At 42.7% G+C, this 138,186-nt stretch overlaps 2 protein-coding genes across 4 annotated transcripts; both read left to right on the forward strand.

Moving 5' to 3' along the window:
• Positions 1-17,664: 17,664 nt before the first annotated feature.
• Positions 17,665-49,102, forward strand: LOC135506677 (arfaptin-1-like). 3 transcript variants are annotated; one of them, XM_064925999.1, is made up of 10 exons: positions 17,665-17,822; positions 20,201-20,616; positions 24,711-24,809; positions 34,553-34,652; positions 38,936-39,043; positions 39,881-39,993; positions 40,284-40,505; positions 44,629-44,786; positions 45,150-45,324; positions 46,691-49,102. In XM_064925999.1, the coding sequence occupies exons 2-10, from the start codon at positions 20,203-20,205 to the stop codon at positions 46,844-46,846; spliced, it is 1,545 nt and encodes a 514-aa protein (XP_064782071.1). In that variant the 5' UTR covers positions 17,665-17,822; positions 20,201-20,202; the 3' UTR covers positions 46,847-49,102. The 3 variants fall into 3 exon arrangements, with proteins under 3 accessions (XP_064782071.1, XP_064782072.1, XP_064782073.1); XM_064926000.1 differs by lacking the exon at positions 38,936-39,043; XM_064926001.1 differs by lacking the exon at positions 20,201-20,616.
• Positions 49,103-57,066: 7,964 nt separating this feature from the next.
• fhdc1 (FH2 domain containing 1) lies at positions 57,067-113,390 on the forward strand. Its single transcript, XM_064926002.1, has 12 exons — positions 57,067-57,232; positions 79,967-80,889; positions 84,458-84,519; positions 91,612-91,714; positions 92,293-92,378; positions 93,776-93,876; positions 98,748-98,818; positions 99,105-99,212; positions 102,865-102,935; positions 106,349-106,466; positions 106,919-107,083; positions 107,344-113,390. Exons 2-12 carry the CDS (start codon positions 80,350-80,352, stop codon positions 109,642-109,644), a joined length of 3,726 nt encoding a protein of 1,241 aa, XP_064782074.1. The 5' UTR covers positions 57,067-57,232; positions 79,967-80,349; the 3' UTR covers positions 109,645-113,390.
• Positions 113,391-138,186: the final 24,796 nt, after the last annotated feature.

Here is a 138,186-nt window from a genome sequence, read left to right on the forward strand (position 1 = left end):
TCTCTTGATAAATAGTGTGGTCTACAGCTGATCATGAGATACTTTACCTCAGGTGAGCAAAACCTTGAGACTTCCTTAATATTAGATTTTGTGCACCAGCGTAAACCCCACCAGCTGCATGTTATCTGTGTCGTCGTTCAACCACAACTCGGTGAAACATAAAATATTACCATTTTTAATATCCCATTGGTAGGATATTCGTGATCGTAGCTTGTCTATTTTGTCATCCAATGATTATACGTTGGCTAATAGGACTGATGGTAGAGGCAGATTACCCATTCGCCGTTGGATCCTTACAAGGCATCCCGACCTACGTCCCAGATATCTCCGTCTCTTTCTCATGCGAATGACGGGGATTTGGGCCTTGCCGGGTGTCTGAAGTAAATCCTTGGCATCCGACTCCTTAAAGAAAAAATCTTCATCCAGTATGAGGTGAGTAATCGCAATCTGTCACGAATCCCGCCGAAGATGGTGCCTCTTCCTGTTCGGGCGGTGCTCGGCGGTCGTCGTCGCCGGCCTAATAGCTGCCATCGACTCCCTTTCCTTTTGTTTCTGTTAATTGAGTCTAATTGGTTACACCTGTTTTGAGTTAGTTTTGTTTGTAGGCTATTTAAGGGCACTAGGCCCGCTGAGTATTGTGCGGGCTGGTTCTCTGTTTATTGATGTTGGTGTGATTTGGTGTGATCTCTATTTTCCCGGACAGTTTTAGTCCTGTATATTTTGGACGGGTTGTTTCATGCGCCCTTGTGTTTTGCATGTCCGTGTCTCCGCTGTCTTTGGAATAAAAAGATCCATGTATGGAATTCCTGCTCTCTGCGCTTGACTCCTCCACTCACCATCATAGAAGTCATAACACAGTCCTGATATCCAGAAGCTCTTTTTGGTCATAAAAGACGGTGGCAGAAACATTATGTACAAAATAAGATACAAATAATGTGGGAAAAATAACACAATAGCACAATTGGTTTGGAGTTCGTAAAACGAAAGCCATCTCCTCCGGCGCCGTTCATTTCAATCGAGTGAGCTGAACTAGGTAATGACAGATTCTTCATTTCCTTAACTAGGCTTCACCATTTAGATCCTCGTTCATCTTCTGTGTGAATAATTTTCTGGAGGGTAGCTTTCTCCGTCTCTGCCCTTGCATTCTCAGCCTTGGTATGCTTGGAGGCGCGTTTAAGATCTTCTGCATCCTGAAGCTCTTACCCACATCTCAGCTTTCTCTGTCTAAACTTTCTCATGAGTATCCTGGATATCTCTGGTGGTGAGCACTGAGCAGCAGATCTTCCTCGCCATCTCTCCCTGCTCCCTCTTCCAGAGCCTCTTCTGCTGGGCCCACTGGTCTGATAACCTGGCCATGTGCTGAGTCCAGTCCAGCTCTAAAGATTTGTTCTGCTCCCATTTCACTTTCTGGTCAAACACCAGAATATTGGTTATTAGGTCCTCGTGCTTAGGTCTTCATGCTCCTTTCTCCTCTCCTCTCCTCGTTCATTGCAGTGCCTTCGGAAAGTATTCAGACCCCTTTACTTTGTCCACATTTTGTTATGTTACAGCCTTAATCTACAATTAATTAAATAAAACAAATCCTCAGCAAACTACACACAATTCCCCATAATTTATACTAAATAAAAACAGAAATACCTTTTTTACATAAGTATTGAGACCCTTTGTATGAGACTCGAACTTGTGCATGCAGGTGCATCCATCATTGAGATGAGTCCTTAACTGGCAGTCCTCAACTGGCCCCAGTGCACAACTGAGCAAGAGGACAAGTACATTAGAGTGTCTAGTTTGAGAAACAGACGCCTCACAAGTCCTCAACTGGCAGCTTTATTAAAGACGCCTGAGACTGGTGTTTTGCGGGTAGTATTTAATAAAGCTGCCAGTTGAGGACTTGTGAGGCGTCTGTTTCTCAAACTAGACACTCTAATGTACTTGTCCTCTTGCTCAGTTGTGCATCAGGGCCTCCCACTCCTCTTTCCAATCTGGTTAGAGACAGTTTGCGCTGTTCTGTGAAGGGAGTAATACACAGCGTTGTACGAGATCTTCAGTTTCTTGGCAATTTGTTGCATGGAATAGCCTTAATTTCTCAGAACAAGAATAGACTGACGAGTTTCAGAAGAAAGTCCTTTGTTTCTGGTCATTGTGAGCCTGCAATTGAACCCACAAATGCTGATGCTTCAGATCTCAACTAGTTTAAAGAAGGTTTTATTGCTTCTTTAATTAGCACAACAGTTTTCAGCTGTGCTAACATAATTGCAAAGGGGTTAACAAATGATCAATTAGCCTTTTAAAATGATGAACTTGGATTAGCGAACACAACGTGTCATTGGAACACAGGAGGGATGATTGCTGACAATGGGCCTCTCTACGCCTATGTAGATATTCCATTCAAAATCAGCCATTTCCAGCTACAAAGGTCATTTACAACATTAACAATGTCTACATTGTATTTCTGGTCAATTTGATGTTATTTTAATGGTCAAAAATTAGCTTTCCTTACAAAAACGAGGACATTTCTTAATGACCCCAAACTTTTGAACGGTAGTGTAGGTCATTTTTGATATGTAGCCTAGAGGTTAAATGTCAACAAGTTGGTTGACACTAATACAAGCTTTCCAATGTTGTATGATGAATAAATGTGTAATAACTTGTCCTCTACTGCCATCATTTGTCCTAGGGTGATATCCTATGTGACAAATGAATGGGATGGAGGGATGAAAGGAAGAGTGATAAAACACACAGAGAGCTACCACTGCTGAAATACTAGGACACATTTTCCAACTCTAGGGACAGACCTTGAAAATAATCACTATGAGATTTCGTCCCAGATGTTCCTGATGGCCAAAATTTGGTGGTCTGGTGAATGGACTCTTATTATTGGGCTACTTGTGGGAGGATTAGGCATATAATGCAAGGCTGATGTTGAATGAGTTTGATCATTTAGGGCAGAGGACTCACCTTGCCCCCTAGCACTGCATCACATTACAATCACATTATTTTTAAATTTAACCTTTATTATACAGAGACTCCCAAATGAGACCAGGGTCTCTTTTTCAATGGTGCGCTGTGTTACAGGAAACAACAATTCAAACAGCTTAAAAAGATACAATTACTGTTAGGCGTGCTCTGTGCCAGCGTCCTGCATTTGCCGGGGGGAAGTGGGCATCCAGCCAGAACGGGTAGTGCCAGCTCTGCACTCGAGACCTCCAGTGCGCCTCCACGGCCCAGTGTATCCAGTGCCAGCGCCAAGAACCAAGCCTCCAGTATGTCTCCCCAGCCTGGTGAGTCCTGTGCCTGCTGCCAGAACCAGGCCTCCTATATGTCTCCCCAGTGGTGAGCCCTGTAGCAGCTCCACGTACCAGACTGCCCATACGTCTCCCCACTCCAGTGATGATCCATGGCACAAGGCCTCCAGTGATGATCCATGGCAAGAAGCCTCCAGTGATGATCCATGGCACGAAGCCTCCAGTGATGATCCATGGCACGAAGCCTCTAGTGATGATCCATGGCAAGAAGCCTCCAGTGATGATCCATGGCACGAAGCCTCCAGTGATGATCCATGGCAAGAAGCCTCCAGTGATGATCCATGGCACGAAGCCTCCAGTGATGATCCATGGCACGAAGCCTCCAGTGAGGAGTCATGGCCAGAAGCCTCCCACGACGGCCTCCAGTCCGGAGCCCGCAACGAGGGTCCCCAGTCCGAGGCCCGCAACGAGGGTCCCCAGTCCGAGGCCCGCAGTGAGGGTCCACAGTCCGGGGGCCCGCAACTAGGGTCCCCAGTCCGGGGTTGGCGACGAGGGTCCCCGCACCGGAGGTGCCACCAAAGTGGGGTGAGCCAGTGGTGGAGAGGTCTCTGCGTCCCGCACCTGAGCCGCCACAGTGGATAGATGCCCACCCAGACCCTCCCCTATAGGTTCAGGTTTGCGGCCGGAGTCCGCACCTTGGGGGTACTGTCACGCCCTGACCTTAGAGAGCCTTTTATGTCTCTATTTGGTTTGGTCAGGGTGTGATTTGGGGTGGGCATTCTATGTTTTGTTTTCTATGATTTTGTGTTTCTATGTTTTGGCCGGGTATGGTTCTCAATCAGGGACAGCTGTCTATCGTTGTCTCTGATTGGGAACCATACTTAGGTAGCCCTTTTTCCTCCTTTCGTTGTGGGTAGTTGTCTTTGTTTTTGCCACTATAGCCCTTAATCTTCACGGTCGTTTTTGTATGGTTTACTGTTTAGTTGGCGTAATTTTAAATAAAGGGAAAATGTACGCCAACTACGCTGCACCTTGGTCTTCTTCCAGCATCGGCCGTGACACTCTTTCATATCGTCTCAGATCCCCAAAGATTGGAAAGCTTCCTCTCTAGACCCAAACTGCTACAGACCTATATCTATCCTACCCTGCCTTTTTAAGGTCTTCGAAAGCCAAGTTAACAAACAGATCACCGACCATTTCGAATCCCACCATACCCTCTCCCCTATGCAATCTGGTTTTCGAGCTGGTCATGGGTGCACTTCAGCCACGCTCAAGGTCCTAAACAATATCATAACCGCCATCGATAAGAGACAATACTGTGCAGCTGTATTCATCGACCTGGCCAAGGCTTTTGACTCTGTTAATCACCACATTCTTATCGGCAGACTCAACAGCCTTGGTTTCTCAAATGACTGCTTTGTCTGGTTCACCAACTACTTCTCAGACAGAGTTCAGTGTGTCAAATCGGAGGGCCTGTTGTCCGGACCTCTGGCAGTCTCTATGGGGGTGCCCATTAATCTTCTGCGCCACTAGCACTCCAGGGTTTAATTGCTAAATTGTAATTATTTCGCCACTATGGCCTATTTATTGCCTTACCTCCCTTATCTTACCACGTTTGCATACACTGTATATAGACTTTTTAGATTGTGTTATTCGACTGTACGTTTATCCTACTGTATGACTGTACATTTATCCTATTTGATCATCGGCTATATCCTACCTCATTTGCACACACTGTATATAGACTTTTTCTCCTGTATTATTGACTGTATGTTTGTTTATTCCATGTGTAACTCTGTGTTGTTGTTTGTGTCACACTGCTTTGCTTTATCTTGGCCAGGTCGCAGTTGTAAATGAGAACTTTTTCTCAACTAGTTACTCTGGATAAGAGACAAATCTCACTTAGGGCCCCAGAACCTCTCTATATGGTCTTTGGAAAATATAATCAATTAGCTAAGAAAATTGTATATTGGCAACAAAATTATTTTACTGTATCAGCAGGGTGTGTTCTGCAATCCAACAGTAGGAGGAGCCTTGCGCAAGTGTAGAGCATGCATGCATGCTCAGTAGTATCCAGATGCAGCCTGTGAATAAAACTAGCCTGTCACTAAAACCAATACTATCGCCATCTACTGGCTGTGGTTAATCCCTACCACATACATGTGAACTCTTCCTTTATTTCCTATATTTCTTTCCTCGCTCTCTTTCCTTTCCTCCTACCCTAGCTTCATTTTCTTTGCTCCTTTCCTAACTTCCTTTTCTTCTTCCTTTCCTTTCCTCTCTACTGGCTGTGATTATTCCCTACCACATACATTTTCTCTCCTACATTATTTTTCTCCTTTCCTCTCTCCCTTTCTTTTCCTCCTTTTCTTGATTATTTTCCTCCTTTTCTAGCTTCCTTTCTTTCCCTACCTCAATTTATCCTCTTTCACTATCTACCTTTCCTTATCTTCTTAACTTTCCTAGCTACCTTTTCCTAACTTCCTTCCCTTCTTCCTTTCATTTCCTACTTTTCTTCCATCCCTATCACCCTTTCCCTAACCCCTTTTCTTTCCTAGCTTTCACCTCCCTTTCCTTGCTTCCTTTCCTAACTCCCTTTCTATTATTGGCTTCCTTTCCTCACTTCCTTTCCTCACCTCATTCCCTAGCTGCTTTGCTTTCTCCCTTTTCCTATGGAAGGGAGCTAAGAGATAGAGAAGTTGGAGAGGAAAGGGAGGAAAATTAGCTAGGAAAGAAAGGGAGCAAGGAAAGGAATCTAGGAAATAAAATGTGTAAAGGAAAGGAAGAAGGAAAGGAAGCTAGGGAAGTGAGCTGGGAAAGGCGGAAAAGAGGTGAGGGTAGGAGGAGAGGAAAGGGAGGTATGAAAGGAAATTAAGATCTGTATCTCCTAGCCCCATTCTCTAGCTAGTGAAGGAGGAAAGTAAAGGAAGCTAGGGTAGTAAGTTTGGTAAGTAAGTTAGTGGTAGTAAGTAGTAAATTAGGAGTAAGTTAGTAGTCTGTTTTTATCACTTTGGTGGTGTGCTGGCTGTGCTTTGGCGAAGTGGTTGGGGTTATATCCTGCCTGGTTGGCCCTATTCAGTGGTAACACAGTGTCCTTTTCTGGATCTGGTTTGAGCTCAAACAGGGTTTCCACTAGCTTCTTTAGCCACAAAGTCATAAAACCCGCCCATCTTCTTAAAATTTGATTTTAACCCTAATAATAACCACAACCTTAACCACACTGCTAACCTTAAGCCTTAACCTTAAATTAAGACCAAAAAGCACATTTTTGTAGCCAATTTTGATATTGTGACTGTGGAATCTGACTTTATGGCTATATAAAAGCTACTGTAGAAACCCTGAAGCAGGGTTGACACCTGTGTGAAACTAGTAGTGATGGGTTGTTCGTGAACGAGTCGGCTCTAAGAGCCGGCTCTTGTAGGTGAACGTTGGGAGCCGGTTCGCATAAGAAGGGCTGAATCTATTTATAAAAATAAATGCAAAAATTAAGATATGAATTATCAAAAGATTTAAATGAATTGAATTAATTAACTCATTCAAAGAACGAAAAAAGAAATAAAATAATATAGGCCTAAATGCTCAAGTGCACACACTACACATTTGTTCTGACTCTCTGCTCAGACTTAACATCCTCACCTGTTCCTGTCAATCAGACACGCATTGTCAACCAATGAACCAAAGATGCGTGAGAGAGGGCCGAGCCAGCTCACTCACAGTCACACACTTAGCAGCTGAGGAGAGAGAGGAAGGACAGCTGTGAAAACAACAGCTGGAAAATGTGTCGGAAGCACAGTAGCATTTGGATGCATTTAATAATGTAAACATAAATACCACCCTGCATACCACTGCTGGCTTGCTTCTGAAGCTATGCAGGGTTGGTTCTGGTCAGTTCCTGGATGGGAGACCAGATGCTGCTGGAAGTAGTGTTGGAGGGACAGTAGGAGCCACTCTTTCCTCTGGTCTAAAAAAATGTGCTGTCTTTTGGATGGGATGTTAAACGGGTGTCCTGACTCTCTGAGGTCATTAAAGATCCCATGGCACTTAATGTAAGAGTAGGGGTGTTAACCCCGGTCTCCTGGCTAAACTCCCAATCTGGTCACCTAATAATCCCCAGTTCACAATTGGCTCATTCATCGCCCTCCTCTCCCCTGTAACTATTCCCCAGGTCGTTGCTGCAAATGAGAATGTGTTCTCAGTCAACTTACATGGTAAAATAATGGATAAAAAGTGTAGAATTTGCCAAAACAAAATCTCATATAAAGACAGTTCTATGAACAACCTACACTGGCATATGTGAACTGTGAAGTTAGCTGTAGCTGAGCCTTGAGAAACTAGCAGGCCTGCTAGTGATAGTGTTGAGATGTATCCACACAGTTTAAGTAGGCCTACTCTGCGACCCACAGCAACGCAGTCTTCTATGGACCAGTTTATGCCAAAGTCTATGTAGCAAAACAAGGCCAAACTGATATTGCATTGGCTAAAATGATTGCCACCATTTTCGATCGTGGAGGACAGAGGTTTTAGAAATTATAGCAATAGTCTAAATCCAATGTACACTATTCCAAGCAGGAAAACCCTTTCAAAATCACGTATTCTACAACTGTACGAGAGCACACAGGCTTCAGTGCGGGAAAGAGTCCAAAAAGCTACAGCAGTTTGCCTTACCACTGACTGCTGGACATCAAGGGAAACCACTTCATACATGTCGGTTACATGTCACTTCATTGAAGATTTTTCGATGTCTAGCTGTCTACTGGACTGCTTTGACTTCAGCGACAGACACACCTCAGAGAACTTGGCAGAGGAACTGGCCAGAGAATGGCAAGTAGATGGAAAAGTGGTCTGTTGTGTTAGCGACAATGCCGCTAACATTACCAAAGCCATGAAAATGTTTAAATGGATGTCACGCCCTGACCTTAGAGATCCTTTTTATGTCTCTATTTTGGTTTGGTCAGGGCGTGAGTTGGGGTGGGCATTCTATGTTTTGTGTTCTATGTTTTCTATTTCTTTGTTTGGCCGGGTATGGTTCTCAATCAGGGACAGCTGTCTATCGTTGTCTCTGATTGGGAACCATACTTAGATGCCCTTTTTTCCCACCTGCGCTTGTGGGAGGTTGACTTTGTTTAGGGCACTTAGCCTTTGAGTGTCACGGTTTTGTAGTGTTTATTGTTTTTGTTCGGCGTCATTTTGATCATTAAAAGATAATGTACACTCACCACGCTGCACCTTGGTCCTCTCCTTTCATCAGACGTGACAATGGACCCATCATCCATGTCTTGGCACACAATCAACCAGATTGTAAGATATGCTCTGAAGGTGATGAAGCCCACTGTGGACAAAGTGAAAGCAGTAGGTGCTGAAAAACTAAAGTCTACACAACCCCAGATGGGGATGCCTGAGCTGAGGCCTAAACAAGACTCCACTACAAAGTGGAATTCAACATTTTATTAGTTGAAGCGGTTTCTTCAGTCAAAGGATGCCATCATCTCTACCCTGGCCATTGTCAATGCACCTGTTGTGTTTAGAGTCCTGGAACCCTTTGAGCAGGTCACTGTGGAGATCAGTGGAGAGAGGTACAGTAAGCAGTTATTACTACATCATTATTTAATCCAGTATTATATATGTATATGAGCAGTAGATGAGAATGTAGTATCAGTAGACAAAACCTTTCGGTTACTAGTCTAACACTCTAACCACTAGGCTACCTGCCGCCCCAGTGCAATATTCTATTATGTTGTTCAGATTGTATTCGTTTTTAGTTGTTACATTTATATGCACTTTGTTTATATACATTTAAAAATGTATACTTTAAATGTGCATGTCACGTTCTGACCTTAGTTCCTTTGTTGTATGTCTTTGTTTTAGTATGGTCAGGGCGTAAGTTGGGTGGGTTGTCTATGGTCGTTTTTCTATAATTTGGGATTTCTGTGTTCGGCCGAGTATGGTTCTCAATCAAAGGCAGCTGTCAATCGTTGTCCCTGATTGAGAATCATACTTAGGTAGCCTGGTTTCACTTTTGAGTTGTGGGTGTTTGTCTTCCGTGTCAGTGCTTGTTGCTACAAGGGACTGTTTCGTTTATTCACGTTTATTGTTTTGTTCCAGTGTTGTGTTTTGATTAAACATTATGGACAATTACCACGCTGCGCATTGGTCCTCTGATCCTTCTCGCTACTCCTCCTCAGAAGAAGACGAGATACGTTACAGAAACACCCACCACCAAAGGACCAAGCAGCGTGGTAACGGGCAGCAGCAGCGGCCGGAATCGCAGGACTCCTAGACATGGGAGGAGATTCTGGACGGCAAGGGACCCTGGGCACAAGCCGGAGAGTATCGCCGCCCCAAGGCAGAGCTAGAGGCAGCGACAGTCGAGAGGCGGCATTATGAGTAGGCAGTGCGGCTGGAAGCCCGAGAGGCAGCCCCAAATATATATTGGGGGGGGGGACAGTGAAGGTGAAGTCAGGTAGGAGACCTGTGCCAACTTCCCGTGCTTACCGGAGAGCAAGAGGGACCGGGCAGGCACCGTGTTATGCGGTGGAGCGCACGGTGTCCCCTGTGCGCATGCATATCCCGGTGCGGTACATTGCAGCACCTCATATCGGCCGGGCTAGAGTGGGCATCGAGCCAGGTGCCATGAAGCTAGCTCAGCGCACCTGGTCTCCAGTGCATCTCCTCGGGCCGGTGTACATGGCACCAGCCTTACGCATGGTGTCCCCGGTACGCCAGCACAGCCCAGTGCGGGCTATTCCACCTCGCCGCACTGGCCTGGCTACGGGGAGCATTCAACCAAGTAAGGTTGGGCAGGCACGGTGCTCGAGACCTCCAGTGCGCCTTCACGGTCCGGTCTATCCGGTGCCACCTACACGCACCAGCCCTCTGGTGGCAGCCCTCCGCACCAGGCTGTCTCTGTCTCCTCCCTACAGGTTCTCCCGTCCATTCGGGACCCAGTGCTAGGGTCCCCAGTCTGAGGTCGGCGGCGAGGGTCGCCGCTCAAAAGAGGCCACGGAGGCGGTTGAGGCGGACAAAGACTATGGTGGAGTGGGGTCTACGTCCCGCGCCAGAGCCGCCACCGTGGACGGACACCCACCCAGACCCTCCATTATAGGTTTTGGTTTTGCGGCCAGAGTCCGCACCTTTGGGGGGGGTACTGTAACGTTCTGACCTTAGTTCCTTTGTTATGTCTTTGTTTTAGTATGGTCAGGGCGTGAGTTGGGTGGGTTGTCTATGTTCGTATTTCTATAATTTGGGATTTCTGTGTTCGGCCTAGTATGGTTCTCAATCAGAGGCAGCTGTCAATCGTTGTCCCTGACTGAGAATCATACTTAGGTAGCCTGGTTTCACTTTTGAGTTGTGGGTGTTTGTCTTCTGTGTCGGTGCTTGTTGCCACATGGGACTGTTTCGTTTATTCACGTTTATTGTTTTGTTCCAGTGTTCTGTTGTGCTTTAATTAAACATTATGGACACTTACCACGCTGCACATTGGTCCTTCTCGCTACTCCTCCTCAGAAGAGGAGGACGAGATCCGTTACAGTGCATGTGTAATGGCATCCTTCTATTTTACGTTTATTTCAATTTGTGGGATGCTACAATATTTATTTATTTTTCTTTGATATGGTGCACTATTCTATTATGCTGTTCAGATTGTATTTGATTTGAATGGATAGATTTATATGCACTTTGTTTATATACATTAAAAAGTTATACTTTAAATGCAAATGTTTAATAGCATTCTTTTTCATAAAACCAATGTATTTTTAAATGCATTGTGGTTAAGGTAGATTATGATTTAATTAGAATTGTTTTAACACCAATCATAGTCCAACTGACTTAAAAAAAAAAAAAACATTTTTTTAAAGAGCCATTTAGGAACCAAAAGAGCCGAACGAGCCGGTTCGCTGAAAAGAGCAGGAATTCCTATCACTAGAAACTAGCCACAAGAATGAGACACAATAGTGGAATTTGCTGTTCAACTTCACAGTAAAAGTTGCCCATTGAAACTAATCCGAAACGGATACAAAGAGTGGAATAATGCCATATTTGGACTAGATAATGCCAAACAAGGTTGAAATGTAACAACAACAAAAAAATAATTCACTAAGAAACTGTTTAAATTCCACCGTGGATGTATTAGACTGCATAATTGCATTAGGAACATAAATATCCAGCGCATTCGGAAAGTATTCAGATCCCTTCACTTATTCCAAAAACAGGTTTAGACATTTTTGCAAATATGTATGAAATGTCCTATCGATCCTGATTAGTCTCCCAGTCCCTGACGCTGAAAACCATCACCACAGCATAATGCTGCCACCACCATGCTTCAGCGTAGGGATAGTATTGGCCAGGTGATGAGCGGTGCCTGGTTTCCTCCAGACGTGATGCTTGGCATTCAGGCCAAAGAGCTCAATCTCTAGTCCAGGGAATCTTGTTTCTCATGGTCTGAGTCTTTCGGTGCCTTTTGGCAAACGCTGTCATGTGCCTTTTACTGAGGAGTGGCTTCCGTTTGTCCACTCTACCAATAAAGGACTGATTGATGGAATGCTGCAGAGATGGTTGTCCTTCTGGAAGGTTATCCCATTTCTACAGAGGAACTCCGGCGCTCTTTCAGAGTGACCATCGGGTTCTTGGTCACCTCTCTGATCAATGCCCTTCTCCCCCTGATTGCCCAGTTTGGCCGGGTGGCCAGTTCTAGGAAGAGTCTCAGTGGTTCCAAACTTCTTCCATTTAAGAATGATGGAGGCCACTGTTTTTAGGGACCTTCAATGCTGCAGATATGTTTTGGTACCATTCCCCAGATCTGTGTCTCGATAAAATCCTGTCTCGGAGCTCTACACACAATACCTTCAACCTCATGGCTTATTTTTGCCTCGACATGCACTGTCAACTGTGGACCTTATATAAACAGGTGTGTGCCTTTCCAAATCATGTACAATAAATTGAATTTACCACAGGTGGACTCCAATCAAGTTGTTGAAACATCTCAAGGATGATGAATGGAAACAGGATGCACCTGAGCCCCATTTTGAGTCTCGTAGCAAAGGGTTTGAATACTTACAGTTGAAGTCGGAAGTTTACATACACCTCAGCCAAATACATGTAAACTCAGTTTTTCACAATTCCTGACATTTAATCCTAGTACAAATTTTACGTCAGTTAGGATCACCACTTTATTTTAAGAATGTGAAATGTCAGAATAATAGTAGAGAGAATTATTTCTTTCAGATTTAATTTCTTTCATCACATTCCCAGTGGGTCAGAAGTTTACATACACTCAATTAGTATTTGGTAGCATTGCCTTTAAATTGTTTAACTTGGGTCAAACATTTCAGGTTGCCTTCCACAAGCTTCCAACAATAAGTTGGGTGAATTTTGGCCCATTCCTCCTGACAGAGCTAGTGTAACTGAGTCAGGTTTGTAGGCCTCCTTGCTCGCACACACTTTCAGTTCTGCCCACAAATATTCTATAGGATTGAGGTCAGGGCTTTGTGATGGCCACTCCAATACCTTGACTTTGTTGTCCTTAAGCCATTTGCAACCAAGCTTTACTGACTGATATCTTGAGATGCTGCTTCAATATATCCACCTAATTGTCCGTCCTCATGATGCCATCTATTTTGTGAAGTGCACCAGTCCCTCCTTCAGCAAAGCACCCCCACAACATGATGCTGCCACCGCCGTGCTTCACGGTTGGGATGGTGTTTTCCGCTGGCAAGCCTCCCCCTTTTTCCTCCAAACATAACAATGGTCATTATGGCCAAAAAGTTAAATTTTTGTTTCATCAGACCAGAGGACATTTCTCCAAAAAGTATGATCTTTGTCCCCATGTGCAGTTGCAAACCGTAGTCTGGCTTTTTTATGGTGGTTGTGGAGCAGTGGCTTCTTGCTTGCTGAGCAGCCTTTCAGGTTATGTCGATGTAGGACTCGTTTTACTGTGGATATAGATACTTTGTACCTGTTTCCTCCAGCATCTTTCACAAGGTCCTTTGCTGTTTTTCTGGGATTGATTTGCACTTTTTGCATCAAAGTATGTTCATCTCTAAGAGACAAAATGCGTCTACTTCCTGAGCGGTATGATGGCTGCATGGTCCCATGGTGTTTATACTTACGTACTATTGTTTGTACAGATGAACATGGTACCTTCAGGCGTTTGGAAATTTCTCCCAAGGATGAACCAGACTTGTGGGGGTCCACAATTTTTTTTCTGAGGTCTTGGCTGATTTCTTTATATTTTCCCATGATGTCAAACAAGTTGTCAAACAAGCACTGAGTTTGATGGTAGGCCTTGAAATACATTCACAGGTACACCTCCAATTGACTCAAATTATGGCAATTAGTCTATCAGAAGATTCTAAAGCCATGACATAATTTTCTGGAATTTTCCAAACTGTTTAAAGGCACTTTCAACTAAGTGTATGCAAACTTCTGACCCAGTGGAATTGTGATATAAAATCAAATCTAATTTTATTTGTCACATACACATGGTTAGCAGATGTTAATGCGAGTGTAGCAAAATGCTTGTGCTTCTAGTTCCGACAATGCAGTAATAACCAACAAGTAATCTAGCTAACAATTCCAAAACTACTACCTTATAGACACAAGTGTAAGGGGAAAAAGAATATGTACATAAAGATATATTTTACTAGGCAAGTCAGTTAAGGACAAATTCTTATTTTCAATGACAGCCTAGGAACAGTGGGATAACTGCCTGTTCAGGGGCAGAACAACAGATTTGTAACTAGTCAGCTCGGGGATTCGAACTTGCAACCTTTTGATTACTAGTCCAACGCTCTAACCACTAGGCTACCCTGCCACCCCATATGAATGAGTGATGGTACAGACTGGCATAGGCAAGATACAGTAGATGGCATTGACTACAGTATATACATATGAGATGAGTACGTAAACAAAGGGGCATAGTTAAAGTGGCTAGTGATACATGTATTACATAAAGATGCAGTAGATGATATAGAGTACAGTATATATGTATACATATGAGATGAATAATGTAGGGTATGTAAACATTATTACTAGGTAGCATTGTTAAAAGTGGCTAGTGATATTTTACATCATTTCCCATCAATTCATATTATTAAATTGGCTGGAGTTGAGTCAGTGTGTTGGCAGCAGCCACTCAATGTTAGTGGTGGCTGTTTAACAGTCTGATGGCCTTGAGATAGAAGCTGTTTTTCAGTCTCTCGGTCCCAGCTTTGATGCACCTGTACTGACCTCGCCTTCTGGATGATAGCGGGGTGAACAGGCAGTGGCTCGGGTGGTTGTTGTCCTTGATGATCTTTATGGCCTCCTGTGACATCGGGTGGTGTAGGTGTCCTGGAGGGCAGGTAGTTTGCCCCCGGTGATGCGTTGTGCGGACCTCACTACCCTCTGGAGAGCCTTACGGTTGTGGGCGGAGCAGTTGCCGTACCAGGCGGTGATACAGCCCGACAGGATGCTCTCGATTGTGCATCTGTAGAAGTTTGTGAGTGCTTTTGGTGACAAGGCAAATTTCTTCAGCCTCCTGAGGTTGAAGAGGCGCTGCTGCGCCTTCTTCACGATGCTGTCTGTGTGGGTGGACCAATTCAGTTTGTCTGTGATGTCTACGCCGAGGAACTTAAAACTTACCACCCTCTCCACTACTGTTCCATCGATGTGGAGGGGGGTGTTCCCTCTACTGTTTCCTGAAGTCCACAATCATCTCCTTAGTTTTGTTGACGTTGAGTGTGAGGTTATTTTCCTGACATTTTCCTGAGGTTATTTTCCTGACACCATATAGTGAATTATAAGTGAAATAATCTGTAAACAATTGTCTGTAAACAATTGTTGGAAAGATTACTTGTCATGCACGAAGTAGATGTCCTAACCAACTTGCCAAAACTCTAGTTTGTTAACAAGAAATTTGTGGAGTGGTTGAAAAACGAGTTTTAATGACTCCAACCTAAGCGTATGTAAACTCCCGACTTCAACTGTATGTACTGTAAATAAGGAATTTATGTTATCTACTTTTAATACATTTGAAAAAAAATCTAAAAACCTGATTTAGCTTTGTTTGTAGGTTGATTCGGGAAAAAAATGTTTAATCAATTTTAGAGTAAGGCTTGAGTGTACATTTTTTTGGGGAAAAGGTCAAGGGGTTTGAATACTGTCCGAATGCACTGTATGGGGTATAAGCCTACTCAGTGACACCCACAGATTACATTTCCAAAGAATTGACACAAATATTAGCATCATAGCTGTTATTGCAGGACCTTGACTGTGGGAAATCCCCTCACCAGTCAATCTATTGTGTGTTTTGGATAATAATTGAGACATGGATCGTGTATTTGTACCACTTAGAGGCGTGAATGGGAAAGACAAAATATTTAAGTGTCTTTGAACGGTGTATGAGAGTAGGTGCCAAGTGTATTGGCTTGAGTGTGTCAAAATCTGCAATGCTGTTAGGTTGTTCACGCTCAACAGTTTCCCGTGTGTATCAAGAATTGTCTACCACCAAAAGGACAACCAACAACTTGACACAACTGTGGGAAGCATTGGAATCAACATGGGCCAGCATCCCAATGGAACACTTTTGACACATTGTAGAGTCCATGCCTCAACGAATTGAAGCTGTTCTGAGAGCAAAAACTCAATATTAGGAAGGTGTTCCTAATGTTTTGTACACTCAGTGTTTGTATGCCCCTAATGCAAATATGCAGTCTAATACACTGCTCAAAAAAATAAAGGGAACACTAAAATAACACATCCTAGATCTGAATGAATTAAATATTCTTATTAAATATTTATCAACCCATGGAGGTCTGGATTTGGAGTCACACTCATAATTAAAGTGGAAAACCACACTACAGGTTGATCCAACTTTGATGTAATGTCCTTAAAACAAGTCAAAATTAGGCTCAGTAGTGTGTGTGGCCTCCACGTGCCTGTATGACCTCCCTACAATGCCTGGGCATGCTCCTGATGAGGTGGCGGATGGTCTCCTGAGGGATCTCCTCCCAGACCTGGACTAAAGCATCCGTCAACTCCTGGACAGTCTGTGGTGCAACGTGGCGTTGGTGGATGGAGCGAGACATGATGTCCCAGATGTGCTCAATTGGATTCAGGTCTGGGGAACGGGCGGGCCAGTCCATAGCATCAATGCCTTCCTCTTGCAGGAACTGCTGACACACTCCATCCACATGAGGTCTTGCATTGTCTTGCATTAGGAGGAACCCAGGGCCAACCGCACCAGCATATGGTTTCACAAGGGGTCTGAGGATCTCATCTCGGTACCTAATGGCAGTCAGGCTACCTCTGGCGAGCACATGGAGGGCTGTGCGGCCCCCCCAAAGAAATGCCACCCCACACCATGACTGACCCACTGCCAAACCGGTCATGCTGGAGGATGTTGCAGGCAGCAGAACATTCTCCACGGCGTCTCCAGACTCTGTCACGTCTGTCACATGTGCTCTGTGTCAACCTGCTTTCATCTGTGAAGAGCACCGCGCGCCAGTGGCGAATTTGCCAATCTTGGTGTTCTCTGGCAAATGCCAAATGTCCTGCACGATGTTGGGCTGTAAGCACAACCCCCACCTGTGGACGTCAGGCCCTCATACCACCCTCATGGAGTCTGTTTCTGACCGTTTGAGCAGACACATGCACATTTATGGCCTGCTGGAGGTCATTTTGCAGGGCTCTGGCATTGCTCCTCCTGTTCCTCCTTGCAGAAAGGTGGAGGTAGCGGTCCTGCTGATGGGTTGTTGCCCTCCTACAGCCTCCTCCATGTCTCCTGATGTACTGACCTGTCTCCTGGTAGTGTCTCCATGCTCTGGACACTACGCTGACAGACACAGCAAACATTCTTGCCACAGCTCGCATTGATGTGCCATCCTGGATGAGCTGCACTACATGAGCCACTTGTGTGGGTTGTAGACTCCGTCTCACGCTACCACTAGAGTGAAAGCACCGCCAGCATTCAAAACTGACCAAAACATCAGCCAGGAAGCATAGGAACTGAGAAGTGGTCTGTAGGTGGTGACCACCACCTGCAGAAGCACTCCTTTGTTGGGGGTGTCTTGCTAATTGCCTATAATTTCCACCTGTTGTCTATTCCATTTGCACAAAAACATGTGAAATTTATTGTCAATCAGTGTTGCTTCCTAAGTGGACAGTTTGATTTCACAGAAGTGTGATTGACTTGGAGTTACATTGTGTTGTTTAAGTGTTCCCTTTATTTTTTTGAGCAGTGTACATACACGGTGCTATTTTAATAGTTTGTTTTACTGTTTATTGTCAAATGAATGATGTATTGTATTTATTTTTAAGTTATATAACAACATTGCAAGCTTGTTTCTGCATTATCTAGTAGTGTTCCACTATGTGTATCCGTTTGAATGGGGAACTTTTATTTTGAATGCGAACCGCAAATTCCACCGTTGTTCTTATTGTGGGTAGCTTCACACAGGCCAGGGACACCAGAGACCCAATGGGCGTTGAATTACATTTTATGCTGTGAGTTGCAAACTGGCTGTATTTTCTTCCCAAATCCCGGTCGTGGAACCTTTTGTACCAAGAAACACAGAGAGATAAAGGTCCGGACAAAAGCTGCAGGTAATTTTTCGGGACCATTATCAGTTGCATATTTAAGTGTTTCAGCACACCAACAAGCAGTCAAGCTAGCTAACTTTAGCTAAATAGCTAAGTTTAGTTAGCCAGTCAGTCACGGTCTTCGACCGTGTCTCATGAATCCGTGGTGCCATGTGACTTAGCTAGCTGTTTTTTGTTCTTATGTAACCTTTTATTTAACTAGGCAAGTCATTTAAGAGCACATTATTATTTGCAATGACGGCCTACCCGGCCAAACCCTCCCCTAACCCGGACGACGTTGGGCCAATTGTACGCCGCCCTATGGGACTCACGATCTCATTTTGTATGTAAAAAAAAGTTAGCTCTCGTGTCACCGCTAGTTTCCGCGTTTGGTGTTTACTCAGCTGGACAAATGCAGAAAGGGGCACAGCCAACGTTAAGCCACATGTTACGTTCGTCTGACTGTCGACACTGTCATTCATAGTTAACAGTAACGTTACAGCTAGCAGGCAACTGTTACTGTACCTGCTAGCTAGCCAGCCAAGCCAGCTACGCTGCAATGTTGTCTAAGTTAATGTTTATAGCTAGCTAGTTAACTAAGAAATATCATTCCTTAAGCTAGGTAGCGGTTAGGTACTATTTTAAATCAAAAGTTAAGTGTTGCTTTGTTAGAGTGGAGTGCTAGGGGTAGCAGCTAAGCCATGCAACTTTTCAGGGTTTCGTTACAAACTATTAGAAGTCAGCCAATAGTTATATTTTCATTCAATAAGTGAGAGAACCACATTATTGAGAACTTTATAAATGTCTACAAATTAGAATGTCCTCTTTTTTTAAGATTGTAAACTAGTGAACTCACTACCGTTTACGTGTCCATTATGACATTTAGTCCGGTTGGTGAGTTCGGTTTGCATGGCCCAGTTTGTATATATATTTTTAGACACTCCATTTGGCGATTCCAAATAATACCACCCACCCGGGGCACCGGGGCATGCAAAACGAGCTTCCCCAGTTTCTTATCCTCTACCATGTAAGTCAGACATTTAGAACTCCAACGCCCTCTGTTATGGAATCAAGTGTTAAACTTCTAAATCTTATTTGCATGCTTAAATTCTGTCACACTTGAATTGGTTGATAATAACAACCACAGCCAACATTATCAGCTTTCCTTCTGTTTACAACAGTTTCCTTCATCCTCTCATTAGTTTTTTTTGTATTTGGTTCAAGACATGCCAATTGTGTCCTTCACTGAACCAGATGCATCAACACTCATTTTAAAGTAAAACATGACTTTAATGTTATAGTGAGTAAAATGTTGAGGAAGAGTATAATGTTCTCTGTTCAGAGGTCTAAATGGTAATATTTTTTACCTCACATCTGTTTTTTAAAATTCCTTTTTCCATGACGTATACAGTCTAATATCTGATCATCTACAGGAAGGACTGTTTTGCAGTTGGAGCCACAGTCTTGTGGTATTACCTGGAGATAAACATGCATACCACCCTGCATCCCACTGCTGGCTTGCTTCTGAAGCTAAGCAGGGTTGGTTCCTGGATTGGAGACCAGATGCTGCTGGAAGTGGTGTTGGAGGCACCCTTTCCTCAGGTCTTAAAAAAATATCCCAATTCCCCAGGGCAGTGATTGGGGACATTGCCCTGTGTAGGGTGCTGTCTTTCGGATGGGATGTTAAACGGGTGTCCTGACTCTCTGTGGTCACTAAACATCCCATGGCACTTATCATAACAGTAGGGGTGTCAACCACGGTGTCCTGGCTAAATTCCCAAACTGGCCCTCATACCATCACCTAATCATTTTGTAATGACTTATGCCATGTTTTGATACCTGAGTGAGAATGACTAACAAAATCAATCGGGGCCCCCTGGCGGCTGGGGGCCCTAAGCAACCACTTATGTCGCTTATGTCTGGAATCGCCCCTGCAGACATGGGTCAAGATCCCTGCACAAACAATGATTTTGTGGTGATGAACTCGCCTATCCAGCAGCATAGCTGTCCAACCTAATTTGTCAATTGTCATTGTATGCAATGACATTTGTCTCTGGAATAGTGGCCCAGGTGCTTTATGCCACCCCACCCTATGGAGTTGCATTTAAAATAGGTCTAGTATTTCTTCTTAACAATATTCAGCCTGTGTAATATCATTACACTTTTTTACTCCTTGTAAAGTCTTAGTAAAACAGAATCACCAGACGAACAGGCGTGAGTTTACACGCATGAGTTTAGACTACATTCTGTCCCCCCCAGCAAATCAATAACTTGAAAGGACTGCTATCTTGCGCCTTGAGGTGTTGACCACCAATGTAGCTGCCTGGATCGATGCCCTCTTCGTTATTAAATGTGGTGGCTGGTAGGGACCTATTCATGCCCTCCTATCTGTTTGTTTTCAGGAATGTCCGAAGTTAGTGTTGAGGCTGAGTCCCCAGCCCAGGACCTGCCAATGGATTCATCTAAGGAGGCTCAGAATACTGAGGACTTTCAAAGAGAGAGCGAGGAGGATGCTCACAGCTTTGATAGTACTGAATATGTACTAAACAATGATGAAGTGCATCATGGTGACAGAGCTGAAAATGACAGTGATGTTCAAAATGACAACGATAATGCTGAGAACAGCGATGGCGCTCAAAATGATGATGTTCAGAGCGATAATGAGAATACACAAAACAGTGTGAATGCTGAGCATGACGATGATGTACCAAGGACTAGTGGCAATGCACATTCCGGTGCTAAAAGGGAAAATTGCCATACAGTGACTACTGATAATGATACACTAAAGAAAAATGAAGATTCTCACACTCATACAAAGGTGATATATTTATCTTCAATGCAGACAACAGCTCTGGGAATCATTCATTCCAGCACTCTGGTTCATGTTGCTATATTTCACAAAAACATGGATAGCGTTACTCCATAGTTCAGGATATCGCTATTAATATGATATCCAATGGTGATACAGCTTATGAACCATTTCTTAATACAACATGAACTTGAGTTAAAACTCTGAATCAATAATTATCCATTTTTGATTTCCTTTAATCGTTGGTGCCTTCCCCTTACGTTTCAAATTTGTCTGCTTGGTGCAACTCTAGTAGGAGTACTGGCTAGTGCATTTGTGTTGTTGGTGTAACATTTTCATAACTATCTTTCTTTTACGGGGTGTACTTCCTGATTAGTTGTACTGTGATGTCTGGTAGCGGCAGTGAAAATGCTGGTGATGGCCTATGCTTCCTGTGAAATCCCCTGCATGCATTCTCCGCCTAATGCCAATACAATTGTTTAATTTGTATTTTTATTGATTAACTTTAATTGAGTTGTGTTTACAGGAACATGCCATGATGTTATGTTTGCTTTTGAGTCTCAGCATACCAGCCTGTAGCCACCTTTATGCAGTAGTGACACTATTGTCCCCATCCTAGCCATGGTGTGGCCTGTATGTGTGACTGTTCCCTGCCATTATAAGAATCCAACCCAGTGTTTCCTGTGTGTGTGGATACAGCAACCTGAATTGAATAGGCCTGTCACATGGCTGGGTCATCGCTGTAGGCGGAAGAATTTGGACTGCTTCCTCAATGTTCCCAGTCAATGTCAGATCCACTGCTGTTGTGTTCAACCACTCTAAGCTGTTAGTTCGATGCAGATTCCCTTAAGCCGTTCCCAACGTCGAATGAGTGATTGTGCTTCAGGTGGTGATGCTATCCTGGAGTGTTGTGGCTTCATACCAACTGCCTCTTTTTTATTTTATAGAAAGGCTGCATGAAGTAGTCACATACTCTGCAATCACTGTACCCGTCTTCCTAGTAAGCCCTGTTTGCTTTACATTCTGCCCTGCTATTTAAGAAGCGAGACTTGGTTTCTTCCCTCAGCTCAGCTGATCAGGAGGCTGCTGTTGTTATCCTTCCCTCCCCCCACTTGTTAGCTAGTTTCCAGGCTACTGAACTCCAGGGGCCTGAGCTCTGTGTCTCTGTTATGCCAAACATTGCCCCCATGTTCACCCTTTCAGTACCTTAGAACCATTTCTCTGTCTTGTAACCAGTCTGTTTGATCTTCAGGAATTGGTAGTGCTATTGGCTTTTGCCAACGAATGTATTTAATCTAGGCCTAGATATACCGGTAGTTGTTGAGGTTGTCAGGTGTCTATCAATACAGTTGTGTGAACACTGGTATACCCAACAACTCCCTGATGACTCATACTCTGGGAGGACAGATTTTGTTTATTTTTATTTCACCTTTATTTAACCAGGTAGGCAAGTTGAGAACAAGTTCTCATTTACAATTGGGACCTGGCAAGATAAGATAGACGGGAGTCTGTCTAATCTACCTCAACAGTTTAGACAAGCCTACCTGTGGATGTCTCTATTGCCTGCCTGCATGTGGGCATCTTGTGGCCTTTTTAAATATTCATGTTGTGTGTTATCTGATACCTGTTGCTCTCTGCACCGTTGACACACTCCGCTGCCAAAGCAGTCCAAATCATTTTATGAAGCTTGTTACTTATGGAGCTGGTTTCTGGGCAATGTTTGAAACAAGTTGAAAATACAGAGAATATCTTCATGCAATGAATCCTATTGAACTATTGCAAATGCATTAGGACGTATGCTTTGTCCTAATGCAACTGAATAAGGAGAAAGTATACTGGCCTTCCTCCTTCCCTGGATGAGCCTCCAAAATATATTGAGGCCAAAACTCCAACACAAGTCTTTTATTAGGTTTTGTTGTCTGGAGCGGTTCATGTACTCTTGCACATACCAAATGACACCCACACATAAACAAAGCGGTGCTGTGTGTTTGCACTTGTTTCTAGTGTATTTTCCCATTTGCTGGAGTGTGAAATAATAGTAATATTTAGGCAGCCAACAAATTAATGTGTAGCCTCCAGGTTTGAACAAGCAGGTAGCTTACTCTTGGTTCATGAACTTGATCCCACCTGGTTCCCATGAAGCAGACCTGTCCCATTCTCTGGTTGATATTTGTCTCACTCTGTGATGCCATTTTTAAATCTTAAGGGCTTGGCTCATCCTCTCATTTTGATGTTCGCATTAGCACTGCTTGATCTCGTTAGCATGGTCTGTGACTGGAGCAGTTGAAGCTTACCTGCACTTCACACATGCATTTATGCTGGCGCTAGCCTTGTCTTGGCTAGCTATCCAGTGGCGGCTATCTGCATTATTTAGACATCAGTCCAAGTTCATGCTCGACTTTGGTATTTCCAAATAGCAATAAACCCTTGACAATGGCAGGGTGCCATAGTGGTTTTTGAAACACCGATAATATAGCTGCTATCAGTTTGCTTTATACGGACTGAGTGCTATAAAAGTGCTAGCCTTTCACCATAGCTACGCCAAGTTGGGTATCCTGGCCCAGAAAATGCAAAGCTTTTGTCATTCAGGCTTTTGTTTTAAGTGTGATGTGTGAACAGCATTCTACTGTGTCCAACTTTCAAGAGGAAGTTATGGTGGTGTTGTAAGCCAATGTGTCGAAGCCTGACTTAATGATGTAATACAGCTTCCTATGTCCATTACATTTTATAGCAGGCATCAAAAGGCCAATTATTAACCACCGTTACAGTAATTCCACATGGGTCTTGTCAATGATGACAATGTCATGAGATTTTCTACCTACAGACTATAGACTAATAATAACTTTTCATTTCCTGTTGAGAATTTGGAATTGTGAATACTTATTTAATTAAAATTGTAGCTTTTCTTTACCCATGGTTTTAAGCAAAGCCTTTAGACAAAAACAGGTTCATGCTTAATTGCCCAACACAATTCATGCTGCATGAACAGGGTTGGTTTTGCTGCGTTAGCAAGTACGCCCATTTGTATTTTTAGCCTCTTCTGACAGTGACTCAGACAGTCAGTGTGGTTCTGTGGGAGAAGGTGTGAATGTGCTCGTCACACTTCTCACAGTCCTACATATTCTCCCTATAGGTGGCGACATGAGACTGAAGTGTGTAAATGGCTTGAAGGGTTGCCCTTTGACACTTAACAATATCATACCAGACATTTAGCCCTATCTGTTTTGACAACTGGAACTTTTGTTTGGTCTGGTGTGTGGACAGTTTTTTTTTTTTTGTATGTTGACTGACAGCGGCTTCACCCTTGTGTTTGTTGTGTTTTTCTTGCCCAGATTCCTTGGAGGAGTCCTAGTTTATAAATATGAAACAGTACAATAACTCTGCTTGACCCAGATAGTTCTGCTTTGTCTGAGGTAATTTGAAAATCTATGTTACTCTGTCACAGCACAGCGTCTCAATCCTAAAGGACTAAAGAGATGGTTGGATTTTTTTACCCTGATAACTGTGGCAGACTTGGAATGGCATGGGAGAGGCCCTCATAAAAGCATTGCCATGGAGACCGGTTGGATCTTTGGAACAATTGAAGGAGCATGCGTTGATTCCAGTTCTATTTATGTAGAGTAGAACTTGTTAATTTGGTTGCAAGAAATATTTGGTACTGCTCAATCAGGGCAATGATGGCTAGTTCCAAGGCTCTAAAAACCATTTGAAGATTTCCAATTATACTTGCTGTGTGAAGAGGTCAGGTGAGCTTGCATGTGAGGTATCTTGTGTAATTCTCTGAAGGTTGACTTATCTCCTTTTATGCAATAACTCAGCTTGAGCTTAATACACTGCTTTTAAAAACCACCCTAATACTGCAGGATGTTATTTCAATGAAATAACATCCTGGTGGCAGTGACCACAAGATGGCAGCCCATAGTCATCAAATTCTGTTGATTGAGTCCCTTCTGCTTACTCTTCCAGACAAACTTTAGGTTAAAAGCATAGGCCTACAGCTTCACTCATGCACAGAGCACACTTGGAAGAGGAAATTGAGGTAAGTCTCATGTAATGTATGAAACACTGTGTTAATCTCTTACCGTAGCCGTTTGTGATTGCAGGACAGCACTATGGATGAGGAGGTCCACAGGAGCCCTGCGGCAGAGATATCGGTCACCAGCAATGGAGACCTGGAGGAGAGCCACGAGGATGTATTCGGGGTAAGGGCTGGACAGGGCCTCCTCTTTGGTACTGCACTCATTCACTCACTACATATAATTACATGCACGCACTGCTTCGCAAAACTGTGTTTGCACTTGAATTTTTTACTTGAAAGGGAACCACATTATTGCGACAATAATGAAAACAGAATAAATTGGTAGGTTTAAGCAACTTTGCAATCGGAGCCAGTGGAACAATGCACTGTTGTGACATACAGTATGTTGCTTTATTTTATGGCTGGTTATGACACCTACATGAGTGTCAAGCTACCATACAAGGCAAAATGATTACATTGCTCCATAGCGTACTGTCAACAGTATGTTATATTATTTTTGGGGAAATTGACCATATAAAATTATCATTGTTATTGTGCACACATTGATGTCAGACAGGCTCCTACCCCAACGTTCTGTTGCTGATGACTGAGATGAATACAGGAGCAGATTTCAGGGACAGTACAAGACACCCTCTTTGTGACTGATGATTGATTTAAGGGCATGTACGTGATAGGCCTATCCGGCGTTTATGATTGACGGTCATAATGCTTCTTGACATTGGGGCGGCAGGGTAGCCTAGTGGTTAGAGCGTTGGACTAGTAACCGGAAGGTTGTGAGTTCAAACCCCTGAGCTGACAAAGTACAAATCTGTCGTTCTGCCCCTGAACAGGCAGTTAACCCACTGTTCCCAGGCCGTCATTGAAAATAAGAATGTGTTCTTAACTGACTTGCCTGGTTAAATAAAGGTAAAATTAAAAAAAATAATAATAATTGTCAAGGTGTATGTTCTTAGTCCAAGTAAAGTGACACAGGATGGTCATAATGCTTCATGACGGTGTCATAAAATGTATTTTCTACAAGTTATTTAAAATATGATGAAATAACATAACTGTAAAGAGTTCATTACAACAACAAAGGATTTAACTTCTTATGGCTACAGGGGCAGTATTGAGTAGCTTGGATGAAAGGTGCCCAGAGTAAACGGCCTGCTCCGCAGTCCCAGTTGCTAATATATGCATATTATTATTACATTTACATTACATTTAAGTCATTTAGCAGACGCTCTTATCCAGAGCGACTTACAAATTGGTGAATTCACCTTCTGACATCAGTGGAACAGCCACTTTACAATAGTGATTATTAGTATTGGATAGAAAACACTCTGAAGTTTCTAAAACTGTTTGAATGATGTCTGAGTATAACAGAACTCATATGGCAGGCAAAAACTTGAGAAGAAATTCAAACAGGAAGTGGGAAATCTGAGGTTGGTCAATGTTCAACCCAGCCCCTATTGAATACAGTGGGATATTGGTTATGTTGCACTTCCTAAGGCTTCCACTAGATGTCAACCGTCTTTAGAAACTTGTTTGAAGATTCTACTGTGAAGTGGGACCAAATGAGAGAGGAATGAGTCAGGGCTACCATGAGCTGACCATGGAGTTCACATGAGAGGGAGCTCTGTTCCATCGCGCTTCTGAAGACAATGGAATTCTCCGGTTGGAACATTATTGACGTTTTATGTTGAAAACATCCTAAAGATAGATTCCATACATCGTTGGACATGTTTCTACGGACAGGAACGGAACTTTTTTACATTTCGTCTGCAACTAGTGAACGCGCTTCATGACTTTGGATTTGTTTACCACTACATTTTGTTTTTCTGAGGGCCATCTCAGATTATTGCATGGTTTGCTTTTTCCGTAAAGTAAAAAAAAAAAATCTGACACAGCTGTTGCATTAAGGAGAGGTATATCTATTATAGGTCGACCGATTTATGATTTTTCAACGCCGATACCGATTATTGGAGGACCAAAAAAGCCAATACCGATTAATCTGACGATTTTTATTTATTTGTAATAATGACAATTACAACAATGCTGAATTAACACTTTTTTTAAACTTAAAATAATACATCAATAAAATCAATTTAGCCTCAAATAAATAATGAAACATGTTCAATTTGGTTTAAATAATGCAAAAACAAAGTGTTGGAGAAGAAAGTAAAAGCACAATATGTGCCATGTAAGAAAGCTAACGTTTAAGTTCCTTGCTCAGAACATGAGAACATATGAAAGCTGGTGGTTCCTTTTTAACATGAGTCTTCAATATTCCCCGGTAATAAGTTTTAGGTTGTCGTTATTATAGGAATTATAGGACTATTTCTCTCTATACCATTTGTATTTCATTAACCTAGGACTATTGGATATTCTTATAGGGACTTTAGTATTGCCAATGTAACTGTATAGCTTCCGTCCCTTAACTCGCCCCTACCTGGGCTCAAACCAGGAACACAACGACAACAGAGCAAGGGAAACAACCACTCTAAGGTTCAGAGCGAGCGACATTTGAAATGCTATATGCGCGCGCTAACTAGCCAGCCATTTCACTTCGGTTACACCAGCCTCATCTCGGGAGTTGATATGTTTGAAGTCATAAACAGCGCAATGCTTGACGCACAATGAAGAGCTGCTGGCAAAACGCACGAAAGTGCTGTTTGAATGAATGTTTACACGCCTGCTTCTGCCTACCACCGCTAAGTCAGATACTTGGATACTTGTATGCTTCTATGCTTAGTCAGATTATACGCAACGCATGACACGCTAGATAATATTTAGTAATTTCATCAACCAATGTGTAGTTAACTAGTGATTATGATTGATTGTTTTTTATAAGATAAGTTTAATGCTAGCTAGCAACTTACCTTGGCTAACTGCATTCGCGTAACAGGCAGTCTCCTTGTGGAGTGCAACAAGAGGCAGGTCATTATTGCGTTGGACAAGTAAACTGTAAGTTTGCAAGATTGGATCCCCCGAGCTGACAAGGTGAAAATCTGTCATTCTGCCACTGAACCAGGCAGTTAACCCACCGTTCCTAGGCTGTCATTGAAAATAAGAATGTGTTCTTAACTGACTTGCCTAGTTAAATAAATATTAAATAAAGGTGTAAAAAAACATTAAAAATCGGCAAATCTGTGTCAAAAAATACAGATTTCCGATTGTTATGAACACTTGAAATCGTCCCTAATTAATCGGCCATTCCGATTTAATCGGTCGACCTCTATCTATATTTCCATGTCTAACAATTGTATTTATCGACATTTATAATGAGTATATCTGTAAAATGATGTGGCTCTCTGCAATATCGATGTTTTTGGAACTAGTGAGCGTAACGTGCCAATGTATAGAAAGATTTTTTTTAAATATAAATATGCACTTTATCAAAAAAAATACATGAAGTCCAATGAGTGTCATCTGATGAAAATCATTGAGAAGTTAGTGATTCATTTTATTTCTTTGTGCTTTTTGTTACTCCTCTTTGGCTGGAAAAATGGCTGTTTTTCTTTGAGTTGATGGTGACCTAACATAATCGTTTGTGGTGCTTTCGCTGTAAAGCCTATTTGAAATCGGACACTGTTGTGGGATTAACCACAAGATTACCTTTTAAAACGGTATAAGATGCATGTATGTTTGAGGAATTTTAATTATGAGATTTCTGTTTTGAATTTGGCGTCCTGCACTTTCACTGGCTGTTGTCATATCGATCCCGTTAACGAGATCGCAGCCCTAAGAAGTTTTTAAGAAACAAACATTCAAGCGAAAGGAAACTTCTTGGCTGAATTTTTTTTAAATAAATGTGGGTTTGACACATTTATGTAGGTGTCATAACCAGCTGTACAATAACGCAATATTTGTCACAACACTTGTAAATATATGGGTCATAACCATGTTATGACAAGTTATGTCTGCTGTTATGACATATTATGACATGGTTATGATCATGACATAACTTGTTGACACTGGGTGTCAAGTAAAGCGTTACCAAATTATCTCCCCAGCAATGATAGTCTAACCCTATTCCTAGTGCTATACAATTATTCAATAAAGGATTACATTTCATATAGCTTGCCACTGTAGCTACATGGTTGTAGTTGTAATCAGTAGAATCAGGCAGCAGGTATTCTCCTCTACTCTCTGAGGATGGTAATTGGTTGTCAGTGAAATTCCGTTTCAGCCTTAGTTTGTCGCAGTGCGATAAGACATCTAGACTGTGATCCTTGGCATGGCTTTTAACAGGCAAGCTGTGTCCGGCTTTATTGTCGCATCAATTTACTAGACAAACAATGGCATTTGGAAAGATATGTCTTTCTAGGGATTACATTGCTGCAAGACATACTCTGGATGGACCTAGGCTCGACTACATACTGGTAACTGACAAAATAAAGGAAAAGCCAACCCACTGTAATGAGTTAAGACACTATGTCCTGTCTAAGCAGGGGAAGGGAGAGGGGGGTTCTACTAAGCTATATAGAATTGTTTTAAGGTCATACCAAGGGTAATTTTGCTATTTGATTTTGAGACCCTTGAAGTATATAGATTTTTATATACATATCACAATTAGATAAACATGTGTATTTGGCCTTATTAGTCCATATGAACAAATTGCATAACAGATTCACGAGATGGAACAAATATCAAAAGGAAGTTAGTTCTATAGCGTCTCTCCTATATCTGAGAGAGACGTTTTACATGTATTTAACGCCTTATTTTTGGCACTAGACAGTCTCCACATATATACAAATGTATGTGAACACTTCTTCAAATTAGTGGATTGGCAATTTCAGCCACACCTGTTGATGATAGGTTTATAATATCGAGCACACAGCCATGCAATCTCCCTAGACATACATTGGCAGTAGAATGGCCTTACTGAAGAGCGCAGTGACTTTCAACTTGGCACTGTCATAGGATCAAAAAGTGTGTTTGTCAAATTTCTTCCCTGCTTGAACTGCCCCGGTCAATTGTAATTGCTCTGTTTGTGAAGTGGAAACGTCTAGTGGCAACAACGGCTCAGCCGCGAAATGGTAGGGCACAGAAGCTCACAGAAAGGGACAGCTCATGGGTGAAGCACGTAGTGTGTAAAAAGTAGTCAGTCCTTAGTTGCTACACACTGTACCGAATTCCAAACTGCCTCTGAAAGCAACGTCAGCACGAGCTGTTCATCGGAAGCTTCATGAAATGGGTTTCCATGGCCGAACAGCCACACACAAGCCCAAGATCACCATGTGCAATGCCCAGCATCAGCTGGAGTGATTTTATAGCTTGCCGCCATTGGACTATGGAGCAGTGGAAGCGCTTTCTCTGGAGCGATGAATCACGCTTCAACATCTGGCAGTTCGAAGGACAAATCTGTGTATGGCGGAAGCTTAGAGAACGCTACTTGCCGCAATGCATGGTGCCAACTGTGCAGTTTGGTGGAGGAGGAATAATGGTCTGGGGCTGTTTTCATGGTTCGGGCTAAGCCCCTTGGTTCCAGTGAAGGAAAATCTTAATGCTACAGCATACAATGATGTTCTTGAAGATTCTGTTCTTTCAACTTTGTGGACTGTTTGGGAAAGGCCCTTTCCTGTTTCAGCATGACAATGCACCCTTGCACAAAGCGAGGTCCATACAGAAATGGTTTGTCGAGATTGGTGTGGAAGAACTTGACTGGCCTGCACAGAGTCCCATCGAATCCCTTTGGAATGAATTGAAATGCCGACTGCGAGCCAGGCCTAATCGCTCAACATCAGTGCCTGACCTCGTTAATGCTCTTGTGGCTGAATGGAAACAAGTCCCCCCCGCAATGTTCCAACATCTAGTGGAAAGCCTTCCCAGAACACTATAACAGAACACTATTATAGCAGCAAAGGGGGGACCTACTCCATATTAATGCTATATTAATATTGGGGCGGCAGGGTAGACTAGTGGTTAGAGCGTTGGACTAGTAACCGAAAGGTGTCGTTCTGCCCCTGAACAGGCAGTTAACCCACTGTTCCTAGGCCATCATTAAAAATAAGAATTTTTTCTTAACTGACTTGCCTAGTTAAATAAAGGTTTTTTAAAAAGGCCCATGATTTTGGAATGAGATGTTCAACGAGCAGGTGTCCACATGTAGTGTACTTACTTACTTAAAAACAAAACTTTGACCATCAGACAAGTCTTTTGAGGCCTGTGGGCGTCCTAGAGCAAACAACCTACATGTACGTGTTCGTGAGTCTCACCGTTTAGTGTTTAACACAATCTGTTCGGACGCTACAGCTTGTGGAGGCGGTAGAGCAAAACGGAGATCACCATTTTGTTCGTGAGAGTCTCATCTTTCCATAGAGTTGTCATAATAATTTGTAGGCAAAAATGTTCGGACTCTACAGATAATTTTGTGAGAAGACCGATATCCAGGGTTTGTCAGACCATAACTCTCATCTTTCACCGCAGATGCGGAAGTGCTTGGATTGAGAAGCATCTCATGCATATCTCTAGGTTAAGGATTTTTTAAATTGTGCTTATTAGATTTCCACAGGTTCGCAGACATTACTCTAGGGGATAATACGGTGTTGGTCCACCGCAAGCCGCCAGAACAGCATTAATGAGCCTTGGCATAGATTCAACAAGTGTCTGGAACTTTATTGGATAGATGTGACACCATTCTTCCACAGGAAATTCAATAATTTGGTGTTTTGTTGATGGTGGTGGAAAATGCTTTGTCAGTCACCATTCCAGAATCTCTCAAGTGTTCAATTGGGTCAAGATCTGGTGACTGCCATGCATATGGACATAGCTCGTCAAACCATTCGGTGGCCACTCGTGCCCTGGGGATGTGGGCATTGTCAACCAGCAACTGGGCCTGCCCAGCATTTTTTTTGACCCTGGTTTCAATATACTTGTTCTCCCTCATTTAAAGTAATTTGATGCCCCAGCTGTGCATTTGAAACAGTAGCAGCTGCTCTTTTTGTGGCTCCACATCATGGGATTTAATTATGGACAAGCCTATACTTAGGCTATGCATCTACACTAACTCCCCATAATGACAAAGTGAAAACATGTTTTTAGACATTTTTGCTAATTTTATTGAAAATGAAATACATAAATGTCTCTTGCGTAAGTATTCACACCCATGAGTCAATACTTTGTAGAAACACCTTTGGCGGCAGTTACAGCTTTGAGTCATCTTGGCTATGTCAGTATCAGCTTTGCACATCAAGATTTGGGGATTTTTCTCCCATTTTTCATTGCAATTTTTCTCAAGCTCTTAAGTTAGTTTGGGAGCTTTGGTGAACAGCAATCTTCACGTCTTTCCACAGACTTTCAATGTGATTCAAGTCTGGGCTTTGGCTTGACCGCTGAAGGACTTTCATATTCTTGTTCTGAAGCCATTCCAGCGTGGCTTTGGCTGTATGCTTGGGGTCATTGTCCAGTTGGAATCTTTACCCCCAGTCTAAGGTCGTTTGCACTCTGAAGCAGGTTCTCATCAAGGATTTGCCTGCATTTGGCTCCATTCATTGTTCCCTCTATCCTTATTAGTCTCCCAGTCCCTGCCGCTGAAAAGCATCCCCATAGCATGATGCTGCCACCAGCATGCTTCACGGTAGGGATGGTGTTGGAAGAGTGATGAGCTGTGCCTGGTTTTCTCCAGACATAGCACTTTGCATTCAGGTCTTATTAAACCACATAATCTTTTGCCTTATGATCTGAGACTTTCACGTGCCTTTTTGCAAACTCCAGGCGTGCCGTCATGTGCCTTTTTCTCAGGAGTGGCTTCCGTCTAGCCGCTCTCCCATAAAGCCCAGATTGGTGAAGTGGAGACTGTTGTCCTTCTGGCAGGTTCTCTGATCTCAGCAGAGGAACTCTGTAGTTCTGGTCATTGGGTTCTTTACAAACACGTGACTGGCTCAACTGTTCTGGGGAAATATGTTATTCTATGTATAATAATGTGATAGGTGAAAGGAGGAACGCGATATGCTTCATCTCCTAATGTATTGCACACGTTGACTGCAGGTATTTTCTTAAAGTAGCTTCAAATATTAAAAAGTATTGTAAAACTAAAATTCAATGGTATGGAAAAAGCAGCCCGTGGCTTGCTCCTAATACCCCAGTATACGTTATACCACCCAAGCCTAACTGCAATACATGTAATCATACATATGTAATGGATCAAACCATAGGCCTATTCTTGTCTGTTGTCCATGTGGTATTGTTGCTGCTCTCTATCTATGCCCATGTTTATCATGTATTGATTGATGAATATATCATACTTATCCAGTTTAGAAAATGCAGACCGATGGTACATGGTATTAACATGACGGACATTGTGAAAATTGGTCGCATGCAGTTCAAATCCCGTCGATTCTCTGTTTATGTCACTGACGGTAAGGCTTTTGTGACCATTGTAAGCACACAGAACATCGCCGCATTGGGGTCTTGCAGTCTAATTTATGTTTAGGGATCGTGCCGTGCTTTGTTAGACTCTATGGTGTAATAAGGGGCAAGCAATAATGCTATATTTCCTATAAGAACAGTTACAAATCTCTGACATGCGTGCCTATTTTATGATGGAATAAATTGTAATACATAGTTCCAGAGTCTGGCGCAGCAGTAACGCTCCCGACTTGGGACCCTATGCCCCCACGGCGATGGGTCTCTGCTCACCTAACTGTTTGCCCTTCCTTTTCTGTACCTCCTCCTTGGCTTGAGGTTACTTAGGTGTTTGGGCCACACATTCTGGACATGTGGATATTACCCTTATCACTCAGTTTTTTTTTCTGTTTGCATTGGCTATAGTTAAGTTAGCAGTGGCTTTTGAAACACATCCAAATCAACCCGTAAGTGACAAACTAGAGCTAAGTATAAAAATAAATGAATGTCCTTTAAAATAATGTCATACGAATCATGTTAATTTACAGAACATTGTCATGATGTGTAGGATACATGATCATTGTCATCTCCCTTTTAAAGTGAATTCCAATGTGTTGCCCATTGGTGGCAACTTGATCTCTTACACTGGACGTCAGCCAATAGCTTTGAGGCCGCGGGTGTGATTCATGGTGATTTGAGAGGAAGCAAGCAGAATGTACTTAAAGGGAAAATCTATTCTCATAAAACCTGTACAGGACACTTGTACAGCCCTTCAGTTGTCAGGAGTATATATTTTTTTTATCTTAGTGACGATTGTAGTTCCATTTCGTGACAGTCTGTGATGCTTTTGATGTCTGTGTATGGGCACATTTTTGAAAATTAAATTCTGCATTTGTTCAGTTTCTGTAAACGGTGAGAATGCATCAACTTAGGTAAAACTCATTGGTGGTGGTGGAAAAAGTACTCGACGTTCATACTTGAGTAAAAGTAAAGATGCCTTAATAGAAAATGACTCAAGTACAAGTGAAAGTTAACCAGTAAAATACTACTTGAGAAAAAGTATTAGTTTTTAAATATACTTAAGTATCAAAAGTAAACGTAGTTGCTAAAATATACTTACGTTTCAAAAGTAAACGTATGAATAATTACAGTCCTTATTAAGCAAACCAGACGGCACAATTGTCTTGTTTTTTTGGTTTGTTTTTTACGGATAGACAGGGTCACACCAACACTCAGACATTTTAAAAACAAAACATTTGTGTTTTGTGAGTTCGCCAGATCAGAGGCAGTAGGGATGACCAGGAATGTTCTCTTGATAAGCGTGCGAATTGGACCATTTTCTCTCCTGCAAAGCATTCAAAAATGTAACGAGTACTTTTGTGTGTCAGGGATTATTTAAAAAGTAAATAATTTTTCTTTAGTAATATATTGAATTAAAGGTTTATAATATATAAATACCCCCAAAAAAGGACTTTAGTACTTTAAAGTATTTTTACTTATGTACTTTACACCAGTGTCGTATTCTTCAATGTGAACCCCTTTCCTCTGACCGTTGGAATTTTTCCTCCCTGACTTTAGGACCCTTCTTACGGGGACCTGAACCTGTCAGAAAGCCACATCAGCTCTGGCAGCTTTGCCTTGATGACAGAGGGCATCATTGCACCAGGACCATACAAAGGTACAGTAACCAGACTATCAAGAAATGGCGTGCAGCAGCAAATTGAATGTAAAGACTGTTTCCAGTGAGTGCAGGTTTTTCCTTTTCTACTGTAACCAGAGTACCTAATACATTTTCTTTAAAAAAAATCATATTTTTGGTGGGGGGTGGAGTGTAGGTCAGCTTTAATATTGCAGATTGTGGCTTCTATCAGTGTAATTGTCTGCATCATTTCCAGTCCCCCAGATGTATTTTTTTGTACATACATTTTTCCAACAATTGTTTACAGACAGTTAATTATAAGTGAAATAATCTATCACAATTCTTGTGAGTCAGAAGTTTACATGCACTAAATTGACTGTGCCTTTTAAACAGCTTGGAAAATTCCAGAAAATGTCATGGCTTTAGAAGCTTCTGATAGGCTAAATGACATCATTTGAGGCAATTGGAGGTGTACCTGTGGATGTATTTCAAGGCCTACCTTCAAACTCAGTGCCTCTTTGCTTGACATCATGGGAAAATCTAAAGAAATCAGCCAAGACCTCAGAAAAAAAAAATTGTATTCCTCCACAAGTCTGGTTCATCCTTGGGAGCAATTTCCAAAAGCCAGAAGGTACCACATTAACCTTTACAAACAATAGTATGCAAGTATAAACGCCATGGGACCACGCAGCCATCATACCGCCCAGGAATGAGACACGTTCTGTCTCCTAGATATGATCATACTTTGGAGCGAGAAGTGCAAATCAATCCCACTGTCCTTTAGTAGTGGTTTCTTTGCAGCAATATGACCAAAAAGGCCTGATTTCAAGCAGTCTCCTCTGAACAGTTGATTTTGAGATGTCTGTTACTTGAACTCTGAAGCATTTATTTGTGCTGCAATTTCTGAGGCTGGTACTCCAATTAACTTAAACACTGCAGCAGAGGTAACTCTGGGTCTTCCTGTCCTGTGGTGGGCCTAATGAGAGGCAGTTTCATCATGGCCCTTTCATCATGGTTTTTGCGACTGCGCACGAAGAAACTTTCTAAGTTCTTGAAAAGTCACGTATTGACTGACCTTGTCTTAAAACCTCTTATGGATTGGACCCTTAAAAAAAGAAATCCACCTAAAATGACACACCCATATCTAACTTCCTGTAGCTCAGGACATTAAGCAAGGATATGCATATTCCTGATACCATTTAAAAGGAAACACTTTGAAGTTTGTGGTAATGTAGAATATAACACATTAGATCTGGAAAAATATGTTTTAATTGTTGTTGCGTCTTTGAAATGCAAGCAAAAGGTCAGACAGTGATGTAGAATTCTAGCTGTAATTTAGATATTGTCCACAAGATGGCAGCAATGTGTGCATTGTTTCAGACTGATTCAGTGAAAAATTACATCACAACACAATATTTTGTATAAAGTCTGCCAGGAGTTTGCCCAAATGTGCCAAATTGGTCCATTTACACTTTTTCAAGTATAGAGAACATACAAAAATGCTATGGTAATAAAAAATCCCAGGAACTTTTGACTGGTACTTTTGACTGGTACTGTGTGTGTGAGTATTGATTAAATAAAATAAAAATTTATATTTTTTGGACTGTATTGAAAATCATACTGTCGGTATTTCAAAATACCCCAGTATGGTATACTGCCCAAGCCTAGTTTGCGTTATTCCCGTGTTTCGACCCTCCACACTCGCCCTCCTCATTCAACCCCGGTGGTCAGGTTGCAAAATGCAAGGTACTTTGGCTGTGTTGTCCAAACAAGCTGCCCCTCTGTCCAGCGCCAGAGATACGGATAGATGAGGACGACATTTGAATTTATAAAGGAGGAGTCCAATTGAGTTTTAATGAATTGCCTCTGATCTCCGTTTGATTTCCTCCTGGCTCCCCTTTCTTTCATTATCGCATCCTCGTTACACATGCAAATAAATTAACTCTCTCCCCCTTGGCAACGGACTGGAGGCGCTGGCGTCCGGAGGTTGCTGCGGACTCAGTGTCCGCCGTCCCCTCTCGACATGTAGATATCGTTTATCACTCGGAATGAATCAAGACCTATTGGAAAGTTATTAACACAAGCTGTATAGATTTCAGGCTGTGGTGGGAACTGGAAAATACTTACCTTGGCATGCCCATTCCTGGGAGGGAGGTGAAGTCACTGAACACAGAGACTTGACGTTTGTATCAATTGATTCTTGTGACTGTAATTAACGGAACCAAAGTTTCACTTCAATGATACAGTATTTATGCAAAAATATTCAACACGACTGCCCTTTTGTCCAGGTCCACATAATGTCTTTATATAAGTAATAGATTTGTTTTCTCTTTTCGGTGTAAATTATTATGTAACATTCTTACAACCGGTTGTGTTGTGTGTGTGTGTGTGTGTGTGTGTGTGTACATATGTATAGGTTCAGGACTTTTGTGACATCACAGTACAGTTGAAAAATATGGTTAATTGAAACCAAACCTGGATGGTGGTAGGGGTTGGGGGGAGCTGAAGGGAGGAACAAAAAAAAAACAAGGCGACTAATGTACTGTCAGTAAAATGTATATAGTATGTATAAACAGGAAGTAGAAGCTTAAGTATTGTTGTCCATTAGGTTACTCCAATTAGAGGAGGGAGGATCGGGTTAGGGGAAAAATAATAAAGAAGGAAAATATACACTACCGGTCAAAAGTTTGGGGTCACTTAGAAATGTCCTTGTTTTTGAAAGAAACGCAACTTTTTTTTTTGTCCGTTTAAAAAACACATCAAATCAGAAATACAGTGTAGACATTGTTTACGTTGTAAATGGCTATTGTAGCTGTAAATTGATGATTTTGAATAGAATATCTACATGGGCGTATAGAGGCCCATTATCAGCAACCATCACTCTTGTGTTACAATGGCACGTTGTGTTAGCTAAATCCAAGTTGATCATTTTAAAAGGCTAATTGATTTAGTTTGGGAAACAGACACCTCACAAGCCTTCAACTGGCAGCTTCATTAAATAGTATCCACAAAACACCATTCTCACACGTCAACAGTGAAAAGGCGACTCTGGGATGCTGGCCTTCTATGCAGAGTTCATTTGTCCAGTGTCTGTGTTCTTTTGCGCAATCTTCTTTTTATTGGCCAGTCTGATATATGGCTTTTTCTTTGCTACGCTGCCATTGAAACACAGGGGTGATGGTTGCTGATAATGGGCCTCTGTACGCCTATGTAGATATTCCATTCACAATCTGCCATTTCCAGCTACAATCGTCATTTCCAACATCAACAATGTCTACACTATCTTTATGATCAATTTGATGTTATTTTAATGGATAGAAAAATGTGCTTTTTCAAAAACAAGGACATTTCTAAGTGACCCCAAACTTTTGAACAAAAAATACATGAGCAATAATAATGATAATGTAGTGGGTACACTTTGAAAGTTGTAGTCCTTTCTGACATAGCTAGCATACAGTAGTGTTGGTTGATGGTAGTCACATACTTAGCATCAGAGGCTTTGCGTGATGTGCTGAAATGCCCAGTCATCACCAGCAAGGCGGCAGTGGGTCGAACCGTGTCCCAGGCAACAACTTTGAACTCTGTATACCTTCCTGTTTGTGGGAATGTGGTGTTCATAAGGACACATCAACACACTGAAAAGGTTCCTGACTTGACCTGGGCCAGTGTTCACAAAGCGTCTGATCTGGGAGTGCTGATCTAGGATCTGTCCATGTGATATTTCATTCATTATGATCTAAAAGTCTAAACTTATCTTAGATCAGCACTCCTACTCTGAGACACTTCATGATTACAAACTCAGACCTGATATGTCACTTCTCAACTGGCTAACTCATAAAAGCATCCAAAGGCAAGTCTATAAAGACAGAAAGGCCGCAATGATAGAACCCTGTCATTTTACAGCAACATCTGTGCTTTTCATTAAAGGTCGAGCACAGGCTTAAATGGCAAGTACAGAACGGTTATCCCATGGAGGTTTCACTGAGAAGTAACATCACACCAAAAGCAAGGTGCAGGCACAGTACATTGTGTCCAATGTGGTGTCAGGTAGTCCAATTGCTTTAGGAGTCTTTACTTGGTACGATATGAACCTAGTCGTGCCACTGATCCCCTTTTAGTCCAATGGGACTGTTCTGTGCCTGTCATCTCAAGATTACACCTCTTATTTGGTCTTTAGTGGTGGGCCGCCCCATCCATAGTACCATTCAGACCCAAAGGAACACCCAAGGAGGACCTGTGGGAGATTCCATTTGACAGCTCTAGATAAGGGGGGTTGTTGAATTGACTTACTATCAATCGCCACTGTTGCCTGCTGTTTCCAGTGTCAGCAAGCCAGCCCACGTCTCCCGTGGCACCTGTAGCTCCCAGCTCAGCCGCGGCTAGCCGTCTGGCGCGACCCATCAGCGATAGTCAGACTGAGATACAGAAAGGTACCCGCAGCAACAGAGACGATATATATATATCTATGGACTTGCTTTCTGCTCCCCCTCTTATTTCTGGTTGGGCTTCTCTCCCTTGCTCCCTCCTTTGTATCAAGGCTCTGTGTCATTCCTTCAAAATCCATCGTTCACATCCTTCTTCATCGACTTCTACTGCCGTTTCTCTTCTGTCTTCGCGTCCTTCCCCTCTCTCTCTTCGTTCAATTTCACCTTTGGCTTTTAGCTGCAAAGGATGCAATTACCTGAGCTTGACGGTGGTTTCTGGTTTGTAACAGCTGATGTTAGGCCACTGGACACTAATTCTGTCGGTTGTCTGCATTTCTCCCATAGCTGGTTATAGGGGTCCTCATCTTGTTTCAACATTTCACAAACACACTTGCTCGGACCAACCAAGCCTTACACAGCTTCACCTGAGTTTTAATCAGCATCCCTGCTTAACTCCTGTATCCTCCTTGCATCACTGGGCTCCCATAGTTCCTTGCAGGTTGTCTTTACCTCCCTCAAACGGAAAACCTCCCTTCTACTCTAAATGAAACTCCTTGCTGTTGCTTGTTACTAATTTATTTTCCCTGCAGGTAAATGTATATACTTTAGTATTTCACCTGTAGATGATAATTGTCAAAGTATCATAGTCAGCATCTAACTTTTACTCAGTGTTTCCATGTTCCAGTCTGATGAGATGACTGGAAATGATATATCAATCCTATGATTGATTCACCATAGTCTCACATCTATATGTTATATTCTCTAACACTTTATCTTACCAGAGCCCCAAGCTAACAGATACAGCCTCTCTCGACCATTCATGACAGTCGCCTTTCTCTTCAGGCACTATGCAAGGGCAGCCACAGAGCGGGCCGGTGGTCCTGGCAGACGACCTGAAGAACCCGGCCATGGAAAAACTGGATCTAGTGAGGAAGTGGAGCATCAACACGTACAAAGTAATATTTGCCACCAGCACTTACTGCCCCTCTTTCTTTTCTTACTCCCACTCACTCATTCTCAACCTTGCTTTTTCACACCTCTATCTCCTTAGTACCTCTCTCCTCTCACAATCCGGTTCCCACTTTGCAGGTAGACTACCCCTTTTTTCCTGGCATCGCAACACACACACACACACACACAGCTTTTCATAGCCAGGTTCCGTTATTCTTGAATGCTAACAATGCTAATGCTAAATCATTCCATTTGGTCAGTTACACTAGGAATGCTAACACTTCTCTCCCCGCAGTGCACCAGGCAGATCTTGTCGGAGAAGCTGGGCCGCGGCTCGCGGACGGTGGACCTGGAGCTGGAGGGACAGATCGAAGTGCTGCGCGACAACAAGCGCAAGTACGAACACGTTGTCAAGCTGACCCAGACTCTGGCCAACCAGCTGACCCAGATGATGCAGACTCAGCGGCAGCTTGGCGACGCCTTCGCTGACCTCGGCCTCAAGTCGCCAGAGCTTCATGTGAGTCAGTCACTATTTTTTTACTTTGACTTAAACAAGCAACCTGAAGCTGGAGTAGGTTGAAGTAGTTGAAACGAATACAAGATACGTTTTTTTCTTCCTGTAATGTTAATGTAAGGTTAGGATTGGGAGTAAAGTAACCTCCTCCTAGATCTGTGGTTTGGAACATACCTTTTAACTTCTTACGGATTAAGTACCTGTACAGGAACCAAATCAGCGGAAATTCCAGAGCGCCAACTAATTGTACTCGATACAACTCAAACTTTCATTAAAACTCACATGCAAGGTACTCAATTTTTTTACAAAATTTTTTTTTTAACCTTTATTTAACCAGGCAAGTCAGTTAAGAACAAATTCTTATTTTCAATGACGGCCTGGGAACAGTGGGTTAACTGCCTGTTCAGGGGCAGAACGACAGATTTGTACCTTGTTAGTTCGGGGGTTTGAACTCGCAACCTTCCGGATACTAGTCCAACGCTCTAACCACTAGGCTATCCTGCCGCCCACACTCGTTGTGAATATAGCCAACATGTCAGATTTGTAAAATGCTTTTCGGCAAAAGCATGAGAAGCTATTATCTGATAGCATGCAGCCCCCAGAAACACACAAAGGGGACGTAAACAAAGAAATTAGCGTAGCCGGCGCTACCCAAAACGCAGAAATAAAATATAAAATATTCATTACCTTTGATGAGCTTCTTTGTTGGCCCTCCTATATGTCCCATAAACATCACAATTGGGTCTTTTTTTCCGATTTAAATCGGTCCATATATACCCAAAATGTCCATTTATGAACACCGAGAAATCCATGGAAAAAGTCACGTTTCCGAACGCAACGTCATTTTATAAAATTCATAAAGTTGCCTATAAACTTTGACAAAACACTTCACCCTACTTCTGTAATCCAAGTTTAGGTATTAGTAAACATTAATAAACGATCAAATTGATCACGGCGAGATCTGTATTCAATAGCTAGAAGTTTTCAAAACGAAGTCCATTTCCTAACGGACATTTTTTTCAGTTGCGCACCTGAAGACAGGATGTGCTATTGACTAATCTGACCAAGGATAAAGGGCCTGGTAATCACAACACTGGCGACATCGTGTGGAAGCTGTAGGAATTGCAAGCACAGTTCCATCATTCATGGCAAGCCATAGACAATACAAAGACTGGCGGCTGGATGTTTTCTTGCGATTTTGACAACGGAACTCGTTCTGTTATAGTCACAGACACCATTGAACCAGTTCTAGAAACTTCAGAGTGTTTTCTATGCACACATACTAATCATATGCATATACTATATTGCCGGCATGAGTAGCAGGACGTTGAAATGTTGCACGATTTTTAACAGAATGTTGCAAAAAGTAGCTCGATCTCCAACAGGTTTTAAGGATGGCCGTTTCTGGCTCTGGTTTGTTATCAGTACTCTGAAATTACTTCTATTCCTCATCACTTTTTTTCCCATAACCACTGATAGCTAGGTGAAAGGACTGGGTAGGTTAACACTATTCTGCTTTCACCTGTCAGATCAGTCAGTGATCTTCTCCCTTTTTTACTCAAGCTGCTTTAGGTTGCCTCAGTGCGGATGATGCTGAGTGGGTTCACTGGTGTTGAATTCTCAAATGCACTAAAAGCCTTTGATAAATTGGTTTAATTTGTATCTATATAAAATGGATTTAAAAGACAGACCGCTTAATGCAAAGCTGGACCTATTTTATGTGACTTAGCTGTTTTATACATGATGCATAATTTATTATTTGTCGTAAATGTATTATTGATGTACCCTGAAATAATAAACAAATGTCCCTCGCACTAACTCTCTTGCACTGGCTCTATGCATACTCACACATACTACACTGGCTTTCCAACACACACATACACACTGCATACGCTCACACACACAACACGCCTACATGCATATTGACCCTAAACACACTCACACACAGACACACTTACACCCTCTTCACATATGCTGCTTCCACTCTGTTTCCTGACAAGGGGTTGGAACAAATAATTTCTCAATCGTTTCATTCTGAACAGAACCTTCATTTCCCCCCCACCCACTGTTCCAAACAGCAAAGTGAAGTTCTGAACCGGTTCAAACCCCCAACAAGTAATGGTTTATATAGTTTCTTTCTGTTCCTTTTTAAACCTCAAATAATTGTTTTTTATTTTATTTTTTTACATTTAGCTAGCTCTACTTTAAATTACTTCACCAATGGATAGAGCAGCTTGCTATGGAGTGGGCAAGATATGTACATGCATTGGACAGACAATTGTAGGGTACGGTAGAAATGTTCCGGGTGAGGAGAGCGCTGGGCATGAAGGCATGGGCATGTTATGACATGCATGATCTGAATTAGGCACACAGAATTAGATCTATGAAGGAGCGGCGGCGATGAGGAATCTTTTGAATGTCTTTGAACTTCGGAGTTTGCTTAACTGACATTGGACCAGGGATAGCCCTTGATAATGACTCTCAGTTCCATTACGTTACACATAATGAGGCCTATAGATTTAAGAGCTAGACCACAGCTAGCTGGTATGTGTAGAGCAGCACCAGAGTTAAAGTAAAGACTTTTGAAGTTAATAAATCCAATGTGAAACGTGATATTGATAGTAACCTTAACCAGAATTGATAAAGTTCATCCATTGTTCTCTAATTTAAAAAATCCCTCTTGCTAATTTTTAAATCACGCTTGTAACGTCAGTAGCTACAGTAGACTGCATGCTTCGGAGGGAGGGGAAGGTAGCCTACATACACACTGGCAAAGATTTTCAGCTGGTGGGCAGCCAGACACTGGAAGTTTGAGTGGCAGTGAGGGCTTTGCAAAGGCACTTTGAGTTTTTTTGTTGGACTGGAACAAAATGCACGGAACATAAAATAACGTGAACGCAGTGCCCTATTAACATATGCTTTTAAAATTACATTTACATTACATTTAAGTCATTTTCATATGCTTTTAGTGGAACAGCCACTTTACAATAGTGCATCTAAATCATTAAGGGGGGTGGTGAGAAGGATTATTATCTTATCCTAGGTATTCATATGCGGAAGGTGGTGATTGACTCCGCTGTTTTAAAATAGACACAGTTTTGACTTGGAACTGTACTTCCTCGGAACAGTATAACTTTCGTTCTGGTTCCGTTCCTTCCAAAAAGGTTGTTTTCCGGTTTTGTTATGTTCGCTGAACCGTTTCCTACCTCCTGATTGCCTGGTCCCTTTTATCCCTACCTACATGTACGTATTACCTCAACTACCTCGTTATTTTGTGTTACTATTTCCTTATTTTTTGTGCACATTTTTCTTTAACTCTGTATGGTTGGGAAAGGGCTCATTAGTAAGTATTTTACGGTGAAGACCACCTGTTTTTATTCTGCGCATTTATTTGAAATGCATGTTTTGTAAGTATTTGCTTATGCGTAAATGATAGCTAGTTTTTATAGCCACCTAAACCCCTTGTCAGATCTATAGGCAATTATGAACAGTATACTGGGTGGGACCCGTACTTCATGTTCTATCTTTATTGTAATGGGATCTATGCACATCCCCCCCACCTGCTGCCTAATGAAAGGGTAGTGTGTGTGTGTACATGTTTGTGTTTCAATGTTCTGTTTATGAGATGGTGGCACTGCCATGTTTCGTGTTAGATTTACTTCTGTTGTATGATGAATAAGCCTGTCCAAAATGGTTTATTTGCTGTGACATTTGGGCCTAGGCGTTCATGGTTTGTTAAGAGTTAAGACTTCCATTTTGTATAAAAGGTTTAAATAAAAATGTATCGAGATTTAAGAAAGCACAGCTCATGGTTGGAAGTCAAATGTGACTGTCTGAATTGTCATTGGATGTCAAAATGATCTATGAGCTCTCAATTGGAAACCCTTTAAGGGAATTCTATAATGATTCAATATATGTAATTAAGTCCTCACTCTAAAAGCAATTTTCCCATGACATTGATGGGTCACTCAATATCCATTCATCTCTTTAGGAAATAAAGACCTTTTGCATCAGATTTTAGGGAAGTAGTATTTTGATCATATTCAACGATGCTATGCTTGCTCAGATAATACAATTGTTCTATGGTAGTCGTTATATAAATGTGTGATGCAATCTTGTCTTTCAGGAGGAGTTTGGCTACAATGCTGACACTCAAAAACTTTTGTCCAAAAATGGGGAGACCCTACTGGGAGCTATCAACTTCTTCATTGCCAATGTGAACACACTGGTGGACAAAACAATTGAGGACACTATGATTAACATCAAACAGTATGAAACTGCCAGGTAATATGAGAATATCAGTTTAAATTGGTTCACTGTTACTTATTGACTGACTTGCATCCTCTTATTGAACATTTTGAGAGCATATGTTATTCCTAGTCATTTTCTGAAATGGACTCCGTTTAGGAAATTGCCATGGCCAATTAAGTGTTTTGGGGAGGTTTCATCAATGTTTTGTAGGATTTTGTTTGACTCTTGGACGTGTTATTTTCCCTAGCCTGGTCGCAGATCTGTTTGTGCTGTATAATCAACTCCTCTGGTCGTTGTCTGGCAAGACGATGACCGCTGGAGTTGTCAAGACGGCTATAGTACACGAAAAAAATAGTATGTAGTTGACCTCCATCTGCTCTTTGACATCCCCTGTAGGGTTGAGTTTGACGCGTACCGCACAGACCTGGAGGAATTGAACCTGGGGCCGCGGGATGCCACCACTCTGCCCAAAATAGAATACTCCCAGCAGCAGTTCCAGATCCACCGCGAGAAGTACGAGAAGATGCGCAACGACGTCTCCATCAAGCTCAAATTCCTGGAAGAGAACAAGGTAATTCCGAAGCTAGTTTTAGGCTACTCCTGATATGGCAGCTAAGTCTTTTTTCAGCATCAAGGGCTAGTACAGAATACATGTGACCAGATTTTGCGTCCTTACTAGGATGTAATTGTCTTGGAACCTTTGCTGTCAACTAGGGATTAACATGGGCAACCAGCATCCTTGGACTGTCCCGGGAACACTTCACATTTCCCAAAATAATAACCTGGGAAATTACAACATTTTTCCCCAATGTCACACTAATGCAATTCAAAAATACTGAACTTGCAGATGAGCCAAAAATAAAATAGCACATTGTCCAAACAGGTTGTCGCATGGAAGCCTTTAGCCTAGCGTATTTACTTCACACCTCAACCATAAATTCAAAGCACATGCCTAATTGACACTGCTGGACTACACATGCAACCCGAATGCAGTTAAACACTACACCAGGGGTGGTTAATTCCAGTCCTCGGGGGCCTGATTGGTGTCACAGTTTTGCCCCAGCTAACACACCTGACTCCAATATTCGCCTAATCATGATCTTCAGTTTAGAATGCAATTTGCTTAATCGGGTGTGTTTGCTACGGACGGAGAAAGTGTGACACCAATCAGGCCCCCGAGGACTGGAGTTGCCCACCCCTGCCCTACACTATAGCCTATAAAATGTGTGCTCCTTTGAGCTGTCATTGTGACTCTTCAGACAGTCACAAATTGTATAGGCCCATACCTAATTCACTGTTCAAGAGTCGTATGACTTGGGGCTAGAAGCTGTTGAGAAGCCTTTTGGACCTTGACTTGGCACCATGGTACCACTTGCCATGGTAGCAGAAAGAACAGTCTATGACTAGTGTGGCTGGAATATTTTACCATTTTTAGTGCCTTCCTCTGACACCGCCTGGTATGGAGGTCCTGGATGGCAGGAAGCTTGGCCCCCGTGATGTACTGGGCCGTACGCACTACCCTTTGTAGTGCCTTGCGGTCGGAAGCCGAGCAGTTGCCATACCAGGCAGTGATGCAATCATGCTCTCGATGGTGCAGCTGTAGAACTTTTTTAGGATCTGATTACCCATGCCAAATCCTTTCAGTCTCCTGTGGGGGGAATAGTTTTTGACGTGCCCTTTTCATGACTTTCTTGGTGTGCTTGTATATGGACTTGGTCTTTTACCCAAATAGGGCTTTCTTCTGTATACTGAAGACCAGGTTGGCCAAATCTAAAACTGACCAGTGTTGCTGTTTGAAAAGTCTGGTGGGATATTTGCTAAATAAATAAAAAAACTGGTCCATTACACAGTTGTTCAACCGACATTAAATGCAACTGTGTTGTCTGACTCTGTGAGTGCTTATGTCTTTCTGTTCTTTCTCCTCCTTCCTCTCCCAGGTGAAAGTGTTGCACAACCAGCTGATCCTCTTCCACAATGCCATCGCAGCATACTATGCAGGAAACCAGCAGCAGCTGGATCAGACGCTCAAGCAGTTCCACATCAAGTTGAAAATGCCCGGCGGGGATACACCATCTTGGCTGGAGGAGCACTAATCAACCGATCCACCCCTCCCAAAAAATCTAGTGGTTTGGTCTGGAGAGGCATCAGGAAATGCTTTCCCCTCCCTGTCTGCCTCTGTTCCTCCCACTTTTCTTCAGGATTGTAAAGGTTGTTAGGCAAAGCAACACTAAGACAAATAAATAATAAAAAAAACAAAGAAAATATTTATCAATCTCTTGGTTGTTAAACTGTACGTCCTGTTTTCTACTATGCTCTTGTTCTTCCTGTACAAGGAAATCCATTGACTGTTCTAATCGTGAAGTGGCCATCTCTCTTTTTCTCTCGTTCTCTTCTTTTTTACATGGAACTGCTGCAGTTATTTTCGAATCATGGGAAATTCACTTTTTGGGGTTGATTTGACAAATCTAGTGAGAAGCACAGAGATGCTAAATACATTTTGGAAAGTGTAAAAGGACTTTTTACTCCAGCTTATGAATGTTGTATCTCGACACTGTAGAGACGTTTTGGGACAAATGGCCGTCATCTTCTTGACTCTGCATCCAGTTGGTTAACTTATCTCCACTTTTTGTAAAACTCTGGCCACCTATTGATGGAGTAACACTAATGATAGGCATCATTAAATGTACATGATGCATCATAAGCAAGATGTGACACCTGTTATACCCAGTGTATGACTGTAGGAAATGGATTACCACCTTCTTGGAATTAAATACAGTAGATTAGATGGTTGGTTTTTCACTGTTTGAGTCATTGCATTGTACTGTAATGAATGGCCATTTTATAACAAGCGTCAATGTCATGTTTAAGGTGCTATTATTTTGCAATAATGATGCTCATTAGTGTTAACCATTTGTGTTTGTCTTTGACTTTAATCATGGGTATATGATAGACAATATTAATTATTGAATTGAACATTTTGTAATTCCAGAGAAACTGAAGGACCAGCCTTACCACGTGAACTTGATGTGCCTTGTTTTATGTCTGTACAAATCTCTCGCTCTGTCTGATGTTTCAACCAAACACAGACCCCTCACACTGCCAGCTTCAGGACCACATAGCTGTAGATGGATAGATAAAGAATGGACCAAACATACCTACATCACATACACTCCATACCAACATAAACCCCTCAATTAGCCTATTTCACAATTACCTCGCCGTGTGAATAGAATCCTTTTTGCTGCATTTGAGAAGAGGGGTAAATACGAGTTAAATCTCTAATTAGCAGCTTTTATCTGCTTTAAAGCTAACCTATATGCTAAACGTGAGCGTCTATGTTTGCATTTTAGAATGAGCAACAAAAGTTCAGTCTTAGCATTGGACAATGACAATCTCTATGCTAGTTAATGGCACAAGAAGCATGTTGATTCCCTTGACTTTCCAATTGCAGTCATTTTTTTAAATGATATCTTCCTCTCAAATATATATATAATACTGCACATTTATGTACATGAGACAAACACTTGTAAGAACTGTGTATATGAGATGAAAGTGGACCTGAAAAACATTTGTACATAGGAAAGACCAGCATCCTTTGCCTGAGCTTCTAACCATTTGAATAGTTATTTTTTGAATACTATGGTTATTTCCTTCGAAAGGACCACAGGTATTCTAGCCAGCTGTCTCGTCCCCGCGGGCAAAATATGGGATGTCATAATGACGTTATATTCTGGTTGAAATGTTAGCCAGATGACAACCAGGTGAAGACATCTTTTTCATGATGCCATATTTTGGTTCTGGTAAAATGACATCTAAACACCTTCCCTTTAGAACCTGACCATAATATTCACAAAATAATGTTATTGCAACCACTTTTGCCCACGGGTTCCTCTGTCTTCTATTTGTACCTACAGTACCATTCCTGCTGTACAACAGCGTGTGTGCATTGTACATCAATCTGTTCAATGAATTGATGTAAGCATAGATAAATATATATATTTGTAATTTCCTCTATTTTACCTTAGATATTTTATAGGGTATATGAATGAAGTGATGGGGCATTTTTCTCATGGTGATTAACAGATGTTAACAAACAGGTTTCTGAATGTTGTGTAAAGTCTTTTGGGGGAAAATAAAATGTTTTCTTCATGAATGTCTCATTTGGTGTTTTGGTATGTTTCCAATAATTGAGTGAAGGTGTTTTTATATTTTCACAACTTCTTTGCATTTTTGCCTGTGTTATATGATTTGTGTGTACATTTGGATGATTTAGCCTCATTTTGTGCTGCCACTAGGGCCTGCTATGCGAAGGCTTAGCTACAGTATATAAATAAAGATATTTTCTGGTGTCCCCCCTTTTTTTTTTTTTACCTAAAATGCACATTGATATGGCCTGTTTTCTATTGATAAAGAGATTAATTCATTATGGAAGCATATTTTATATGACTAAAGCACATCCTAAAACTGAGTGGAATATATATATATATATTAAAACAATTCTAGTGCATCATCCATCTCCTTTGATTTGAGGCTTTTCCGAGTATTTTATAGTCACCTACCTGCAACATCCAAAAGGCTTAAGCGTCACAGGATCTAGCTGATTAGTTAAGAACCAGAATGGATGTGAAGTTTAACGTCGGGTCTTCTCAAAGCCATAACAACATAAAAGCAAGTGCTTGTGGAACTGATTTGTCAGTGCATAATAAATTGTCGCTCTGAAATTTGTCAACAATTCAACTTTTTTTCAACGATTTCATTCCTCAGATTCTATTGTTTGTCATTTTTTCTGATTGTACAATTTCAGAATGTCAAAGCCTGTCAGTTTTAACAGTCCATTTGTGGTCATCAGACATTAACAGTGTAAGTGGTCACTCACGGGATATATTATTCATAAGCATAGACTGTATGGTATATGTTATTTATGTTTGCCTGGATCACTGTTACTGTAATATAGAATGATCTGTTTTGTATACATGTTTGGCATGTAAAACACCTGCATAAAGTAATGTGTGCCTCTAAGTGTGACACATAAAACATGTAAGTGTATCCTAGCTCATCCCAGGCCTAAACACACTAATAACAACAGTAACCATAAAATCTAGGCCGCATAAAACAAACCTTGACACCAACAAATCTGTCACCATAGTGAGGGTGGCAAAGTGGCTGTATTGTAGTAGCAGTCCCTTGAGGGAGTGGTGAATTCTGGAAGGGCTCTAAGTTGTTTATGTGCCCCACTTCTCCCACCACCCTTGGGAAGTAAAAGAAGCTTGTATAAACCGATTGGATTAGCCATTTACACAACAGCCACCATCCTCAGAGCATGCGCAGACCAGCTGGTGTGTTTACAGACATGTTCAATTGCTCCCTATACCAGTCTGCTGTCAACACATGCTTCAAGATGGCCACCATTGTTCCTGTACCCAAGAAGGCAAAGATAACTGAACTAAATGACTATTGCCCCTGTAGCACTCATTTCTGTCATGTAGTCATGAAGGGAAGAGAGAGACTAGTCAAGGATTACCTTCCACCCTAGACCCACTTCAGTTTGCAAACCGCCCCAACAGACCCACAGACAATGTCATCGCCATCATGAATGGCTAATTTGCCCTATCCCATCTGGACAAGAGGAATACCTATGTAAGAGTGCTGTTCATTGACTTCAGCTCAGCATTCAACACCATAGTACCCTCCAAGCTCTTCATTAAGCTTTCAACCCCGCCCTGTGCAATTGAGTCCTGGACGGGCCGCCCCCAGGTGGGGGGCAACATCTCCAATTCACTGATCCTCAACACTGGGGGCCACAATGGTGCATGCTCAGCCCCCTCCTGTACTTCCTGTTCACCCATGACTACATGGCCATGCACGCCTCCACCTCAATCATCAAGTTTGCAGACGACACAACAGTAGTGGGCTTGATTACCAACAACGACGAGACAGCCTACAGGGAGGAGGTAAGGGCACTCGGAGTGTGGTGTCAGGTAGGGGAGCACCCCCCTATCCACATCGACGGGAGAGTAGTGGAGAAGGAGGCAAGTTTTAAGTTCCTCGGCATACACATCACGGTCAAACTGAAATGGTCCACCTATATAGACAGTGTGGTGAAGAAGGCGCAACAACGCCTCTTCAACCTCAAGAGGCTGAAGAAATTTGGTTGTGACCTAAAACACTTTACATCACAGCCTGGTACGGCAACTGCACCGCCATCAACCGCAAGGCTCTCCAGAGGGTGGTGCGTTCTACACAACGCATCACCAGGGAAAACTACCTGACCTCCAGGACACCTCCGATGTCACAGGAAGGCCAAAAAGATCATCAAGGACAACAATCAGCCGAGCCACTGCCTGTTCACCCCGCTACCATCCAGAAGGCGAGGTCAGTACAGGTGCATCAAAGCAGGGACCGAGAGACTGAAAAACAGCTTTTATCTCAAGCCCATCAGACTGTTAAACAGCCATCACTAACTCAGTGAGGCTGCTGCCTATATACAGACTCAAATCATTGGTTGCTTTAATAAATGGATCACTAGTCACTTTAAATAATGCCACTTTAATAATGTTTACAAATCTCACATTACTCATCTCATATGTATATACTGTATTTTATACCATCTATTGCATCTTGCCTCTGCCGCTCGGCCGTCACTCATCCATATGTTTACATGTACATATTCCTATTCCATCCCTTTACATTTGTGTGTATTAGGTAGTTGTTGTGGAACTGTTAGATTACTTGTTAGATATTACTGCACTGTCGGAACTAGAAAATCAAGCATTTCGCTACACTCGCATTAACATCTGCTAGCCATGTGTATGTAACCAATAACATGTTATTTTATTTGATCATCAGCTAGCCTAGCCAGGCGCATTAATGAAATAGCATAGAGTCTAGTACCGCATTGGCATGATGGCTAGGCTAAGTATCCCCAAGTCTATATGGGGGACTTACGTGAACGGTAGGCTCAAAATAGGATTTTGCATGAATGTAATCATGAGTCTGAGATGGGCAGTATGGAGAGGAACCTGAATGTATAGGCACTGAGAGAGATGCCTGCTTGTGCTTGAGAGGATGTGGCTGTCAATGTCACTTATGTACAGGCGGTTGACTGTGCATATGTTTTAGCACACACACACACTTCAGGTGCTTCTACACCTGCATTGCTTGCTGTTTGGGGTTTTAGACTGGGTTTCTGTACAGGACTTTGTGACATCAGCTGATGTAAGAACGGCTTTATAAATACATTTGATTTGATTGACTTCAGGGAAAGGTGTGTGTGTATGTGTTCACATTTTGTGCTGCTATAACACATGGGTCCAAGGCCCATGTAGCAAAGGGCTCACTTAACAATTACTCAGCACACTCACAGTACGTCTGCCTCCAAGAGGGTGTCATAGAAATGGATTGATATTTGTCAATAAGACTAACCAGCAGATGATGTGTATCTGGTGTTTTTGGTCACCTTTGATTTGTTTTATTTATCCGTTATTTTACCAGGTAAGTTGACTGAGAACACGTTCTCATTTACAGCAACGACCTGGGGAATAGTTACAGGGGAGAGGAGGGGGATGAATGAGCCAATTGTAAACTGGAGATTCTTAGGTGACCGTGATGGATGGAGGGCCAGATTGGGAATTTAGCCATGTTATGTTTGCTAAGTCTAGATAAAAAAAACTGAGCACTGAGTAAAGGTGAAATGGAGTCACTTTGACATGTATAAGCCTACTGCATAACAGTTTAGTTTCATTGTTATTATATTACATTTATGGCCGGTTTCCCATATACAGTGGGGCAAAAAAGTATTTAGTCAGCCACCAATTGTGCAAGTTCTCCCACTTAAAAAGATGAGAGAGCCCTGTAATTTTCATCATAGGTACACTTCAACTATGACAGACAAAATGAGAAAAGAAATCCAGAAAATCACATTGTAGGATTTTTTATGAATTTATTTACAAATTATGGTGGAAAATAAGTATTTGGTCAAAAACAAAAGTTTCTCAATACTTTGTTATATACCCTTTGTTGGCAATGACAGAGGTCAAACGTTTTCTGTAAGTCTTCACAAGGTTTTCACACACTGTTGCTGGTATTTTGGCCCATTCCTCCATGCAGATCTCCTCTAGAGCAGTGATGTTTTGGGGCTGTTGCTGGGCAACACTGACTTTCAACTCCATCCAAAGATTTTCTATGGGGTTGAGATCTGGAGACTGGCTAGGCCACTCCAGGACCTTGAAATGCTTCTTACGAAGCCACTCCTTTGTTGCCCGGGCGGTGTGTTTGGGATCATTGTCATGCTGAAAGACCCAGCCACGTTTCATCTTCAATGCCCTTGCTGATGGAAGGAGGTTTTCACTCAAAATCTCACGATACATGACCCCATTCATTCTTTCCTTTACACGGATCAGTCGTCCTGGTCTCTTTGCAGAAAAACAGCCCCAAAGCATGATGTTTCCACCCCCATGCTTCACAGTAGGTATGGTGTTCTTTGGATGCAACTCAGCATTCTTTGTCCTCCAAACACGATGAGTTGAGTTTTTACCCAAAAGTTCTATTTTGGTTTCATCTGACCATATGACATTCTCCCAATCTTCTTCTGGATCATCCAAATGCTCTCTAGCAAACTTCAGACGGGCCTGGACATGTACTGGCTTAAGCAGGGGGACACGTCTGGCACTGCAGGATTTGAGTCCCTGGCGGCGTAGTGTGTTACTGATGGTAGGCTTTGTGTCCCAGCTCTCTGCAGGTCATTCACTAGGTCCCCCCGTGTGGTTCTCGGATTTTTGCTCACCGTTCTTGTGATCATTTTGACCCCACGGGGTGAGATCTTGTGTGGAGCCCCAGATCGAGGGAGATTATCAGTGGTCTTGTATGTCTTCCATTTCCTAATAATTGCTCCCACAGTTGATTTCTTCAAACCAAGCTGCTTTTTTTCTCATTTTGTCTGTCATAGTTGAAGTCTACCTATGATGAAAATTACAGGCCTCTCTCATCTTTTTAAGTGGGAGAATTTGCACAATTGGTGGCTGACTAAATACTTTTTTGCCCTACTGTACATATAAAGCCTATTCCAGGACTAAATGCACTTTCAATGGGGATTCTCCACTGAGCAAGGTTTCTAGTCCAAGACTGGGCTTAATCAGTGTATGGGAAACCGGCCCTTAGTTTCATGCTGTGACACCCCTGACATAGCATGGCTGGAAAGCAACCTCCCGATGTCAGTACAGTCATCATAATGCAAACTGCTGCTACATTTGTCAAGACAATTGGAATTATCATGACAGATGTAGTTGCAGTTCGCATTATGATGAATGTATTGTAGTAGCAGTTTGCATTACGATGACTGTATTGTAGTAGCAGTTGGCATTACGATGACTGTATTGTAGTAGCAGTTTGCATTACGATGACTGTATTGTAGTAGCAGTTGGCATTATGATGAATGTATTGTAGTAGCAGTTTGCATTACGATGACTGTATTGTAGTAGCAGTTGGCATTACGATGATTGTATTGTAGTAGCAGTTGGCATTACGATGACTGTATTGTAGTAGCAGTTGGCATTACGATGACTGTATTGTAGTAGCAGTTTGCATTATGATGACTGTATAGTAGTAGCAGTTAGCATTATGATGACTGTATTGTAGTAGCAGTTTGCATTACGATGACTGTATTGTAGTAGCAGTTGGCATTACGATGACTGTATTGTAGTAGCAGTTTGTATTATGATGACTGTATTGTAGTAGCAGTTTGCATTATGATGACTGTATTGTGGTAGCAGTTTGTATTATGATGACTGTATTGTAGTAGCAGTTTGCATTATGATGACTGTATTGTAGTAGCAGTTTGTATTATGATGACTGTATTGTAGTAGCAGTTTGCATTATGATGACTGTATTGTAGTAGCAGTTTGCATTATGATAGCTGTAGAGACTTAGCACACTGCCCACCAATGAGAAGTCTTATAACACCATGTCCCGGTCATAGTGACAATGTCAAATAGAATTGAACCACAAAAAAACATAAATCAGTGAGGTTTTCGATTACTTTTGTACCAAGTATAGTGTAGATCCCTGTGTATACTTGTTGCAAATCACATCTTCAACACGTGTGCCCAATTTCTAAGGGTAATTGAATTAAGAAATCCACAACAGGTACACTTTTCATCACCTAATGCCTGTATCAATGTCATCCAGTTCTGTCGCAGGACAATTCATGTTTATGCTCCGATTTGCATAATTGGTCCAAATCTCTAGTTGAGTAAAATTATTATATGCTCAACCTCAAACTAGTTGAGCGGCCACCTCAGCAAGAGACATTTAGCTCAAGGAAAGAGGGAGAAGAGAGTGGAAGTATTTCATTGGGTCCTTGCATGGAAGGACTGTGGACTAATTAATGTGTTTATGAATTAATCCCCTTGACTGTAGGTTTTAATTTATTCATCAACCTCTGTCTAGGCTATGAGATTTTGATAATTGTCTGTCACTGCGAAAAAAAATGTAATAGGCATATGATTTCAAATATGGCAGACATGAAGATTTGAGCCAGTTTGCTACAGCAGGGAAATAATCCTGCAGCAACAGGACATGTGAATTATTATGTGGATTATGATTCATGGACATTTTGGTAAGTGTTGATACATTTTTCATTAGGGAAAATCAAATCCAATTTTAGATCCTTATCCTGTAGTAGCAGTCCATTTGATCAAATATGGTTACAGTATAAGCAGACAGCTTACTATCACATCATTAATTCAGCATTTAGGGCTTTAAAACGGAGGGCTGGTCAGTGCCGTTAGATATGGGATCTGTAGCGTTGCATGGCATTCATCTTGAAGTAGCAAATAAGTGTAAATGTTTGCAGCAAAGGCTGTGGCACTTTAATAATACATATAAGGCTGGTTTCCCTGACACAGATGAAGTCCTGGACTATTCAACTCTCTCAAAGCTCTCTCAAGTCCTGGACTAGGCTTAATTTGTGTCTGGGAAACCGGTCCATACAGTATAACAACCTATTACCAACCTTCCAATCATTTTGAATCTCTTTTCGTCAAAACACGCACGCACGCACGCACGCACACACACACACACACACACACACACACACACACACACACACACACACACACACACACACACACACACACACACACACACACACACACACACACACACACACACTCTCTCTTTATAATTGGATTTTGCCTGTGAATTTAAAATTGGGGTCCAGCCTTCAAGGTGGATTACATTTAGGGACCAAACAGAGGTCCGGTGACAGCCCATTGTTATTGAGAAGAATAAAAACAGGACATACAGTAGGGGAGATAGGGTTAATCTTCGGGTCAACAGTGGGGGGATCTACTGGGAATTTCCAGGTGAACAAAAAGGAGAGCTGTCAAATCAATCAGAATCATCTCGGTTTAATTACAAGTTGCAACAGGGAGACACCCCCAGCACAGAAGCAGAGAACATGTCTAACTTGACCTTAGCAGAGAAGGCTCTTCTATCCTAATTACACAGGACCAAATGTTCTGTAAACAACAGCCTGGGAGGCTTGTAGGAAGTCAAAACAACTTTGTCAGCTGCTGCAGAATCACACAGTGTTTCACAGAATACAACAACAATCAGTATCCTTGGTCCTTGGAACTCCAGTCTGGCGTCAATCACTACCAACAGATACAGTTTAATCCATAACATACAATCCATCAACCTACGTGTATTATAGAAAGGGAAAACATCTAAATAAATATTCATGTTAAATATTCCCCATTACAAGGGGTCAAGGTCAGAACTGAACAATTAATAGTTATATAAATGTTGTACTCCTGACCTTAAATGCTACCAAGCATCTGTCACCTTTCTGTATTATTCTCATTTTACTCACCATCATCTTTCTCTTCAGGTCCTCTCTCTTCCTATCTCTATCCATCCCATGCACTCCCTTCATCTTCGTGGCCTCCACCAAAATAGTCACCTTCAAAGACATCAGTAGCTAGCCTATAATATGTTTGCCCTACAGGTGGTGATTTTCTACTTCTTCAAGAAATGCTGACTAATACTATTGCAGAGGCCTATTTGCGAACTGCATTATACGTAGTTTGCAAAACGAAAGCGTATAGCTAACAAACGTGGTGTCAAAACGTTGACATTCATAATAAGACATCAATAACCGCAACAAGAACCGTTGAGGCGCGCGACACCAGCGCAAGATATGGGTGGACACACCGCGTTCACCTGAGCCAATCACGTTTGAGATTGTGCACGCGTTCGCTTTGCTGCTTGGCGGCTGCTGCTGCTGCTGCTGTCGCCGCTGCCGCCCTTCAATCGATTCTCGTCCCTCAAAGCAGCCGCAACGAACAGAGGACACCGTCGCTGCTCTAACAACCAAAATAAAAACAACATACACCTTTTCTTTCTCTGAAAAGTACACCTGCTAACTAAAACATTATCCATGCGGATTACCTAGTATGTATTTTACCATCCTAGCTCTCTCGGTAAGTGATTCCTCAGTCTATTATTTGCTTATTTAGAGTCTGCAATTAAGTATAGTAGCTAACTCACTGCAACGGATGCGTGAAATGACATCATGCAAGTCAGTGCTTCTACACAGTTATTCTTATATGAAGTTTATTTGCTCTTTGTGTGGATGTCTATGCATAAGGTTGTTTTAACCTTCATGTATTTTCCAGCCTGAATTCCTTCCTTCGTTTTTAGGGTTGTTTTGCAAGATGTTGTAGCCTACTATGGGAATGGTACAGTATAGACATCCAACATTGATTCCTAATTCTATTGATAGGACAATGTCACAGGATAGAGATATTGTAGCTTAGTATCTTTGATAACAATGCACATGTCATGTCATGTTTTAGGATACCATATTGTATGTTAATCTATTCTGGCTTTACAAATATGTTATGCATTTGTAGTCAGAACATGTACAAGTGGTCACAGTTTTGCCAAATATCTATCTGTTAAAATAAACAATATGCTTGTATTTGGCTTTAACATTTTAACATGACAGAATTCATTCACATGTCTTTAATTTAATTGACAGTGATTGTTAAATGTTTTATTTAACTAGGCAAGTCAGTTGTGAACAAACTGCCTTGTTCAGGGTCAGAGCAACAGATTTTTACCATCAGCTCAGGGATTTGATCTAGCAACCTTTTGGTTACTGGTTCAACACTCTAACCACTAGGCTACCTGCCACCCCAATTCTAGTTGATTCAGCTTTGCCACCAATTGATAATGTAAGTTTGCCAATTGCCATCAATTGATTTCGTTGGCTTGCTTTGAATTTATTGCAAACTATGTAAAGTCTACTAAACTGCATCTAAGATTGATGATATTGTTTTGTGTGAAAATAGTATTACCATACAAAAACAACTATTTCTCCACCAAAACACCTGCTCCATCTCTCAAAAAACACATTAATTCGTTGCTGTATACATGTACAGTATGTTTGCATTTGGCAACGGTGTTGAATGTTGCAGTTCACCAATCGTCTCAAAACACGAGTGAAAATGACAACTTCTTCAAAAGCAATTCCAATGTTATTGTGGATGTTCTCAAGTCAATTAGTAGCTCTGTGACCCCTCAACCCACGTGGCTACATGTAAGGCTTTGCAACTCTGCCTGCGTTGGTCTAATCCCAAAACCCCCGCTCTTCCTTGGCCTTTGTACGCCATTTCTCATGCTGAGATGAATGAGAGGCAATCCATTCAAGTGAGGGGAACATTGCCCAAGAAAAAAAAAGTTGCTCCCCTCCCCGGGTCTGGTCAAGGGGGTGGGTTGGTATCCCCCCCGTTACCGTGGATACCGGGACCAACGGGGGAAACTACATTTTGTGACGCCATCGGCCATCTTATGGGGCCTTGGAGGAGGCTTGATTGATTTGTGTGGGAGCAGTATAATAAAAAAGGGTGGGAAGCTGGGGTGTACTTTAAGTTCTACAATTCTGTTTTCTTAAATCGTGTCTATAAAAGTGTTACAGCTTAGATTGTTGTAAAAGGTTGGGTTTACCCATGCTTATTGCACACACAAAAAACAACTTCATCTGATTTGAATTGGAATGTGATTCTGATTCTGATGTTATTCTGAAAGGAAGTCACTGAAACATTTTCACTTTGTGAGATTAGCTTTTCTCTCCCTTTCTTTTAACGGTGGAAATTGCGTTTAACTGCTGCTGTGCCGCACTGTCATAGAAATAGAAAAGGTCAGAGCGCTGTAAAGTTCAGGAGTGGAAAATGCGATGTCTTCATCTACAACAATGACGGATTAGAAGCCACAATACGCATTGGAAAGAGAACAATGAGACTTTAAAAAGTCTATATAACTCACTATGACAATATACTTCCAACACAACCCTTATCAGGTTTGAGGTTTTAATCAAGTAAATCTTCAGGATTCATATTACATATTTACTTTGTGAGGTAGATGAACGTTAATATGTTTTAACTGTTTAGTATTGGAAAACTACTTCATTATTAATGGGGTGCGTTGTATCATTAAGCACTCTTGTAATTTCAAGCACACATATGGGTCACCTATAACCAGGCTTTCTCAGGGTACAAGGGTCTGGGGTATTTGTCTTGCTCTGATGTAATGCCCTGGGCACCTTGTTGTTCGCCTCTCGAAGTAAACATCAGGTGTTTTCAGTTCCTCCCTGCTTCCCCCTCCTATTATCTCTATGGTAACATCAACAGCATGCCTTCCTCATCTGCCTAGGGCCTAGGCCAATCACCGCATTCTGTGTCAGGGTTGAATATGTTGATCAAACTGAAGAAGCCATTTTGAAATGTCATTTCATTTCAAATGTCATTTTGAATAAAGACAGATACAATGACACCGTTGAGACATTGAATATACAACAGTCACATACTTTAACTCACACTAATTTCCTGTGCTTGTCCCTAGATGAGCATTAAATATATATTTAAAAGTAAAACCTGGTTGCACAGTACCATAAAAGGTGTTATTCTAGCCAAAATTCTAAATACCAATATTAGAGGCTCAGTTAGTAGAACTCGGTGTTCCATCATCTCCGGGCTAGACATTCACCACCTGTTAACAATGGAACAAAGGGGACGGATTCATACCTTTGTTTTGATGCTTATCTCAATTCACTGTGTTTCCCTGTTCTGTGTGTTCCCTTCTCTCATTCCCCTCTGTCAATGGATCTGACTTGTCTTTCCCAATGAATATCCCCACTTTTCTTAACTCTAGATAGTCTTGGTGATTTAGAGACAGTTTATTTGTGATATGGTGTTTTTCAATTGTGCTCTCAGAATGGCTTTCAACACGCAGTAATTAGCCTCCACCTCTCTCGGGGCTCTCATTCTATACTGAACGAAAATATAAACGCAACATGTAAAGTGTTGGTCCCATGTTTCACAAGCTGAAATAAAAGATCCCAGAAATTGTCCTACGCACAAAAAGCTTATTTTTCTAAAATGTTGTCTCCTTTGCCAAGATAATCCATCCACCTGAGAGGTGTGGCATATCAAGAAGCGGATTAAACAGGATGATTATTACACATGTGCACCTTGTGCTGGGGACAATAAAAGGCCACTCTAAAATGTGCAGGCATGCTAACTGCAGGAGTGTCCACCAGAGCTGTTGCCAGAGAACTTCTCTACCATAAGCCACCTCCAAGGTCTTTAAAAATCATCTGAGATCGTCTGAGACTAGCCACCCGGACAGCTGATGAAACTGTGGGTTTGCACAACCAAATAATTTCTGCACAAACTGTTAGAAACTGTCACTGGGAAGCTCATCTGCGTGCTCGTCGTCCTCACCAGGGTCTTGACTTGACTGCAGTTCGGCATTGTAACCGACTTCAGAGGGCAAATGCTCACCTTCAATGGCCACTGGCACGCTGGAGAATTGCACTCTTCACAGATGAATCCCAGTTTTAACTGTCCCGGACAGACAAACATTTTAATGTACAGAGATACCATGACGAGATCCTGAGGCCCATTGTCGTGCCATTCATCCAACACCATCACCTCATGTTTCAGCATAATAATGCACGGCCACATGTTGCAAGGATCTGTACACAATTCCTGGAAGCTGAAAATGTCCCAGTTCTTTCATGGCTTGCATGGGATGGGATGCTCTGGATCGACGTGTACGGCCGCGTGTTCCAGTTCCCGCCAATATCCAGCAACGTCTTACATCCATTGAAGAGGAGAGGGACAACATTCCACAGGCCACCATCAACTCTATGCAAAGGAGAAATGTTGGTTTTCTGACCACGCCTGCACCTTTTTTTGGTATCTGTGACCAACAGATGCATATCTGTATTCCTAGTCGTGTGAAATCCATAGATTAGGATCTAATGAATTAATTTCAACATATTTCCTTGTATAAACTGTAACTCTGTAATACCTTAGAAATTGTTGCATGTTGCGTTTATATTTTTGTTCAGTGTAGTATGACAAAGTTGTTTGTATTGTTGGGGGACAATGTCATCTGGTTGATTTGATCTGCTATGTAGGCCACTACTTTCCTGGGGACACGATATCTCCCACTGCAATTGTGAAACTGTGCCCTTTGGAGACTGTTTGGGGGATAAAGAAGGTTGTCCAAGGCCAGCAGCTCTCTGTTTTATTGCTGTAATACGAATCTTGAAGACTTGCAGTGTCATGTCGGCAGCAGGGTAGCCTAGTGGTTAGAGCGTTGGACTAGTAACCAAAAGGTTGTGAGTTCAAATCCCTGAGCTGACAAGGTACAAATCTGTTATTCTGCCCCTGAACAGGCAGTTAGCCCACTGTTCCTAGGCTGTTATTGAAAATAAGAATTTGTTCTTAACTGACTTGCCTAGTAAAAAATAAATATGTGTTACACATTATATTTGGTTACATTATGACTAGGTTATTTTAACTTTGACAAGGTTATTTTAACTGTCTGTCTGTCTATCTCCTTCTGGATTAAGTGGACTGAAATATGTGGCTTTCCTCCACCCCACATGAAAAATACTATAGTGTACGCTGGTGTGAATACTATACTATTCACTGTATTGTTTTTGCGGACATTACTGTGGTATCATGACCTAGAATGACGCTGGAGGGAAAAGCAGCTGTTTTACGGGTTCCTGAACAATTATGCTATTTTGTGTATTTTTTTGTGTTGATCGTAACTTTTTTGTTCATCATGTTTCTGCCATCATTCCCTATGACCAAAAAGAGCATCTGGACATCAGAACAGCTATCACTAACCTTAATTTGGATGAGGACATATTGATTATTACGGAACAAGCCAAATTCAACAATACTTGGAGAAGGAGGAGGTGGCGCTATAGAGGTCGGCGTGTGGGATACCTAAGACTACGTCAGAGAGTGGATAAACCGCCTCTGCCCTCTGTTCTACTGGCAAACATGCAATCACTGGAGAATAAACTGGACAAGCTCCAATCAAGACTATTCTATCAATGTGATATGAAGACCTCTAATATCCTATGTTTCACAGAGTCGTGGCTGAACAAGGACATGGAAAATATAAATCTAATTGATTTTTCTATACATCGGTAGGACAGAACGGCAGCAATGGTGTGTCTCTCTGTTAACAACAACTGTTGCGCGATCTCTAATATTAAGGAAGTCTCAAGTTTGTTATCGCCTGTAATATATCATGATAAGCTGTGGACCATACTATTTACCAAGTGAGGTTTCATCTATATTTTTCATAGCTGTCTATTTATTAGCACAAACCGATGTTGGCACTAAGACCGCACTCAACAAGATCTATAGGGCCATAAGCAAACAAAAAAATGCTCACCCGAAGTCAATAATTTGTAGAAGCACCTTTGGCAGCGATTAGAGTCTTTCTTGGTAAGTCTCTAAGAGCTTTCCACACCTAGATTGTGAAACATTTGCCCGTTATTCATTTCAAAATAATTCAAACTCTGTCAAATAGTTTTTTGATCATTGCTAGACGTGGGTGTCGGTGGGAGTAGATCAAAGTGCAGCGTGGTGAGCGTACATTTTATTTGATTTTAAGACGTCGCCAACAAAACAACAAACGAAAGATACAACCGTGAAGCTTACAGGGATAAGTGCCACAAACAAAGTTAACTGCCCATACTGAAAGAAGGGAAAAAGTGCTACCTAAACGATAGACAGCTGTCCCTGATTGAGAACCATACCCGGCCAAAACATAGAAATACAAATCATAGAAATAAAGGACATAGAATGCCCACCCAAATCACACCCTGACCAAACCAAAAAGAGACATAAAAAAGGCTCTCTAAGGTCAAGGCGTGACATAGACAACCATTTTCAGGTCTTTCCATAGATTTTCAAGTAGATTTAAGTCAAAACGGTAACTCGGCCACTCAGGAACATTCACCGTCTTCTTGGTTAACAACTCCAATGTAGATTTGGTCTTATGTTTTAGGTTATTGTCTTGCTGAAAGTTGAATTCATCTCCCAGTGTCGGGTGGAAAGCAGACCTAGACTTCCTCTAGGTTTTTGCTTGTGGTTAGCTCCATTCCATGTCTTTTTTATCCTGAAGAACTCACCAGTCCTTAATGATTACAAGCATACCCATAACATGATGCAGCCACCACTATCCTTGAAAATATGGAGAGTGGCACTCAGTGATGTGTTGTATTAGACTTGCCCCAAACATAACACATTGTATTCAGGACAAAAAGTGAATTGCTTTGCAACTTTTTTTTGCAGTATTACTTTAGTGCCTTGTTGCAAACAGGATGCATGTTTTGGAATATTTGTATTCTGTACAGGCTTTCTTCTTTTCACTCTGTCATTTAGGTTAGTATTGTAGAGTAACTAAAATGTTATTGATCCATCCTCAGTTTTCTCCTATCACAGCCATTAAACTCTATAACTGTTTAAAAGTCATCATTGGCCTCATGATTAAATTCCATTAGTGATTTCCTTCCTCTATGGCAACTGAGTTAGGAAGGACGCCTGCATCTTTGTAGTGACTAGGTGTATTGATACACCATCCAAAGAGTAATTAAGAACTTTACCACACGCAAAATAATATTCAATATCTGCTTTTTGTTTTACACATCGACCAATAGGTCCCCTTCTTTGGAGGCATTGGAAAACCTCCCTGGTCTTTGTGCTTGAATCTATGTTTGAAATTCCCTGCTCGACTGAGGGACCTTAAAGATAATTATATGTGTGGGGTACAGAGATGAGGTAGTTATTAAAAAAACATGTTAAACACTATTATTGCACACAGAGTCCATGCAACTTATTATTATATTGTTAAGCAAATAATTACGCCTGAAATGATTTAGGTTTGTCTTAACAAATACTTATTGACTCAAGACATTTCATATTTTCAATTTTAATTAGTTTGTTAAAAAAAATCTAAATTCATGATGCGTCTTTGGCATTATGGGGTATTGTGTGTAAGCCAGTGACAAAAAATCTAAATTTAATACATTTGAAATTCAGGCTGTACCACAACAAAATGTGGAAAAAGTTGTTGAGGGGTGTGAACACTTTCTGAATGTACTGAATGTCCCAAATGGCACCCTATTCCCTATATAGGTCCCTATATAATTCCCTATAGCCCCTTTGGGCCCTGATTAAATGTAAGGAATAGGATGCCATTTGGGATGCAGCTTATTAGTTTCAGCTTCTATATAGATGTCTGCTGTATATTAGGCCTTTTGAATGCTAAATGACAGAGCAAAACTTCCAGACTTGAATCTCTCCATTCTGAAACCCTTTGTCTCAGACTCCCAGGCTGTGATTAAGGGATTGATCCTAAACTCTGGGATTTGTTATGTGCTGCCGTGTTGGAAGTCTGTAGCACGAAAATGCTGGAAGAGAAATGAGATTTCAGGTGTTTGTGCTGCTATTGGGGCTATGGGCTAGAGGACATTGGTACAGTACTGCAGATTCCATAGAGAGAGATGTGATTCAACTATTCTGGAGATCTGGAGTTCTATTTCATTGGCAAAGCCTTGTTTCTTTCTATCAACATTTCCATGACAGCATTTATGTAGGCTGTCCATGTGTATGATTTGTAAACGAGTTAGGCAATCAATCCTTCCTCGGGTACAATTACAGTATTTTCTAGGGACCCTCAATAAATGATCCTATTTCATTAATAACTTCTTCATACTGGCAGGTTGTCCACTCTATAGGAAAGTACATGAATGACCAAGTTGTATAAAGGATAACTCAGATTCTGTCTGCCTCAGGATCATTTGCAAGATACAGTATGTCTTTGAGCTCCATAGTTAATAGATTTTCTGGGTTTTATATATGTTTTGATAGACGTAACATGATGAGAAGACACTAATGACACTTTCATGAAGTGGATTTAAAGGTGACACTGTTACTGATTGTGAGATCAGAGAGATGCTTTCATGTACCTCACTAGTTATTGTATTATATGCACTATTGCAGTAGTACTCAAGACAGGACTCAGTCACAAATCCGGTCTTGAGACTGCTTTTTTATATTTTTGTTCTTGGACTTGGATAACGTTGTACTCGGTCTTCCCTCGGTCTCGGAGCAAAAACACAAATGACTTGATATTACTGTTGAGCCCCAGACCAGCCTTTATTGCTACATTTTCATGTCAACATTTTCAACAGTGACTATAGTACACAAAGTGCAGTATAGCAACGTGTTCAAAGTGGATGCCGAAGATTTTGGACAAGACAGGTGACAAGATGCTGCCTAAAGTTAATTATCCAACAACAGAGAAAGACTTCTACTTTGTAGTTCGAAGAGTTTCATACGTAATCCTTTTTCATCTGAATTGTAGTCTAAGACAACGCCCCAAATAGACAGAGGATTGGTTTTACAACGTGGACTACCTAACCCAGAAACCCACTTTCTGTGCCTTATGGGTTTAATCATCTGTCCAGCCACTCCTGGGAATGGATCGCCAACTGTAGGCCTCCCTTTGAACGTGTTTGAAGAGATCAGTTTGATCTTGATCACATAATGAGTAGTTCCTTGAGATGCAATGTGATTTGTAGATCCCGTGATTCTGGGCACTGCATGCGCAGTCTGACTGCAATATAAATCTCAAACACACACTTTGTTTCCCCAGATGTACCTTCTCTAATGACTCAGAGGATCAATGGTGAAAACCAGACAGAAAATATGGGGTAGTGATTAGCTCCCACACACTCACTGGCTGGTTTCCACTGAAGTCCAATGGTCTGGGTCTGGCATTAGAGGTGTTTTTGCACTACATCATATAAGCAACAGATGGATGAGAAGAAGCTAGCAAAATTGTTAGCAAAATGTAGAAAAGCTATAGTAGAAATTGAGGCCCTTTTTGTTTTGGAGGGTTTGTTGTTGTCGTGATGCCAGTGTGTCTGTGTGGGTATGTGTGTGTGTGCCTCTGTTTAAAAAAGAGAGTGAAAGGATAGAAGCTGGTTTGGGCAGATTTGTGGAATTTTTTATTTCTGTAAGAATGAATCATTCCCCAGAAAATATAATTAAAATGTTCATTGTGGACGGGGTCAAGGGGTAGAACCTATTGGCCAGTCTTAGTTTTTGCCATGATGCTCCTATACTGACAAAAACTGTAAGACTGGATGTTGAATTCTGAAGGCATGTCAACGTTGGAGAGACATTTGCATGGTTGAAACATGAAATTGAATGGCCAGTGGCCTTCTCTTACTTATCTCTCCTTACAGCTGAAGTCGGAAGTTTACATACACTTAGGTTGGAGTCATTAAAACTTGTTTTTCAACCACTCCACAAATTTCTTGTTAAATAGTTTTGTAAAGTTGTTTAGGACATCTACTTTGTGTTTGACACAAGTAGCAATTGTTTACATACATATTATTTAACTTATAATTCACTTTATCACAATTCCAGTGGGTCAGAAGTTTACATACACTAAGTTGACTGTGCCTTTGAACAGCTTGGAAAATTCCAGAAAATTGTGTCATGGGTTTAGCCGCGTCTGATAGGCTAATTGACATAATTTGAGTCAATTGGAGGTGTACCTGTGGATGTATTTCAAGGCCTACCTTCAAATTCAGTGCGTCTTTGCTTGACATCATGGGAAAATCAAAAGAAATTAGCCAAGACCTCAGAAAAAAATTGTAGTCCTCCACAAGTCTGGTTCATCCTTGGGTGCAATTTCCAAACAACTGAAGGTGCCATGTTCATCTGTACAAACAATAGTAAGCAAGTATTAACACTATGGGACCACACAGCCGTCATCCCGCTCAGGAAGGAGACTCATTCTGTCTCCTAGAGATGAATGTACTTTGGAGCGAAAAGGGCAAATCAATCCCAGAACTACAGCAAAGGACCTTGTGAAGATGCTGGAGGAAACAAGTACAAAGGTATCTATATCCACAGTAAAACGAGTCCTATATCGACATAACCTGAGAGGCCGCTCAGCAAGGAAGAAGCCACTGCTCCAGAACCGCCATTAAAAAGACAGACTACGGTTTGCAACTGCACATGGGGACACAGACCGTACTTTTTGGAGAAGTGTCCTCTGGTCTGATCAAACAAAAATATAACTGTTTGGCCATAATGACCATCGCTATGTTTGGAGGAAAAAGGGAGAGGCTTGCAAGCCAAATAACACCTTCCCAACCGTGAAGCACGGGGGTGACAGTTTCATGTTGTGGGGGTGCTTTGCTGCAGGAGGGACTGGTGCACTTCACAAAATAGATGGCATCATGAGGACGGAAAATTATGTGGATATATTGAAGCAACATCTCAAGACATCAGTCAGGAAGTTAAAGCTTGGTCGCAAATGGGTCTTCCAAATGGACAATGACCACCAGCATACTTCCGAAGTTGTGGCAAAATGGCTTCAGGACAACAAAGTCAAGGTATTGGAGTGGCCATTACAAAGACCTGACCCCAATCCTATAGAACATTAGTGGGCAGAACTGAAAAGCATGTGCGAGCAAGGAGGCCTACAAACCTGACTCAGTTACACCAGCTCTGTCAGGAGGAATGGTCCAAAATTCACCCAACTTTTTGTGGGAAGCTTGTGTAAGGCTATCCGAAACGTTTGACCCAAGTTAAACAATTTAAAGGCAATGCTACCAAATACTAATTGAGTATATGTAAACTTCTAACCCACTGGGAATGTGATGAAAGAAATAAAAGCTGAAATAAATCATTCTCTCAACTATTAATCTGACATTTGACATTCTTAAAATAAAGTGGTGATCACAACTGACCTAAGACAGGGAATGTTTACTAGGATTAAATGTCAGGTATTGTGAAAAACTGAGTTTAAATGTATTTGGCTGAGGTGTATGTAAACTTCCAACTTCAACTGTATATATCTTACTAATGTTTTCAGTAATATTTTGTAGGATTGTTCAGTATGATTGTTTACTTTTTACTGATAAATCTGTCTGTCTGTCTGTCTGTCTGTTTGACTTCTGTATGACACCATCACACCAACTCATTTGGATAATTCCACGGTGTGACAAATATGCGGCCATCCGTGTCATCCGTACCCCCAATATCCTTTACTCAATTACAAAACAACTGGAGGAGGAAGAAATAATTGGAGCCGCAGAGACAATTGAATAGAGATGTGAATTAAGTGTACAGTGGCAAGAAAAAGTATTTTGAACCCTTTGGAATCATCTGGATTTCTCCACAAATTGGTCATACAATTAGATCTGATCTTCATCTAAGTCACAACTACAGACAAACACAGTCTGATTAAACTAATAACATACACATTATTGTATTTTTCTTGTCTATATTGAATACATCATTTAAACATTCACAGTGTAGTTTGGAAAAAGTACGTGAACCCCTAGGCTAATGACTTCTCCAAAAGCTAATTGGAGCCTGGAGTCCAATCAATGAGACGAGATTGGAGATGTTGGTTAGAGCTGCCCTGCCCTATAAAAAACACTCCAAAATGTTTAGTTTGCGATTCACAAGAAGCATTTCCTGATGTGAACCATGCCTCGAACAAAAGAGATCTCAGAAGACCCAAGATTAAGAATTGTTGACTTGCATAAATGCTCATTGAGGTTAAGAAGAATCTTACAGTGTCAGCTAAAGACTTAAAGAAATCTCTGGAACATGCTAACATCTCTGTTGACGAGTCTCGAATACGTAAAACACTAAACAAGAATGGTGTTCATTGGAGGACACCACAGAATAAGCCACTGCTGTCCAAAAAGTTTGAAGTTCGCAAAAAAGCATCTGGATGTTCCACAGCACGACTGGCAAAATATTCTGTGGACAGATGAAACTAATGTTGAGTTGTTTGGAAGGAACACACAACACTATGTGTGGAGACAAAAAGGCACAGCACACCATCAAAACCTCATCCCAATTGTAAAGTATGGTGAAGGAAGCATCATGGTTTAGAACTGCTTTGCTGCCTCAGGGTCTGGATAGCTTGCTATCATCGATGGAAAAATGAATTCCCAAGTTTATCAATAGATTTTGCAGGAGAATGTAGGCTATCTGTCCGCCAATTGAAGCTCAACAAAAGTTGGGTGATGCAACAGGACAACGACCCAAAACACAGAAGTAAATCAACAACAGAATGGCTTCAACAGAAGAAATGATGCCTTCTGGACTGGCCCAGTCAGAGTCCTGACCTCACCCCGATTGAGATGCTGTGGCATGACCTCAAGAGAGCGGTTCACACCAGACATCCCAAGAATATTGCTGAACTGATACGGTTTTGTAAAGGGGAATGGTCCAAAATTCCTCCTGACCGTTGTGCAGGTCTGATCCGCAACTACAGAACCTGTTTGGTTGAGGTTATTACTGCCAAAGTACGGTTAACCAGTTATTAAATCCAAGGGTTCACATACTTTTCCCACCCTGCACTGTGAATGTTTACACGGTGTGTTCAATAAAGACATGAAAATGTATAATTGTTTGTGTGTTATTAGTTTAAGCAGACTGTGTTTGTCTATTGTTGTGACAGATGAAGATCAGATCGAATTGTATGACCACTTTAGGCAGTTTTCGAGGTAATTCCAAAGGGTTCACAAACTTTTTCTTGCCACTGTAATTACTGTCACCTTCACCCGGCCCTTCTAGCACCGGGAACAAGTTTATGATGCGGAGAAAATGAATAGAAGTGTATTAATAGCAATGTAGTCTGTAGGCCACTGTTGAGTCAGAGCAGGGAGGCAGAGGGGGAAGAATGATGATCATTTTGGTGATCCCAGATAGACTCTAAAAACCAAGGAGATTTGATTGTCATTTGTTATGACTGCTTTCCAAACCATAAAATTGTTATGTAGCTTAATTGATTACATAATGTTTGGTCTGGATAAATGTTTTGTCTGAATATTGTGAGGTGAACCTCTATATTATTCACAAATAATGTATTTGATTTGTATAACTACTTCACTCATTGCAAAGTTCACCGTGGCCTTATCATCCGTGTCCATTATTTCAGTGTCCATAATTACTAGTAGACCAACAACAAACTGATAATCTGCTGAAAGCTCATTAACAGCCAGGAGATTTGTAATGAGCTATTGAGTTCTGTTACACCCTTACACCCAGTATAATGACCTGTCCCATACACAGCTTTGGTTGTTTGTTTGTGTCCTTGATCCTGCAGAATATGCTTAACCAGCCAGCCTTGTCTCATACGTAACAAAATAACCGTAAATCCGGGATACTCAAATTACTAGGATATGTTACGTTTGGTATGGTTACATAAGATAGAAGGTTACTTTAGGCAGAAATAGAAGTAGGGTGGCTGGTCGGGCATATGACACAAACGTCTAGCAACTTGAAGGTTGCGTGTTTGAATCTCATCATGGACAACTTTAGTGTTTTTGCTAATTATCAACTTTTTTATTTAACCTTTATTTAACTAGGCAAGTCAGTTAAGAACAAATTCTTATTTTCAATGACGGCCTAGGAACAGTGGGTTAACTGCCTGTTCAGGGGCAGAACGACAGATTTGTACTTTGTCAGCTCAGGGGGTTGAACTTGCAACCTTCCAGTTACTAGTCCAACGCTCTAACCACTAGGCTACTCTGCCGCAACTATTACTAAATTTTAGCTACTTTGCAATAATTTAGCATGTTAGCTAATCCTTCCCCTAACGTTAACCCTTTAACCTAACTCCTAGCCCTAACCTTATCCCTAACCTTAACTGCTAACCATAGCCCCTAGCCCCTAGCATAGCTAACGTTAGCCACCGAGCTAACGTTAGAGTTAGCTTACGAGACAAATTGTAATTTGTAACATATCATACGTTTTGCAAATTTCGTAACATGTACGAATTTCAATTCGTAACATATCATACGAAATGGATGATAGACATCCACAAATTGATACATTCCATATGAAACGTAACATATAATTCTAATTGGAGTGTCCCAGATTTACATTTACTATATTATGTCTACCCCTGAGTCCAGCTTGAACCAGCAGCAGATCCTATCGTCTGATAATGTACTGGTTGCATTTGATTATTTGGGATGCTATGAAATAGAGGTCAAGCAGTAGTTCTCCCTTATCTTAAAATGTAGACGCTAGTATCCTTCATTGGATATCTTTTATTGGCCCCAAGTTATCACAGCCATTCCAATAGCGAGGGACATAATCGTGCCATAAAACAATGAGGTGTTTGAACACCTCAGTCAAGAGATGAGATAGTGGGATGGAAAGTATGTGTGTGTTTAGGGAGAGGGCTTTCACTTTATAAGGAGCTCATTTGACAGATGGTAGGGGCGCATTAGATAAAATGTTTGCTCAGCAAGAGTCTAAATGGTGAGTTATTTGTCTCTAGGGATGATGTTCAAAGCTGGGAGCATTTAACCCATGGAAAGGATTTGGTTAGATGTGTACAGTTCTTTCATGTTTTAACATTAGTTAGTAGAAAGTCTAAAGACAGTAGGGAATCAACTTTCCCTCCTTCAAGGTCCATTAACATGTCAAGTTTGCATGTTTGATTCCTAGTGCATCTCGGCCTATCTGTGTGTAGCATAATGATAACATAATAACAAATAATGATTTATTTGTTTTAATTTGTTTGATTCACAATAGAAGAGTTATGATAGAAGATACCCCATGAAATACGCAGTGACTTCTTATGAAGTATCTTGGTAGAAATGGCTCAAACTTTCAAAGGAAGAGGTCCTTTGAGAATCATGAATTCATAATATATTTGCATAGGAGCAAGTACATGTTGCTTTCGCTGTGTTGAATATTGCATCGGCTCAGAAGCTTATGTAAGCTGTCTGTCTGGTTGTATCCCAAATGGCACCATATTCCCTGTATAGTGCACTACTTTTGACCAGGGTCTATAGTTCTCTGGTTAAAAGCTCTGGTCAAAAGTGGTGCACTATAGAGAATAGGGACTCCAACTTGGATTTTTTTTGTCGTTCATTCTGGAAGAGAGATTCATTTTCATAAGGGACATGTACATTTTCAGTTACTAGAGCTACTTACACTGGCCTATAATGTTCAATCAGAAAATACAGGCTCCATCCGAGCACTAATCTCAGTCTTAATCTCAATCTTTCAAAGTATTTGATTAATCCCTTTTCTTTCCTGAATCCGATCAGGATTTGTCTAATAAAAGCCCCCGTTGTTCACATCGTTGCCTAACATCCCCTCCAGACAGTGAATGGTAGATGTATTAATCTGTTGTTTGTGCTAGTTGTTGTCAATATTCATAACAGTAGATGGATGAGGTTTTGGTCCACACTCAAAACATTTCAATCCTCGACTCGTCAGGTACAGTGACACATTTTGCTCTGAATAACACATATTGCACGACAGGAGTTGCGGTGGATTCAGTGACATAGGAAAGTGGATAGACCAGAGTAGACAAGTCCACGAGCAGAGAAGATTGAAAGCAGTATTGTGATCACCCTAGGGCACATTATTGCTGCAATCTGTCATCTCCTGCCTTATCTGAATGACAGTCAGTTGTACAACTGAAATGGGTGTTTCACATTTAACCCACTAAATCAGAGAGGTGTGGGGGGCTGCCATAATTGACATCCACGTCTTCAGGGCCTGGGGAACAGTGGGTTAACTGCCTTGCTCAGGGGCAGAACAACAGCTTTTTGTCAGCTCTGGGATTCAATCCTGCAACCTTTAGTTTACTGGCCCAATGCTCTAACCACTAGGCTACCTGCCGCCCTGGGTGCCTCTGCTGCTTTTGCCAGTAACTGTTGTACAGTGTGTACTGGAAGCATCTGTCCCTGTTTGCCACACACACCCATAAGGCGTCATTTCATATCCTTTTCATTAAAAGAGATTGTTTGGCTGAGAGGCTCTTTTGTCTGGGTATCTGGGTAACTGTGTTTATGTATGTCTGTGTAAATGCCTGCGTGTGTGTAATCTCACACAGTTGACATATCCACCTGCTCGCCCCATCGTTTCCTCTGCCTCACTCACACTCCGTCTCCCCTTACTGTTTCTATGTGCGTGTTTGAGTGTGTGTCACTCACCACCCCATCCGATGTGTCAGAGAAGGGGGAAGTGAGGAAGCCGGTATGCTGTACTAAACTGAACAAAGCCTAAGCTGCCTTGTTTTCCTAGCAAGTTTGGTTTGAAAGAGAAAATAAATATACAGTGTAGATATGACTAGACAGCCCAGGCAGAGGACTGTTTCTATGACATAGTGTGCTGATTTTATTATAGTATCTTGAAAAGGAGCCTGAACAGAAAACACTGATCCCGGTATGACACATTCATTCCATGATGGTGAATAGTGAAAAGAGACAGATGTGGACAAGATTCACTGTCACTAGGTCAACAAGCAGTCCTACAAGAAAAACAGGGCTAAGAGATATGACGAAGACACGAAAGAAGGCCATAGACAATTTGACTACCTTACACACGTAGACAAGTCCAGATCAAGAACTTTTTGAGGGATCTAAAACAGAGAAGTTCAAAATCACGGGAGCCATACCCCCACTGAGCTCTCCGCAAAGCTGCTCTCCTCTAATAAGCATTTCCGCTGCGATGATGGCGGATGCAGGATTGGCTTAATCCCAGAGAGGCGGACCCTCTCTGCCCCGACTGTGCGAGTGAAAAGCCCCGGCGCTGCGGGGGTTAACGAGCACTCAGACTGTGTGTGTGTCTGTGTGTGTGTGTGACTGTGTGTTTGTGCTGGGGTTAACAAGCACTCAAACAGCCACAGGAAGTGACCTCTCTCGGGGACGCCGGATTACAACTCGCCCTCTGATCTGGAGGAGGATTTGTCTCCTTAGCCCCCAATATTGGAGTAGTGAATGAGAAGGTGGTGGTGGGCTAGGGGGAAAGTAATATGACACATGGTCTAGGGAAAGAATGTCACCCGAGAGTTGGGGAACCACACACACACACACACACACACACACACACACACACACACACACACACACACACACACACACACACACACACACACACACACACACACACACACACACACACACACACACACACACACACACACACACACACACACATCCAATATCAGGTCTCTGCCACCCCCCTTTCCCCCTATTGTGTAAAATCTGGCCACACTATCCTCAGGGCTTAAAAGCCAGCTTCAACAATCCACACTACCTCTCCTTTAAAGATAAACTTTAAAGAAGCCTTTGTGCGTCCATCTTAACCCTTTCTCTCTGTGGCGGGGGGGCACATCGTGCCCAGTAGTTAATGAGGCTGGGTGGGGTATCCCTGTCACTGATAAAGACGGACGGGGGTGGGAACGCTACAGGCCTGACAACAGGTGGACTACCACAATGAGATCCTCAACGGTCTGTCTGGGCTCACTCACTCTCAGTACAGTTGCCTTCAGGGAATTTTACAGAGTTACAAATAGTTTACTGTCTCTTTAGAAGGAAGCAGACACTCTTGTTGTTGTCTTCTTGGGGTCCTGTCTTCTCTTTTGTCTCAAGATGCCCCAAACTAGCACTGCTGTTATAAGCTGTCGTTGACAGTTAGCATTATTTGAACATCTGTGGGAATGCTCTGACTTTAAAATTAGTGCTTAAAAAAAATTAAGTACAACTTCCTAATGTTGATTTGCACCCCCCACCCCCTCCCTTTTGCCCTCAAACATCCTCAAAGGATTCTACAAGGTGTTGAAAGCGTTTCACAGGTATGCTGGCCCATGTTGACTCCAATGCTTATCGCAGTTGTGTCAAGTTGACTGGATGTCCTTTGGGTGGTTGACCATTTTTGATACACACGGGAAACTGTTGACTGTGAAAAACCCAGCAGAGTTGCAGTTCTTGACACAAACCGGTGCACCTGGCACATACTACCATACCCCGTTCAAAGGCACTTAAATCTTTTGTCTTTCCTATTCACCCCTGAATGGTACACATACACAATCCATGTCTCAATTGTCTCAAGGCTTAAAAATCCTTCTTTAACCTGTTTCGTCCCCTTCATCTACACTGATTGATGTGGATTTAACAAGTGAGCGATCATAGCTTTCATCTGTATTCAACTGGTCAGTATATGTCATGAAAAGAGCAGGTGTTCTTAATCTTTTCAAATCCAATTTTATTTGTCACATGTGCCGACGACAACAGTGAAATGCTTACAGTGAAATGCTTACTTACAAGCCCTTAACCAACAATGCAGTTAAGAAAAATAAGTTAAAAAATTAAAATAAAAGTAACAAATAATTCAACAGCAGCAGTAAAATAACAATAGCGAGGCTATATACAGGGGGTATCGATACAGAATCAATGTGCTGGGACACCGGTTAGTCGAGGTAATTGAGGTAATATGTACGTTTAGGTGGAGTTAAAGGGACTATGCATAGATAATAAACAGACAGTGCTTGAAACATGTTGGTATTACAGACTGAGTCATGGACAGGTTGAAAATGTCAGTGAAGACACTTGCCAGTTAGCCAGCGCATGCTCGGAGTACACGTCCTGGTAATCCGTCTGGCCCTGCGGCCTTGTGAATGTTGACCTGTTCAAAGGTCTTACATCAGCTACGGATAGCGTGATCACACAGTCGTCCAAAACTCTCGAGCTCATCCCGTTTATTCTCCAGTGATTGCATTTTCGCCAATAGAACGGAGGGTAGAGGCGATTTGTCCACTCTCCATCGTAGTCTCATCCGGTATCTCACACGCCGGCCTCTACAGCGCCGTCCCCTCCTTCTTCAAATGTTCATGATCTGGGCCTGATCAATATATCAATATATATTTTACTTCTGACTCGTTGAAGTGGAAGTCCTCGTCCAAATCGAGGTTAGTGATAGCTGTTTTGATGCCCTGAAGCTCTTATCGGCCATAGAAAACGATTACGAAAACATTATGTACAAAAAAAGCTACAAATAAATTGTACAAAATAGCACAATTGGTCAGGAACCCGTAAAACTGCCTCCATTCCCTCTAGCCCTATTCCCTCCATCGCGTGCACACCATGCGACTCCGGAGCAGCTGACTTCATAGCAAATACATTATGACAACAACCAGATTAGAGGTCGACCGATTATGATTTTTCAACGCCGATACCGATACCAATTATTGGAGGACCAAAAAAGCCGATACCGATTAATCGGCCGATTTAAAAATAAATGTAATTGTAATAATGACAATTACAACAATACTGAATTAACACGTATTTTAACTTAATATAATACATCAATAAAATCAATTTAGCCTCAAGTAGAAAATGAAACATGTTCAATTTGGTTTAAATAATGCAAAAACAAAGTGTTGAGAAGAACTTAAGAGTGTGTTATGTGCTAGAAAGCTAACGTTTCAGTTCCTTGCTCAGAACATGAGAACATATGAAAGCTGGTGGTTCCTTTTAACATGAGTCTTCAATATTCCCAGATAAGAAGTTTTAGGTTGCAGTTATTATAGGACTATTTCCCTCTATACCATTTGTATTTCATTAACCTTTGACTACTGGATGTTCTTATAGACACTTTAGTATTGCCAGTGTAACAGTATAGCTTCCGTCCCTCGCCTCGCTCCTCAGTGGGCTTGAACCAGCAACACAACGACAACAGCCACCACATCGATGCAGCGTTACCCATGCAGAGCAAGGGAAACAACCACCCCAAGGCTCAGAGCGAGTGACGTTTGAAACGCTATTAGCGTGCGCTAACTAGCCAGCCATTTCACTTCGGTTACACCAGCCTCATCTCGGGAGTTGATAGGTTTGAAGTCATAAACAGCGCAATGCTTGACGCACAACAAAGAGCTGCTGGCAAAACGCACAAATGTGCTGTTTGAATTAATGATAACGCTCCTGCTTCTGCCTACCACCACTCAGTTAGATACTTAGATACTTGTATGCTTGTATTCTCAGTCAGATTATATGCAACACAGGACACGCTAGATAATATCTAGTAATATCATCGACCATGTGTAGTTAACTAGTGATTATGATTGATTGTTTTTTATAAGATACGTTTAATGCTAGCTAGCAACTTACCTTGGCTTACTGCATTTGCGTAACAGGCAGTCTCCTTGTGGAGTGCAACGAGAGAGAGGTAGGTCGTTATTGGGTTGGACTAGTTAACTGTAAGGTTGCAAGATTGGTTCCCCGAGCTGACAAAGTGAAAATCTTTCTTTCTGCCTGTGAATGAGGCAGTTAACCCACTGTTCCTAGGCCGTCATTGAAAATAAGAATGTGTTCTTAACTGACTTGCCTAGTTAAATAAATATTAAATAAAGGTGTTAAAAAATAATAATAATCGGCAAATCGGCGCCCAAAAACACAGATATCCGATTGTTATGAAAACTTGAAATCGGCCCTAATTAATCGGCCATTCCGATTAATCGGTCGACCTCTAAACCAGATAGGCGAGTGAGCCAGAGAAGGCGGCTGTCGCAGCTTTAACCCCCTCCCTCCCACTGCCTGTTTTCCCAATATCATCTCCTAGCATAGCCTAGCCTACCTAATCACCACATATCTAGCAGCATCCTTTTAGAAGATGATTCACCATGCGGTCAAGTGCTCCTCACAGGTCCCATGAATAAGGCATGAGCGACGGGCGAGGACAGGACAGCTGAAGTTGCACTACGAGCACGCAACACGAGGCCGGCCGTGACGTCAGCCGTATGAATTAGTAAAAGATCCCTGGGATCCGGTGGACAGGGCGCGAACTGATGTAGTGCCGTTGCCATGACACGGAAAGATCCAGAAAATAGCAGGCCTTTGGTTAAAATAGACTAAATTGTTAGCATAAAAGTCTTAAATCCCTGACCCAGGGTCAGTTTGATTTTGTTTTGGCTCAAATGGTTAATGACAGGGTTGGAGTAGGAAAGGCTGATTTGAAGTCAGTGCTTAGGGGCATACTGGAGCACTGATGTTTCCTGACTGATGTTTCCACTGTACCATTATTATGCCTCATATCCAGTTCCTTGTTTTGTCAGGTCAGCTATCCCTTTCCTTGTTTGGAAATGAATGGCTATCACATGACCAAGGCCATGTCAGCTTAGGTTGTGAGTGATGTGTTGTTCTGAAAGAGAGTTAGTCACCATCACAGAACTATGGGGTTGATTTGAAAAGGGAGGAAGACCCTATTTGCCTTGCTTTTGGTCGTGGTCTTTTATCAAACAGACAAAGGGATTAGGATGAGAGAAATGTGATCGAGTCTTCTGTCTTCCTATCCATTTTCTGGAGGCTACTCCTTTCATTCTTATTATTCGACAAAACCTGAAAGTACTGTACAACAGAAGGTATTGTTAAAGCAGAACTTAAAGAAATGGCTCACTCAAATTACAAAATTATATATTGGTTTCCTTACCCTGTAAGCAGAAAAGATAGCAATCCATGCTTTGGTTTACTTTACCTTGCCACTTTCTCCAAACTTAAAAAAATAATCTCCCCGATATTAACATGCTTTGCATTGTATGCATGTACAAATCATCCTGAATTGACTGTGTAGCTCAATAAAGTAACTTTAAGATGATTTTGGCATGTAACACAAAACAACATTTAAGCAATCAGGCTTTGCATGAAAAATCAATCAAATTTATTTATAAAGCCCTTTTTACATCAGCTGATGTCACAAAGTGCTGTACAGAAACCCAGCCTAAAACCTCAAACAGCAAGCAATGCAGGTGTAGAAGCAAGGTGGCTAGGAAAAACTCCCTATGAAGGCCAGACCCTAGGAAGAAACCTAGAGAGGAACCAGGCTCTGAGTGGTGGCCAGTCCTCTTCTGGCTGTGCCGGGTGAAGATTATAACAGAACATGGCCAAGATGTTCAAATGTTCATAGATGACCAGCAGGGTCAAATAATAATAATCACAGTGGTTGTCGAGGGTGCAACAGGTCAGCACCTCGGCAGTAATTGTCAGTTGGCTCTTTGATCATTGTGCCCGGCCTGGTTCAAATGCTTCCTTACAAGAATAATTTATCATATTCAGGTGAAACTAAGGTCCTTTATTTATTTAAGTAGGCAAGTCAATTAAGAACAAATTCTTACTTACATTGACGGCCTACCCCAGCAAAGCCTGGCTAATTGTGCACCGGCCTATAATACTCCTAATCATGGCCGTATGTGATGCAGCCTGGATTCAAACCAGAGACTGGAGTGACGCCTCTTGCACTGAGACACAGTGAATCAGACCGCTGCGCCACTCGTTTAAGGGTGGTTTGTTTTGGTTTGAGGTACTTTTCTCTCAAAGTTGACCTTTATGTTTTGTGCCTCTCCTGTGGCAACAGCTGTCTTTGTGATATCAGGTGCTTTGCATATTGAAATGTGGGTTGTTGTGCGAACGTCGATGGAGTATTACTCCTTTTATGCAAAGGTCTAAGATGATGTCACTCATGTAGTAGATTGGTCGGTCCACTCCCAGTCATAAAGGTTGGTCAGTAGAACAACCTATCATCCAATCTATGATATTTAACTCCTACATGAGAAAACTTCCACAGAGAAGTGGACTGGGAACTTCAGTACAAATGAAAATCAATACAATTCAATCGTTTAATACTCTAAAACTATATTCAAATCCACAAAGGGAAAGTGTAAAGAAATGGCATGTTCGCTAACCTGTGGAAAACTAAATACGCCCCTGGCAAATCCATGTTGTGCTTTGGATACCTTCCAGTAACCCTGGGCGTAAGTATGTGTAGACTAGTGTCACTGGACATTTTACACCCAGCAGGTTGACTTCAAGGACTTCAAAAGAGTAATGGAGTCTGTCATATCCCTATTGTGGTTTCCCCTCGACCGGGGTGGTTCCTCCTTCTCTCTTTTGATGTGTCGCACCCCTCAATTTCCCCTAATTTAGATTATCCTGGGGACAACATGCATGACTGCCCCCAAATAATCCTCTCTTGTGTTGTTTTTGTACATCCCTATAGGTCCATGGTTGTTCCCCCGACGACGACCTCCACAGAACGCTCCAGAACCCTAACAGGGCCCAGTTTGAAGTGATGGTATACCGGCAGCAAGATGGAGACAGACGGAATCAGAGAGCATGTTAAGCTCGCCGTGACGAGACAGAACGTCTATTGTGCTCAAGCTATTTTGACATTTAACCCTTGACCCGTGACTTTATTAGTTTTTAAAACCACAGACAGTTTATGATTTCTTCGACATACCTGAATAACTTGAGTTTAAGTTGCGTGAAAGGTTGTTAGTTGATTGGACTACTTCAAACTCTCGAGAGTGAAATTGAGGGCAGAGAGAATCTGACGCAGTGGCCTCTCAGAATTAGGCCCCACCCCAATGGTGCGCTAGTGTGATGCATGTTATGAGCAGCCCGTCGCTGGCTAATGAGACAGAGAGCTGCAGCAGTGAGTGCAGCAGCGCCGCCACCACCACCAGCACCACCAGCACCACCTCCGACCTCTCCCCAATGTCGGGCCACACCCCCCCACCTTCTAATCTCCCCTCTCCCTTCCCCAACGAACCCCCCCTGCACCCTACCACACTACCCCACCACTACGCCCCACCGTCACCACCACCCCTGCCCCCAAACGCCCCTCCTCCCCCTCCCCCTCCCCCACCATCAACCTCCCTCTCCAGCCATGGTGTGCGGAAGAAGCGGAGGGTGCGGAGCTTTTTCTGGAAGCCCATCCCGGAGGAGAAGGTGCGGGGCCAGCCCAACATCTGGACCATGGCGGTGCGCTGCCAGCAGCAGTACCAGATCGACGTGCGCTCCGTGGAGGAGCTGTTCGGCCAGCAGGAGGAGGCGCAGGGCCGGGAGGGTGTGCCCACCACTGGTGGATGCTCCTCAGCCCGCATCACCCGGTCCCGGTCCTTTAAGGAGAACAAGGACGAGGTGAGTATGACTGGGTAGATTGTGAATGGTGGATGGGGATACGCCCTGACCTGTTTATGTTTTACTGGTGGAATTACAGGACATAAGAGTGCTGGTAGGTCCACTTCACTAGAAAAAGACGTTAGCAGTATAATGTGCTTAACAATGAGTTTTGGGTTTGCGCTAACATGACTAAGATTGACTGGTGGGTATGGCAGTTTGCTCTGTAGTAAAAACAATATAACATAAATTGACAGCAACAAGAGCAGTATAGACAGACAGTATACTGTACCTGAACTCACTGTACTTATCACAGAACACAAGTGTACACAACTACTTAACAGCACAGCACAATCAGCTTTGCCTCGAGGGATGGAAATAATACTAACGGATACAAAAGCCAATTTTACGGCATGCGTGTCTCGAAACAAGAAACGTGTCAATGGCGAGGGTAGTGTAAATAATTGTATACCCCTGAAAAAGGCTTTGAACGAACTGTAAAGCTATGTCCGCGTGAGGCTTAGCTAATGTCACAGTTTGACAGTCTGAGCAACCTGGAGGGAATATAGGCTGTTGTTTCACAACCCCTATTCCTCAAGGGACTCCAAATATAGCAACATGCTGCCCACTACTCCCGAGAACCCCTTGATTGGGGCGGCAGGGTAGCCTAGTGGTTAAAGTGTTGGACTAGTAAACAGAAAGTTGCAAGTTCAAATCCCCAAACTGACAAGGTACAAATCTGTTGTTCAGCCCCTGAACAGGCAGTTAACCCATTGTTCCTAGGCTGTCATTGAAAATAAGAATTTGTCCTTAACTTGCTTAGTTAAATAAGGGTAAAATAAAAAATTGTAGGAAGGACATGTAGTCCCTTCAGAAAGTATGAGTTGACCTTCTCAACATTTTGGTCTGTTATGGTCAGCATTTTAAATTGATTTTGTCACTGGCCTACACACAATACCCCATAATATCCAAGTGGAATTACTTTTTTACAAATTAATTAAAAATGAAAAGCTGAAAAAAAGGGCTACTTAAGTATGGTTCTCAATCAGAGGCAACGATAGACAGCTGTCCCTGATTGAGAACCCTACCTGGCCAAAACATAGAAACAAAGCATAGAAATACAAATAATAGAATATAGAATACCCACCTCAACTCACTTCCTGACCAAATCAAAAGAGACATAAAAAGGATCTCTAAGGTCAGGGTGTGACACAAACTTCTCAAGGATTTCACCACAAGGCCAATGGTTTGATTTTATTTGATCAGGATCTCTTTTAGTCCTCATTTGGACAAATCTTCCAAGAGTCCTTAAACATTAAAATACAATTTATAATACGATCACATTTTCACATACATACAGACATAATACACTGACATATTGGCCAGATAAATACTCTAACAGTTTTGTCTGTCTGGATAACACATAGATGGTGGACAATCTAATCGTAGTATTTAATGAATGTCTGTCTCTTACCAACTGAATACTGTTGTGAATAGAGTTTGGCCGATTTAAATGGTGTATATTATGAAATAAAATAAATCCTTGCTGCTTTCTTCTGTGCAATCTTCAGCCTCCTAATTTAACTTGATGATGCATTTTCCCAGACCACAGAACACCTGATTCCCAATTAATGCTTGGGTTATTTAAGAATCTTTCCTAGGAAATATTTAGCTATCCTTCTGATCATGCATGCAGTTTTAAAATGTTTTTTTTTACATGCACTCCTAGTAGTTTGGTTTCCCCCCATACTTAATTGTATCCCATGCTGTGTTGGCCTTTTCCTGGTGGAACAGACAAACATAACGTTGGTTTTCTTGGTGTTTAAGTTTTTAACATATGTATTCGAAAATATATCCGCCGAGGCAATTGGTTTCTCATAAGAAGCGATTGGAAAAATGGCTACCTCAGTATTTTACGCAAGATTTTCTCCGGGAGACACCATGTGACCACTCGCTATATATGGTCCCTTACAGCCATTCTCCAATGGAAATGCCTAAAAAGACGTCACAATGCTGTAGACACCTTGGGGAATGCGTGGAAAACGTAAGCTCATTCGTAGCTCATTCACAGCCATATAAGGAGTCATTGGCATGAGGCGGTTTCAAAAATGCGGCACTTCCTGATTGGATTTTTATCTGTGTTTCGCCTGTAACATCAGTTCTGTTGCACTCACAGACAATATCTTTGCAGTTTTGGAAACGTCAGAGTGTTTTCTTTCCAAAGCTGTCAATTATATGCATAGTCGAGCATCTTTTAATGACAAAATATCTTGTTTAATACGGGAACGTTTTTCATCCAAAAATTAAAATAGCGCCCCCTATTGTCAAAATGATTTCATCATCCGCCAAATCAAATGCTCACTTAAATCTAAAAATAGTACACCCACAAACCTGCCATTATCCATAGCACTGAACCACTGGTCAGTCATGTCAACCAATGCAGTGGTAGTGGAATGGTTTTTGTGATAAGCATGCTGATTGGCTGTAATCAGATCATTATTTTCCATGTACTCCTGTATTTGTCTACTGACAATAACCCCCAATATCTTACTGAGTGAAGGGAGTAGACTAATTGGTTGACTATTGGCAGGGGTAATGGGTTCTTTGCTGTCTTTCGGGATAGGACACAGTTTAGCATGCTTCCATACATTTGCCAACGTCCCCTTTTCCAGTGACCATTTCAATATGTATTTCAGTGGAGCTGCTGTGATAGAAGAAAACTGAGGATGGGATCGACAACATTGTAGTTACTTTACAATACTAAATCAAATCAAATCAAGCCATATTTATACAACACATTTCAGACGTGGAATGCAACGCAATGTGCTTTACAGGAAGAAAAAAAACGAAGAAAAAACGATGAAAATAAAATAGGAAATATTCACTGTACATATGACACGAAACAAAATAACAACTAAAAAGCACCCTAAGGAAAAGCAAAACTAAAAATATGTGTTTTAAGATCTTTGTTTTAAATATGTCTACAGTTTCAGCCCCCCTCAGTTTCTATGGCAGGCTATTCCAGTGGCTGGGGGCATAATGACTAAAGGCTGCCTCTCCATGCTTATTGGTCCTAGGCTTTGGGGTAGTTAAAAGGTACATTACTTAAAAGCATGTCTGACATGTATTGAGGGGGCACAATCATGGATTGATTTAAAAACTAACCTAATTGACAGAGCGAAGAAGGAAACCTCTACATCATACAAAATATTCTAAAACATGCATAAAAAACTTTTTGTCCTGAATAAAAAGTGTTATGTTTGGAGAAAATCTAGCACTTTACTGAGTACTGCTCTTCATTATTTTCAAGCATAGTGGTGGTTGCATCATGCAATGGGTATGTTTGTAATCGTTCAAAAACAGAAAACACTAACAAGTGTCAATAAGGGATCATAACTTTCACCTGGATTCACCTGGTCATGGAAAGAGAATGTGTTCTTAATGTTTTGTATAGTCATTGTAGATTGCCATAGATTACCTGTTATTTCCCAAAATTATTGAAGCTTTGCAACCCAAATCTAGCATAACCATCATTCCCACATATATCCTCCTGTACTGAATCATGTTCCTCTCTTTCTACTGTTCTCAGATCAGCATTCTGGACTCCAAGCGTGGCATGAACGTGGGCATTTTCCTCAAGCAATTCAAGAAGTAAGTCTTCCTCCAGTTCTGTTAGATTAGTTTACATAAAGCGTGCATGAAATTCCAACGATCGGCCTGAGAGAGAGAAATGAGACACCTTGTGCGAAACACAACGCCGTTGTGTAACTGGTGGCGTCCTTAGTCCGGCACGCTAGGTTGACCACTTGGGGATAAGGTCACGTGTGTGTGCATGGATGTCTGTAATTCTGTATTTACATTTTAGTCATTTAGCAGACGTTCTTATCCAGAGCGACTTACCTGAGTAATTAGGGTTATGTGCCTTGCTCAAGGCACATCTTTCACCTAGTCGGCTTGGGGATTGAAACCACCGACTTTATGATTACCAGCCCAACGCTCTAACTGCTAGGCTAACTGCTGCCGCTGCCCCTGTATAGTTGTCATTGGGTTTAGGGCAGTGGTTCTCATTCCTGGTCCTGAGGACACAAAGGGATGCACATTTTTTTTTTTTCTTCGCACTACACACCTGATTTAAATCATCAAAGCTTGATGGTGATTTGATTTTGCTTGGGCAAAAAACTAAATTTTCACCGCTTTGGGTCTCCAGGACCCGGTTTGAGAACCACTGGGTTAGGGTATTTCCATAGAAAGGCGAGGTCAATTATATTACAACTAGTTTGAACTATCTGTGCCTGTTGCATTTGCTGTTCAAAGCATGACCTATGAATAACCTTTATTTGTGTTTACCAAACTCGTGTCCTGTGTTTGTATGTGCATTGCGTGTTTGTCCAGGTGTTTGTGTGTGTGTGTTTTTGAGTATATCTCTGTGCAGGTGTGTGCGTGCATGTGCATGCATGCATGCTCCCACACGCTCCCACATGCGCCATTTGTCTGTTTCTCTGTAACTGTCTCTATAGCAGCCAGGTGCTTAGTGAACAGTCCAGCCCTCCTCCCACTGGTCCCTAGAGTAATCAGACACAGCTTTAGGCCTTATTTTATCTGGCTGACTTTTCCATCGTGAAACAACGTAGCTCAAATGCTAAATGGTCCCAACTCCCAAGGTGACCTACCATGTGCTCAGACTGAAGTGCTCACTGATGTCTACTACTCTATATAGGAAGACACGTTATTGTCTACAACTTGCCATGACAGTATCGTGTTTAAATCAAAATGCTACTGAAATCCTTTGGGTAAATTCTAACTTGTTTGCCAATCTTTTTATGCTTGTCATTGTCTTATTTGGCAAGGCGACACTGCTGCACAGTTGGATGCAGAAACCGTGTCTGCAGGCTACAATTTCCCTAAATGCCAAGAAAAGCTAGATGATAAAGGTTTCCAATTCTGTATTAAACTTCGTCATCACCGGGCTGACCACAAAGGACAAAGCGGTATCGTAATGAAGTTTCTCGTCTTAAGACTTTTGAAAACTCACATAAGGATCAGAGTCCCTTGTCTGAAAGCCCCCAAGCTCCATGCTTTCTGTCCTATTTGAGTGTCTTAGGTCTAATCTATATCTTATGTGTACACAACGAAAATACAGAATTAGCTACACAAATTGGAGGTTCTGCGTTCTTGCAAAGCAAAAATATGCAAACGTGTGCAGCAATGCCATCTTGTAACTTAACGCAATTACGCAGGATCGGCATTTTTCATATTTCATTGCATTCTTGCGTTGCGTACATATGTAAATTATAAATAAGGCTTAGACTCATTTGAGATATTTTAAAGTTTGTCTAGGGATATTGAAGTCCCTCACCCTAAAATCTCCATGTTTTATACAGCAGTAGTTTTAATGAAAAACCCCTGGAGTTGGTTTTTTAATCAAAGTATTTCTTTACCCAGCCTGACTGGGCACATACTGTATTATTCAGTGTGTGTGTGACTGCTGGCAGTGCTCTCCTCAGCTCACACACACAGTTAATAAGTATGGCATGGGGTCATGGCCTGCAGAAGAAGTATAGTCTGCCCTTACCACATCATGTGTCCTTCAAAGGCCCCCGCAAAGTTGTTTTATGTTAAAAAAAGATAATTTCTTTGGACCATTTCCTACATTTACTGAGGAATATAGCAGTATTGACCCTGAAGATATCTACTCAGGAACCGGCACCACATACAATACACATTCACACGCACACACAAAATACAGTCACACACAAAATACAGTCACAGAGAAGGTTTTAGTAATATCACAAAACGGACCCTCAGATTATCTGGGTTGATAATCCAGGAGAAAAGGTCCACATTGTTTCATTCATGTTTAATTGGTGGCGATAGCTTTGGCAAGCAATAAGTCCTATGTATTACATAAGCAGTCTGGAGTGGCTAATGCTAACTCACTGTGGTGTGGTAGACTGGGAGAGAGTTGTAGCTCGGGATTTGCATGCCAGCACAGAGCATGTGCTGTATACACTCAGCTTGTACAACTGATGTCCAACACATTTGACACAATGGGTGTGATTCAACTGATATTTTTGTGATACTAATTGTTACAATGCTTGTGTAATTATTTTTGTCCAGAAAAACTCTCCCTTGTATCACAATGGTTGTGCCCAGTTTTTCATCAATAAGTGCATCGATGACGCCGTCCCCACAGTGACCATACGTACTTACACCAACCAGAAGTCATGGATTACAGGCAACATCAGCACTGAGCTAAAGGTTAGAGCTGCCGCTTTCAAGGAGCGGCAATCTCACCCAGAAGCTTATAAGAAATCCTGCTATGCCCTCTGACGGACCATCAAACAGGCAACGCATCAATACAGGTCTAAGATTGAATCGTACTACACCGGTTCCGATGCTCATCGCATGTGGCACACTTTCAAACTGTTACAGCCTACAAAGGGAAGCACAACCGCGAGCTGCCTAGTGACACAAGCCTACCAGATGAGCTAAATTACTTCTATGCTCACTTCGAGGCAAGTAACACTGAAGCATGCATGAGAGCATCAGCTGTTCTGGACAACTCTGTGATCACGCTCTCCGTAGCTGATGTGAGTTAGACCTTCAAACAGGTCAATATTCACAAGGCCGCAGGGCCAGACGGATTACCAGGACGTGTACCCCGAGCATGCGCCGACCAACTGGCAAGTGTCTTCACTGACATTTTCAACCTGTCCCCGACTGAGTCTGTAATACTAACATGTTTCAAACAGACCACCATAGTCCCTGTCCCTAAGGTAACCTGCCTAAATGACTACTGTAGCCATGAAGTGCTTTGAAAGGCTGGTCATGGCTCACATCAACACCATTATCCCAAAAATCCTAGACCCACTCCAATTTGCATACCGCCTCAACAGATCCACAGATGATGCAATCTCTATTGCACTCAACACTGCCCTTTCCCACTTTGACAAAAGGAACTCCTATGTGAGAATGCTATTCATTGACTACAGCTCAGCGTTCAACACCATAGTGCCCTCAAAGCTAATCACTAAGCTAAGGACCCTGGGACTAAACACCTCCCTCTGCAACTGGATCCTGGACTTCCAGACAGGCCGCACCCAGGTGATAAGGGTAGGTAACAACACATCCACCACGCTGATCCTCAATACAGGGGCCCCTCAGCGGTGCATGCTCAGTACCCTCCTGTACTCCCTGTTCACTCATGACTGCATGGCCAGGCACGACTCCAACACCATCATCAAGTTTGCCGAACAGTGGTAGGCCTGATCACCAACAACGATGAGACAGCCTATGGGGAGGAGGTCAGAGACCTGGCCATGTGGTACCAGGACAACAACCTCTCCCTCAACGTGATCAAGACAAAGAAGATGATTGTGGACTATAGGAAAAGGAGGACTGAGCATGCCCACATTCTCATTGACAGGGCTGCAGTGGAGCAGGTTGAGAACTTCAATTTCCGTGGTGTCCACATCACCAACAAACTATCATAGTCCAAACACACCAAGACAGTCGTGAAGAGGGCACGACAAAACCTATTCCCTCTCAGGAGACTGAAAAGATTTGGCATAGGTCCTCAGATCCTCAAAAGGTTCTACAGCTGCACCATTGAGAGCATCCAGACTGGTTGCATCACTGCCTGGTATGGCAACTGCTCTGCCTCCTAACGCAATGCACAACAGAGGGTAGTGCATATGGCCCAGTACATCACTGGGGCCAAGATTCCCGCCATCCAGGACCTCTATACCAAGCGGTGTCAGAGGAAGCCCCTAAACATTGTCAATGACCCCAGCCACCTTAGTCATAGACTGTTCTCTCTGCCACCGCACGGCAAGCGGTACCAGAGCGCCAAGTCTAGGTCCAAAAGGCTTATTAACAGCTTCTACCCCCAAGCCACAAGACTCCTAAACAGTTAATCAAAGGGCTACCCAGACCCCTCTTTTACGTTGCTGATACTCTCTGTTTGTCATCCATGCATAGTCACTTTAACTCTACCTACATGTACATGTACATATTACCTCAATTACCTCGACTAACCGGTGCCCCCGCACACTGACTCTGTACCGGTACCCTCTGTATATAGCCTCACTATTGTTAATTTACTGCTGCTGTTTAATGATTTTTTACTGTTATTTATTTATTTTTACATTGTTGGTTAAGGACTTGTATGTAAGCATTTCACTGTACCTGTTGTATTCGTCATCGCATGTGACAAATACAATTTGCTATGATTTTATTTGAAATGCGTTTTACATCAGTTCTACAACTTGAGTGTGTACAGGGCCAGAGTGCTGATCTCATAGGACGTTTTGCATGGCTCTCCCTGGTATTTTCATAGCATTTGACTCTTATCACAAGAGCACCTATCAACACTGCCTCGTCCACACTGGACTTGGACACTTTCGTTTATGTAACACAGTCGCTAGTGCAGTACAGTATATTGTCACTCACAGACAAATTTGTTGCTAACAGTAACTCGAACTACTTACAGTATGTTATTTGTTATTCATGTCGATTGGAATCTTGAATGCAGAAAAGAGGCAGGTGGATAATGCTAACAAGGCTAATTAGACGTTTGAAACATACAGTTGAAGTAGGAAGTTTACATACACCTAAGCCAAATACATTTAATAAACTCAGTTCTTCACAATTCCTGACATTTAATCCTAGTAAAAATTCCCTGTTTTAGGTCAGTTAGGATAACCACTTTATTTAAAAAATGTGAAATGTCAGAATAATAGTAGAGAGAATTATTTATTTCATTTTTTAAAATTTCATCTCAGTCCCAGTGGGTCAGAAGTTTACATACACTCAATCAGTATTTGGTAGCATTGCCTTTAAATTGTTTTACTTGGGTCAAACGTTTCGGGTAGCCTCCCACAAGCTTCCCACAAATAAGTTTTGGCCCATTCCTCCTGACAGAGATGGTGTAACTGAGTCAGGTTTGTAGGCCTCATTGTTCGCACACACTTTTTCAGTTCTGCCCACAAGTTTTCTATAGGGTTGAGGTCAGGGCTTTGTGATGGCCACTCCAATACCTTGACTTTGTTGTCCTTAAGCCATTTTCCTCGCTCATGATGCCATCTATTTTGTGAAGTGCACCAGTCCCTCATGCAGAAAGCACCCCCACAACATGATGCTGCCACCCCCTTGCTTCACGGTTTGGATGGTGTTCTTTGGCTAGCAATCCTCCCCCTTTCTCCTCCAAACATAACAATGGTCATTATGGCCATACAGTTCTATTTTTGTTTCATCAGACCAGAAGATGATCTTTGTCTCCATGTGCAGTTGCAAACCGTAGTCTGGCTTTTTTATTGCGGTTTTGGAGCAGTGGCTTCTTCCTTGCTGAGCGGCCTTTCAGGTTATGTCGATATAGGACACATTTTACTGTGGATATAGATACTTTTGTACCGGTTTCCTCCAGTATCTTCACAATGTCCTTTGATGTTGTTGTGGGATTGATTTGCACTTTTCGCACCAAAGTACGTTCATCTCTAGGAGACAGAACGTGTCTCCTTCCTGGGCGGTATGACGGCTGCGTGGTCCCATGGTGTTTATACTATTGTTTGTACAGATGAACGTGGTTCCTCCAGGCGTTTGGAAATTGCTCCCAAGGGTGAACCAGACTTGTAGTCTACAAAAAGAAAAATCTGAGGTCTTGGCTGATTTATTTTGATTTTCCTATGATGTCAAGCAAAGAGGCACTGAGTTTGAAGGTAGGCCTTGAAATACATCCCCAGGTACACCTCCAATTGACTCATATTATGTCAATTAGTCTATCAGATGCTTCTAAAGCCATTACATCATTTTCTGGAATTTTGTGAGCTGTTTAAAGGCACAGTCAACTTAGTGTATGTAAACTTCTGACCCACTGGAATTGTGCTACAGTGAAATATAAGTGAAATATGTGTCTGTAAACAATTGTTGGAAAAATTATTTGTGTCATGCACAAAGTAGATGTCCTATCCGACTTGCCAAAACTATAGTTTGTTAACAAGACATTTGTGGAGTGGTTGAAAAACGAGTTTCAATGACTCCAACCTAAGTGTATGTAAACTTCCAACTTCAACTGTACATTCTCCCCCTTACAGTTGACCACCAATGAGAATATCATATGTTAAGTGATTCCTCCCGATTTGATATGACACAACCCAATTTCCAGAGAATGCATTCTTTCTGAATTAGCAGCATGTTGTTGCAGTTGCACAGGCTCCCACCGCGTCTCCCAGAATCCCTTTCAATTCATGGATTCTCCAGTCCCATGGCTCATAAATCCACATCAGGCCTGGGCATTGGGCTCACATATCAAGGTGCCTGTGTGAGGATTGGCTGGATTTTCTGCTCTGTGCAGACATAGAGTGAGAGCCTGTGTTGTTTACCAATGAACTGAACTGACTGTCTCATTTCAGTACCATTTCAGCCAATGGATATAAGGCTTTATAACTTGTTTTGTATGAGCCTTTAAGATGTTCTATTATAAGGTGTATAATATGTTGTGTTTATTTAATGTACGGGTATAATGCTTATAACTTGTTATGAGCATGTAAGAGCCTCTTATAACAAGGCTTATAGTATGTTAAGTCTCTCTGCAGCAAATGATCAACCGACTCAAAATGGCTTTTATTCAGATGATAATAAGATATTATAATGGGGTCATACTGTACATGCTTATAACATCTCGCCATGCATTATAACAGCATCATAATGCATTATAAGGGTTATCACTGTGTTCATCTTATCCAGGTCCAATCTGTCCATCGTGGAGGACATTCGCCAGGGAGACGGCAAGCTGTACAGAGCTGATCTCCTCAAAGACCTGCTCAAACTCCTGCCCGAGTCTGAAGAGGTGTGTGTGTGTGTGTGTGTGTGTGTGTGTGTGTGTGTGTGTGTGTGTGTGTGTGTGTGTGTGTGTGTGTGTGTGTGTGTGTGTGTGTGTGTGTGTGTGTGTGTGTGTGTGTGTGTGAGAGAGAGAGAGAGATAGAGAGAGAGAGAGAACACAATGTACCAGCCAAGCAATGCGCCACAGTTTTTGAATAGGATACTAGCACATCCCAGCTAGCATAGGTTTCCCCCATATCCATGATATAAATACCAGTAAATCATTCTGAAATGGATGGAGCACAATAATTAGATGATTTAATTACAGACATTGTCTAAGTTACTGTGTACATAAACATTTAAGGTACATTTGTGTTGTTGAGGTTGGGTTCTTATGGGATTGCACATATTGCAGCACAATATAATATTAATGGCATTTAGCAGACGCTTTCATCAAAAGCGACTTAAAGTCAGTCATGTGTGCATACATTTTCATATGGGTGGCCCCAGTGGGAATCAAAACCATGATCCCAACTTTGCAAGTACAATGCTCTACCAACTGAGCCACATAGGAACGTGTTCATATGTTTATTGTCACATCCACAGGTAAAGAAACTGAGGGAGTTCAAAGGGGACTCCAGCAAACTGACCCTGGCAGACTCCTTCATGTACCTGTTGATCCAGGTGCCTCGGTAAGCTGTACTCATTTAGCCTAATGACGACCGGTCTAAATAGTTTTTTTCTTTGTGCAGAAGGATCATTATTTGCCTAATAATGAGGGCCTCAACAAAATAAATGGGCTGGTTTTCAGGCCTCGAGGAAAAACATGGGCCGGTGTGTTTGAAATGCCTGAGATGATTTCTGGAGCCAGTCTATCCCTGTTACTGCATGAATCAATCAAATCTTGATTCACTTATCAGCCATTTTAAGCATATCTTCATGAGTCTACCTTGCTGGTGTTTTTCCAGTACCCACAACTGTTCGTTCTGCAATTTAATTTGCTCCAAAGGAAAATGCATGGTTATATACTAAAGCATAAACTGTGCAGGTTTGAGAAATTGACTGAGTACTTATTTCAATTAAATAAACGGGTGTGTAGTATCTGATGCTGTACCTCAGGTCAATTCCACTGCCCTTCGAGGGCTATGCTACTACTGTTTTTCTCCCTGGTAGTTAATTGATCAAGGCCAAGTGTAAGTCATACTTTACTTTACTGACTTTATTGACCCCATGGGGAAATTTTGTTGCAGTGTCATGTACACGTTTAAAGTGGTGTTTAAAATAAAACAAATTGACAATACAACTTCCATAACAGTTACATACAAATAAAAAGAGACTAGCTTGCTGGCCTTACTGGGTCGATAGGAACATTAGCCCGAGCTATTTAGGAGTGATATCACAGCTAGTGCAAATTATTGTCTAGTTCTGTTTTTCATCCCGGGGGGTGCCGTATACCTGCACCCAGAGGGGAGTAGTTCAAAGTCCGAGTACAGGGGGTGGCTTGGGTCTAAAATGATTTTGTGAGCCTTGCGGAGGGCCCTGATGTTAAAGATCTCATCCAGGCCTGTCTGTTTGACTCCAAGTACCTTGCGTGCGCTGTGGTGATAATCCTTCTCAGCATAGTTCTCTGGCTGACAGTGGCATTGCCCAACCAACAAACAATACAAAAAGTTTAAATACTCTCAATGAAAGATTTGTAAAACAGAGTCAGTATAGAACAGTCAACATTCAAATTGAGAAAGTATACACCCATATATTTGTATTATTCTACAATCTCTATGTTCTGACCTCTGATAAGTGTTGCAGAGGTAAATGTTGTACGCTTCCTGAAGTCTAAGCAAATCTCTTTGGTCTTGTTGATATTTAAGACCAGGTGTGATTCGTCACACAAAGTCATTTAGGACCGGGCCATGGGTTTCCTCGTCATCATGCAACAGGCTGATCAAGGCAGTACCTGATTAGGAGAGAATGAAAACCAGCAGTGCTTTGGCCCCCGAAACTGAGGGCCTGGAGTTGTATAGTAAATTGTACTATTCTGTTCCCTGTGCCAGTGAATCTGACACCCCCTGTTCTCTGTCGCCCCTGCCAGGTTCGAGTTGCGCATCGAGGCCATGGTCCTGCGTGACGAGTTCTTTCCATCCTGCGCTGTGATGAGCCGTGAGATCGATGTAATCCGCGTGGCCACCAAAGGTAATAATGTTGAGACAAAACTGCCCCACTAGCGGCCACCGCCGCCCGCTGGTGCTGCCACACACCATCGACTGCAGACCCAGATATCTGAGTCGCAGCACTGAGGTGTAACAAGGACCCAGTGTGTGCACGGGTGCGTGAGTGTCATCTGAGCTGGCTCTGTATTGGGACCAATATATATAGTAGATGCAGGTAAGTGTTGGAACCGGTTCAGAGAACAGAACAGAAAACAGGAAAATAACAGAATCATTTGACGAACAGAACCCGAACCGAAAACAAAAGTGATCTATATTGTTCCGGAACAAAACCATTATTTTAAAAGCATGGGAACCGGTTAATAACGTTATTTTACGTTCTGGGCATTTTCTTCCTGCCTGACAAAAATCATAACAAAGCGCCTATGCAAAGTCCTCATTGTCACTCAGAAACTTATTCCAGCGTCTGCCTGCCAGCTGGAAATCTTTGCCAGTGTTTGTGTGTATGTTGGCTACCTGCCCCTCCCCTCTGAAGAATAGGTTACTGTAGCCTACTGACAACATTACAAGCATAATTCAGAAATTAGGGAGATATGTTTAATTAGAGAAGAATGGATTCACTTTTTCAATGCTAGTTATGGATACTATATTGTTCATGTTTTACGTTGGTTTGATTAGCTACAAAAAGGCAATACATGTTTTTAATTCTAGCTAAAGATATTCAAAGTTCCTCCATAGAAGCTGCTCCTCCATAGGTATAATTCTGTTGGCCTAATTCTGATAATGCATATCATAACAAGATGCTTAGTGCTTCAAAGCATGCTTCTGCCACCCTCTCTCGCTCTTTCCTCACACTCAACATGTCAGTTGCATCTTGTGCCCTACACTGTGACTGGCTGCACAGTGTGTGTTTGTCTTTCATTATGATTACTATGCTGTTACGGCAAAATACAATTGGCTCTTAACTACTTTCATTTACTTATTAAATTGCTTACCTGCTCCACAGCAAATTGCTCTATTTTGCACTGATTGGTGAAGTAAAGTAATGTTGAGCTAAATGTATATATATTTTAGAGGTTTAAAAAGGAACAGAGAGGAATGATACAAACCCGTACTTTTTTTGGGTTCGAACCGTTTCAAAACTTTATTTTCCTGTTTAGAAAAGTGGAACGGAACCAAAAAATGTATATTTCTGTTCAGAACTAAATGATTGAAAAATAATTTTGTTTCCAACCCCTGGATGCAGGGTTCATGCAGAGGAGGTTTTCAGGTTAATGACAGAAATTGAGGTTCATGCAATGAAGAGACATTTAAATACAGAGATAGAAAGATACTGAGATACATACTGTATTTACAGATAAATAGAGACGTGGATGGGTGCACCTAGAGATTTTTTCGGGAGTAGGGACAGTAGACCTCATTTGGTTCACCATTTGTTTAATGGTTAATGATTGCAAAGGACAAAACAGGCCTTGATGACAAACAGTTGACACCAGCGGATGGCCGCGGTGTGTCACTGTTATTATACTTATATTAAGCACAGCGTCTGAAACCAATCATATGATCCACAGTCGACTTGTTTGGGCTCTGAAATATGCAACACGTTGACATTTATTGTAGTACAGTGGGCCTATGCATGATTTGTTGGTATGCAGCTACTGTAGCTAATACATTCAAATGAGCTTGGTAGTGCCTAAAGAGCAGCACCACTTTAGCAAATGATTTGCCCTGATACATTTAGTAAGCTAAACTTGTCTTGAGAGTGTAGGCTGCTGTAAAATCTGCATTGTGAGGCCTTTTAGGGCATAGCGCAGGGTTTTTGAATGATTCGTAAAACGTCCTTACATGGAGTTTCACCTCTCAGCGAATTTGGGGCTTTACAAAGTGTCCAATAAATGGTGGGACATACAGTGGGGAGAACAACTATTTGATACACTGCTTATTTTGCAGGTTTTCATACTTACAAAGCATGTAGAGGTCTGTAAGTATTATCATAGGTACACTTCCACTGTGAGAGACGGAATCACATTGTATGATTTTTAACATCTAGCGTCGAGCAATCCCGTATCCGGGAGCCTAATCATAGCCTCAAGCTCATTACCATAACGCAACGTTTCCTATTCACGGAAATCGCAAATGAAATGAAATAAATATATTCAAACACAAGCTTAGCCTTTTGTTAACAACACTGTCATCTCAGATTTTCAAAATATGCTTTTCAACCAAAGCTACACAAGCATTTGTGTAAGAGTATTGATAGCCTAGCATAGCATTAAGCCTAGCATTCAGCAGGCAACATTTTCACAAAACAAGAAAAGCATTCAAATAAAATCATTTACCTTTGAAGAACATCGGATGTTTTCAATGACGAGACTCTTAGTTAGATAGCAAATGTTCATTTTTTCCAAAAAGATTATTTGTGTAGACGAAATAGCTCCGTTTTGTTCATCATGTTTGGCTAAGAAAAATACCGGAAAATGCAGTCACTTACAACGCCAAACTTTTTTCCAAATTAGCTCCATAATATCGACAGAAACATGGCAAACATTGTTTAGAATCAATCCTCAAGGTGTTTTTCACATATCTATTCGATAATCTATCAGTGGTGGCAGTTGGCTTCTCATCAGAAGCAAACGGAAAAATACTGCAGCTGGAGATTACGCAATAATTGCGACGGAGGACACCAAGCAACCACTTGGTAGATGTAGTCTCTTATGGTCAATTTTCCAATGATATGCCTACAAATACCTTCACAATGCTGCAGACACCTTGGGGAAAACGTGGAAAACGTAAGCTGACTCCTAGCTCCTTCACAGCCATATAAGGAGTCATTGTCATGAGGCGATTTCAAAAAATGTGGCACTTCCTGATTGGATTTTTATCTGGGTTTTTTCTGTAACATCAGTTCTGTGGCACTCACAGACAATCTTTGCAGTTTTGGAAATGTCAGAGTGTTTCTTTCCAAAGCTGTCAATTATATGCATAGTCGAGCATCTTTTCGTGACAAAATATCTTGTTTAATACGGGAACGTTTTTCATCCAAAAATTTAAATAGCGCCCCTATATCCAAGAAGTTAAGTAATTCATTTGCATTTTATTGCATGACATAAGTATTTGATACATCAGAAAAGCAGAACTTAATATTTGGTACAGAAACCTTTGTTTGCAATTACAGAGATCATAAGTTTCCTGTAGTTTTTGACCAGGTTTGCACACACTGCAGTAGGGATTTTGGCCCACTTCTCCATACAGACCTTCTTCAGATCCTTCAGGTTTCGGGGCTGTCGCTGGACAATATGGAATTTCAGCTAACTCAAGACTGTCATCTTGAACTTCTTCCATTTTCTAATAATTGCACCAACAGTTGTTGCCTTCTGACCAAGCTGCTTGCCTATTGTCCTGTAGCCCATCCCAGCCTTGTGCAGGTCTACAATCTTATTCCTGATGTCCTTACACAGCTCTCTGGTCTTGGCCATTGTGGAGAGGTTGGAGTCTATTTGATTGAGTGTGTGGACAGGTATCTTTTATACAGGTAATGAGTTCAAACAGGTGCAGTTAATACAGGTAATGAGTGGAGAACAGGAGGGCTTCTTAAAGAAAAACTAACAGGTCTGTGAGAGCCGGAATTCTTACTGGTTGGCAGGATATCAAATACTTATGTCATGCAATAAAATGCAAATGAATTACTTAAAAATCATACAATGTGATTTTCTGGATTTTTGTTTAAGATTCCATCTCTCACAGTTGAAGTGTACCTATGATAAAAATTACAGACCTCTACATGCTTTGGAAGTAGGAAAACCTGCAAAATCGGCAGTGTATCAAATACTTGTTCTCCCCACTGTATTTGACACACCAACCCCCCCCCTGCTCTAAGCTGAATGCTGCTCAATGTAATTTTAGCTGAGTCACAGCTTCTCACCCCTCAGCCACACTTTATTGGCCTCCCTCTTAGGAAGCCCATGCACCGCAATCTCTTTGTGGCAGTGCTGAATTGAGATGTCAGTTTGGCAGGGCACTTGGCCAAAATTAAGAATAGTTTCATCAACATTAGGCCTCTGGGCGGCGTTATGTTACACAAAAAAGTTTATAGCTGCAAGGTTTTTTGGCGTGCTTTATTAGGAAGGTGTAGATGGATGGAAGACAGTGAGACACAGAAAGAAGACATTGAACCCTGACCTCCAGTACAGGGCCTTATGTGGCATGTGCCAGGAGTGTTATCCACAGCTCTGCACGTTGCTGCAACATTGGATAAGTTGGTTTGAGCCGTCGTTATTTTGTGTGTGTTTTTTGTGTTTACTCCATCTCATCATGAATTGAATTTGATCTAGGATGTGCATGTACATATATGATGCATTTTGTTACGCTGTTGTCCATTTTCTATTTAAACAAAGTGTAAGTCATAGACAAGCTACTTCCTGATTGTGATTACTAGTGAAATCAGACTCTTGGTGGGGGCCGACATTACACCTAATGAGTAGCTGTATTGTACAGTATTTGAAATATCAATAGGCCTACAGTCATGCTAAAACTATGACATCATCTCTATACAGCTGTATATCTCAGTTGAAAGCTAGCTTGAGTTATAGTGGAAGTGTATGGTGGAAGTGAATTCCAACCAGTGATGGCGTTTGATGGGGGGCAGACCTGGGATGAAGTACTTGAAAAGTATTTTCAAATACTTTGAGCGTTTGCTTGAATCCGCCTGGAGTGCCAGATGGGCGGGGTTTGCAGTTTTGGGACTTTTATATTAGTTTATTAAGCCAGGCAAGCTCAACTAGGCACAGATAAAGTATTTTAATCTATTTTTTTGAAGCCCAGATCTGATGGAGGTTACTGCTGAATGCTCTGCGTGCTATGGGTTTGTATTGACCCCTCACTCCTCTCTCTCTGTAGAGCTGATGACCTGTGAGGAACTACACGCCATCCTCCACCTGGTTCTGCAGGCTGGAAACATCATGAATGCTGTAAGCCAACGATGCCATTATCTCTCACTTTCCTCTTTCTATTTATCTATCCTCACTCTCTCTTCCTCTCTTTCTCTCTCCTCAATCACTCACTCACCCTCTCGCTCTCTCACGCACGCACTCACTCACTTGGTCTCTCTCTCCATCAATCTGTGACACCTGTCTAGTTCTCCCCCCGTATCTCGTCTCTCTCCTTATCTGTCTGATATGACCATGGCTAAGGTGGGATAATGGTTTTTATGGCACCACTATGACACTGCTGTTTATCCTCCTCCCCGTCCCGCAGGGCGGTTACGCAGGCAACGCCGTGGGCTTCAAGCTGTCATCGCTCCTCTCGCTGGCTGACACCAAGGCCAACAAACCGGGCATGAACCTGCTGCATTTTGTGGCTTTGGTGAGTCTGACAGAGAGAAATGGGAGGAGACACTGAAGGAGACACACACACTGGAGGGGACAGACACACTGGAGGAGACAGACACACTAGAGGAGACAGACACACTTGAGGAGACAGACACACTGGAGGAGACGGACACACTAGAGGAGATAGATGCACTGGAGGAGACAGACACACTGGATGAGACAGACACACTAGAGGAGACAGACACACTAGAGGAGACAGACACACTAGAGGAGACAGACACACTAGAGGAACCAGACACACTGGAGGAGACAGACACACTGGAGGACACACTGGAGGAGACAGACACATTGGAGGAGACAGACACATTGGAGGAGACAGACACATTGGAGGAGACAGACACACTAGAGGAACCAGACACACTGGAGGAGACAGACACACTGGAGGAGACAGACACACTAGAGGAGACAGACACACTAGAGGAGACAGACACACTAGAGGAGACAGACACACTAGAGGAGACAGACACACTAGAGGAACCAGACACACTGGAGGAGACAGACACATTGGAGGAGACAGACACATTGGAGGAGACAGACACATTGGAGGAGACAGACACATTGGAGGAGACAGACACACTAGAGGAACCAGACACACTGGAGGAGACAGACACACTGGAGGAGACAGACACACTGGAGCAGACAGACACACTAGAGGAGACAGACACACTAGAGGAGACAGACACACTAGAGGAGACAGACACACTAGAGGAACCAGACACACTGGAGGACACAGACACACTGGAGGAGACAGACACATTGGAGGAGACAGACACATTGGAGGAGAAAAACAAGACATGCACAACACACACAGAAGAAGACACACATACACACTGGAGGAGACACACTGGAGGAGTCACACAGAGAGACAGATTAGTGGAGAATCACTGTCATGTCTGTCATCATGGTAACCAATTTTCAACATAGACATACCTTGTTGTATTTGTACATTTGAAACAACTTCAGATCTTCAATGTTATATCAACTATCAGAAAAAAGCTATAAGCTGGGCAGCAGCTTCTACTGGAGAGTTGATCTATCTACAGCCATTCATTTGCTGCATTCAAAGATAACCAACCATTGATAACTTGCACTATGTACTTCCAGGATTTTAACTAAGCCCAGCTCTGCTTAGCTTTAATATTCGTCACTGACTACTACCAATTTGTTATAGTGAGAATGATATTTGAGAGATCTCTTAATAACTAAATAGATTCACTATTGTTATCGAAGTAGTTTCAAGGGGTGGGTTTAACAGAACAAATGTTAAGTCATATATCATCAATGATACTATTTAGGCCTATGTTAGGCCTTTTATTATTATTATAGATTTGATGTTTTATGATATTATGTTGATTTTTGTTTGTGTAAACACATTTCAATATCACTTTTGCGATGCACTTTTGCCTATTAACTTGTCCACAAGTTAACAAATGAAATGTTGTATTCACGTCTCCAACTAAACCAAAAATATAATTCAATAGGATTAAGCCAGTGGCTCAGATTAAACTCTCCAAGCATTAGATTCATTCCCTTTAAATGTTAATATTTGTATTACAAATATAACTTTTGGAATACAGTTAATAGCCTAAAGTTAGGCTATTTTACAAACTAATGTAACAGTATTTATTCAACTTTAAAATGAGTAACACATCCAGAGCCATGTTTTGAGGTTACTGTAACTATAAATGTCATATTATGTAATCATAGGAAGCGTGCATGTTCAAAATAGCATGCAAAGGTCGCAGGTCTGTGGAACTCTTCACAGTTGCTATAATAATCTGTGCAGAATATTGAACAGCATTGATAACTTGCACTATGTTCTTTTATTGTCATCTCAACTAAAATCCTACCTGGAGTTCAGAGTTCAGAGCGAAGCACACAGAAACTAGAGGCCATGAGTAACTTCAAATAGAATGGCTGAGCTGTTGATAAATCAGATTTTACATGTCCATTTAAATCCTTTGTAAAGCCACTCCACAATGGCCTAACAACTTGAAACCGTTTAGGTTCATCAGAGACATTACCATGATGAACCATGTTAAGTTTGCCATTGATATCCTTGACCAAGTTACGCTAATGTTTAAAATATTCATAAAGAATCTTGTCATGGAATAAAAGTCAGATTCACTCCAAATTTGATCTTTGAACTCATTCTTTGCATGTGTAACGCTAATGCTCAAAATCATCTGCATTGATCTTATTCTTGTGAACCATAATTCAGATTCACTTCAGATTTTGTATTTAGACTCATTACATCAGTCTTTAATGGTTTTTGAGAAAAGATTGTTGCTGCATTCAAATATGGCCGTTCTGTACCTATAGATGCATGTTAGCACATATGCTAATGCTACAAATACTTTTGAAAAATTATATTTTCAAAAGTGTTTGTAGCATTATCTTATTTGCTATAGTACACCTATAGGTACAGTGTGGCCATATTTGAATGCAGCAACTAGTTTTTAAGTCAGGTTGACTCGAGACTTGGTATATAGACTCTAATGAATTTTTGAATTATAAGGTGTTGCATTCAAAGTCGGCCCAGAATTGAAAGATGACCACAATATACCAATTAACACAAATCTTAACATAAACCATTAGTCAAATTTCCCCCAGAATTGGAATGTAAACTCAAAGCATGAAGTAATGACTTTAAGAATGATTACCTGCGGCATTCAAAGATAACCAACCAACTAGACTAAACTTCACTTGAGTCATCCTTGTGGTATTGAGAGATAAACATAGTAATGCTTTCACTAATTGCACATAAAGGAATATAGTTACATGATAGAGTGCTTGCTTTGCTATCCAACTGATCTTGTGTCCTTTCTGTCATCCTGTGAACACTGTTCATTGCTGCTCACAGCTATATATTGGTTTTGTTATTAGATGAAACAGTGAGAACACATTAAGTTGTTGTATTTAGTATATATACAACACTGAGTATATAAAACATCCCTTGTTGAAGGTATTCCTAATGTTTGGTATATTCAGTGTATGGATGCAAAATGTCTGACATTGCATTCCCATTTGAATTTTGTTGAATTTTGTTGTTTGTTTGTTATGATGGAAATTGCAGTGATAACACGTTTAGATGACAACTAAACCAAACATCCAACATTGTTTTTTTCATTGGAATTTGGTTTTGCTTTTGAAGGTAGTGACACATTAGGAATTCAACAAACTTCAGGCTGTCTTTTTGAGTGGGTGAATAAAGGTTTAGATATTATTGATCAACATCTCATCCAAATATGACCAACATTTCCACGTTTAAATGACGTGGTGTGCCCAGTGGGTCAGAATTCAGTAGTTTGTTTGAATTCGTTTGTTAGAATTTGAGATGTGTAAATATGTATTTTTTGACACAGAATAAGGAGAGGCTTTCCACAGATGCCCTTTCAACAGCAGAGAAGATGTCACTAGTAAATATTCCATGACATTGATGTTGGAGTAAACAGAGGCCAAATTAGAGAAATTTTGAATATTGCAAAAAGGATGGCAGATGTTTGTGTGTTTTTCTTTTTTAAGGAGTCCTTATGTATTTTCAAGCTTTATTAAACAGATTGGAAATTACAAGGGGGATATGGGTGTACATAACATGTAATAATAATTCCTTCCTATCTACTCAGGAGGCACAGAAGAAGGACGAGAAGCTGCTGAAGTTCCCTGAGAAACTGCAGGACATCCAGAGCGCTTCCAGGTAAAAATTCCTTGCGATCTTCATGATGTCGGAAACTTACAAACTGGGAAAAAGCCATTTGAACAGCCCTCCAACTCATAATTTCTGTAAAGTAGGACACTCGGGTGTCAACTATGTGCCGCAACTTCTTCGACATGCTGAACTACGACGTCACCTATTGAGGAAATTACTTGGAGAACAGCATTCTCAACAGTTAAATGCAACAACTGTACATTATTTATCAAACGCAATCTATTTATACTGTTTTTGAACACTGTAATTTGTTTGTGAGCATAATAACTGCAGTTCATGGTTGACGCACCTAGTTCGCTGTTAGTCAATGGGCATTTTCAACGACTTCAAAGCACGTGAATAGATTCAACTTAATGCTCAGAGTTTGCACGTTTTATTTCCGAACACTCTGACATGTCAAGAACGCAGCATTTGCACTGCTATCCTTTGACAAGAGTCTTACAACTAGTTCACCTAGAAGAATCCCAGTCAATTTCATACCCATTATCTATGGATGCCCTATACCGTATAAGGACTTATGTGTCTCTTTTCACAATCAAGATCACTAACTCAGTTCCTGTGGTATGTGTGCAGTAGTGGCGAAAAGTTTTGAGAATGACACAAATATACATTTTCACAAAGTTTTCTGCTTCAGTGTCTTTAGATATTTTTGTCAGATGTTACTATGGAATACTGAAGTATAATTACAGGCATTTCATAAGTGTCAAAGGATTTTATTGACAATTACATGAAGTTGATGAAAAGAGTCAATATTTGCAGTGTTGACCCTTCTTTTTCAAGATCTCTGCAATCTGCCCTGGCATGCTGTCAATAAACTTCTGGGCCACATCCTCACTGATGGCAGCCCATTCTTGCATAATCGATGCTTGGAGTTTGTCAGAATTTGTGGGTTTTGTTTGTCTACCCGCCTCTTGAGGATTGACTACAAGTTCTCAATGGGATTAAGGTCTGGGGAGTTTCCTGGCCATGGACCCAAAATATCGGTGTTTTGTTCCCCGAGCCACTTAGTTATCACTTTTGCCTTATGGCAAGGTGCTCCATCATGCTGGAAAAGGCATTGTTTGTCACCAAACTGTTCCTGTATGGTTGGGAGAAGTTGCTCTCGGAGGATGTGTTGGTACCATTCTTTATTCATTACATTTACATTTAATGGCTGTGTTCTTAGGCAAAATTGTGAGTGAGCCCACCCACCCACACATGAATGTTCTCAGGATGCTTTACTGTTTGCATGACACAGGACTGATGGTAGCGCTCACCTTGTCTTCTCCGGACAAGCTTTTTTCCAGATGCCCCAAACAATCGGTAAGGGGATTCATCAGAGAAAATGACCTTACCCCAGTCCTCAGCAGTCCAATCCCTGTACCTTTTGCAGAATATCAGTCTGTCCCTGATGTTTTTCCTGAAGAGAAGTGGCTTCTTTGCTACCCTTCTTGATACCAGGCCATCCTCCTAAAGTCTTCCCCTCACTGTGCGTGCAGATGCACTCACACCTGCCTGCTGCCATTCCTGAGCAAGCCCTGTACTGGTGGTGCCGCGATCCCACAGCTGAATCAACATTAGGAGACGGTCCTGGCGCTTGCTGGACTTTCTTGGGTGCCCTGAGGCCTTCTTCACAAGAATTGAACCGCTCTCCTTGAAGTTCTTGATGATCCGATAAATGGTTGATTTAGGTGCAATCTTACTGGCAGCAATATCCTTGCCTGTGAATCCCTTTTTGTGCAAAGCAATGATGCCGGTACGTGTTCCCTTGCAGTTAACCATGGTTGAATGAGGAAGAACAATGATTCCAAGCACCACCCTCCTTTTGAAGCTTCCAGTCTGTTATCCAAACTCAATCAGCATGACAGAGTATTCTCCAGCCTTGTCCTTGTCAACAATCACACCTGTGTTAATGAAAGAATCACTGACATGACGTCAGCTGGTCCTTTTGTGGCAAGGCTGAAATGCAGTGGAAATGTTTTTGGGGGATTCAGTTCATTGCAAAGAGGGACTTTGCAATTCATCTGATCACTCTTCATAACATTATGGAGTATATGCAAATTGCCATCATACAAACTGAGGCAGCAGACTTTGGGAAAATTAATATTTGTGACGTTCTCAAAACTTTTGACCACAACTGTAGCTTTTAGGTTCTTGCTTCAGCCACTGCTCTTAGAGAGCATTAGCATGATTATTTCCCTCCATTAGACATATCTGTATATGTTGCCTTTATATGACTACTACTGGATGATGATTTGTGCTTAATGCTGCAGTCTAGTAACATTTCTGCAGCCCCACCCCAATCCCTTAGCCGTTTACCTAAACAAGTGGTGGGGTGTCCTGTTTATTGTTCTCTGTACTGCAGACTGCGGCTTTAATAAGACTGCATCTTTAAGTCTGGTTACATTTCTCCAGCCGCATACCTCAGCTGTTTACCAAGTGGCGAGGTGACCACTTTGCTGTTTTATGTATCGCAGACTGCAGCTTTAACGCAATAGAAAAAATATATGGTACAATACATGCTCATAGTTTAAATGCAATCAAATGAAGAGGTTGATTATTGGCTAGAATAACAGCAGCAATGAATGAAATCACAGATCCCTACTAACGCCTTGAGTTGAATTTCAAATTAATTTAAGCTCCCAATGGCTCTGGCAGTATACTGCACTGTTTATGATGCATTATCTTCCCTGTGGCTGTCAAGCTCTTTTACAAGGTCACCTCTGCATGCTATAGTTCAGCTCTCCCTCTCTCCTGGTGTGCCAACAGTTCATGCTCCACTGTGGATATGCTAACACATCATCCTTACTTCCAGCCTCTCTAACTGTCGTGCCTTCACCATTATCAAATGCACTGTAGATATAGACAAGTGCCATACAGTGTAACATGGTCCACTTCTGCCACAGTGAACCACAACATAGCAATTTCTAAAGCACCACCAATACCACTGACCAATACAAGCCAAGGCATTTCTGGGTTCAGGGTCAGCAGTACTTCAAGTCTCAGGAATACAAAGTCACATTTTACAATGCTGACATAGCCATCTGCTACAGCAGTAGACAAAGTTTCAGAATCTTAAACTATTCACATTAATTATAATATATACAGTGGGGCAAAAAAGTATTTAGTCAGCCACCAATTGTGCAAGTTCTCCCACTTAAAAAGATGAGAGAGGCCTGTAATTTCCATCATAGGTACACTTCAACAATGACAGACAAAATGAGAGAAAAAATCCAGAAAATCACATTGTAGGATTTTTAATGAATTTATTTGCAAATTATGGTGGAACTCGGGAGCCACTCGGGAGCCCATTTTTTAGGTGGTCCCAAACACACAACCCTGACGTTGTGAGAGCCACGCTCTACCAACTGAGCCACACAATGTATTTTAACAGGCTTTGGATGATTTGCATATCCCCGCAGAATATCAGTGGAAAACATCGAGTTGGAGTTCTCGTCTCTCTACGTCAGGACCAGATCCTTGGAGGAGAAGGTCCAGAGTGACCCAGAGCTCCTGGAGCAGCTGGACCCCTTCCTGCAGGTGGGAGCACATTCAGTCAGAATCTAATTAGGGAATTCTACTCTGTGCTGATTACGGCGCATGAGGGCGGCACACAGTGAAGGCATCCTTAGCCAGTTGTGATATCAAAACGGGTCCTAGGGTGACTGTAACTTTGTAACATGACTTCAATGTCATGTGATGTGTGTCTGTACATATAGTAGACAAATAAATGTATATCAGATAACTTACCACCATGATCTCAATTGGAAGAACACCCCATAAGCATAACAAATATGGGCCAATATGAGTCCATATGTATTTTGCATGTTGATAAGTGCTTACCATTCATACTGTCCTACATCCCTGATATACAGTATCACCAAGCCCCCTGTTTTTGGTATATTTTGATGGTAATATTATGTTCAAATTTGTTTTGTTCTTTATATATCTAATCTATGTGTCTGTCATCCATTGTCTGTCATCCCCAACAGAGCTCCACAAGGACCCTACAAGATCTGAAGAGGCGCAGGCTGGACCTGCGGAAGGAGGGAAATGCGCTTATTGACTTCTTCTGTGAAGACAAGGACACCTTCATGCTGGACGAGTGCTTCCGCATCTTCCAGGACTTCTGTCTCAAGTTCAAAAAGGCTGTCAAGGTGAAGTGTTTTTTCTTTAAACATTTCTATTCAAATCTTTTAAGACTCTACTATGTAGTTTCAGATAAGTAACTCACGTTATCCTGCATTGCATTTCCTGAAGTAACAAAAAATTATAAACTCTTTAAAAGAACATACTGATGTAGGTGTATGTAAACATATAACAAAATGTGGAAGAAGTCAAGGGGTCTGAATACTTTCCTGAAGGCACTGTACACAAAATGTTATTAATTAGCCCGTCCTTTCGCTGTCTCTGTCAGGATAACCTGGAGCGGGAGCTGAAGGAGATGGCCAGGCAGCGGCGTCTCAGAGAGCTGGAGGAGAAGCGCTTTGCCTGGAATGCTGACCAGCAGCAGGGTGCTGTCGCTGGTAACGGAGGTTTTGGCCGCAGCAGCAGCGAGAACGACGTGGACATGCTCACCAAGGAGGGCCTACTTGACTTCCTCCAGCAGCGTCCCGCCAGCCCCCACAGCCCCCTGGGTCGTTCAGCCAGCGCCCGTCGCCACCGCCACACTGTGGCCTCCATGGCCGACCGCGAGCTTCATGGCTATCTGGAGCTGTTCGGCAGTGGCGCGGCGCTGCCAGCAGACTATGCTAACAAGTTCAACAGCCTGCCACGCTCCGGCCGCACCCTTCAACGGAGAACCGCCCCCTGGCTTGTGTCCCAGGACGATAACCGCGAGCTGGGAAATGGGCGGCAAGTGCTGGCCACGTCACACCGGGCCGAGACAGAGCCCATCAGCCCCTTGGCCATGTACTCTTCCACAGGCTTTAATGTCAATGAGGAACCGTATAACAATAATAACAACTACACGACCGTGTCCGAGGGGAGCTATCTGCCTCGCTCATGTCACAACCGTAACGTCTTTCAGAAGACTCCCAACCCCGGAGCGAGCATCACGGCACACATGAACGTCAGCGTGGAGAGGCACACGCTAGTTCCGGGAATTCAACCGTTTGACCCCCCAAGTCCGAACAATAACACAAATCACATGCACTTTGTTGACCACGAAAACGTGGTGGTGACGGACTTGGAAAGGGAGAGGGAACCTCCAAAGACACTCATTTTGGATACTCCTCCTCCTTGTCCAAAGAGTTTGGAAAGAGGGCCAGAGCCCGCGGCGTGGGAAGGTGATATGGCGTCCTCTCAGTTTGTGGTGGGCCCGCTTCAGAAGGAGGAAGAAGAAGACAGCAGCACCATCTCCTCAACCACCTGTGACACGACCCTCCCTCTTGACCCCTCCGTATCCAATAAGAAACCGGTTTTCTACATCTTAGACTGCACAGAAACTGACTGCTCCGTAGCGCTTGACTACTCTGAGATTGAAAGCTCGCCTCTAATGAGGGAAGGATTGGTCCCTGACGTAAAAAACACTGACTGCAACAACGTCCAGGGGAACCTTCAAGACCCCAGCTCGCTGTCCTCCAACTCCAACTTTGATTCCACATCCACAAACGATCAGTCCGTCTCCGCCTCCACAAATGAGATGTTGGCGTCAAAGTCCAGAGACGAACGTGCCCCATCCGTCGGCTCCTTCGTTACCACGGAAGAGGGGGACACAGATAGCTGGGACACGGCAGAGGGTAGGCAGGTGGGCGAGAAAGCTGTAGAGGGGTATAGCCCTAAACCAACACACTCCAAGAACAAGAATGTGTCAAAAGTTTCCAAAAACAGCGGAGTGGGTCGCAGCGTCAGGATGTTGACAACCACTGAGAACCAGGGCATGCGGAAGGTGGTGCCCATCACCAAGCTCAGCCGGACTGGCAGCAACGCCAGGCGGGTGGAGAGACCAGCCGGGAGCCATGAGGGTGCAGTACCCAGGCAGCCTCTCCGTGACAAGAGCACCCCAGCCAGGGGGCGGGGCGAGAAGATCGGTAGGCCCCCCCGCCACTCCAGCTTGCCCCCAGAGGAGACCAAATCCCAGGGGAGCACCGGCCTCTCAGGCTGGGCATGTGACCTCAACCCACGAAAGCCCTCCTTCCGCAAGCCCAGCGCCAAACCGCTGAGGAACCTGCCCAAGCCACCGCCAGAGGCAAAGATGTGCCGCGCCACCATGAGAGCCCTGGCTGCCCAGGCCCAAGGTCAGGTTGGGGCACCCTCTGAGGCTAGTGCTCCCGAAACACCTACCCACAGCTCCAAAACCCCATCAGCCACCCTGCCTGGCTGGGCCCGCAACACTGTGGCCTCCTCCTCTAGGACCACCAAGAAGGAACTCGCTCTCGCCCTCTCCAACCCTCCGACACCCTCCAGGAGCCCCTCTCTCCGGTCCCGCAGCAGCTCCCAGAGTCAAGTACCCGCTCGGCCTCCAGCCGCCGCCACAAGCACACCTCCTGCCAAAGGGGGGCAGCATTCACCCCGGAGGGAGGAGAAGGAGAAGGCCCAAGTAGGTGGTCTGCAGAGGGTGCAGAGCGTTAAGGCCTCAAGCCGGGCGAGCACCCAGCGTAGCGACACCCCCCCACTGCCGCCCACCCGCGAGCGCTCACGCAAGAGCAGCAGCTTCTCCGAGAAATCTGTACAATCCATTACGTCATGTAGGACCATCAAGCCCACCTGGAAGTAGTATTCAAATATGGTGGAGCTCGATTGGAGCCAGAGAAAAAGAAATGTACTATGGTTTTCCCCACGTACTGTAGATGGACATTTTATGTCCTCTTTCATTAGCTACTCTATGACATCCCACCTCATCCATATCAAGTCAATGTACAGGGCTCTGTCACAACGTATTATATGAACTGCAAAATATATAATGCACTCTATGTAACCTCTCTGTAGATAAGATTATTTTTTTCGTGAGCCCCCGTTTGTTTTTGAGCATTCTTCGCGGGGAGACAGAACTGACAAATGGCAAAATCCCCCTTTTTTCCTAGGAGCCTTCTTTGCCTGCTTTGTGGTCTTAAACTCTATGTAATACTGTATAATGACATGTCAAAATAGAAGAAAAATTAGAATGCTTTTTTTTTACAGACCATTTTAAGATGGTGTTTACATGGTATTTACTTAAAAACTATGTGGTAGTAATCTTTTCTGGTACTCACCTCAAAGAATTCAACACTATTGGTAATTTACTGTTACCAAATGGTACATAGAGACACGTGTGTCAATGAATCTCGTAGAAACTGAAGTGTGATTACTATGCAATTATTAGATAATTACCATTTTAACAAGTACTTTCTAGGTAACTACCTGGTAAACAGTGACTGTAAAATGAAGTGTTACTGAAAAACCACTACTGAACATGTTTGAATGCTGCTAATTAGCTTTGACAATTTGGGGACTATGTTAGTGTCTTCATTCAGGGTATGAGCTTTGTGAGATGCTGCCTTGCTGCTGTTGTGATTGTATCTTTGATTTATGTGGTTCTCTACTTTCCTTTGCACAGCTATACTATACAGTAGCCTGGAGTCCACACTGAATATCACTCTGTTTTTCTATTGCTTCACTTCACTGATTTAGTGTGAGTCTGATCCATTAGGGTTCACTTGGGATTGGCAAAAAAGAGCTGGTCCAATCAGTGTCCTCTCAGATACTATGGGCGGGACAATAGTGAAAATAACTATTCAGGGCCTTATTCACGAGAAACCAATAAGAAACAACCATTTGGTTTTCCGTTTGTACTACTGAATAAGACCCTGCTCTCAGTGTCATTGTACTCCTCAGCAGTTGGCCACTGAGTTCCTTTCCTGCTCCACTGAAGTTATACCTCGGTTATACTTGACATTGCAGAAATAGTATATAGTATAAAAAAAAAGACACAGAAGAAATGCCCATAGGCCCTATTCAATCCAACTGGGTATCCAGGTTTCCGAGGTTAAGTTAAATAGACATTATTGCTGATGTGCTGCATTGTCTTGGACAAAATAATATGTGCAGTCAGATATTAGGAAACTGAACAAAATTTGAATTGTCAATAAAGAATGTTGTTTTTCACTTGTTTTGGAAACCTGGTTGTCAGGGTTTGATTGAATCAGGTATCCTATTGTGTACTGTATCAAGTGCATTAACTGTTACTATTAGCAAGTACAGAAAGTTATTGAGCCATTATCCTCTGTTTATGATACTCCAGTTAGTCCTTTGGTAGGATTCCACTGTAAAGTTTTACCTTTACCTCTTAGAATACAGTACAACATGTACTTGGTCATGCAATGTATTTTCATGTACTTGTGGTACTTTTGACATTTGTATTTATGTATCAATCACAAGCAATGTTTCTAAATGCTCTCGATAAACACCTCCATTCTAGCATTGAGTAGACGTGCACACAAAGGAAATATTTTTCCTGCTATATGCTATACCTAGACGAACGCTAATGCTATGAAAAACAGCATTGAACATGTAGCTCTTCAGACTGAAGTAACACCCAACATGGTGTTGTTTGTCTCCGTGTTTTGTCACAATAATCGTCTTTATAATCCTTGACTTTTCTACTGTGAATGTTGTCATCTGATTTTTGTACTACATGACTTTGCGTAATTGTGTTCCTTGACCGCCAATGGTCGTGATTCAAGTAATACCGTAGATTCTTCAGCCCTGAAATTGCTCCTCACTAGACTGACCCGTTTGTGCTGTCTTGTCCACTCCTATGGTCATTGGCAAGCCAGCACAAACAGATCTGGAACTAGGCCAGCTTGTCACACCACTTGCCTTTGAAACAGCATTGTGCCATTGACTTAAATAACAACAACTAGAGTGCATTAACTTGAAGCTTGATGTAGCCGCCCCATCATCAGTAGTGTCTCCTGAATTGTAAATAAGAGTAGAAATCCTCCCTACATTCCATTGCACTGAATGAATTAGAATGGATATTACAAATCACGGGCTTAGCCGATTAGCTATACACTCTGTGTACATAGTGTAAAGACATACTATTTTGTATTATACGTAGAGCTTGCAATATGTTTACATGTAGCAAACTGTATGTGGAGGCTTGGAAGTAGTGAAGGTGAGAGGAAATGCTTAACCAGACTTTTTCCTCTCTTGAAATTGTCACAATGAACAGCATCGTTGTTCACAGACCAAACACTGAGACGCTCAATTCAACTGGTCTTGAATCAACAAGTTCAATCTACTGTACTCTCCATACAGCTGTTGTACCATTTCTGTCTGTAACTCTCAGAGCAAGCCTAAATCAATCCTACAGGCCACATCCCTGCAGTAGGCCAGGATATTTTTATCTCCCTGCTCTCTGCAATGCAAATGAAGGGAGGCAGTTAATGTCACAAAAGACCCAAAGGCCATACGTCAGCCCAGACGGGCTGTGTCTCAAATGGCACCCTATAGGGCTCTGATCAAAAGTAGTGTGTTATATTTGGGACACTGGCCTACGACATGTCTTATGGCTAAAGAGCGAGGCACAATGCTCCTCTCACTCCCTCTCTTTTCCCATCTACAGTCACAGTTAGAGTGTATGACAGATCTCCTCTCCGCCAGACTTAACACAATGTCCAGTCTTTTACAAGGATGGCCCTTTACAAGAGCGGCCTCCCACATCTTATCGCACAATGCCTCCTGCTGCCGGGCTCATTTAATAGGGGCATGTCGACAATGGGTGGTCTTGCGTCAGAGCCACTAAAGACAGTGGGACTTCAATACGGAATGTCTCCCCTTGCATCCCCCCACCACTCTGCTGCCACTTCCTTGTTATGGGGTGGTAACCATGACAACAGTCCAGCAGGTCAGTCAGGACGCTGTGGGACTGAACACTAGCAGTGGTCTGTCTGACTAATAGCCTTAGCCTTTCTAAACTTAGGCCCAACTCCTAATCATGACAGAGCAAGCGCCTGGCAACCCAAAACGATGTTGAAACATTTGTCCAATGTTGCCCAACCCAAACCAAATGGTGGCGATTAATATTTTCCCATTGATTGATTGATGTTGGTGGTTTTTCAAGCCAACTCGAGAAGTTGCACGCACACAATAGTGACTTCATCCACAGTAGGCTACAGTTCATGTTCACTTTCAAATGTTAACCTTAAATTACAGTGTGAGCTATTGGCATGGATTCCTTAGGACCTAGGTGATGGTGGAACTGAAAGCAAGGAGGAATGTTTTCTTGCCTGATCCCAGATCTGTTTGTGCTCTATAGCCAACAATATGGTTGTTGTCAAGGCCTGATGGCACAAACAGATCCAGGACCAGGCTTGGTGTTTTTTACTGTTTTAATGTGATTCTTTATGAGGACCAGACTACGCATGTCTTAGCTGGAATTCCCACCGCTCTATACAGCTGCTCCACTTAATTGCCTTGGTTCTGCTTTGCCGCCTTCTTCTCCAAGTCACTGTCTTTGATGTTAATAAACTCAAACTTCTACATGGAGGAAATTACTGTAATCACTAAACTACACAAGACTGAATATTAGAATGTTATTCTACAGCACTGATCATTTAAAAAAATGTTAAACAAAATCAATAAAATCATCCGATGCTGTGTCACTTTGAAGCCGTGAAGCTTTTTTCTCCATCCTTCTCAGCCTTTTCCCGAAATGGACATTTATGTGAATCTGAAACTGCGTGAATCATATTGGTTTTTGTATGCATTCTACAGGGGGCTGTTCTAAGCAGACGCACTGAGGGCTGCGCTACAGCGTGCTAGACATTTAACACCCTTTCTCTCATCTGTTGTATTAATTAAAGGGAGAGTAACCAATCGTGACGTGGAATATGGCCAGCTGGGCAATGTTCAGTTGCGAATCCTTCTCGAACGTTGAAGATAGAAATGCCATGAATAGAGATGTGATGCCATATTCTACATGTTAGAGATGCATGTTTGTTCTACATATTCTACTATTTCTATCTGAACGTTCCATACTGCTAATCGCGCCCCTAGTCTTTACAACATGAAAATGTTGGCCAACGTTTTGGGAGAACTACCCCTTTAAGTCATCTATTAGCATCTCCTGAATTCACAGCTCTGTCACATATCAGTGGTAAAATCTTTTACGTTTCTGGAAAAATTATTATAGATGTGCCTCCCGAGTTGCACGGTGGTGATGAAGTGGCGCACACAACGTCGTCCGGGTTAGCTACTAAAACAATGATATAATAAGGCTACGGTTAGGGTACAAATTGTTCACTGGGGTAAACATAATAAGAGAGGTACACATAATAATCTCACTGTAACGGCTGTTGGTGGAAGAAGGTGAGGACCAAAGTGCAGCGTGGTACCTGTTCATCCTTTTATTAATGGAACTGAACACTGATTAACAAAACAACAACGCGCACAACCGAAACAGTTCTGTCTGGTACAGACACAAAAACAGAAAGCAACTACCCACAAAACTCAGGTGGGAAAAGGTTACCTAAGTATGGTTCTCAATCAGAGACAACGATAGACAGCTGCCTCTGATTGAGAACCACACCTGGCCAAACAACAAAGAAAAACAAAACATAGAAAATGAACATAGAATGCCCACCCAAGTCACACCATGGCCTAACCAAAATAGAGAATAAGAGCATATATATGGCCAGGGCGTGACACTCACATGGTACTGTTCAGTACCTTTTAGGGTACATGTGCAGATAACCTAGTATAATGGTACATTTTTGTACCCTATATTTTGAATATAAAATATGCAATCATCCCACTCTACTGTGAAGCTACTTTTCTGTTTTTTCAAAGATACAAACGTTCTGTATTTTGTGTACCCTCAATACCCACCACAGGGTACAATAATGTATTCTCAAAAGGAACTAATGACTTTGTCAATGTGGTAGTACCCTAAAATACACATTTGAACTATAATCATTATAATACAATTATTTCCCAGCATGCTCTAATGCAGATAGATTTTTTCGAAATGTTTTGAATATCTGTGATTTTTCATTAACGAAGATTGATTGAGTAATCTTATGCTACACAAAAATAAATAACTTATTTTTCTAAACTAATGTAATCAGTAGGATTTTTTGCACCCGTTACTGAAATGGTTGTTCCAGTTTCAATGGTTTAGGTAGTCTCCTCATTACGTTATCATTCTGAATACAGGTTGTGGGAAAATAGAAAATGCTGGGTATCCTAATTTGGCTGGAATCTGATAGGAATTACGCATCCCTTTCCAAGCCAGCAGAATGTGATTTGCAGGTAGGGTTGCAAAATTCGAGTAACTTTCCCAAAATGCCCAGGTTTTCGAGGAATCCCGGTTGGGAGGGAATAAGCAGGAAATCTGTAGTTACCAGAATTTTTCAGGCCTGCAAAATAAGGCCTTGTCATAAAAAGTAACATTTTAATGATAACATTCGCCTAGGAACTCACTTGGTGAAGGCCGCAGGACTGAATATGAACAAATTCACTCGAAAAGGCAAGGCACACTGAAATTATATTGGAAGAGAGGTTTAGTGGGGGCGTGGCTTTGAGTTAATTTCTTTGGGCCACCAGTGAGTGGAAGTGTTGTGCCATGTACCTTATCTAAAGTCAGCTTTGGACCTATTGACTACACAGTGCATTCAGAAAGTATTCAGATCCATTGACTTTTTCCACATTTTGTTACGTTACAACCTTATTCTCAAATGGATTATGAATTAAACATTACATGAAATATTTGTCATCATCAATCTACACACAATACCCCATAATGACTAAGCGAAAACAGGTTTTTAGAAATGTTTGCAAATGTATTATAAATAAAAAACAAAAATACTGTATTTACATAAGTATTCAGACCCTTTGCTATGAGGCTCAGAATTGAGCTCAGGTGCATCCCGTTTCCATTGATCATCATTGAGATGTTTCTACAACTTGATTGGAGTCCACCTGTGGTAAATTCACTTGGTTGGACATGATTTGGAAAGGAACACACCTGTCTATATAAGGTCCCACAGTTGACAGTGCATGTCAGAGCAAGAAACCAAGCCATGAGGTTGAAGGAATTGCCCATAGTGCTCTGAAAAAGGATTGTGTATATGCACAGATCTGGGGAAGGGTACAAAAACATTTCTGCAGCATTGAAGGTCTCCAAGAACACGGTGGCCTCCATCATTCTTAAATGGAAGAGCTTTGGAACCACCAAGACTCTGCCTAGAGCTGGTCGCCCAGCCCAACTGCGCAATCGGGGTCGAAGGGCTTTGGTCAGGGAGGTGACCAAGAACCCAATGGTCACTGATAGTGCTCCAGAGTTCCTCTATGAAGATGGGATAACCTTCCAGAAGGACAACCATCTCTGCAGCACTCCACCAATCAGGCCTTTATGGTAGAGTGGCCAGACAGAACCACTCCTCAGTTAAAGGCACATGACAGCCCGCTTGGAGATTGCCAAAAGGCACCTAAAGACTCTCAGACCATGAGAAACAAGATTCTCTGGTTTGAAGAAAACAAGATTGAACTCTTTAGCCTGAATGCCAAGCGTTGCGTCTGGAGGAAACCTGGCACCATCCCTACGGTGAAGCATGGTGCTGACAGCATCATGCTGTGGGGATGTTTTTCAGCGGCAGGGACGGGGAGACCAGTCAGGATCGAGGGAAAGAACGGAGAAAAGTACAGAGAAATCTTTGATGAAAACCTGCTCCAGAGCGCTCAGGACCTCCAAACTGGGGTGAAGGTTCACCTTCCAACAACGACCCTAAACACACAGCCAAGACAACCTAGGAGTGGCTTCGGATCGAGTCTCTGCATGTCCTTGAGTGGCTCAGCCAGAGCCCAAACTTGAATGTGATTGAACATCTCTGGAGAGACTTGAAAATAGTTGTGCAACGACACTTCCCATCCAACCTGACAGAGCTTGAGAGGATCTGCAGAGAAGAATGGGAGAAACTCCCCAAATACAGTTGTGCCAAGCTTGTATTTGAATTCATTAGGGATCCCCATTAGCTGCTGCCAAGGCAGCAGCTACTCTTCCTGGGGTTCAAACAGATTAAAGTTTCATACCCAAGAAGACTCAAGGCTGTAATTGCTGCCAAAGGTGCTTCAAAAAAGTACTGAGTAAAGTGTCTGAATACTTATGTAAATGTGATATTTCTCTTTTTTTCATTTGTTCTGAAAACCTCTTTTTGCTTTGTCATTATGGGGTATTGTATGTAGATGAGGGGAAAAAACAATTGAATCATTTTAAGAATAAGACTGCAACATAACAAAATGCGGAAAAACATGCGTTCTAAACACTTTCCGTGTCACGTTCGTTATAAGGATCGGACCAAGGCGCAGCGTGGTATGAGTACATTCTTATTTTTTTTTAAATGAACACTAAACAAACTTATCAAAGTGAACTTTGACGCTATACAAACAAGTGCTGACAGGCAACTACACATTGACAAGATCCCACAAACACCAAAGGGAAATGGCTACCTAAATATGATCCCCAATCAGAGACAACGATAAACAGCTGTCTCTGATTGGGAACCATATCAGGCCAGCATAGAATTACAAAAACCCCTAGACCTACAAAACCCTAGACATACAAAAACGCTAGACAATACAAAACCCCTAGACAATACAAAACTAGCATACCAACCCTAGTCACACCCTGACCTAACCAAAATATAAAGAAAACAGAGATATCTCAGGTCAGGGCGTGACATTCCGAATGCATTGTATGTCAGAAAGTTACTATCTGAGGTATGAACTGGAGTACAAGTATGTACCTATAACTGAAAAGGTACAAGATACCCATTTAAGAACAAATCTAGAGCTTTGTTTCTAGGAGTGTAGATCAGTCAACTCCAGACGGATTCTGTCTATAGATCACTTTTACTACCTAGAGGTGTATGACTGTGTATTCTGTTGATATCTAATGGTTGTCTGGCAATCTTTAGAGCTACCCAATGACCACGGTGGTGTTAAGTAGGGAGAAAACCTTATGAACCCGGAGGTACCACCTAAATTTGTCCAATAAGTAAGTCATACGTTTTATTTTATTTTTCATTTTGATATAGTTTACCCTACTGAAAACAACCCAGGGTTCATACGTGAGATTGATGGTATGTGGGATTAATTGATGATATTACAAAATATTGTTATCTACTATCACTGGCGATGAAAGAAACAGCCTTGAGAATTCTGTTGAAGAAATGATTTTCTCAGAGGGAGTTTAGGATCAACCACTAGAGGGCAAAAGAGTACCGTGTATAATTTTTCTCAAAACCGTTTACTGCATGGTTCTCTAACTCTTGTCCCAGAGAGCTACTTCGTGTGTGTTCTCGCTCTTTGGTAATCAAAGTTGTTCTAAAGAAGATACATAATCTACCATTTCACATAGGCTTTAAAGTAAATGAAATGTCCAGAACACTGTTATGAAATTAAAAGGGTTATCGGAAAGGCTATTACCATTGTGTGTGTGAACTATCTTGATGATCTTGAGTTATCAGGTGCTTCTTTTAACTGCCGTCCTACAACAGCCGAGGTCAGTGTGGTCTGATGAAGGGTTATTGTGCAGATCTGGCCACACTTCTGTGTTGGCTCTAGATATGACCTTCCACTACCTTCAAAACGCAAAGACATAAAAATGCCCCGTGGAGAGATTTTTTTTCTACTTCCTGCAATTCTACACATTTTTCCATGGGGCAGAGAGAACATTTAGCAATCTTATAACACATTTAATGCAATTCTACTCATTTTGCCATGGGGTGGAGAGATTATGTTGCTGTTTTAAAGCTGATTTCCTGCAATTCTACACATTTTGCAATTGAGAATGACTAACAAAATCAATGGGAGGGCCCTGGAGTTCAGGGCCCTTCGGCATGTGCCCTGCATGCCCGGTCAGTATTCAGCCATGATTACTACAAGTTTAGATAACTGTTCAGATTCATTTCACATATGCCTGGAGCTTTCCCTGAACCTAACCCGAAAATGAACCCCAAACCTAATTGTGGAAGGAACAGCTTTGTGCTATGTGTGAGTTAGGATAGATCAATAGCTGTTTTGTGTGTCTCTCTGTGTAGGCTGTCAGCCTGTGGAGTCACAAAGGATGGCTGTGCTGCTTTGGCTTAAGCTTTGAGGTCAAATCTCTCCTACCTGAGAGGGTTGGAGTCGAGGTGGAATCACCCAGGAGTCTCTACATGGGGAATGCTCTAAGCCAGTCTAATGGTTCTCAGATATCATCTTAAGTTGCTGAAGTAATTGAAAGATTATATTAGACCTGATAGTATGTGGAATTACGTTTGGCACAGTGTGTTTACACTTTGTGTGTTCAATAACTGTTGTTTCTCTTAGAGAGCTTCAAGAGGGCCACCATTGTTCCTGTTCCCAAGAAAGCTAAGGTAACTGAGCAAAATGACCTACCGCCCCGTAGCACTCACTTCCGTCAACATGAAGTGCTTTGAGAGACTAGTCAAGGACCATATCACCTCCACCCTATCTGACACCCTAGACCCACTCCAATTTGCTTACCGCCCAAATAGGTCCACAGACGATGCAATCTCAACCACACTGCACACTGCCCTAACCCATCTGGACAAGAGGAATACGTATGTGAGAATGCTGTTCATCGACTACAGCTCGGCATTTAACACCATAGTACCCTCCAAGCTCGTCATCAAGCTCGAGACCCTGGGTCTCGACCCCGCCCTGTGCAACTGGGTACTGGACTTCCTGACGGGCCGCCCCCAGGTGGTGAGGGTAGGCAACAACATCTCCACCCCGCTGATCCTCAACACTGGGGCCCCACAAGGGTGCGTTCTGTGCCCTCTCCTGTACTCCCTGTTCACCCACGACTGCGTGGCCACACACGCCTCGAACTCAATCATCAAGTTTGCGGACGACACAACAGTGGTAGGCTTGATTACAAACAACGACAAGACGGCCTACAGGGAGGAGGTGAGGGCCCTTGGAGTGTGGTGTCAGGAAAATAACCTCACACTCAACGTCAACAAAACTAAGGAGATGATTGTGGACTTCAGGAAACAGCAGAGGGAACACCCCCTATCCACATCGATGGAACAGTAGTGGAGAGGGTAGTAAGTTTTAAGTTCCTCGGCATACACATCACAGACAAACTGAATTGGTCCACCCACACAGACAGCATCGTGAAGAAGGCGCAGCAGCGATAAGTAAAGAAATTAAAAAACAACAGTAAAAAGACAGTGAAAAATAACAGTGGCGAGGCTATATACAGTAATGAGGCTATAACAGTAACGAGGCTATATACAGGCACCGGACAGCCGGGCTAATTGAGGTAGTATGTACTTGTAGGTATGGTTAAAGTGACTATGTATATATGATAAACAGAGAGGGGTTGGTGGGACACAATGCAGATAGTCCAGGTAACAAATGTGCGGGGGCACCAGTTAGTCGGGCTAATTGAAGTAGTATGTAAACATTTTTTTGACCTTTATTTAACTATGCCAGTCAGTTAAAAACAAATTCTAATTTACAATGACGGCCTAGGAACAGTGGGTGAACTGCCTTGTTCAGGGGCAGAAAGACAGATTTTTAACTTGTCTGCTCTGGGATTCGATCTAGCAACCTGGCTCAATGCCCTATAAACATATAGTTAAAGTGACTATGCATATATGATCAACAGAGAGTAGCAGCAGCGTTAAAGAGGGGTTGGGGGGACGGACGACACAATGCAAATTGTCCGGGTAGCCAAGGTAGATTTTTCATGGTGGAGAGTGCAGGCTGAAATCAGGAGAAAATGTAAGTTCTTCAAATTATTGTGCCTTACGAGCTATGCATACTGCATATCTAATGCAATTATCAGTCCTTCCTGTATTTCGCAGTATTTTGCAGTATTTTCTGGGTTAGTTGCGCAAAGTAATAATTCATTTTTATACGTTTTTTTTCTCCAATTTGTCACGTAACTCGCTGATGGCGCCTGGCTTGATTTAACCATTTTATGACATAAAAGCAGGGGCGCAACTTTCACTATGGACAGGGGGTCATGTCCCGCCCACAGTCTGAAAATGCACTCCCCCCCCCCCCCCAGTTTTATCATTGCAATGTTATACAATAAGCGGCAAGGGTGTGCTTTAGGACCATGCGGACGCCTCAGAGTGGTCGGTTAGGCTGTTTGGAGTGTTCAACTGGCTGGATTTAGGACCCTGCGGACACCACAGAGCGGACAGACATGCTGTGTGAAAGGCAAAGTTTCTGGAAGGTTGGCTGGACCGGGTAGGTGGAGAAAATGACGTAAGTGGATGCTGAGTTTGAATCAAGCAGCGCATCGAGCAAAGTTGGTGAAGATGAATGTTCTGAATAGACAACAGTAGTATCGAATACTGGAACAAAAAGGAAATTGTCTAAAATTGGAGTGGAGGATACGTGTATGAATGATAATGAATAGCTTCTTGTTGGGATGCATTTGTTTTTTGATAAAGAGCAAATACCTAGCATGTGAAGTTTTCGTCCCCAAAGCACTGCAGTGTAAGAATTGTAAAGGATTTGGCCATGTTTCAAGTGTGTGCAGATGGACAGAGTATACTGAAGAATGCTGTGTAGAAGGACGACAGTATTGTAATTGTGATGGGGATCATGATCCTGAGTTCCTGGAGTGCCCTGTAAGGGTGAAGAAGATTGAGGTGGCAAAATGATTGTGGCTGCGGCAGAAAGGTTTTTGGGACTTCAGTATTTTACATCGGAAGACTCGCCCTCCCAGGTTCACCTTGAGCCCGTGTAGGGATCAGATCGTTGTTGTTGTTTTTTTAACAGAAATTTGTCTTACCACAGTCAGTTCAGCTCTAGCCTCTAGCTATCCGTCAGATAGCGATATGAGGTGGCTATTACTCTAACAGCTGTTTGTTTGTGTGGAAATGTTTTGTAGCCTTTGTCTTGTCCCATTTCAACAGAAGTAAATGAACTTGGCTAGCTTTTGCCAGGTTGCCATGTACCATTAGAGGGACCGCTGTATGGCCAAAATTTTGCTGTGTATTATCAATATCAGTGAATGATACAAAAGTTCCATCTTGAGTTGATGGGTACAGTAGACCTACAGTAACTACAGGACAGCAGCTTAAGCTTAAAGCTACAGTCTGGGATCTCGGGAATCAGATCAATTATTGAACCATGAATTATATTCTTGGATAATACAATGTATGAATTATACCAAGGTAATTCTTTGTCAGGCTCATCTTAGGAGTGTCAGATGGTGACAGGGGTCTCAGCAGGGTCAGGCAGCCAGGGAAAACCAGTCTGTGATGGAGCTGAGGTGACTTTTTGCAGATAGAACACTTTATTATCTATGTGCAGCTGGACAAGCCAGATGCTTCAAAGATTGGAAGTATTTTAAGGCAGTTGGACAAATCTTCAAAGTTGAGTTACAGACAAAAATGTGAGGAAGACCTGGTAAAAGCTATTGATAATAATGAATGGATGTGTCACGACTCCTACCGAAGGTGGCTCCCCTTCCTGTTCGGGTGGCGCTCGACGGTCATCGTCACCGGCCTACTACCTGCCACCGATCCCTTTTCTCCTTTTCTGTTGGTTTGGTCTGATTTGTTTCACCTGTTTCTTGTTTAGACTTTGGCTAGTTAAGTCGGTAGGCCCGCCTGCTCTTCGTGCGGGCTTGTTTATTCCCACTTTGTATGTGTGGTAGTGCGATCTTGGTTTGATTCCTGTTTTGGGCACTTGTTTTAATGACACTCAGTTTTGTTGTATATACGACTTTGCTCGGTGCTGAATAAAGCACTATTCAGAAGTTTCTTCCTCCTGCCCCTGACTCCGCACCCACTACGCCTAAGATTGTTACCGGATGCAGATACGTTTGAATGTCCAGTCATGCTCATATAGTCTCAGATGTAAATTACTGCAGTTTAAGACCCACCATAAAATGTACTATATGCCAGTGACACTGAATATCATGCACTCAGAAATGTAATTCCTCTACTGGAGGTGTAAAACACAAAAGGGGACACATTTCAATATGTTATGCTCTTGTGAAGGCTGGCTGAATTTTGGCAAAGAGTATGTTCTTTTTCTTTATCTCAGCATGTCTACAGATTCTACCTTCTCCTTGTTTTTGTTTGCTTGGAAATGTTGATACTGGAGACTTATCAGACGAAACTGTGTAACCTAGCATTTATAGCGGCTAAGAAATGCATTGCCATTCATTGGAAAGTTGGTTGTCCTCCCACAATGTCACAATGGATGGCAGAAATGTCAAGTTATGTATCACTAGATTTGATTTATTACCAGATTAAAGGCAAACTGTGCAACTTTCATAATGTCTGGATGCCTTATATGGAATATAGATTGACTAAAGGAGTCTGTAATGAAAACATGCTCACATCAGGGGAGATATCTATTTAGGCAGTCCTTAACTGCTGGGCTATTCAGTCCTGCCTCTGGGGGTCTGCCGTTCAGTGAGTTGTCACTCTGGCCTTGGCCTTGGCCTAACACAACCCAAAACCAATAATAAATGTTTCACTAAGATCCTAAAGAAGAGTGTGGTGTGTTGGTTGGGGCGCTGCAGGGCGGTGGATTCCTTGTGGCAGGACAGGGCAATCCAGCTATATTGTGTGCAAGTAAATAGAGCTCTGCAGTACTATTAGGCCTATGATATGAATTATAAACGCAACATGCAACAATTTCAAAGATTTTGCTGAGGTACAGCTCATGAAAGGAAATAAGTCAATTGAAATAAATTCATTAGGCCCTAATCTATGGATTTTACATGACTGGGCAGAGACACAGCCATGGGTCAGCCTGGGAGGGCATAGGCCCACCCACTGGGGAGCCAGGCCCAGCCAATGAGAAGTAGTTTTTCCCCACAAAAGGGCTTTATTACAGACAGAAATACTACTCCTTATTTCAGCTCACGAAACGGGACCAACACTTTACATGTTGGGTTTATATTTTTGTTCAGTGTACATGGAGGATTTGCTGTTCCTGTGTGTTAATGTATATTTGAGGTGTATGTGTTTTCCCTTAGGGAAAGTGGGAAGGAAAATGTGTTGGGCGAGAGTTCAGTTATGTATTAGACTGGTGGGGGTCGGGCGTGCAGGTGGCTCTGGCTGGCTGGGCGGTGTGGCTGAAATCTGATATAGAGGATGTCTTAATAAAGACAATCAAAAGTCTGTATTTATTCAAGAGTTGTTCATTTGTTAGGCTATCGGTTAAAGGTGCAACACAATTTTGACTATTGAATTATCATTGATCTAGTTCAGTCTTATCAGTCACTTAAACATATGTAATCATTATTTCTTACCTATCTTGATGACTGTTGGCATTCTTTGCTTACTTTTAATTATTTTAAATAGACATATTGGAGGATTGTGTAGAAATACAGGAAATGGCTTGAAATGTCCTCCCCAGACCCCCCCGCCAGTTTAAAATTGCAAGCCCTCTTTTTGTAGTGTGGTGGTCGTACAGTTTCGGTAATATAACAGATTCCAAGATGGCATAGCAGTTCAGACGTCTTTTGTCCTCGTCTTGTCGTGTCCCGTATATATATATATATATATATTTACAACTTTTTTCACATACCTATTTATATATATATTTTAAATTTTCCATAAACTCATCTTCAAAACACTCTCCTTGTCACGACTTCCGCCCAAGTTGGCTCTCCTGCCCATTCGGGCGGTGCTCGGCGGTCGTCGTCACCGTCCTATTAGCCACTACTGATCCCTTTTTCGTGTATCTGTTGGTTTTGTCTAATTGGTTTCACCTGTGTGTTGTTTAGTTAATTAGTGTCTGTATTTAATGTAGGTTGTCCCGCCCTTGTTTTGTGCGGGATTGTTTATTTTTGTCATTTCATTTTGTCTGTCAGTGTTTGCTGTTTGTTTTTTCTCCGGTTAGTCTTTATCCTGTTTTGGATATTTCACCCTCTCTGTATTTGGGTTGACTGTTGTTTGTTTTTTGTTCACCGGAGAATAAACTTTATTATCGCATTCTGCTCTCTGCGCCTGATTCCACCCACCTTGACTAGACGTGACAGAATCCCGCACCACCCATGGAATCAGCAGGAGCAGCAGCGTCTCCTCTCCCATCGATGGAAGAGAGGGTCCTCCATCATACCAGCGTGCTTCACCGGATTGGTTCTGCTATGGACCAAATGATGGAGAGAATGGATCGATGGGAGAGGAGTGGCCTCCCCACATCATCTTTACCAACCCCTTCTCCAGCACCTCCGGTTTCTGCGACCACATCTGGCTCTGGGGCTCTTCGGCTGACACTTCCACGGGTGTTTGACGGATCGGCGGCTGGGTGCCAGGGTTTCCTCCTTCAGCTGGAATTATACCTGGCTACCGTGCGTCCTGCTCCCTCTGGAGAGGAGAGCGTGTGCGCCCTCATCTCCTGCTTGACTGGGCGAGCCCTCGAGTGGGCTAACGCAGTATGGAATGGTCCGGACTCGGCTAAGGATAATTACCCAGAGTTCACCCGCCGATTTCGAGCTGTTTTTGACCATCCACCCGAGGGTCGGGCGGCGGGTGAACGGCTGTTCCACCTGCGTCAGGAGACGAGGAGCGTACAGGATTTTGCCCTTGAGTTCAGGACTTTGGCAGCAGGAGCAGGATGGAACGACAGGGCCTTGATTGATCATTTTAGATGTAGTCTCAGGGAGGACGTCCGCAGGGAGCTGGCATGTCGGGACACCACATTCACACTGGATGGACTTATCGATCTGGCTATCCGTCTCGACAACCTGCTGGCTGCTTGCGGGCGTTCGGATCAGGTCCTGTCGTTTCCTATCCCCAGCCCCCCTGTTCCTATCCCTATGGAATTAGGAGGTACGGCTTCAAGGGGGACTGGAGGAGGAGTGTTCTCCTGCACCAGTTGTGGTCGACGAGGGCACACGTCCGACCGGTGCTGGAGGAACTCGTCTAGGAGTCGGGAGGACAGGCAGAACACTGCTCGATCACCCCAGGTGAGTAAGCACCAAACTCATTCAGAGCTTCCTGTCGGTCATGTGTTTGTATTGATTTCTTTCCCTGGTTTTTCTCTACAGCATAAGGCGCTAGTTGATTCAGGCGCAGCTGGGAATTTTATGGATCGTGGGCTTGCGTTAAGGCTAGGGATTCCCCTGGTGTCGTTAGATCGACCTTTCCCCGTGCACTCCTTAGATAGCCGACCATTAGGGTCAGGAGTAATTAGGGAGGCTACGATGCTGCTGGACATGGTAACGCAGGGTGATCATAAGGAGCAGATTAGCCTGTTCCTTACAGATTCACCTGCGTTTCCAGTGGTGTTGGGGGTTCCCTGGTTAGCTCAACACAACCCAGTGATTTTCTGGCGACAGGGGGCTCTTAAGGGGTGGTCAGAGGAGTGTTCAGGTAGGTGCATAGGAGTTGCCGTTGGTGCGACCACGGTGGAGAGTCCAGACCAAATTTCCACCGTGCGCATTCCCTCTGATTATGCCGATTTGGCTATCGTTTTCAGTAAAGGGAGGGCGACCCAATTACCACCTCATCGTCGAGAGGACTGTGCGATAAACCTTCTGGAAAACGCTGCACTTCCTAGGAGTCACGTGTATCCATTGTCCCAGGAGGAGACAGTTGCGATGGAAACATATGTTTCCGAATCGCTGGGACAGGGATACATTCAGCCCTCCATATCACCCGTCTCCTCAAGCTTCTTTTTTGTGAAGAAGAAGGATGGAGGTCTGCGTCCGTGTATTGATTATAGAGGTCTAAATTCCATCACAGTGGGGTTTAGTTACCCACTACCTCTCATCGCTACGGCAATGGAATCATTTCACGGGGCGCGATTCTTCACAAAACTGGACCTGAGGAGCGCGTATAATCTGGTACGTATCCGGGAAGGAGATGAGTGGAAAACCGCAAAACCGCATTTAGTACTACTTCTGGTCATTATGAATACTGCGTCATGCCATACGGGTTGAAGAATGCTCCAGCCGTTTTTCAATCTTTCGTAGATGAGATTCTCCGAGACCTGCTCGGGCAGGGAGTGGTAGTGTACATTGATGACATTTTGATCTATTCTGCCACACGCGCGGAGCATGTGTCTTTGGTGCGTAAGGTACTTGGGCAACTACTGGAACATGACCTGTATTGCAAGGCGGAGAAAGGTGAGTTTTTCAAACAGTCCGTTTCCTTCCTGGGGTATCGTATTTCCACCTCCGGGTTGGTGATGGAGGATGATCGCGTTACAGCCGTGCGTAATTGGCCGACTCCGACCACGGTGAAAGAAGTGCAGCGGTTTTTAGGGTTTGCCAATTACTACCGGAGGTTTATCCAGGGTTTTGGTCAGGTGGCTGCTCCCATCACCTCACTGCTGAAGGGAGGACCGGTGCGCTTGCGTTGGTCAGCAGAGGCGGGCAGAGCTTTCAGTCGTCTGAAGGAGCTGTTCACCAACGCGCCCGTGTTGGCGCATCCGGACCCCTCTTTAGCGTTCATAGTGGAGGTGGATGCGTCCGAGGCTGGGGTTGGAGCCGTGCTGTCCCAACGCTCGGGCGTGCCATCCAAACTCTGAAGGTGTGGAGACACTGGCTTGAGGGGGCTAAACACCCTTTTCTCATCTGGACTGACCATCGTAATCTCGAGTACATCCGGGCAGCTAAGAGACTAAATCCACGTCAGGCTAGATGGGCCATGTTTTTTACTAGGTTCCAGTTTACCCTCACATATCGGCCAGGCACCCAAAACACTAAAGCTGACGCACTGTCTCGCCTCTATGATACCGAGGAACGGTCAGTAGAGCCAACTCCCATCATTCCACCGTCATGTCTCGCGGCACCGGTGATATGGGAGGTGGACGCTGAGATAGAGAGGGCCTCACGGTCAGAGACGGCTCCTCCTAACTGTCCAGTTGGGACCAAGTACGTGCCGAGGGTGGTCCGGGACAAGCTGATTAGGTGGGCTCATACTCTTCCCTCCTCGGGTCATCCTGGTCTCAAGAAGACAGTGCAGAGTCTGAGAGGGAGATACTGGTGGCCCACACTGGCTAAAGACGTGAGATTTTATGTCTCCTCCTGCTCAGTGTGTGCTCAGAGCAAGGCTCCTCGGCACCTGCCTAGAGGGAAATTACAACCTCTCCCCGTTCCACAACGGCCGTGGACACATTTATCGGTGGATTTTCTTACCGACCTTTCCCCATCCCAGGGAAGTACTACGATCCTGGTCGTTGTGGATCGGTTTTCTAAGTCCTGTCGTCTCATTCCGTTGCCCGGTCTTCCTACGGCCCTGCAGACTGCTGAGGCTTTGTTTACCCATGTCTTCCGGCACTATGGGGTGCCTGAGGATATCGTCTCTGATCGGGGTCCCCAATTCACGTCAAGAGTATGGAGGGCATTTATGGAGAGACTGGGGGTCTCGGTTAGCTTAACCTCAGGTTTTCACCCCGAGAGTAATGGGCAGGTGGAGCGCGTTAACCAGGATGTGGGCAGGTTTCTGCGGTCCTATTGTCGGGACCGGCCTAGTGAGTGGGCAAGGTATGTTCCATGGGCCGAACTAGCCCAGAACTCCTTACGCCACTCCTCTACTAACTTGTCTCCTTTTGAGTGTGTGTTAGGTTACCAGCCGGTCCTGGCTCCATGGCTCAGAGTCAGACCGAGGCTCCTGCGGTGGAGGAATGGGTACAGTGCTCCAAGGACACCTGGAAAGCTGTTCAGGACTCATTACGGTTAGCGGGAGAACGGCAGAAGAGGAGCACTGACCAGCACCGCAGTGAGACCCCCGTGTTTGCACCGGGGGACAGGGTCTGGCTCTCGACCCGAAACCTGTCTCTCCGCCTGCCCTGTCGGAAGCTGGGGCCGCAGTGTGTAGGGCCGTTCAAAGTCCTGAGGAGAGTAAACGGGTTACAACTTCCTAGGTATTACCGTATTAACCCCTCGTTTCATGTGTCTCTCCTTAGGCCGGTGGTGGCTGGTCCCCTGCAATAAGGTGAGGTGCCTGAGGTCCCTCCGCCCCCTCTGGACATCGAGGGGTCCCCGGCGTATACAGTTAGAAGCATTCTAGATTCGAGACGCCGGGTGGGGGGCCTACAGTACCTCGTGGACTGGGAGGGGTACGGTCCGGAGGAGAGATGCTGGGTTCCGGTGAGGGATATTTTGGACCCTTCCCTCCTGAGAGATTTCCACCGCCTCCACCCGGATCGCCCAGCACCTCGTCCTCCGGGTCGTCCTCGAGGACGGTAGCGGCGCGCTGCGGGAGCCGCGCGTCGGGGGGGTACTGTCACGACTTCTGCCGAAGTTGGCTCTCCTGCCCATTCGGGCGGTGCTCGGCGGTTGTCGTCACCGTCCTATTAGCCACTACTGATCCCTTTTTCGTGTATCTGTTGGTTTTGTCTAATTGGTTTCACCTGTGTGTTGTTTAGTTAATTAGTGTCTGTATTTAATGTAGGTTGTCCCGCCCTTGTTTTGTGCGGGATTGTTTATTTTTGTCATTTCGTTTTGTCTGTCGGTGTTTGCTGTTTGTTTTTTCTCCGGTTAGTCTTTATACTGTTTTGGATATTTCACCCTGTCTGTATTTGGGTTGACTGTTGTTTGTTTTTTGTTCACCGGAGAATAAACTTTATTATCGCATTCTGCTCTCTGCGCCTGATTCCACCCACCTTGACTAGACGTGACACTCCTGCAACCCGCCTCACCAATTTATATTTATAAAAAAAGTATTATTTACCTCAAATCTGTAATCCTCCAAGAAGCTAGCAGAAACTAGCCAGGAGCTAGCCAGGAGCTAGCCAGGAGCTAGCCAGAAGCTAATCCAGAAGCTAATCAGAAGCTAATCAGAAGCTAGTTAGCTTCTTTACTGGCTAATCGTTAGTATTCAGCTAACCACGGTTTGTGGTCATCAGCTATCCTTTAGCTCGAAAATCTATCGCCAGTTTTGTACGGCGCATCGCGGCTCGGAACGGAACATACCGGACCAATTTGTCTCACCATGTCCCTGGATTTCGACCGCTAACTCTGGACATTCATACCTGGATCTCACAGCTAGCTAGCTGCTATCCGTGTGACTATCGGCTTTCGTCGATTCCGGAGCAAACATCAATTATTCCGGAGCTAGCCAGCTGAAGAGATCCATCAATCACTCCTGGGCTACAATCCGGACCCGTTTTACTGCCTACGTGGAGCCCCACCGGGCCTTCACAACTGGACTGCCGACGTTATCTACCCGAAGGAGTTATCCGACTGGCTCCTCCGTCGCGACATTACCTGAACGCCCATCTGCGGCCCGCTAACCGTTAGCTGTCTTATCGGCTGCTATCTGAATAGACAATTGGACAATTTTATTTAATTTTATTATTATTTTTATTTTTTTCTTCTTGGGCCTCTAACTATATCTATTGTTTTTTTGTTGTTGTGTGATTTGGATTAATCCCCTCTACTACACGGAACCCCACTAATCTACTGACGGAACGCAAGAGGTGGCTAATAACAGACCTCCATCCTATGCTAGCTTGCTACCGATGGCCTGGCTAGCTGTCTAAGTCGCCGTGACCACCAACCAACCTCTCTACTCACTGGACCCTTTTGATCACTCGACTAAGCATGCCTCTCCTTAATGTCAATATGCCTTGTCCATTGCTGTTCTGGTTAGTGTTTATTTGCTGATTTCACTGTAGAGCCTCTAGTCCTGCTCACTATACCTTATCCAACCTATTAGTTCCACCACCCACACATGCAATGACATCTCCTGGTTTCAATGATGTTTCTAGAGACAATATCTCTCTTTTCATCACTCAATACCTAGGTTTACCTCCACTGTATTCACATCCTACCATACCTTTGTCTGTACATTATACCTTGATGCTATTTTATCGCCCCCAGAAACCTCCTTTTACTCTCTGTTCCAGACGTTCTAGACAACCAATTCTTATTGCTTTTAGCCGTACCCTTATTCTACTCCTCCTCTGTTCCTCTGGCTATGTAGAGGTGAATCCAGGCCTTGCAGTGCCTAGCTCCACTCCTATTCCCCAGGCGCTCTCTTTTGACGACTTCTGTAACCGTAATAGCCTTGGTTTCATGCATGTTAACATTAGAAGCCTCCTCCCTAAGTTTGTTCTATTCACTGCTTTAGCACACTCTGCCAACCCGGATGTTCGAGCTGTGTCTGAATCCTGGCTTAGGAAAACCACCAAAAACCTTGAAATGTCCTTTCCTAACTATAACGTTTTCCGCCAAGATAGAACTGCCAAAGGGGGCGGTGTTGCAATCTACTGCAAAGATAGCCTGTAGAGTTCTGTCCTACCATCCAGGTCTGTACCCAAACAATTTGAACTTCTACTTTTAAAAATCCACCTCTCTAAAAACAAGTCTCTCACCGTTGCCGCCTGCTATAGACCACCCTCTGCCCCCAGCTGTGCTCTGGACACCATATGTGAACTGATTGCCCCCATCTATCTTCAGAGCTCGTGCTGCTAGGTGACCTAAACTGGAACATGCTTAACACCCCAGCCATCCTACAATCTAAACTTGATGCCCTCAATCTCACACAAATGATCAATGAACCTACCAGGTACCTCCCCTAAACACGGGCACCCTCATAGATATCATCCTAACCAACTTGCCCTGTAAATACACCTCTGCTCTCTTCAACCAAGATCTCAGTGATCACTGCCTCATTGCCTGCATCCGTAATGGGTCAGCGGTCAAACGACCTCCACTCATCACTGTCAAACGCTCCCTGAAACACTTCAGCGAGCAGGCCTTTCTAATCGACCTGGCCGGGGTATCCTGGAAGGATATTGATCTCATCCCGTCAGTAGAGGATGCCTGGATATTTTTTTTTAAATGCCTTCCTAACCATCTTAAATAAACATTCCCCATTCAAGAAATTTAGAACCAGGAACAGATATAGCCCTTGGTTCTCCCCAGACCTGACTGCCCTTAACCAACACAAAAACATCCTATGGCATTCTGCATTAGCATCGAACAGCCCCCGTGATATGCAGCTGTTCAGGGAAGCTAGAAACCATTATACACAGGCAGTTAGAAAAGCCAAGGCTAGCTTTTTCAAGCAGAAATTTGCTTCCTGCAACACTAACTCAAAAAAGTTCTGGGACACTGTATAAGAACACCTCCTCCCAGCTGCCCACTGCACTGAAGATAGGAAACACTGTCACCACTGATAAATCCACCATAATTGAGAATTTCAATAAGCATTTTTCTACGGCTGGCCATGCTTTCCACCTGGCTACTCCTACCCCGGTCAACAGCACTGCACCCCCCACAGCAACTCGCCCAAGCCTTCCCCATTTCTCCTTCTCCCAAATCCGTTCAGCTGATGTTCTGAAAGAGCTGAAAAATCTGGACCCCTACAAATCAGCCAGGCTAGACAATCTGGACCCTTTCTTTCTAAAATTATCTGCCGAAATTGTTGCCACCCCTATTACTAGCCTGTTCAACCTCTCTTTCGTGTCGTCTGAGATTCCCAAAGATTGGAAAGCAGCTGCGGTCATCCCCCTCTTCAAAGGGGGGGGACACTCTTGACCCAAACTGCTACAGACCTATATCTATCCTACCATGCCTTTCTGGTGTCTTCGAAAGCCAAGTCAACAAACAGATTACCGACCATTTTGAATCTCACCATACCTTCTCTGCTATGCAATCTGGTTTCAGAGCTGGTCATGGGTGCACCTCAGCCACGCTCAAGGTCCTAAACAATATCTTAACCGCCATCGATAAGAAACATTACTGTGCAGCCGTATTCATTGTTCTGGCCAAAGCTTTCGACTCTGTCAATCACCACATCCTCATCGGCAGACTCAACAGCCTTGGTTTCTCAAATGATTGCCTCGCCTGGTTCACCAACTACTTCTCTGATAGAGTTCAGTGTGTCAAATCGGAGGGTCTGCTGTCCGGACCTCTGGCAGTCTCTATGGGGGTGCCACAGGGTTCAATTCTTGGACCGACTCTCTTCTCTGTATACATCAATGAGGTCGCTCTTCCTGCTGGTGAGTCTCTGATCCACCTCTACGCAGACGACACCATTCTGTATACTTCTGGCCCTTCTTTGGACACTGTGTTAACAACCCTCCAGGCAAGCTTCAATGCCATACAACTCTCCTTCCGTGGCCTCCAATTGCTCTTAAATACAAGTAAAACTAAATGCATGCTCTTCAACCGATCGCTACCTGCACCTGCCCACCTGTCCAACATCACTACTCTGGATGGCTCTGACTTACGTGGACAACTACAAATACTTAGGTGTCTGGTTAGACTGTAAACTCTCCATCCAGACCCATATCAAACATCTCCAATCCAAAGTTAAATCTAGAATTGGCTTCCTATTTCGCAACAAAGCATCCTTCACTCATGCTGCCAAACATACCCTTGTAAAACTGACCATCCTACCAATCCTCGACTTTGGCGATGTCATTTACAAAATAGCCTCCAATACCCTACTCAACAAATTGGATGCAGTCTATCACAGTGCAATCCGTTTTGTCACCAAAGCCCCATATACTACCCAGCATTGCGACCTATACGCTCTCATTGGCTGGCCCTGGCTTCATACTCGTCTCCAAACCCACTGGCTCCATGTCATCTACAAGACCCTGCTAGGTAAAGTCCCCCCTTATCTCAGCTCGCTGGTCACCATAGCATCTCCCACCTGTAGCACACGCTCCAGCAGGTATATCTCTCTAGTCACCCCCAAAATCAATTCTTTCTTTGGCCGCCTCTCCTTCCAGTTCTCTGCTGCCAATGACTGGAACGAACTACAAAAATCTCTGAAACTGGAAACACTTATCTCCCTCACTAGCTTTAAGCACCAGCTGTCAGAGCAGCTCACAGATTACTGCACCTGTACATAGCCCACCTATAATTTAGCCCAAACAACTACCTCTTTCCCTACTGTATTTAATTTATTTATTTATTTTGCTCCTTTGCACCCCATTATTTTTATTTCTACTTTGCACATTTTTCCATTGCAAATCTACCATTCCAGTGTTTTACTTGCTATATTGTATTTACTTTGCCACCATGGCCTTTTTTTGCCTTTACCTCCCTTATCTCACCTCATTTGCTCACATCGTATATAGACTTGTTTATACTGTATTATTGACTGTATGTTTGTTTTACTCCATGTGTAACTCTGTGTCGTTGTATGTGTTGAACTGCTTTGCTTTATCTTGGCCAGGTCGCAATTGTAAATGAGAACTTGTTCTCAACTTGCCTACCTGGTTAAATAAAGGTGAAAAAAAATATATATATATATTGCAGTGATTTGACTGTTTTATTGGGGGTAATCGTGTGGTGATTGGTCAAAGTTTTACACCCTCACATCATTTGCAGTGAATTGTTGGTTTAGCTAAATATGTTGCGATCGCACTCGCAAAATCCTGGAGGGACTTAATAATAATGATATGTGCTTATAACTGCTCAGAAAGAAATCCACATTTGTAAAGCATTCTGAGCAGGCAGCATAATGCATTATTAAGCAAAGTGTTATAATGCCTTATTAGCTCATTAGGAAATAGAACATTATATGTACTCAAGTGTTATATTGCCATCCCCTGTGGACCATCTCATGCACAGTGAGCACACACACACACACACACACACACACACACACACACACACACACACACACACACACACACACACACACACACACACACACACACACACACTGCATACCAAACATGACTGTAAGTCGCTTTGGATAAAAGCGGCATTTATTATTATATTTGTTATTATACTCTGCCTCATAAAAAACATTATGCTGCCTACTCATAATGTTTCTGGATGTAGTTCTAGAAAATGTACGAGTGGGTATTAGCACCAACATTATGCTTTATAATGTATATTTCATAAATCATAAGGCCTTATAAATGCTTTATGAAGAAGTATTTATAGGAAGTGTTATCACTGCATCTTTGGAACTCAAACAGATTAAGTAAAAATAAGTAGTCAGAATCACTTGCAAGCATAGAACACAGTTCTAAATTAACCAGAATTGTAAGGATATTGTCATGCCTGCTCCCACTCCCCCTCTCTGGCGCTCGAGGGCGCCAGGCTGCCCATCATTACGCACACCTGTCACCATCATTACGCGCATTAGCGCCCGGACTCCTTCACTTTGTTGATTGCCCCCTCTATATCTGTCTGTTCCTCAGTTTGTTCCCCGTGTCAGCATTGACGCCGTTATGTTTTCCCCTGTCCAGACACTGTCCTTGTTTGTTTCTTGTCTGTTATCTATTAAATGTTCACTCCCTGTACTTGCTTCTCGTCTCCCAGCGTCAGTCCTTACAGAATGCTGACACCACAATTTGATTTAATAGCAAGTTTGTTCTGCACAGATTATATTTGTCTTTATTTTCACAGTTGTAATGACACATCCATTCCTGGTCCTGTTTCCAACAGAGTTGGTTTGTATCTGGACTATCCCCTTTTTGTCTCCCCAATTTCGGAATTCTCATTACTGTAACTCCTCAACGGGCTTGGGAGAGGCGAAGGTTGAGTCATGCATCCTCCGAAACATGACCTGCCAAACCACGCTCCTTAACACCCTCCCACTTAACCCAGAAGCCAGGAGCACCAATGGAGGAAACACAGGTCAACTGACAACAAGGTCAGCCTGCAGGTGCCCGACACACCACGAGGAGTCACTAGAGTGCGATGAGCCAAGTAAAGCCCCCCTGGCCAAACCCTCCCATAACCCTGATGACTTTGGGCCAATTGTGCGCCGCACTATGGAACTCCCGGCCACGGCCAGAACGACAAAGCCTGGGATCAAACCCCAGGCTGTAGTGACGCCACAACACTCTGATGCAGTGCCTTAGACCGCTGCACCACTCGGGAGGCCCCTGTAGTTTGTCTTTCTATAGTGCAGGGTACCCAACTGGTGTGGGTGGTTTTATTTTGCGCCCCAATTTTTCTGAGTAAAAAATAATACATTTATTTTGGGGATTGTTAGATGTAAAGGAAATCAGCTCCAAGTGATTTTAATTGAATACATTTGTTCCCAAGTATAGCCGCGGATAATAGAGAGACACGTGGTTCTATACAAATGTAAAAAGGTTTGAAATGATTATGTTTTAGTCAAACATTATAACATTGTAACATTGTAATTATGTTCCAGCCCAAACAGTTAAGTAAAAATTAGATAAGTAAAAAATATATATAAAAAAATAACAAATAGTTAAAGAGCAACAGTAAAATAACAGTAGCGAGGCTATATAATACAGGGGGTACCGGTACAGAGTCAATGTGCGGGGGTACCGGTTAGTTGAGGTAATTGAGGTAATATGTACATGTAGGTAGAGTTAAAAGGACTATGCATAGATTATAACCAGAGAGTAGCAGCAGCGTAAAAGAGTGGGGGGGGGGGGGCAGGGCTGGCTTGGGGGTAGAAGCTATTAAGAAGCCTTTTGGACCGAGACTTGGCACTCCGGTACCGCTTGCCGTGTGGTAAAAGAGAGAACAGTCTATGACTAGGGGTGTCACGGTTCATGAATCCACTGCCTCCCTCCCTCTTTCTCTTTCTCTCTCTGTCTGCGCCAGCTGGAACCACTTATCTTCCCTTTATATGTTCTGTAACCAGTGTTTCTTGTTGTCAGATCGTTGTTTCTTCCCTGAGGTTGTGTCGTGTGTCCGTGCTCTTCTCTTGTGTTGATTATCTGCTGTGCTCCTTCCTACTCATCCGGACACACTCCCCTGGTTTTCTCAGCACGTTATCATCGGAAGATGCGCCCGAGTCCCTGGGTCGGATTCCGTCTGAGTACAGTCTGTCTGTCCTGTTGCTGCTGTGAACTATATTCATTAAACCATCGTTGCTTGCATCTTGCATCCGCCTCTGTGTTGTTACAAGGGGGGCTGGAGTCGTTGACAATTTTTAGTGCCTTCCTCTGACACTCCCTGGAATAGAGGTCCTGGATAGTTGGAATCTTGGCCCCAGTGATGTACCACCCTCTGTAGTGCCTTGCGGTCAGAGGCTGAACAGATGCCATACCAGGCAGTGATGCAGCCAGTCAGGATGCTTCCGATGGTGCAGCTGTAGAACCTTTTGAGGATCTGAGGACCCATGCCAAATCTTTTCAGTCTCCTGAGGGGGAATAGGCTTTGTCGTGTCCTCTTCAGGACTGTCTTGGTGTGTTTGGACCATGATAGTTTGTTGGTGAGGTGGACACCAAGGAACTTGAAGCTCTCAACCTGCTCCACTACAGCCCTGTCGATGAGAATGGAGGTGTGCTCGGCCGTCCTCTTCCTGTAGTCCACAATCATCTCCTTTGTCTTGATCACGTTGAGGGAGAATGAGCAATTCTGGCACCACACAGCCAGGTCTCTGACCTCCTCACTGTAGGCTGTCCCATCTGTTTAGGCCCTGAGTTTTTCCCCTCATCATGTGACAACTCTGGGTCCTCGTTGAAAAAAACTCTGGTTACAAGTAACAAACAATAGCAGTATACTTGTACAATTATTGAGGATGAGAAAAAAAAGCCCATTGCTTCTTTGCACTGTGGCCTTCTATATATCCTTTGAGGTTCTCGTTGGAGATGAATGCCTGCAGATTTCTCCTAATGCATACAGCGGGATAACTAACACAAGGTTAATACATTGTCTGTAAGGTGGACCTCAAGTCCTTCAACCTGGAAAATCCAGTTAGGGGTCTTCACTCACTCTCTCTTATCCTACTGTGAAGTGAGTGCATTATTGAGAACAGATGGCAATGGGGTTTTAATGCTGAATGTCAGCTGCTTTTCCTTCTTGTGACTTTGACTCCAAGTCATTCATAAGGTATATGAGCTAATCTGTAAGCAGTTCAAATAAGACTGTATGAATTCTGCCTGGGTTAAATGTTGTTGTAGCAATTGATGAGGGAATAGCTGGAGCAGTGCTTGAACCAGCAACTCTGGGGTTTCAGGGCAAGTGCTCAGCCTCCTGTGCCATTAGGTCCAGATTGTCTGGACCAGTCATTTGGACCTAATACACTTCAACCCCTGCAAGCCAGCAAGTGAAGGAACAAGGGGTAGGCAATCATTGAAATACATCACAAGATATATGCCCCTATTGGTGAGAAGAGAGGAAGGGTATTATTGCACAGGTATGTCCGTAGGTTATTTAGCAAGAATGGTGACGTTACATTATTCTGCTGTGCTCATCAGCTAGAGAATAATAGGTGACTGACATTCTGCACATGGCTAATTGATAGTCGTGACATGACACTGTGCTCTTGAGAACATTTTTATAGCCCACAGATAGAAATTCCAGCTGTGTCCATGATAGAGGATACTGAATTAAAGTTTCATGTGAGGAGATGCATTCAGATCAGCCTTGCTGATTGAACTTAACTGCATAAGGCTACCCCAGCACTCAAACCAACTGTCAGTGATACAT

This window comes from Oncorhynchus masou, chromosome 20, assembly GCF_036934945.1.
Source record: "Oncorhynchus masou masou isolate Uvic2021 chromosome 20, UVic_Omas_1.1, whole genome shotgun sequence".
In the NCBI taxonomy this organism is placed as follows: Eukaryota; Metazoa; Chordata; class Actinopteri; order Salmoniformes; family Salmonidae; genus Oncorhynchus; species Oncorhynchus masou.

What these genes read in the sequence shown, in the direction of transcription:
- LOC135506677 (XM_064925999.1), top strand. Translation starts at nt 20,203, where the DNA reads ATGTCCGAAGTTAGTGTTGAGGCTGAGTCCCCAGCCCAGGACCTGCCA. An exon ending in TCAGACTGAGATACAGAAAG is followed by an intron (nt 39,044 to 39,880) that starts GTACCCGCAGCA and finishes CTTTCTCTTCAG; the next exon opens with GCACTATGCAAGGGCAGCCA. An exon ending in AAACAGTATGAAACTGCCAG is followed by an intron (nt 44,787 to 45,149) that starts GTAATATGAGAA and finishes CATCCCCTGTAG; the next exon opens with GGTTGAGTTTGACGCGTACC.
- fhdc1 (XM_064926002.1), top strand. Translation starts at nt 80,350, where the DNA reads ATGCATGTTATGAGCAGCCCGTCGCTGGCTAATGAGACAGAGAGCTGC. An exon ending in TTCCTCAAGCAATTCAAGAA is followed by an intron (nt 84,520 to 91,611) that starts GTAAGTCTTCCT and finishes CATCTTATCCAG; the next exon opens with GTCCAATCTGTCCATCGTGG. An exon ending in TGCTGCATTTTGTGGCTTTG is followed by an intron (nt 99,213 to 102,864) that starts GTGAGTCTGACA and finishes CTATCTACTCAG; the next exon opens with GAGGCACAGAAGAAGGACGA.